The 140544-nt window shown below is 54.8% G+C and overlaps 4 protein-coding genes and 1 non-coding gene across 5 annotated transcripts; 2 read left to right on the top strand and 3 right to left on the bottom strand.

Annotated features, from left to right (window-relative positions):
• Positions 1–18857: 18857 nt before the first annotated feature.
• TRNAR-CCU (transfer RNA arginine (anticodon CCU)) lies at positions 18858–18930 on the bottom strand. Its single transcript has one exon. It is a non-coding gene; the product is annotated as a tRNA-Arg (tRNA).
• Positions 18931–33407: 14477 nt separating this feature from the next.
• Positions 33408–50346, top strand: PARD6A (par-6 family cell polarity regulator alpha). Its single transcript, XM_065416601.1, has 3 exons — positions 33408–33523; positions 35324–35546; positions 49595–50346. Exons 1-3 carry the CDS (start codon positions 33461–33463, stop codon positions 50344–50346), a joined length of 1038 nt encoding a protein of 345 aa, XP_065272673.1. The 5' UTR covers positions 33408–33460.
• A 10435-nt stretch (positions 50347–60781) lies between these two features.
• On the bottom strand, positions 60782–73166 carry ENKD1 (enkurin domain containing 1). The gene is made up of 8 exons (XM_065416819.1): positions 73092–73166; positions 69577–69680; positions 68856–69080; positions 65175–65347; positions 63277–63438; positions 62950–63119; positions 61843–61979; positions 60782–60942 (listed from the first exon to the last, which is right to left on the bottom strand). Exons 2-8 carry the CDS (start codon positions 69659–69661, stop codon positions 60782–60784), a joined length of 1113 nt encoding a protein of 370 aa, XP_065272891.1. The 5' UTR covers positions 69662–69680; positions 73092–73166.
• Positions 73167–88500: 15334 nt separating this feature from the next.
• Positions 88501–98551, top strand: C14H16orf86 (chromosome 14 C16orf86 homolog). The gene is made up of 5 exons (XM_065416430.1): positions 88501–88617; positions 89537–89694; positions 91659–91840; positions 94516–94686; positions 98406–98551. Exons 1-5 carry the CDS (start codon positions 88501–88503, stop codon positions 98549–98551), a joined length of 774 nt encoding a protein of 257 aa, XP_065272502.1.
• Positions 98552–108001: 9450 nt separating this feature from the next.
• GFOD2 (Gfo/Idh/MocA-like oxidoreductase domain containing 2) lies at positions 108002–140335 on the bottom strand. Its single transcript, XM_065416785.1, has 2 exons — positions 140077–140335; positions 108002–108900 (listed from the first exon to the last, which is right to left on the bottom strand). Exons 1-2 carry the CDS (start codon positions 140333–140335, stop codon positions 108002–108004), a joined length of 1158 nt encoding a protein of 385 aa, XP_065272857.1.
• Positions 140336–140544: the final 209 nt, after the last annotated feature.

Here is a 140544-nt window from a genome sequence, read left to right as displayed (position 1 = left end):
CCACCAGGCAGGGCAACGGGGAACTAAGGCACAGGGAGACTAAAGCACTTACCCAAGGTCACGCCAGGAGTCTGTGGCAGAGCAGGGAATTCCATTCATTTCTCTTGCATGACAAGCTGGCACCCAGACCACTGGGCCATCCTGGAATGACCCTGTAGCATGATTCAGCTGCTGGTGATCTCTCCCTGGGTTGTGACCCCCAGTGGAGTCTCACACAGGCGTCGGGGTCACAACCTCCCTGTTACTCCGTAATGCAAACGGGGAGGCAGGTCCCAGCTGGTGAAGGTTGAGACACAAACAGAGGAATGATGCTTTCCCGTTACCCTTTCTCTAGAGAAGCAAATAGGTTACACGGCAAATAACTCCAGAGTAGAGCCCCTGGGCCAAGTCCAGACGCCATGTGTGTAGTGGATGTAAGTTACACATGGAAGAGCAGGTGGGGAGGAGGGGAACAAAGTGGGTCTAAGGTCTGGTCTACATGACAGTCAGGTTGACGGAAGGCAGCTTACATCAACCACGCTCCAGCCTTGCCCCCGCCAATGCAAGTCCTAACGCCGCCAGGAGAGGTGTGGGGCCTGTGTCGGTGCTGTTAGGTGACGCAGTGTCCGAGTAGACACCGCCGTTACCTACATCAGCTGTTGGGGTCGCTCTTGTTGATTGACAAGAAAGGCTGGTTGGCTCCCTGCTGTGAACTGCGCGCCCCACTCACCACATAGGCTGTCACCCTGGGGGGGGGGGGGGGGGCTCCAGCCAGAAATCGGCTGTCCCCCAGGTTTCCGGCTGCCCTCTCCCAGCCAGGCTGCTGCCTGGGCCCTGCTCCGAGCTGGGCTGGCTCTCCGCGGGGAGCACTGCTGCCCCCAGGCTCCCCGCTCCAAGCGGGCAGGCAGCTGACTCACAGCTGAGATTTGGGAGCCCCGTGGGTAGCCGGGCTCCCACTGGGGAGCAGGGAGCCAAGATCCACGGGGGGCAGCAGCCCAGCTCCTGGCGGGGAGCTCCGTGCGGAGCTGAGAGCCCAGACTCTCAGCCCCCCCCACTGCCCCTCTTCAGTGAGTGGAAGCTCCTGGTGAGGACGTGCACCCCTGACAGGAGGGTAGTGTAGACATGAGAAACCAGCAATTACGGTGGTGGCTGCACGTGGACCTAACATAGGTCGACATACGTTTGTAGTGTAGACATGCCCTAAGTGAGGGCAGGGCAGGGCTGGGATGTCCTTATGGACGCTTGAGGTTTGAACAGATTTCATTGATTTCCAATTAACTCAAAGCAGTTTGCACCTTGGTAAAGGCAAGTCTGTGCACACCCCGGCTATTTCTTCCAAGCTAGGAATGTTTGTGGTTCACTTTTTAAACTCTACTCAGAAAACCCTTTCCCGCACAGGACCCAGCCACCGCTTTCACTGGTACAGGTACAGGGCATCAGAAATAGGTGGTTCATGAGATCCTGGACTCTTAATTTAAATGGGGCAGGCTCTGGTAGTCTCTGCTTGGCATCCCCCATGGGTGTTCCCAGGCTGCCTCAGGCCATGCAAGTCTTTGAACCACCACCTCACTGGGCCATCAGGCGCATGGACAGCAAGAGGGATCTGGGTGAAGGAAACAGTTCTCATCCCTCTGGGGTGTCCCCCACCACCATCCATCCTGGTTCAGGTGGGTCATGATGGATGGCACATGGAGTGGTTAGCAGCACCTGCGAGCTGGCTACGTGTGCCTCGCCTCGGGTGCTCTGATGAACCGCTGCCATGGCCTCGCCATCTCCCAGGGGTCCAGGGTTTCCCTTTTTCCCGGCTTGCCTGGGAGGCAGACATGGGACAGGGCCAACTCACAACCAGCTCCTGTGCACCATTACGGCTACTACCTGCATTGAGTGTTTCTGACCCATGGTCAGATGCCTGCCAACCCCCTCCCATCCTGGCCCAAGCACTCACGCTTGCCGAAGCATCGTGCAGTTGGGGAGGATGGTCCCGGTGACAGGAACGGACAGAAGCGCAGTGGCGGTTCAGGGGGCAGCTCAGATACGTGCATGGAGGAAAGCATTCAGGTGGACCAGCACTGATGGAAGAAACCCCCTCGAATAGCCTCACTCTTCCCCCCCCCCAGCCATGGAGGTGGGGAGGAGGGGAGGACAGGACAAGCATGGAGGGGGCTGCCCAAAAATCTGCATGCCTGGCACCCCACCTTGCACATGGGGAGGCATCCCAGGCATCAGTGTAGCTCCACCACTGCTGTGCTGCTGTCAGGGGGGCTGAGCTAGCACATGCAGCCCCATGAACGAGCCTTCTCCAGCTTCACCTGTGGAAACATTTTAATGACTTTTACGTTCTCTAGATAGTCAAGTTCGACCGTCTTCTCGGCGCTCTGCCAGGGCCATTGACCAATGCCATTGACCAATGCCAGCAGGGCCGATCCAAGGCCCTCACTAAACCGTTCAATCAGTGGTAGTGACGAGTGGTGTGTACAGCGAGCAGGGACTTAACGCGAGCTTATCAATCATAGAATACCAGGGTTGGAAGGGACCTCAGGAGGTCATCTAGTCCAACCCCCTGCTCAAAGCAGGACCAATCCCCAGACAGATTTTTACCCCCGTTCCCTAAATGGCCCCCTCAAGGATTGAACTCATAACCCTGGGTTTAGCAGGCCACTGCTCAAGCCACTGAGCTATCCCTCCCTCCCTGCACTTACCAGGAATTCCTCATTCATGGGGAATATTTGCAATCCCCGATCTCCATCACGAATGGAGTTCAGTAGGTACCCACCCCTGTCAGCCTAGGGTAGACACACACTGCACTAGCCTCTGTAGTGCGCATGCAACCAGACAGCTCAGGGTATCCCAGACCTGATATCGCTCAGTCTCGGGTGGCTGAAGGCCACTTGTCCCATGCAGAAGTTGGAAGCTGACTGCTCAGAGATCACATAACTAGTTAGCATGCCAGAGTCTCGTTCATTTTCCGAATTAACCAGACACGTTACTCCACCAGCTAAGAACGACCATCCACCAGCACCTGCTGGAACAAGAAAGAGCTGTTAATCTGACAATCCTTTCCACCTCTGGATTGGGCGAGATTTCCTGTGATGAGTCAAATTAAGCTGTAGGCTGCTTTCCTAGTTGTGCCCTTCGATCAGTTACTTTAAATTTTAGCTTTGCAACCATCCTTTCCCCGGAACCCAAAGACTCTGGCTTCCCATAAGCTGCCCGGTAGGTCATTGGAATAATGCCACTGGAGTGCCAGTCAGAATCATTTATAGGTGGAACTACAATGGTATTTTAACATCTCCGTCCTCTGACTTTTGTTCTTGATTAATTAAAACATTCTTGGCAAATGTTTTCTCTTTGGTTTATGTCACCTCCATTGACACAAGATGATTGCCCCAGGCCATCTCCCTTAATCATGGCCTTAGTCCAAAACCTAACAGTAGAACTGAAGTCCTCTTCTGTTATTCCTAGCTGGAGTATTCTGGCTACTGGCTTGCTCTGAACGCTGTAATTTTTTCAAAGTAAATGCTTCAGAGCCCCAGGACACTCAGGTAAGAGTATCGAGGGAGCGCTGAGAGGTAGGGGCTGGCACAAGCAGTAGCTCGCCTCACTGCAGACTGCAAGGTCGATCCCAAGATCCATAGGTGCTGATTCTGTGAGTGCTCCAGGGCTGGAGCACCCACAAAAAAAATTAGTGGGTGCTTAGCATACTTAGCACCCACCAGCAGCCAAGCTTCCCCCCTCCCCCCAATGCCACCTGATCGCCGGCGGCCCTGCTGATCAACTCCTCACCCTCCCTCCCAGCTCCTCCATGCTGCAGAACAGCCATTCAGCGGCATGCAGGAGACTCTGGGAGGGAGGGAGGGAGAGGAGCGGGGACATGGCGCTCGGGGGAGGGAAGAGGCAGGGAGGGGACAGAGCAGGGGTGGGAATAGGTGGGGCAGAGATGGGGCCATGGGGGAAGGAGTGGAGAGGGGTGGGGTCTGGGAGCTTGGAAGAAGGGGTGAAGTGAGAGCAGGCATGGGGGCGAGTCGAGCACCCCCTGGGTAGAGAGGAAGTTGACGCCTATGCCAATATCCAACTACAAGCTTTTTAATTGCAGCAATTTCAATAGACACTATTGGAGCTGGAATTACCGCGGCTGCTGGCACCAGACTTGCCTTCCAATGGAGTCTCGTTAAAGGATTTTAAGTGTACTCACTCCAATTACAGGCCTCCAAAGAGTCCCGTATTGCTATTTTTCATCACTTCCTCCCCAGGCTGAGAGGGGGTCATGTGGATGCCTGCTGCCGTCCTCAGCTGCGGTAGCTGTTTCCCAGGCTCCATCTCTGGAATTGAACCCTGATTCCCTGTGGTCACGGTGGTAGGTACACGAAATACCATCAAACGTTGCTAGGACAGACATTCAGTTGCACCATCTCAGCACAGGGGCGTGTGCTTGGCCCAAGGTTAGCTAGAATCACGAAAGCAGATGGGTGGGTTGGTTTTGGTCTGATAAATGGAAAAAAATTGGTGGGTGCTCAGCACTCACCAGCAGCTCCCTGTGGCCCCGCCCCGCCCCCTGCTCCAGCTTACCTCCGCCTCCTCCGCGATTGTGCTGCCGCGTCCTGCTTCTCCCCCCTCCCTCCCAGCGCTTGCGCCGCAAAACAGCTGATTCATGGGGCAGGGAGGGAGGGGGGAGGAGGGGAACGCGGCACGCTGGGGGAAGAGGCGGGGCCGGGGCGGGGATTTGGGGAAGGGATCCAATAGGGGAAGGGAGGGGGCGGAGTTAGGGCGGGGACTTTGGGGATGGGGTTGGAATGGGGGCGGGGATGGGGTGGAGTTGGGGCGGGGGGGCGGGCACCCACTAGCGCCGGAGAAAGTTGGCGCCTATGGTACTGGCCATGTGTACTTAGCCAGGCATGGCTTAATCTTTGAGACAAGCATATGCTATTGGCAGGAACAGCCAGGTAGCAACGCTTAGGAAGGAGAGCACAGGCCGCACCTTAAGGACAGGGGGCACCCCTGGCAGGCCCCACCAGGCTTCCCCAGGAGGAAGGAGAAGGGTCTGCAGAGCAACACGTGGACTGACAGGGATGGCGATCCCCCAAGATTGATCTGGGTCACAGCAGGGTAGGATGGCAGAAGAGAGGGACGGCCAACAAGACCCCCTTCTTCCCATTTCCCCCAGCTCCCTGGGTCACACCAGCAAAGGACAGTGGAATATAGAGTGGGCTATGGAGACCCCCTTCTCCCTGCTTTCCCAGAGGCCTTTTGAGACAACATGGCTACGTGGCATGGGGCCCATGCATGCCTTCAAGGCAACTGCTAGAGAACACAGCAGCAACACAGACAGGGCTGGAGCTCCAGCAAGAGGGGGCTATGAGGGTCCCGCCAAGAGGGGAGTGGCCACTCCGGCATGCACAAGGGTGAGCCATCGAGTGTGGTGGGCTCCACAGCGGGCCCCTACTCACTTTTGCAACTGCTTTGCCCTGCCAACACTCACATCTCTGGGTCGTAGCCGATCCCAGATGGGCTAACACAGCAGCTCAGCCTCGCTTGGCAGAGATCGGCCAGCCCCCCGGAAGGGGAGGGCATGCACCCAGACCCTGTTCCCTGAGGAGACCCTCGGTTGTCCCTGGGTATGGTACACAAAAAGGAAGCGGGTCCCAATCCGCTTCAACACTGGCACCCTGGGAGAGGTGCTGGCCCGTGGAGGGCCCCCCTCCGTCACTCCGGTGAGAGCCACGTTGGTCAGACAGAGAGAGGCAGGAGCCAAGGCGTGCACCCACGCCCATTCCCCGAGGGGCCCCCACGCCCATTCCCCGCGGTGCCTCCATGCCCATTTCCTGAGGGACGCCTGTTCCCTGAGGGGCCCCCACACCCATTCCCTGAGGACAGAGTCTGTGTCCTGGGGTCTTGCAGGAGAAAAGGAAGAGGGGCCGGGCCCCATTCTACCTGTGCACTGGCACCTGGGAGCAGCGCACAGAGGGCCCTCCCAGGCAAGGTCACCCACTGTCTGATCTCGAGTCTGGGCCACTGGGATGGCTGTGGGGAGCAGAGAAAAACATCAGTGTCACCAGAGACAAAGAGCCAGGAAAATGGCACTGACTCAGAGGAGCACCGGAGGGCTGGTTCCCACCTTTAACTGTCTGCTGTCCCCTGATATGGGTCAGGAACCACACTGGGATTGGGCCCCTAGGCTCAGCTCTGTTCTCAGCAGGTGCTGAAAACCCTGTCCCCAAAGTCTCCATGGACTTTTTGCACAGGAATTAATAGTGTAAGCAGAGTCAGGATGAGCTCTACCCTGACATCTGGTGGCAAATTGTGGCGAGTTGTTGAAAAGAACTTCAGGGGCTGATCTTGTTTGCATAGGCACAACCACCCCGCCTAGCATGAGCCCAAAATGGTCACTTTGGCTGCTGTGGGATCCCCAGTTTCTCTGTTATTGGGGCAGGAAGAATAAAGTGTTGTTACCCTGATTATGTGAATCAAGGACAATGGAACTGTTTTATGACAGAGGGACTCGCCATCAACTAAGTAGCACTTGCTAGACAAGGGACATGAGTTCCAAAACCTAGTGAATTGAGAGAGGTTGGGGGCAGGTGTGTGTACCTGATGATATGGGCACTTGTTGAGAGCCTGAAATAGTACCTGCACCTCCTTCTTTTTCTCCACTGTGAAATATCAGAGCTGGTTTTGATTCCATTAGGAGTCTAATTATAAGCTGCTGTGCTAATTCACTTTGGGCCAATAGTGTACCAGCATTGAGGCACCCTTACTACAAGCTGAAATTGCTAAAGAGCTAACATAAGAGTTGAAGTTGTTGGGGGGGGGGTGTGGAGTGGCTGGTGGAGTGGAGAATGTTTATAGGGGGGCTGGAGCAGCTCCTGGGATGGTTGGTGGAGTGGCTGGCAGAGCAGTTCACAGAACAGGTGGAGCAGAGTGGCTTGTGGGGCCATGTAAGACACCCCTGCGTGCACACACACCCCATTTCTACCCAGGCTGGGAGGTAAAACTCTGCAGATACACTTTTGAACTCTGGGGTTGCACTGACCAGAGACTTTTGGGTTGCTAGACTGAAGACCCTGAGGGGAAAAGGACACTGCCAAACTTACTTGGGGGTGGGTCTTTTGCTCATGGTTTGTGTTAGGAACCCTGTTTGTGGTGTTTCCCCAACATAATGCCGCATTGTTTCCCTCCTTTATTAAAAGGATTTTGCTACACTCAGACTCTGAGCTTGCAAGAGGGGAAGAAGGGGTGGTATGTAGTTGTCCCAGGTCACTGGGTGGGGGCTCGAGCCGGTTTTGCATTGTGTTATTGAAACGGAACCCCTAGATACAGAACCCGGCCCTTGTTGCTGCCAACTCAGATGGGCAGAAGGGTTACAATAGGAATGGCACAGTGGGGCTGTGCAGGGGAATGAATCTGCCTGTGTGGGTTGAACAAGTGACAAACAGGATTTGAGTGGCCTCCTGTGGACAGCTGTGATGTTACCAGCCATTACGTCAACCAGACGACTAGAATGGGGTTGACCTGTTGGCCAGTCGGACATAGAAAATGTTTTCATCTTTTTCTGCGGTTGACCTGTTGGCTGGCGGGACTTGGCCTGATGGTGGGGGGAGGAGCCAGTCCAAACTGCTGAACCAGCCAGGGGAGCCCCAGAACTCAAAGGGGAAAAAGGTCAAGCCCCCGGGACCGGCTGCCTGCCACCCAACAAGCTGTCTAGGGCTCTCCCTCCCCAGCAGCAGCAACGGGGAGCCTCCCTCTCAGCCAGGATTGGGCCCCTGGAAGTCTGTCTTTTCTCCCACAGCCTGCACGCCTGGCTCCCCGGGGAGAACGGGATTTGAACAGCCAAAGGGGGCGCCAATCCCACCCTCCCAGCCTGGCAGGGTGTGTGGGGTTTGGTTTAGTTTGGGTTTTTGCAGGCTTGTGTGTCAGTACAGGGAAGCTGGTAAGGAGGGAGGGAGTCAGGTGCCTACAGCTATACCAGGCTGAATGCGCTCGGTCTTGTCTGATGTCGGAAGCTGAACTCTCGTGGCCCTGCCTAGTACTTGGTTGGGAGACCATCTGGGAATCCCAGGAGGTATAGGCAGATTTTCTTTATCATTTTTTCTTCCTGTTGCAATTGTTCTTTTTGCTTTTTCCTTCCCCCCGTCCTCCCCTTGCCTGGGGACTACAGTAATTTTTGGATGAATTGATGAGTTAGTCAAAGGGAACCATGCTTCCATCTACCTCAGCTTGAGCTGCTAGCAGACTGGATACAAGTGAGAACTGGAAATCTAGAAAGGTGCAATGAAAGTCTCCTAATGGCTGGTGGGAGATAACGTAAGAACACCTGCCCCCTCCTGTGCCCCTAACCCAGGGGCGGCTCCAGGCACCAGCACAACAAGCGTGTCCCTGGTGTGGCCAGCTGCGGGGGGGCGGCCTGCCCGTCGCTGTGAGGGCAGCAGTCAGGCAGCCTTTGGCGGCATGCCTGCGGGAGGTCCGCCAGTCCTGCGGCTTCGGTGGCAATTCGGCAGCAGGGACGCCGAAGGCGTGGCACCGGCAGACCTCCCACAGGCATGCCGCCGAATCCGCGTGACCAGTGGACCGCCCGCAGGCGTGCTGCCGAAAGCTGCCTGACTGCTGTGCTTGGGGCAGCAAAATACAGAGCCGCCCCTGCCCTAACCCCTGCACTGTGCCCCCTTCACCCCAGTCCCTGCCCCTCCTTCCCATGCCCCGATCCCTGTACCCCTTCACTCCTACCCCCTGCTCCTCCCTCCTGAGCCCCAAACCCCTGCACTGTGCCCCCTTCACCCCAGTCCCTGCCCCTCCTTCCCATGCCCCGATCCCTGTACCCCTTCACTCCTACCCCCTGCTCCTCCCTCCTGAGCCCCAAACCCCTGCACTGTGCCCCCTTCACCCCAGTCCCTGCCCCTCCTTCCCATGCCCCGATCCCTGTACCCCTTCACTCCTACCCCCTGCTCCTCCCTCCTGAGCCCCAAACCCCTGCACTGTGCCCCCTTCACCCCAGTTCCTGCATCCCCCTCCTGCACTCGCGTGGGGAAACTGACCTGGATGCACAAAGCAGCTGGCACTGCTGCTCGCTCCCCCACTGGCCTGCTGCTCCTCCGCTCCGCGCAGCCCCTACTGATGGCTTGGGAGAGGGCAGCGGGATTGGCTGTGAGCGAATGGGCTCCAGGAAGCCCCAGCCTGCCCCTCGGGGGCCCAAGTCTTCTGCTTCTCCCCTGCCTTGGGGCACCAAGCGTTAACCCCGCCCAGCATGTGCTGTGGCTCGAGTATTAAATCTTCCTGTGCGGCTGCTGCTGCTGGGCATCCTAGCCCTGAGTTCTTCTGGAGGGAAATCCTGGACGGAAAGAATTCTGGCCACCAGGTCAACCCATTGGGTCGAAATGGGGCGAGCTGGTGGCCTGGCGACTTGTGACCACGGGTCCAGCGGGTCAAGCCAATTGTCCCGCAAGCAGGAGCAGCGACCACCGAGGCTCGTCTTCCCCGCCCTGTGCCCCAGTATACCTGTCTGGCAGCAGGTCAAGCTGAAAGCCCAGAGAGGGGCAGCATGGAGGCGGCCAGAGCCTCCTCCCATGAGGGTGGCCCTGCCCAACTCCTTCCACCCCACTGCTGGTCCCCAAGTCCTTGGCGGCCAGCAGGTCAAGCCAGGACCCCGGGGCCAAGCAGCCAGGAAGCAGCCGGACCCTCTTGCTGCCTGGGTCTTGCTGCCCACCTTCTTCCCTGCCTCCAGCAGGCTGCAGTCCCCTTCGGCCACCAGGTCAACCCGGGTACTAAGGCAGGAATGGGGCGAAGAAGCAAGTCAAGCTGAGGGAAGCAGGCAAAACTAATCTTGCCTTGATGGGACTCTTGCAATAGCTTCCTTCTTGTGCGCTACGGCTGACGAAAACATCCCCAGTAGAGATGCGGCGGCCCCGCTGGGCATTCAGCAGCTGCTGAAGTAGCTCGGTTGGGAGAGCATTAGCCTGAAGATCTGAGCTTTAGCAGGGCCCTTTGTCACTGGGGTTTTTTTGTGGGGAGGGAAAGCTGTGCCCCATGTCTTCTGAGTTGGAGAGAATTCCTCATCTTCAGTTCCTCCATGAAAGGACGTTGCCTGACTCTCTGCTGTGCCAAGATGCCCTTCCTTTCTTCTCTTGCCCTTCCTCAGGAAGGGGTGGAAAAAGAAGCTCGCCTTCGAGCCACAGTCAAACCAGCCTCCTAAGGATATCTTGCTGAGCGCCCGCTGTCCTCCACTCTACCAGCTGAGCTATCGAAGGGCAGCTATTGGCCGCTGCGGCCGCCACTCTCTCCAGGTTGGCCCATCTGTGCGTGTCAGAGCAAGTGCCACCCAAGTGGATGGAATTTCAGGGGAATGACAGAAGAGCTCAGTAGAGTTTCTGTGTTGTAGTGGTTATCACGTTTGCCTGGCACGCAAAAGGGCCCCCATCGAAACTGGGCAGAAACAGTGTCTCATTTTTTGCAGCTCTCCTTGCTGTCCTGGAAGGCGGTTTTCCTTCTACCACTGACCTATGCCTAGCCCCCCCCAATGACAGAGGGTGGTGACAGAATGCACTTTTGCATCAGCCTGGGCAAGCTCGAGGCGTTAGGCCAGTCACCTCTTAGAGGCTTGTGCCTTGGCCTCCTCTGCCCTTGGAATTTTGCATGCAGAGCCATGATTTACCAAGCAGTTCCTTAGCCAGTGACTTTGGGGCATCTGGTAACATTATGTGGGAGCTTGTTGGGACCCTTCATGGATCAGGCTACCCTGTCTGTGTTGACCGGTATTTTACCAGTGTAAGCAGAGTCGGAATGAGCTCTCCCCTGACATCTAGTGGTGAGCTGTGGAAAAAGACTTCAGAAGCTGATCTCGTTTGCATGGACACCCCCCCTGCCTGGGTGCTCAGCATGATGGGATTGGTTGCCCAAATGATCACTTTTGGCTGGTGTTGGATCCCCAGTCTCCTTGTTATTGGGGCAGGAGTAATAAAGAGTTGTTAGCCTTCTTGTTTGAACCGAGGGCAGCAGAACTGTACCTGGCATACCCCAATGGAGGGACTCACCCTCAACTTAATGGCACGTACTACGCAGGGGACATAGGTTCCAAAGTCCAGTGAGTTGAAAGAGTGTGGGGGAGAGGTATTTATACTTGGTGGAGTGGGCCCGGTTTAAGGGTTCTAGTCACTGTGTGACCCTCATTTCCTATCCCCACTTTTAGACTCAATAGAGAGCTGAAGTCGCTGGTATCTAGGTCTAAGTATTAGTGCTACTTTGGGATAGTGTCTATTACAAGAGTCTCCCCCATTAATAGCTGGAATTGCTGAGAGCTGGGGGGGGGGCCCTGACACTGCCCAACTTACTCAGGGGTGGGTCTTTTGCTCATGATGTGTGTTTATGAACCCTAGATTCATAGATTCTAGGACTGGAAGGGACCTCGAGAGGTCATCGAGTCCAGTCCCCTGCCCGCATGGCAGGACCAAATACTGTCTAGACCATCCCTGATAGACATTTATCTAACCTACTCTTAAATATCTCCAGAGATGGAGATTCCACAACCTCCCTAGGCAATTTATTCCAGTGTTTAACCACCCTGACAGTTAGGAACTTTTTCTTAATGTCCAACCTAGACCTCCCTCGCTGCAGTTTAAGCCCATTGCTTCTTGTTCTATCCTTAGAGGCTAAGGTGAACAAGTTTTCTCCCTCCTCCTTATGACACCCTTTTAGATACCTGAAAACTGCTATCATGTCCCCTCTCAGTCTTCTCTTTTCCAAACTAAACAAACCCAATTCTTTCAGCCTTCCTTCATAGCTCATGTTCTCAAGACCTTTAATCATTCTTGTTGCTCTTCTCTGGACCCTCTCCGATTTCTCCACATCTTTCTTGAAATGCGGTGCCCAGAACTGGACACAATACTCCAGCTGAGGCCTAACCAGAGCAGAGTAGAGCGGAAGAATGACTTCTCGTGTCTTGCTCACAACACACCTGTTAATGCATCCCAGAATCATGTTTGCTTTTTTTGCAACAGCATCACACTGTTGACTCATATTTAGCTTGTGGTCCACTATAACCCCTAGATCCCTTTCTGCCGTACTCCTTCCTAGACAGTCTCTTCCCATTCTGTATGTGTGAAACTGATTTTTTCTTCCTAAGTGGAGCACTTTGTATTTGTCTTTGTTAAACTTCATCCTGTTTAACTCAGACCATTTCTCCAATTTGTCCAGATCATTTTGAATTATGACCCTGTCCTCCAAAGCAGTTGCAATCCCTCCCAGTTTGGTATCATCCGCAAACTTAATAAGCGTACTTTCTATGCCAATATCTAAGTCGTTAATGAAGATATTGAACAGAGCCGGTCCCAAAACAGACCCCTGCGGAACCCCACTCGTTATGCCTTTCCAGCAGGATTGGGAACCATTAATAACAACTCTCTGAGTACGGTTATCCAGCCAGTTATGCACCCACCTTATAGTAGCCCCATCTAAATTGTATTTGCCTAGTTTATCGATAAGAATATCATGCGAGACCGTATCAAATGCCTTACTAAAGTCTAGGTATACCACATCCACAGCTTCTCCCTTATCCACAACACTCGTTATCCTATCAAAGAAAGCTATCAGATTGGTTTGACATGATTTGTTCTTTACAAATCCATGCTGGCTGTTCCCTATCACCTTACCACCTTCCAAGTGTTTGCAGATGATTTCCTTAATTACTTGCTCCATTATCTTCCCTGGCACAGAAGTTAAACTAACTGGTCTGTAGTTTCCTGGGTTGTTTTTATTTCCCTTTTTATAGATGGGCACTATATTTGCCCTTTTCCAGTCTTCTGGAATCTCTCCCGTCTCCCATGATTTTCCAAAGCTAATAGCTAGAGGCTCAGATACCTCCTCTATTAGCTCCTTGAGTATTCTAGGATGCATTTCATCAGGCCCTGGTGACTTGCAGGCATCTAACTTTTCTAAGTGATTTTTAACTTGTTCTTTTTTTATTTTATCTGCTAAACCTACCCCCTACCCATTAGCATTCACTATGTTAGGCATTCCTTCAGACTTCTCGGTGAAGACCGAAACAAAGAAGTCATTAAGTATCTCTGCCATTTCCAAGTTTCCTGTTACTGTTTCTCCCTCTTCACTAAGCAGTGGGCCTACCCTAGTTGTGGTGTTTTCTCAAATTAATGCTGAGTTAATTCCCTCCTTTATTAAAAGGTTTTACTACACTCACGAGATGGTTTTGTGTTGTATTGTTGAGAAGGAACCTCTAGATACTGAACCCAGCCCTTGATGCTGCTGGCTCCACCTGGCAGAAGGGTGACATTTTGGGAGAAGACACATCCAGTGGTTCCTTACCCAGTGACTTTGGAGCATCTGGTAACATTATGTGGGAGCTTGTTGGGACCCTTCATGGATCTGGTTACCCTGTCCGTGTCGACCGGTATATTACCAGCATCCCTTCATTTGTATCTCTTTCCCCAGGAGGAAGGGAGCCTGTGGTAGAATCAGGAAAAACAGGAGAGGTTTCCCTGAGAGACTCATCAGGTAAACCTTAGGCGCTGGTGCGACGGGTGCCCTACGAAGCCAGGCCCTTCGGGTTGTTCATTACCCTTGCAGAAAGTCCTACTTCTTGCCTACCGTGCACGTGTAAGAACCATTAAAGGCTCAGTGCCAGGAGAAAGGAGATCCCGCACTAGGCGAGAAAGGGTTAATTCCACACTATGGCTGGAGGAAGTCCCGCCCCTCAGACTCTGCTGGGCATGCTCCAACTGCTGTGTAAGTATAAAGGAGAACAGCTCAGTCTGGGCTGGTCACAGAGGAAGAAGCACACTTGGTGGAGGCTCCAGGCCAGGAGCTGCTACAGCCCCTGACTGTGGGAACCTGAGATCCCAGGGACCAGACCGGAGACCTGCTACCTACAGTCAATTGGCAGGAGTCAAAGTTCCATGGAGCTGCTAGTGCCAGGGAACTCGGAGACCCCGACGATAGATGGACGACAGATTCAGGAAACAAGGTAGGAAGTGGTCCAGGGAGGCGGAGTGAGTGGTATCTCATACCTGTGTAAGGTCAGCATGTTGCGGTAGGATCCCGGCTGGCTGGGTGGCGAATGCACTCAACCTGAGAGGGCCTTGGGCTGGGACCCAGTGGAGTCAGGTGGGCCCAGGTCCCCTTACTCCGGCCGCTACTCCCCCTTTGGAAGCAGCCGCCGGATCCGGCCATTAGGCCTTGCAGCCCAAAGGGTGGCCATAATGACTCAGGCCATTAGGCCACGCTGTCCTGAACCCAAGGACCGCCATGTTGACTCTGGATTTAGTGCGCCTAAATCTTGAGTTGAAGGACAGTCTGGTAGACTGCAACTGCAGTGCCCTCACAACCCTGGTCCACCCCCAAAAGGGGCGGAGTGAGCATACACTGCAACACCGCCATATAACGGTGACCAAAACACCCCTCTATTCACACCCTACACGCGATTGTAATAATCTTTGTACACAATGTGGCTCATGAAGTATCATTTAAAAACCAACAGCTCTCTGGTCAATAATATCATGTTGACATGTATGTAGCAACATTATATATAGTTACGAAATCCCCTCTATACTGTTATTAGCACATGTTCAGAATCACACAACCCTGCCTAGGCACAAATGATTAAACAGGCCTATCCTGAACAAAGGAGTATGCGTTTACCAGACAAGTTTGGGGAGGGGGGAAATGGCTTTCCCAAACATAGGGTTACCATACGTCCGGATTTTCCCGGACATGTCCGGCTTTTTGGGACTGAAATCCCCGTCCGGGGGGAAATCCCAAAAAGCTGAACGTGTCCGGGAAAATCCGGCACCGCTGGGTGCTGGGCCGGGGGCCGGCGGTGCTGGGCCGGGGGCTGGCCCAGGGCCGGGGGCCGGGCCGGGAGCCGGCGGTGCCGGGCGGCCGGGGGCCGGGCCGGGGGCCGGCGGTGCCGGGCGGCCGGGGGCCGGGCCGGGCCGGGGGCCGGCGGTGCCAGGCGGCCGGGGGCCGGGCCGGGGCCGGCGGTGCTGGGCGGCCAGGGGTGCGCTGGGCCGGGGGTGCGCTGGGCTGGGGCCCGGGGGTGCTGGTCCGGGGGCCGCCGGTGCTGGCCCGGGGGTGCTCGGCCAGGGGCTGGCCCAGGGCCGGCACCCCAGGGCCCGAGCCGAGCCAGGCTGGAGACGCTGGGGCTGGGGCCGGGGCCGGCCGCCGGAGGGGGCCAGACTGGGCCGCTCCTCCTCCCCCCACCCCCCCAGCTTACCTGCTGCCTGCTTCCTGCTTCAGGCTTCCCACGAATCAAATGTTCGCGGGAAGCAGGGGAGGGGGCGGAGTTGGGGCGGGGGCGGGGCTGGGGGCGGGGCCGGGGCCCCGTGGAGTGTCCTCTTTTTGGACACTCAAAATATGGTAACCCTACCAAACACAAAGCACAAGCTGATGCCTTCAGCCAGGTGTCATCAAAGTTGACTGGCAATGACCTGTCAAGTGACCATTTTTGGCCAGGAAGGGGAGCAGGTGCAGATTGATTTACATTTTAGCAAGCACTGCATGGAACCTCCTTCACCACAAGGTTCCATGTCACCTTCTTTACTCTTTGAATAAACGTTGCTTGAGGGGTAATCATTAGATGAATCCACTTCAAAGGGTGACTGGACTATAAAAGAGAGGGGCAAAAACACCCCAGGTCACCTGTCTCTCTAGTTCTCTCTCTCGTACCTCAGAAGACAAAAGAACCAGCCCTTTGTCTTTAGGGGCAGGTCATGACTTGTGAACATGGTAACTTTGTTGCTGGGATCATGTAGGAAGGATTTCACCTCGAACCAAGTCCTGCTTGTTCAGTTAACTTTACAAGGGCAACAGACCTATAATATTTGAACTGTCCAGGAATGGGGCCTGTGATGGGGTGTTCACTCCACACTAGCAAGGAAAAGCAGCCAAGGGAGGCTGCGTAGGGAGCAGCCAATTAGAGCCCAGCAGCTTCACATCAAAGGGAGCCGCAGGGCAGAAAAGGGTCTGTTGCTGCAGGGAGAGGACTGAGTTCCTAGAGGGCTGCAGGGAGGTAGCACCTGTGACGGGTTACCCCCCGCTCCGGGGTGCCACCAGATGTACTGGGGTCCCACTGAGCCTGCCTGTTCCACCATCCTGGGGCCCCTCACCCTGTCCTGTTGTGCCAGGTCCTCAAGCCTCCTCCAGTGTGTGCGCGCGCACACACACACACACGTAGGGACACACCCAGCAGCAGAAAGACACAGACACTGAGATCAGCTCTGCCTGGGAAGAATCAGATTGGGGATTGCCCCGCACTCAAGTGCACACCGCCTCTTGGGAGCAAACCCAAAATTGTATTTTCTTGCGCCGCACAGAGATCTGTACAGCGTAAGCTCATGAAAATCGCACCCTCCCTCAATGTGGAGGAAGATATGCACAGCTTTTTGCCCCACCCCCACAGTTATTAATTCCACAAACTGGATTTTAATAAACAAAACAAGATTATTGACTACAAAGGATAGGTTTTAAGTGATTAATAAGGGTTAGCAAACTGATCAAAGCAGATTACTGAGCAAATAAAACAAACACTTCCCTTCGTTTATTGTTTAGCCTTGTGACCTCACTCCCGTTCCTGTTATCTCATTAGTTGTCCCCTGCAATTATTTGGTATCATGGACCTGTGGATCCTCCCCTTAGGCTGGGGGGAGGTCCTTTAGCAACAGGATACCAACAGGACCACTGGGGAAAAGGCTGGATTGGGAGATACTCCCCCGCCGCCTTTCCGGTGCCCTGGAAGGGAGGAGCATAGATCATGGCACAGCCGGATGGCTGAGTCATAAAGAGGATGCTGCAGTACTTGAACTGAGGCAGGTCTGCAAGCGGTGATGGACGAGGCACCACCAGGAGAGGGAACACTGGCTGAGCCACCTAATCCCTGAGACAAACAGCAGGAGGCACCACCCTGGTGAGTGAATCCCATTACAGGGCCTGAATGCATGCCCTCCCTTTCCTGGGGGTCTGTTGAATCTCTGCCAAGTGAGCTGAGCTGCTCTGTGAGCCCATGCAGGGATCTGATATTACCCAGACATATGAGTGTCCACACAACAACACAGTTGCAAAAGTGAGTAGGGGTATGCTGCAGCACACACCACACTTGCTGGCTCAGCCTTGTGCATGCTGGGGTGGCCACCTCCCCGTTGGTGAGATCTGGTACCACCATCTTGCTGGAGCTCCTGTCTGCCCTGCTGCCCTTCTTGTCTGTGTTGCTGTTGTTCTCTCCAGCAGTTGACTGGCAGGTGCGCATAGGCCCTGTCAAGGCTGATTCCCCACTCTGGCACTTCAAGTGCAGAAGGTGGGGGCCTGCAAGGATTCTAAAAATTAATACTGGCCACTCCAGGCTTGTATTAAACTCGCAAGGTTACAGCTTTTCTCTGACCTTGGATGGGTAGATGCTGCCACCACTCAAGTGCAAAAAACCCCTTTGGACCCAGGAAGGCACACTTGGGAATTCCTCCCTGTGGGGTACCCTCAAGCCCTTCGCCTCCCCCCCGGGGAAGAGCTGAAAAAGAAAACAAAGGAAATCTGCTATTGCCACCAGCTAATTAAACAATATGTGCACAAACCTCTTCGAACACAAAAATCCAATCCTGTTCTTAAAAAATAAATGTTATTAAAAACAACAAGGAAGAAAATACAATTGGACCTTAGGCTTTTTGCTAGATTTGAAAAAAAAAACCATACGAATTAAGCATCAAGATATCTCTCTTGAGGTCCAGCTTAAAGGTTACAAGCAAAACAAAAGTACCTTGGGTTAGCACGGAGGAGTCCACAAGCCAGAAAGAAATAAAAAAGATAAACCTAATTGTGTCTTCCTAGACATTCCTGATCTACTTACATATCTGGGGTTCAATGAGTAGTTCTAGGGATGATTTGATGATTTTTCATACCTGGTTTAAAGCTTTTTACAGCATAGCTCCAGCCCTGTCCCCTCTCTCCAGAGAACAACAACAGACAGACAGACAAAGGGAAATTTTTTTCCCAATTTTAAAAAGTTCTAGCCCTCCCATTGGCTCTTTTGGTCAGGTGCCCACTCCCTTTCTTTTACCTATGGGCTTTTTAAACCCTTTACAGGTAAAGCAAGTAGAGAACAGCTACTAACAGGGATTTTGTAGCTAACTGGCTGGCTGGGTGTCCATAAAAGGGAGCTCCCCCCCCCCATTCATTTATCACAGGCCCCATGCCATGTAGCCATATAGTCTCAGAGGGGGAAAGCAGGAAGAATGGTGTCTTCATAGCCCACCCTATATTCCATAACATAATTAAGGAAAATATTTCTCAATGAACTCCCAGGAAAAGGTCAGAAACAGACAGTGTCTGCATCTTGCTAAGGGCATTGGTATTTTCTTTAAATTTGCCAGACCAACCTAACACCTAACGCATACACCTCTACCCCGATATAACGCTGTCCTCAGGAGCCAAAAAATCTTACTGCATTATAGGTGAAAATGTGTTATATTGAACTTGCTTTGATCCGCTGGAGTGTGCAGCCCCACCCCCCGGAGCACTGCTTTACCGCGTTCTATCCGAATTTGTGTTGTATCCGGGTAGAGGTGTATTTGAACCTCTTCTTTTCACACCCTTGCTCATTGTCAGGGGCTGCTTTGTCTCCAGATAGATCCATTCTCTCTCTGAAGGGCCTTGCTCTTTCCGGCTGATTCACCCATTGATGTTTCTGAGTAAACACTCCCCGTCACTCTATTCTCAGACAAACACTACTATTAACTATTATGCTACTGATGGGTCTAGAAAGCTCTCCTTGTGTGGAAGATGACATTTCTGGGGGATTGTTCCCAAGATCCAGTACTTTGTGTTCAAACATCCCTCAGCTTTCTTGGTGAAAATAAGGCCAAGGGTTCTTTGCAATATATGGGAAGAAAGTAGCTCTTTACCCCAGGTGGGGCTTGAACCCACAATCCCTGGCTTAGGAGACCAATGCCTTATCCATTAGGCCATTGGGGCGCCACAGGGCAACAAATGGAGGGAGGGAAATTCTCTCTCACAAATGCACCTTACAGAAATGTCTGAATCCGCTGTCAGCGAGGCAAGCGGGCAGGTCGCTGACAGAGCTAAGCACCCCCTTTCTGCCAGCCATTTTAGAGAAGCCCCCATCCTACAGTCACACCTCCCTCCTTCAGCACCTCCATGTCTGTGCCTCTGGGTGGCAGTAGGACGATTAGGGGGTGAATGTGGGGCTGGAAGCGTGGTAAGGTCAGCCTGTAAGGAGTAACCAGGTGGGGCATAACCAGGGTGAGGCTGTGGGCTGCTGAGATCAGAGCTGCACAGCAACCTGACACCAAGGATTATAGGACAGAGTGACCCCCTTCCTGGCCTCGGTGAACCCCAAACCCTTGTTACTAAGGGCATTGAGGAGTCTCTGTCCCTTAACAACTTCTGGGAGCTCCCCAGCAGGCTGCGGGCGTCAGCTGCCTCCTGCCTTAGGATCTTAGCGCTGCGCTAGCCGCCCCCTCGCTTGACGGCCCAGTGTAAGAAGAAGAAGCCCAGTGCGAGCAGAACAGGGTTTTGATCCATTGGGCTACGGGCCCAGCATGCTTCCACTGTGCCACACTGCAGTCTCCTCTTAAGCAGCAGCTAGTGGCCGTGGCTCCAGGCTAGTGCCTTGCGAGCTCTGGCACTGGCAGGAAGCGGTGTAGGCTGCTGGGCAGCAGCCCTGGCAAACCAGCTCAATGTGGCATCATAGGTGAGTGCGTTCAGCTGTTAATTGAAAGGAGGGTGGTTTATGCTCCCCCAGGGATGCTGTTGAAGGTGTGCTCCTCGTGGGCGCCTCAAAGTCCACTGGGAGCCGTGAAGTCTCCTTTTCCTGCCTCGAAGGCGTCCCTCTTGGACACAGTGGGTTGAACTGCTGCCTGGAAGTCTGCGGGGGCCGTGCCGCAAAAGCCCATCTCCGAGCAGCCATGCCAGGGGCTCGGGCTTAATCCTCAAGCCCACGTGCAAAACCTTCACCCAGGCACGAGTCGCTACCCGAACACCTATGCCCCAGCGGGAAGGGAGAAACGCCGGCTCTAAGCCTGCCTCCCTCCCACTTTCCCATTGCCTGCGCAAACTTCTAGGCCTGCCTCGTGCCTCACCAGGGAAGCGCGGCCATGCTGCCCGAGCCTGAGTCACATCCGCAGCCTGGCCTGCCCCGGCTGACGGAGCGCAGAGCCACGCGAGCCAATGGCAGGTCGAGTCGGGAGCCTCGGCTCTTTCCCCTGACAGCCACACAGAGCTGCCTAGTGTCCCGAGAGCCTCCCTTGTGCGCTCCCGCAGCAGTCGCCTGCCCGTGTGGGCGGGAAAAGGTGACGAGGAAGCACTGCTGCCTCAGGCCGGGACAGGAGGCCCTCACCTCGCACAGGCCTGCCTCACGCCTTCAGCCCAGGCAGCCAGAGGTGCTGGGGAGCTCCCTGGCAGGCCACTGCCTCTTGCCTCATGGCCTAGGCTCTTGGTGCTCTGCCGGTCGCCGCCTCGCTTGAAGGCCCAGAGTCATAAGAAACAGGCCCATCTTTCACAAAGGAGAGTTCTGACCCACCCACCTCTGAGTTATGGGGCCAGCACGCGTGTGCGGCACCACTTTGCTAGCTCGGCTCAGAGAACACCCAGCATCCAGACTAGCGCCTTGCGAGCTCTGGCACGCAGCCACATGGGCCAGGCACGCGTCCACTGTGCCATTGTGCTGGGTGTTTGGGTTTAGTCGCCAGGCTCCATCCTCGCGCCTTGCGAGCTCTGGGGCTAGCAGGAAGCCACACAGGCTGCTAGTCAGTGGCCCTGGCAGGACAGTGTAGGGTGTTTCTGTCACATGATTGGTCAGCAATTTCAGCCGTTAACCAGGACTTTCCCCCTTTCTGCCATTTAGAGAGAAAGCTGATTAGACTCAAATGATAATTTTTTTTGAGTGGTCGCTAGAGCTGAAATGAGGGAGTACGATCTCTAAGTGCTAAGCGTTAGATGAGCTATTGTGGGACCGCGTTGCACATGGGCGGTGGGTATCATAGGCTGGGGGAGGCCAGGCAGGGCCCCACCGACGCTCCGCCCCCAGGCTCCCCTCTCCTGCTTCCACTCCGTGCAGCTCAGGTCTCCCAGGGTGGCCCAGGCTTGGGCCGCACCGCCCGCCCTCCAGGGCTGGGGAGGCTGAGGCCACGCCGCATGTCCTCTTGGTGCTCCAGGGCTGCCAGGGCTGTGCAGCCCTCTTTCCCCCCCCCCCCCCCCGCCAGTGCTCCAGGGCTGGGGAGGCTGGGGCCATGCCGCATGTTCTCCTGGTGCTCTGGGGCTGCAAGGGCCGTTACATTTCCAACCCTTTCTTGGCCTATTGTGCCTCTCCAGAGTTGGAAATCCCATCTGACTCTGGCATTGAAATGTCCCAGGGGGATGTGTTTGTCTGCCTTAGGCGTGGCTGTGAGAACTGCATCAAGGGTTCTATAAAACTGCTCCTGATTGTCTTCCTCATCATCGAGTGTGGGGCGTGTGCGCTGATGACTGTGGCATATTGGGTGTTGCTAAGCTTGAGCCGAGGAGTCATGAGACGCTCGTTGATCCCCATGGGAAGCTCCACAAGCTGACTGGGTCTTATTTTTCATGGCAAAGCCAGTCCCGTGACCGCGTCTCTCTTTGGTGGCTTTCCTGTCCAAAAGACGGTGTAGCCACCTCCATCCTTTTACTTGGCCCTCATCGGCCCGGCGGGTCTCACTAAGAGCTGCAGTGTCAATGTCGAGTCTTGCCCGTTCTCTGGCAATTATGGCACTTCTTCTTCCTGGGCATTCGCCGCGCTGAGAGTGCATGGGGGTGCGGACATTCCAGGTGACGAAATTCATTGTCTTCTGTCTCTTGTTTCGGCGGCGGAGTTGAGCGATCCCACTGCAGGCAGCCATTCCATTGGAAGAATGTGGGACGGCCGATGTTTGGGGCACCTTTTCTAGCCCCCTCCCCATTTGGGGTGAGCAGAGGGGATCCCGAAGAGGCCCTGCTCATTCTCAGCCACTGCTGCCGAAATGCACTTCTGTCTCATCCAAACACAAAACGACCATCACACGGCTGCCGCCTGCGTGCAGATTTGTGACTAAAGACTCCCAGAGATCACTGCTCCTGTCTTCCCCGCCACTCATCCATCACCACAGGACTTTGTGTGGGTCTGAGCCCTTTGGCAGAGGCCTGTGTGTGAAATCTTTTAACGTGGGGAAACCGGTGCGCAGGCGGTAACCACGCCAAACTTGACAGGAGGAAAACCCTGACCCAGTGGCAAGGAGATCCAAGACAACCAGGGACCTCCTTCCTGCTGCAGCCTTCATCCGCCTTCACTGCCACAGAGTACCAGAAGGAGTATAAAAGCTCCGGATGATGTAGCTCTGAGGGTCTTTAGCCCACGCAAGCCTCTCCACCACCACCAGGTTGTGGTCCATCAGAGAGGTACCAATAAGGAGAACAACATTTCATTACCCCTGCACTCAATACTACAGTGAACTGTGACCCAGAACCAGCCAAAACTGATCATTTTGGCAAAGCAGCGGCGTTTGCTGAGCACCCAGGCAGCGTAGGCAGCTCTATGCAAATACAGTTTGCTCCTGAAGTCCTTGTGTGACGAACTGGGACTGTTCTTAATGTGGTCTTTGAATGCTGAGTGGGGAGTGTTGGCTGGGAAGGCAGGGGGGTTTGGCTGGGACGGTCTGCATTGGGGGATGGGAGACTGGCCTTGAGGGAAGATACCTGAGCATGTAACATGAGAACCCAGGAAGGGGTTAGAGGCCAGGTGACACCTTTGCCCGGGAAACTGAACAAAGGCTGTGGGAGGGGTCGCTGAAGGGAGAGGTTCAGGAGCTGGCTGGTGGAATGGCTGGGAGGCAGACAGGGCTCTGACCTCCCAAGGGGGCTGTGGAGCCCTGGGACCCCAAGATGGACCTAACTGGGGGGGGGATCCTGTTGTCTGTGCCTGCAAGATCTGTCTTGGACTGTGTTCCTGTCGTCTAAATAAACTTTCTGTTTTACTGGCTGGCTGAGAGTCATGGTGAATCGCAGGAAGCCGGGGGTGCAGGGCCTTGTGTCCCCCCACACTCCGTGATACCTTGTCCCCCAGTTTGGCACTAGATGTCAGGTCTCCTCCCACATCCGAAGAAGTGAGGTTTTTACCCACAAAAGCTTATGCCAAATAAATCTGTTAGTCTTTAAGGTGCCACCAGACTCCTTGTTGTTTTTGTAGATACAGACTAACACGGCTACCCCCTGATACTGGTCTCCTCCCAATAATACTAATCAACATTAAATTGCCCTTTACCATAATGATATTTCCGTCATCTTATTAGCTCTTAACATCACCCATTATTTAAATTAACATCTGGGCCAATGTCCTTCCCAGACTATCAACGGAGAAGCATTTGAATAAAATATTCGCAATTCTCGAATACACTCCTTATAAACCCCGCTCCAACCAGTTATAACCACAACTGAATGGGACATAACCCTGGGCCATGTCCCTGCTAGCTCTGACTTTCCCACAACACTTTGTCTCCAACTTCTCTCTAACTTCTCTCAGTAACAACTTCTCATACTCCTCGACACTTAGGCCCCAAATTTAACTTCTACTTATTTCTTAACCTGAACCGGCCTATAGGCCAGAATCTACTGGCTTCCCCACTTGCTGCGTCACTTCTTTTCTGGGGCCGGTTGCTGCCTTGCTCACTGCTAGCCTCTCTCCCACCCTGGGCAGCCTCCCTCCAGGTTTTCCCGGATTACTGGGTGGAGGCTGGAGCCAGTTCTGTTTTAAATTGCACAAACCACCCATTAGCGGGGAGCTGCAATAACCATTTATTTGCCACAGGGCCATAGGCGCCGACTTCTGCTCCTGCTGGTGGGTGCTCAACCTACCTCTGCCCCCAGCCCCACCTTGACTCCACCCCTGCCCCACCCCCATTCCAACCCCTTCCCCAAAGTCCCCGCCCCAACTCCGCCTCTTCCCCGCCTCCTCCCCTGAGCACGCCATGTTCCCGCTCCTCCTCCTCCCTCCAAGCACGCCATCAAACAGCTGTTTGGCGGCAGCAAGGCGGGAAGTGCTGGGAGGTAGGCAGAGGAGGAGGTGGGACGCGGCGGGGGAGCTTGGCTGACGGTGGGTGCAGAGCATCCACTAATTTTTCCCTGTGGGTGCTCCAGCCCCGGAGTCGGCGCCTATGCGCGGGGCAGGTTAATGGCCGGACGGTTTGAAGGCGGCACCCTCTGTTACCGGGCTGGGGCCAGCGATGCTGACACTTGCCCGGTCCCTGACACAACACACTCAGGGGGGCCACAATCTGCCAAGCCACTATCACCGTGCTGCCCTGGCTGGGATGAACTGAGCCCATTAGTCTGCTGGGGCTTAGGCACACAGCCCACATTGACTTTAATGGATAAAACCCTCCCCTCAGCTCACTGGGGGAAGGGATGTGAGGAGAGCCACGATCAGCTGACCTTATACCCCTGCATTTCAACAGTGGCCCCTCAGGAGCAAGACATGTTTAACACATTCACTGTGTGCACTCAGGTCTCCTTTCTCCCGCCACAGAAATGCAGCCACCTCTGGGGCACAGCATGGCCACTGTTAACTCCCATGCAGTGACTTCACACAAAAGCCTAGGCCAGAAAATGAAGGAGAACCCTGTCTCCAGGTGCAGCTGCGTGGGGCTGGGGAGCTAAGTCCCCAAGATGGGATTTTGCCAAGGTGCTGGGGCTAGCGCCCAATGTAGGAAAAATGCCACGAGGCAGCAGAGCCTCCAGCGGCACAGGGCATTGCTGGGCATTGGGCTCGGCACCGGCTCGGAAGGGACAGTGCCCCCTGCTGGAGACAGGGCGAGCTGGGCTTCCAAGGATTCCCCTGGTGCCAGAGGGAGGCTGCCAGCCTTGGGGTTGTGAGTGGCCAGTCTGGGGAAGGGGCGCTTTCTCTGACTTGTGTATTCGCAGCAGAGTAACAGAGTGTCCCCAAGCGATGGGGCTGAGGTGCGCAGCCCTCTCGTCAGGCGCCGCAGGCAGACCAGCAGACACCCTCAATCTGCAGCAGCTGCCCGTGCGGGGTCGGGGGGGGAGATCCCCCCCAGGGCTTTCTAGTCTGAGCCATGCTGCAGCTGGCGGCTGGATAGATGTGATAAGGTTCTCTGGAGTCTGCCAAGGTGGAGTCGCTTTGTAGCCAGGGCCTAGCACTGAGCTGTCTGCCCCTGGGGTCCGGGCCACACTGGGCTGAGCCCTCTGGCCGTTAGTAACAGGGGCTCTGTGCACTGCAGTATGTCCCTGCCTTTCTGGGCCAGTTCCCTGAAGTGCATGGAGGTGCCAACCTGCCCTGGGAGACTCCAGCCTGGGCTCCCCCTCCGGCCCCAGCCCCGTTCTCCCCTCTCGGCATGGTGGGGTTGTTCCTATGGAGCTGCCTGGCCTGGCTCACTCCTCCCATGCCTGAGATTATCACTGCAGCAGCTGGGCCACACCCCAGACACAGGCGCTGGAGGGCAACGCTGGCGAGGGAGGGAGGAGAGGCCACAAGACAGACGTGTCCCCCCCAGCCACATGTGGGGAAAGTGTGGGGCAGAGAGACAGCAGAGGCTTGAACATTCCCAAAGCCCCCAGCCTCATGCTCAAGGGCAGCAACACCCCCCGTCCCCGCAGCCAGCAACGGGCCCATCTGGCCCCAGGAGTGGGGGAGTGCCGGGCGAACGGACCCTCCACAGCGCAGGAGCAGACGGAGCCAGTGGCAGCGTAGGGCACTGAGGCTGAGGAGGTGGAACCAGGATGGGCAGTGTCCCAGAATCCTTTGCACTAGGACTCAGGGCCCCAGCCATGCCCGTCTCCAGGGCCTGGGCCGGGGGAGGGTACACGTTGACCTGGCTTTAGCGGGGGGGTGTCAGGTTGGATGCAGAAGATCCCCATTTCCTCGGGCCAATGCAGCCCGAGCTCCCTGTGTCTGCCATTCCTGGCCTTGAAGGCCGTTGAAGCCAGGAGATGCGTGAAGGACCAAGGAGATTGGGGCCTTCTCCAGCCAAAAGCATCGTTCCCTGTGGCACTGGCCAACTGCTGTCCCCAGCCCCGTCCATTCGCAGGGGCCAGAGCCCTGGCTAGCCCCAGGAACAGTGCTTTGAGTTAGCCAGTCTCGCGAGGGGGCTGCATTCCTGCAAGCATGGCTGGAGAGTCAAGGCGCTCTTCCCGCCCATGTTGTGCTGAGTGCAGTTTCCCAGCCTGCCACTAGGGGTGCGGTCTCTTTGACGAGAAGGGGCTTCTGGGCCACTTGTGCTCATGGGCAGGGTCTTTCCATAACAGCGGGAGCATCAGCCACTGGGTCCTGGCTATGGGTCCAGCTCAGCCAATTACATTCAGCCTCCACAACCAGCTTCCTGGGATTCCCCTTCCTCCTCTGTTCTAACTTGCCGTGCTGTGGTGCCATGCACTGGGAAGCAGCTGCTGTCTTCTACCCCAGAGGTGGTTGCATTGCGGGAGTGGGTGAAATGATTTCTTTGTACCGGGTGTCCTAGGCAGCACTTTATATCACCTGGCAGATACCCTGCAATAACCAGCACTGCCGTCCCCAAACCCTCGTCCTCTCCCCCGCGGTTTGACAGTAGATTTGATTTCTTTTGCGCTGCCCCCAAGTGGCCCAGAGCTGGGTGGGGCGGGTATCCTTGTTATGGGGATTGCAGTAGCACAACCGGGCCCCACACAGGGGTCAGGGCCCCGTTGGGCCGGGCACTGGATGCACGACACAACTGAGGGGCAGCTGCCTTGTAGGAGCTATGGCGGATTTAGGATTGAACCTAAACCAGACCCAAAGCATCCCTGGCTCGGTGGCTCCCAACACAGGATTTGACTCCGGTCGCAGTTGAATGGTCCAGAACGAATGACTGTCGGGAGATGGAAAGCAGCTTAATAGATGAGGTCTTTGTTATCATGGAGGGAGGACCTGCGGGTCAGGATTGAGGGGCACCGGCAGGGCTGGCATAACAAGGGGGGTGCAGGTCGGAATTGAGGGGCACCGGCAGGGCTGGCATAACAAGGGGGGTGCAGGTCGGAATTGAGGGGCACCGGCAGGGCTGGCATAACAAGGGGGGTGCAGGTCGGAATTGAGGGGCACCGGCAGGGCTGGCATAACAAGGGGGGTGCAGGTCGGAATTGAGGGGCACCGGCAGGGCTGGCATAACAAGGGGGGTGCAGGTCGGGATTGAGGGCCACCGGCAGGGCTGGCATAACAAGGGGGGTGCAGGTCGGAATTGAGGGGCACCGGCAGGGCTGGCATAACAAGGGGGCTGCAGGTCGGAATTGAGGGGCACCGGCAGGGCTGGCATAACAAGGGGGGTGCAGGTCGGAATTGAGGGGCATCGGCAGGGCTGGCATAACAAGGGGGGTGCAGGTCGGAATTGAGGGGCATCGGCAGGGCTGGCATAACAAGGGGGCTGCAGGTCGGAATTGAGGGGCACCGGCAGGGCTGGCATAACAAGGGGGGTGCAGGTCGGAATTGAGGGGCATCGGCAGGTCTAGGTGCGTTCAGCTCACTCAGGTCCTGTCTGCCCTGTGCCCGGCCCAGCCAGCTCTGTGTGTCACTGGCTCCCTGCCACGTGAAGCCTGCTCTGCCGTTTCTTGATTTCAGGCCTGAGGGCCGGGACGAGGAATGGTTGTCCATCATCCTGTACCATGGAGATTGAGAGGGCCCTGTGCCCATTTGCATGAGGCCAGCGAGCAGCAGCACAGACCAGTGCCCTACAGAAATGGGGCTGTGGTAGCCTGCCCAGATGGGACTGTGGAAGCCCCACAGGAGGGTGGGGGCTGAGCCCAGGGACCCAACCCTCCGTAACCCACAAGCTCTTACCCTGAGGCAAATGGATCCAGTAGCGTTTGACCCCCCCACCCGCCGGGTGCAGGGGTGGAGCGCCGGTCCCAGGTTGTAATGGGGAGCTAAATCAGACAGTGCCAGAGAGAACCCTGGTGCCAGCGCCGCCTACCAGGCCAAGACACAAGATCAGGGATGCTGCATCAGCCAGGCAGTTCCGCTGTAAACTGTCACCCCTGGGCAATGAACCGAGACCCGGTTATTGATCCATGTCAATCGCAGCGTGGCCCTTTACAAATATTCACCAGAAAATCACCACAGCCCACCCACAGGGCAAGGACCTCCAGAGGGGGGAGACCAAGACAAAGCGTGGGGGAGAGGCAGAATTAGGACTAGATTGCAGGTTTCGGCTCCCAACCCTGTCTTCAGACCAGGAGAACCCCCAACCCCTATGGCTCCCAGAGTGCTTTGCACCATTCTGCCAGGGTGTGTCTAGGGGGAGCCCAGCAGCGGGGCAATGCTGGGAGCGCGGGTCCAATGAGTTGCTCTGTGTCACTGGAAACAAAGCAGCAAGGAGTTCCCAGCATACTCCAGCCAGCACCTGAGATTCCATCTCCTGCCCTCTGGGATTTTGCATTAGCGTACCATCCCCTCCCCAGTGTGGGTACAGGGGAGTGGGGTCAGCACAAGGGTCCTGTCCCTCCCCTGGTGTCAGTACAGGGGGGTCCCCCAGTGGTAGTACAGGGGGCAGGGTCTGCATGGGGGATCCCCCCATGGTCAGTAGCAGGGAGACACTCACAGGGGCTGTGTTGTCCCATGCTGTATGAATTTCTGAGCCACGTGCTGTGATGGGAGCGCAGTGCAATTCCCCCTCCCGTTCCCCCAAGGGCCGCAGTGCCAGGGGCAGGAGACAGCAGCTGCTTCAGAGCTGGAGAGATGGCCTCACCCAGGGAATGGTGGGCACCCGCCCTGGCCTGCCTGCACTGGCAGCACCATGGGCAGCAGACTGTCCACTGGGTGCAGGAGAGCTCTCCCAGACAGGCAGCAGACAGCCCCCCATGATCCCTGGCAGCGACAGAACTCACCCTGCTCTCAGCCGGCCCCTCCAGAGGGAGCTCATGGGGGCATGATAAGGAGCAGGCGTGTGGGGAAAATCTGCCCCCACCCTCATATGCAGGGAGCTCAGGGGCAGGGCCCTGCCCCCCGGCTCTCACAGCTCCAGGCCCAGGCAAACAGTGGCTTGGCCTTTCCTTGGCGAAAGCGCTGCACAGCCCAGACACTGGGGCCCCGCTGCCAAGTCCAGCCTGGAAATGGGCTGCAGAGCCCAGAGCAGGGCAGGGACTTGGCTAAGCCCCCAGCAACTCCCTGCCCCTCGGGCCTGTGCTCGGACCCTAGCACACACGGCCCCTTGTGCTGCTCCAGGGCTGCTGAGGCCAGAGACGCTGGACAGGGCCTGGGGGAAGCCTGTTCTCAACTCCAGGACTCAGCAGCAGCCTTGTGTTCAGATGGGGTGCAGATGAGATCTCACAGGGCCCCAGCTCGCCCAGTGAGTCAATGGGGCCAGATCCCTGCTGGTGTCAATGGGCCGTGGCTCCAATGGAGTCGATGGGGCCAAATCCCCAACTGGTGTCAATGGGCCGTGGCTCCAATGGAGTCGATGGGCCAGATCCCCGCTGGTGTCAATGGGCCGTGGCTCCAATGGAGTTGATGGGCCAGATCCCCGCTGGTGTCAATGGGCTGTGGCTCCAATGGAGTCGATGGGGCCAAATCCCCAACTAATGTCAAAGGGCCGTGGCTCCAATGGAGTTGATGGGCCAGATCCCCGCTGGTGTCAATGGGCCGTGGCTCCAATGGAGTCGATGGGCCAGATCCCCGCTGGTGTCAATGGGCCGTGGCTCCAATGGAGTCGATGGGGCCAGATCCCTGCTGGTGTCAATGGGCCGTGGCTCCAATGGAGTCGATGGGGCCAGATCCCTGCTGGTGTCAATGGGCCGTGGCTCCATTGGAGTCGATTGGGCCAGATCCCCAGCAATCAGAAGGGCTGCTGTACCCATCTGCCAAGGGGCTAAATTACTCGGGAGGTAGAGAAAAGGTTGTGAGCACATTGTAGGCAGGGGGTTGATCAAACATAGTTTAAAAGTAGGAGGGAGCATTTAAACACACACATTCACCCCGTCCAGCCTGACACACAGAGCTTTTGTGTATGTGTTTATTGGCTTACAAACACCAGCTGTCTCATTCACACCCACACCCACACACCTAGCGATAGACCGAGCATCCAGCTCCTGTTTCCAAATACGTTGCCAAATGCACATGCCTGCAGGGAGAGCTACCGTCACTCTCGGGACACCAGCCACCAAGTGTTTGGTCTAGGAGGTTTCATTCAGGCTCAGGTGAGCGGAGCTAGCTAAGCCCAACCTAAACCCTCTCCCTGATGGAGATGTCAGAGTAACATCTCTAGCTTGATTGTAGCTGGTCGTGTCCTAGCCCAGGCAGGAGTCCAGCTGCAGCTCGACCAGCTAAATCAGGTGACGAGGTGTTACTCTGCGTCTCGACTCGGAAACAGGTTGAGTAGAGGCCAGGCTTGGCTAGGACAGGGAAGCTGAGCCTGCCCTAAGCTCCACCACTTCCCCACATCCGGACAAAGCCGCTGAGAGCAGAACAGTGCTCGCTGCAAGTGTGCCGCGAAGGGGCTCTCCAGCCCAGCGCCAGCTGGACACCAGACAACTAGACAACGCTTGAGGGCAGCATGGGCCTCCCCGTTCCAGGGCCGTGGCACATGTTCCCGTTTGCACCACAGTTACAAACTGTGGGGGACCAAACTGCACGACAGCTGAGTCCTGGTTTCCCGTTTTCTTTTGGGCTCCCAAATGCTGCCAACACCTCAGGCGTGTCTTGTGATCCCAGCCATGTGTGATGCCTGGCAAAGGGTGGGTGAGTGAACAGAGCGTGTCTGGTACCACGGACTGCAAGGCCCTGAGGGATGCCATGACAGCCGAACCCTGCAATGCAGCCACAGTTTGGCAGGCCCAGCCACACAGCGGCAACACCCTGTCAGACCTTGGGTACAACTGACAATCACACTGCAGCCCAGCTGATGGGCAAAGACAATATCAATGTCAGCACTGACATCTGTTTCACTATAGATAATTTCAGTAGAACTAGCAAGCTAATTTTCTTACCCCAAATTGCCTCCCCCACTTTCCCTGATGCTATAAGCCCTGACTGTTCCTTTCCCTGCTGCCCAAACCTCCAGCTTTCCCCTAACACAGCGGTTCTCAAACCATTTTAATGGGGTCACCAGGGCTGGGATAGACTTGCTGGGGCCCGGGGCCAAAGCCCAAGTCTGAGGGCTTCAACCCTGGGTGGCAGGGCTCAGGTTACAGGTCCCCCCACACCCGCATGGGATAGTGGGACTTGGGCTTTGCCCCCCCACACACACCCTGGGCCACGGCTTCGTTCCCCCCTACTGGGGTCGTGCAGTAATTTCTGTTGTCAGAAGGGAGTCGCGCTGCAATGAAGTTTGAGAACCCCGGCCCTAGCTGATATGAAGTGAGGCACTTATGTGTTGTCAATAAAAAACTCTATGATGTATTGAAACCTAATCATGTGGGGCCTTGTGAAACGAACAGAGATGAACATCACCGTAACTAACTGGAGCGGCTGGGCTGGCTGCACTGTTCATGCTCCCAATATCTCCATGCCCACAAGCTGCTGCAGAATGCCCGCCCTGCTGCACTGGAGCCTGGCACGGAACTTAGGGCCAGCTTGGTCAATCTCCATGCATCTGCAGAGTAGCAGTACCTGTCCCAGTCAGCAGAGACCCTTCCGGAGAGCCATCCTCATCACATTGAGCCTCATTCATCCCCAAACGGACCAGCTTCATCCCCCACCCTCCCAACACCCCCCCAAGCCACCCTCATCCTCCTCACCTCTCCTGGGGCATGGCCTGGCCCTAACTCCATGTCCTGCCCCCAGGGCGTGGCCTGGCCCTAACCCCATGTCTGCCCCCAGGGCGTGGCCTGGCCCTAACCCCATCTCCTGCCCCCTGGGGCATGGCCTGGCCCTAACCCCATGTCCTGCCCCCAGGGCGTGGCCTGGCCCTAACCCCATCTCCTGCCCTCTGGGGCATGGCCTGGCCCTAACCCCTGCACTCCTGGGGCATGGCCGCTTCCATCTAATGCCCCCACGCCCCCAGGGCATTGCCTGGCCCTAACCCCTGCACTCCTGGGGCATGGCCCCTTCCATCTCCTGTGGCAGGGGCGGCAGGTTTGTATAATTTTTGGTGGTGCCCAGAACAGGTCTAAGCCCCCCCCCCCCCCCCCGCCTTGTAAGCCAATATATATATATTTTTAAATAATGTAAAAATGTGAGGGCTCTGGGCGGGGCTGGTGATGAGGGGTTTGGGTTGGAAGGGGCTCAGGAAGAGGGTTGGGGTGCAGGGGTGAGGGCTGGGGGGTGGGGCTGGGGCTGGGGGGTGTGGGAGGGGCTCGGGGCTAAGGCAGAGGGTTAGGATGAGGGATGGGCTGCCCCTTGCCCAGCGTGGGGCAGGAGCGGTGACTGCGGGCGGGGGAGGGGGATGTGCTGGGGGAGGGTCCCGCCGGAAAAGGGAAGGGTCCGAGGCGGAAGGGCAGGGTAAGGACCGCCTGGCCTGGCACTAGTGCATGGGGGCGCTAGGACCCTGCGGCGGCAGTTAATGCCCGGAGCAAGCGGAGCGAAGGCAGCGGGGAGCTGTCCGGGGCCCGGGGAGGTGCGCGGGGGCAGCAAGTGGGGCCGGGAGAGAGACCTGGCCCCAAACATTGGTGGCGCCGGACCCCCGGGCCCTGAATATTGCTGGAGTCTGGGCACCATGGGCCAGGCCCTGTGCCTCCTGGGTCACGGGCCCCCCGGACACGCTCCTGCCCCTGCGCCCCTGGGGGCACGGCCACCCCCGGGACACGCTCCTGCCCCTGCGCCCCCGGGACACGCTCCTGCCCTGCGCCCCCGGGGACACGCTCCTGCCCTGCGCCCCCGGGACACGCTCCTGCCCTGCGCCCCCGGGGGCACAGCCCCCCCGGCCACGCTCCTGCCCCTGCGCCCCCCCGGCCACGCTCCTGCCCTGCGCCCCCGAGACACGCTCCTGCCCCTGCGCCTCCGGGACACGCTCCTGCCCCTGCGCCCCTGGGGTCACGGGCCCCCCGGACACGCTCCTGCCCCTGCGCCCCTGGGGACACGCTCCTGCCCTGCGCCCCCGGGACACGCTCCTGCCCTGCGCCCCCGGGGGCACGGCCCCCCCCGGCCACGCTCCTGCCCTGCGCCCCCGGGACACGCTCCTGCCCTGCGCCCCCGAGACACGCTCCTGTCCCTGTGCCCCCAGGGGCACGGCCCCCCCGAGACACGTTCCTGCCCCTGCGCCCCCAGGGGCACGGCCCCCCCGGCCACGCTCCTGCCCTGCGCCCCCGAGACACGCTCCTCCCCTGCACCCCGGCGCCTCAGACCCTGACACTACACCTTGGAGAGCTCCCACCCCCGTTACCTAGGCGACGTTGTCAGCAATCTTCCATCCAGACGCAGGGGACGTTCTGAGCCCGCCCCCGGACCCGGCCTCCGCCAATCCCGTGGCGGACCCTAACCTGCTCGGGATGACGTCATGGCCGGTGAAAACCCCCCGTGGCCGCAGGAGCCGCAGCCAGTGCGGGGCGGGCAGGCGGCGGGAGCAGCAGCCGGGCCCGGCCCGGCCCAGCTCGGCCCAGCATGGCCAAGCACCATCGCACCCCGGCGCGGAGCCCGGAGCCCGTCATCGAGGTGAAGAGCAAGGTAAGCGCCTGCCCGCGGCGCCGCCCGGCACGTCCCGCCCCGCCCCGGAGCCCGGCGGGGCGGCGCGAGCAGCTCCGGCCCCGGGGCAGGCCCCGGGTCCCTGTTGCAGGGGGTCCCGCGCGGCCCGGGGCTGCAGCCGGGGCAGGACGGGCGCGCTCCGGCTGCCGCCAACTCATCCCGCGTCTCCACCGCTCTGGCGGATGCGGGGTGGAGCGGGTTATTCCGTGCGCGGGGCTGCAGCCTGGCGGGCTCAAATCGCCCTTCAGTGCCGGGGCTGGACCGCCCCGAGTCCGTCCCCCTCCCGCAGGAGGCAGGGGCTAGCTCGGGTGCCCTGTGCGGCGCGAAGCCCTCGCAGTAGCCGGCAGGTTATGCAACGATGCAACAGACCCGCGCTGCCGTCTTGCAGGCTGACCACTCTAGCATCGGTCCCCGGGACACCCGGGGGCTGCGCGAGGAAGGGCCCTCGCCTGTGGAGCTCTGCCCGGCTTGTGCCAGCCGGAAACTTTGCCTCTCTGGCCTGGGGGAGAGAAAAGCAGGTTCCTGGCCGTGTTCCCCCTGGAATCCACCTGGCTTCCTCTCCGGCATCTGTGCCGCTGGAGTCTGGCGAGCGGCTGCAGGACAGCGCCTTGCGCCTGCTGTTTTGATCGGCTTCCCTTTGTCTCTCTGTTGGGTGATTGATTTTCTGAGGGGAGCAGTAATGAGGGAGGTTGCGGGAGGCAGCGCCTGGGTTGTCTGAGGAGAGATGAGGGGCTGTATATGCAGCCTCCCTCTTCCCGTGCCTCGCGTAGGGCAGAGACGTTCCCTTGCACCCTGCCCCCCCCCCAATTAACCCTTTATTCTGCCAGCCCGGACTGAGTGCCACAGCAGTGCGGGTCTGCCCAGTGTTCACGCCAGCACAGCTGAAGTTGCCTCTGGTGCGGGGCTCCGCAGGAGGGAGCGTGGGACAGAGGGCACACCCGAGGGCTTGGCTCTCCTGACCGTCGTCTCCCCGGATGGATTTTAACCGTGCTGCTCAGAGGCTCTAGTAGGCAGCAGCTCCTCGTGGAAATGGGACTGTGGAATTGCCTCCCGGCACCAGTGCCTTGCCCTGCTGCTTGCATGTGCCAGGCTTAGTTGGTCAGGGAGGCCTCTGCAAACCCAGCGGTGGAAGTGGAGCACTGGCTACCGGGTCTCCTGAAGCTTGGCTTACAGGGGAGTGAGGGGCCGTAGAGGAGGCTCTTGTGTCCCTGCGCGGCAGCCTAGCTAGAGGTGACCCAGGTCTGCTTTCTCTGCCTTGCAAAGTAATGCTGGGCAAGGGACTTTCCATAGCCCCCTGCAATGGCGAACACACGGTGGCCAGAAGTGGCTGAGTGCAGGGGCAGTGCTTCCGGTGAGACCTGGGTGTGTGACCCTGTTCAGGCCTCCTCGCACCTGGGAGCTTCCCTCTGCTCTGCGGTGCCACCTCTCTTCCCACTGGCCTGACTCCTCAGCCCACATGCTAGGTCCAGGCAGACCCCATATGGGCCAGAGGGTGCCTTGATGCAGCCATGAGTCAGTCAGTGTGGGATGGGACGGAGCCCCGGGGAGGGTGCTGGGCTGAAGCTCAGGGCTCCTGCGGGAGGAGTTGGTGTGGGGGACCCACTGTAGTTTGACCTCATTCCATGTGTGTGCAGGCACCAAGCCCTGGCCATCTCGGCTGGTGAGAGCCCCTGACTGATCCCCTATGGTCTGGACGTGAAGCGAATCGTGGGGCAGAGCTGAGACTGAGCCCCCTGGCTACCATGCTGGTCTCTGGCCCTGACCTCTCTTCTCTGCCCCCAGTTTGACGCCGAGTTCCGCCGCTTTGCTATGAAACGCTCCAGTGTGGGCGGCTTCCAGGAGTTCTACCAGCTGATCCAGACGGTCCACCAGATCCCCTGCGTGGATGTGTTGTTGGGGTACACGGACGTTCACGGGGACTTGCTGCCCATCAACAATGACGATAACTACCACAAGGCGCTCTCCTCCGCCAACCCGCTGCTCAGGATCATCATCCAGAAGAGGGGTAAGTCTGGGGCAGTGCGGGGCACCGTCGGCTGCCCACATTGCCTCGGGTTCCTTACCTGGCTGAGAGCTTCCTCCAAGGGGAAAGTGGGGAGTGGATTGCGTTGACCTGCTATTCCAGAGCACTAAACATCAGACCAGCTGCAGCCTGTGTTTTGTGATAACTTTGCGGTATGTTGGTGCCCAGGCACTTCAGCTGTGTGTTACAGCCTCCGGTACACAACAGTGTTGGGACCTCTTGCTGCACAGGGGAGCATAGCCAGCTGGCATATGTGATCAACCAGTACATTTTATATCCTGGCTCTGGTGGGAACTGTTAGCTGTGATGGTTCATTTGCTTTGATGGTGACTTGTGGTCCAGTGGGAGTAGGGTGACCAGACAGCAAGTGTGAAAAATCAGGACAGGGGGTGGGGGGTAATAGGAGCCTATATAAGAAAAAGCTCCAAATATCGGGACTGTCCCTATAAACTCGAGACCTCTGGTCACCCTACTCTCTCCCCAGGACTCGAGCAGGGCCTGGCGGCCTAGGGCAGGGAGGCATGGAGGAATCATTAACAAAATGCAGAAGTTGTCGCCCATCTCACAAACTGCATTGATGCATCATTCCCATCAATCAAAAGGGCAACAGCGAAGTGTCTGAGGGGGCTCTGCCTGTGCTCTCCCTCCTGCGCTGGGCCTCGTTTAATGGTTGTGTGCTCTGGTGTGTGAGGCCACCGATTAAAGCCCTTGCAGTGTATTGCGGGACTGGCTGAGTCCTCTGGGGAATGGGTGAAACTAGTTACGTTTCAACAGAAGAAATAGCAGAGAGTTAAACTCCTGCAGCCTTAAAGCCCCACTGCCCTGCAGGGTGAATTCAATTAAAGAACACGTTGTTCCTGGAAAGTAGCTCGTCTCTTCCACAGGGGGCAGGTGAAACTCTAAGCCACCGGGCCTGGAATTTATCTCCTCCCAGCATTCTTCACTTGTCGTGACGTGCAGTGATGCTGCGCGCTGCTGAGCAGTGACGATGTTCCACCCCAGAGATGGGTGAATGTTCCCTGGGTAGGGAAACGTCTTTCATTACCCATATATGCAGATCATAAGAACAAAAATGGAAATACATGTGAACCTATGGGAATCTGCTGCATGCCTATAACTTCTTTCATCTGGAAGGATCTCGGAGTGCTTCCAGTGGTCTAATGCATGCAGGCGCTAGGGTGACTTCGGTCGCTGCTGAAATGCAGCTTCCTCTGGGGTGGAACAAGCTGTACTTCAGTGTACACAGCAGCTTAGGACAGGAAGTGGAGGCTACCGTCTCCGATCGCCACTGCAGGGAGGATTAGTCAGCAGATTGTGAGGCAGAGTGTAAACTAGATCATGAGTCTGGCTAAAGGACCAGTGGGTCTAAGAGACCACATGTGGCCAGTAGCGGTATCGGCTGCCCGCTCTGAGGGGCAGCACAGCGCCCTCTAGGGCTGTGCCACAGCACTGCGTTGAGTACCGCTCTCCCAAAGTGTTGCCTATTGAATTGCCAAACATCATCCCTGCTGATGCCTACGGCGTGCTCTGCTGGTGCCCCGTGGAGCCCCAAACCAACTGGAGGGCTGGGGATTCCCCTGCTGTCACATACAGGGCACCCGAAGCCCCGAGTTTCTAAATGGCTTGGAGTAGCCAGTCATCTGCCTCTGGCATCGGTGCTCTCAAAGCACGAACTGGAGGGAGGAGACTCCTGCTCCTCTCAGGTCTCCACGCAGCCCTGAGCTGTTTACTCTCTCGGATCTGAATGCTCGTCGGGAGCTAGGTCCCAACCCCTCTGGGGAGCCCCCAGGTCTCTGCCTGTTTGTCCTGCGGGGTGGCTGAGAAGGGTTTGACCCTCCTCTTCCCAGTCTGCATGCTCCTGGGTGGGAGCTTACTGCCAGCTACAGAGGGAGAGGAAAATATTGGCAGATCGCTGTGGGATCAGAGCCCAGGACGCGCAGAAGACAGAGCCTTGGCCCTTCTCTAGCCCCTGCCCTCTGAGCCAATCCCAACCCTGGTGAAGTGAGGCTGGCCCTGTTTCCCAGGTCAGGAAAACTGAGGCACAGAGAGGGGCAGTGACTTGCCCCCGATCAAGGAGCTGCCAACTCCAGTCCCTGGTCTCTAGACGCTAAAGCAGCCTTCCGCTCCCCAGGAGTGCAGGCACAGCCAGGCCCAGGCTTCCAGCCACACCGAGGGGGAGCAGGGTGGGGACTTCACTTTGAATGACATAGTCACGCGTTTATGTCTGTGAGTGAACAGACCTAAAACCCAGTGTCTGGCGGCCGCTGCCCGGAGCGCTGGCTTGGGAGCAGGCCATGGGCTGATACCATCTTGCCCATTGGGGCAAGGAGGGGGCAGCAAGCTGGCCTGCTGCCATGGGGCTCTGCCGTGCACGGCACTGCCAGGCCCTGCTCCCCACGCTGCTGCCCCCCCAGCCAGCACTATCGCTCGAGCTGAATCCGGGAGGCTTGAGCCCGCTGCTCTGGGAAAGCCCTTGAGCGCAGCCAGCGTGAAGGCGTGGGAGACTCTGCCCAGATCTAGAGCACGGCCCAGCAGTCTGTCTGCCTGCACGGTGCTGGCTGCGTCGGCCGGGTGCTCAGAGCAGCCAAGATAAAAGGTGTGTGTGTGTGGGGGGGGAGTCTGGCTGGACTCCCCGGTGAAAACAAACTGCTCCGTGGTGTTTCCAGGCTCGCATTCCCGCAGCAGGCTGCTGGCCAGTGAGGGAAGAGATGTCTGGGAGCTGCTGATGTGAGGGTTCACCTCCAGGCTGGGCGGGAGCTAAAGCTGGCCCAGATGAAGGCAGCGTCCCCTGGGCCCGGTGGCTCTGGGCCCCCCCCCTTCCCAGACGGGCTCATGCCGAGGTCCCACCAGCGAGGCTCTCGGCAGATGGAGGGCTGAGGCTCTGGCACTAGCCAGCTGGAGGGCAGGCCCCCAAGGGACAACGTCCTGGGAGGGGAAAAGGAGACGGGCTTGGGTCTGCCCCACAGTAAGCAGGGCCTGTGTGTGCGCATCCCCCGCCCCGGGGAGAGGTTGGGCCCGGGGTGCTGCCCTCGAGCCGGGGGGTTGGGCTCTGGGAGCACCCCAGAAGTCCTGGAGGATCTGGTTCCAGGGCCCCCCCAGTTCGGGGCACCTCTGCTGAGGCTGGAATGGCGGTGGGACCCCCAAGTCCCAGGGGGCTAGATGGGAGGGGCCCTTGCGTAACCACCCCTCTCCTCCGCACATGCCCATCCTCAAGCACTGGCTGGAAAGGGGTCACAGCTCCCCTGCGCTGGCGGGGCGGGGGGCACTGCCAGAAGCTACCCCCGACTCCAAAGCTGTGTCTGCTCTGCCTCTGCTCTTCCCACTTCCTCCTGGGAGCTAGTGTGAGAGTGGGGGCTGGGGGCTGCCAAGGGTCTGGCTCTGACCTGCTTGGGGAGAGCAGTGCCGCTTCCCGGCAGCCGTCTCACCTGCTGGTCTCTGGGCAGGCCTCGAGGAAGAGTCCAGCTCTCATGCAGCCCCTCCCTTGGCACAGCCAGACTGTGCTGGGAGCAGAGCATGGGATGGGCATGCAGGGCACCCCCGCCTCAGGCCCCTCGCTGGGCAAACCTGCAGCTGGGCCCGCACGGCCTGTGATTCTGCAGAGCAGCAGGGCCCGGCCAGTGGCTGGAAGGGAGACAGGGCGAGTGTGGGGCTGCCTGTGCATGTGTGTCAGGCCTGAGCGTGTTCCCAGGGGGCGGGACAGATTTAAAACAGAGCCTCGGAGATCCACAGCACAGCCCTTAAATCGCAGCCTGTACTGAGTTCTCCTGGCTGGATCCCAGCCTGGGTAGCCGCCTCCTACCCGCCGAGACTCCCCCTGTGGCTCCGGTAGGGTGCGGGACTCCCCTGTCCACACTGCTGCTTTGTGCTGCAAAGCAGCTGTCTTGTCCCACCCCAGAGCGGGCTGCGTTTCGGGAGTGGGGGAGCAGGTGATCCTGCGCCGGCTCTGGGGAAGCAAGGCGCCGTAGAGGTGTAGGATAACGAACCGGGATGCGCAGGCTGGGGAGGGATGGAGCCAGACCTGCTTGATCTGGGGTCGTTCCCCTTCCCCCCTGGCCTGGGGTCTGGCTTATGCTGAGGACTCTGTGTGTGAGCCCAGGCCACTAATGGGAAGCGACTGTTGGGAATTAGTGCAGTAATGAAGGGCTGGAGGGCGCTGAACCTTGGAAAGGGAAGTGTTGGGGGAGGGGGCTTCCTTCTGGGTCTGTGCTTCTCCGCCCCCCCCTGTGCTGCTCCATTCATGGGGGGAGGGGGCGCTGTGCTGGTAGCTAGTGAGTGATTTATTGTGACCACCTGAGCGTGGGGAGATTCCCAAATCTCTGACTGTACGTCCAGGGCCAGGTGCTGGATGGGCTGGCCTAGACTAGAGACTGCCCAGCAAGGACAGGGCCGCCCAGAGGGAGGGGCCAAGTGGGGCAATTTGCCCCGGGCCCCACAGGGGCCCCCACGAGAATATAGTATTCTATAGTATTGCAACTTTTTTTTTATGGAAGGGTCCCTCAAAATTGCTTTGCCCCAGGCCCCCTGAATCCTCTGGGCAGCCCTGGTCTGGAGAAGAGAAGACTGAGGGGGGACTTGATAACAACCTTTTATGTGCTTGAAAACGGTTACAAGGAGGAGGGAGAAGAATTGTTCTCTCTAACCTCTGAGGACAGGACAAGAAGCAATGGGCTTAAATTGCAGCAAGGGCAGTTTAGGTTGGACATTAGGAAAAACTTTGCAACGGTCAGGGTGGCTAAGCACTGGGATAAATTGCCCAGGGAGGTGGTGGAATCTCCATCATTGGAGGTTTTTAAGAGCAGGTTGGACAAACCCCTGTCAGGGTTGCTCTAGGATTGCTCGGCCCTGCCTCAGCGCAGGGGCTGGACTAGGTGACCTCTCGGGGACACTTCTGCGATTCTACATCTGCTGCCGTGACAGGAAGCCAGGAGAGAGCGCGGCGGGTTCCTCCTCCGTGCAGCAGCTGCCCCTGCACGACTCCTTGGAGGGTTAAAGGAACAGATGGGACAGATGCAGAGTCAGCTCCGCCCCACGCCTGGGATAATGCAGGGAGTCGCTGAGGGCAGTGTGTGCACACGTTTGGGGGGGCTGGAAGGGGGGAAGCTCCAGGACTGTGGGTTCAGGAGGACCCAGCTCATCTCAGATCCCGGCAGGAAAAAAAAAAACCAACCCCTTGGCTCACGGGAGCCCATGGTGCCACCTCCCCACAGCGAGGTGCCATTGCCCAAGATGGCCAGAGCCTGCCCCTGGCCTCCCGGGGGTAAGCGCATCCCGCTTCCAACAGCCACCGTGCAGCGTGCACACGAGCCACTTTACAGCCGGGCTCGCACCTGGGAGTGCGGAAGTACATAGCACTCGGCAGCAGGCCTGAGACGGGGCTTTGCAGAACACTGCGCTGTGTGATGGCATATGTCACCCTGCGCAATGCACCCCCCCAGCCCCAGCGATACCCAGGGCACCGGCCCTGCTGAGCGGGAGGGGACCGGGGCGAGTGGAGAACTCGGAGTCTCACCCTCCTTGCCCTGGACTCCAACATGTCTCGGCAGGGCCTCTCTCCAAGGGTTGCCAGGGAAGGTCTGTATGGCTGGTGTCCCGTCCTGGCCCCAGATGGCAGGGGCCCACCCCACGCTCAGAGGCCCAGCACCGATCAGCCCCTCGTTGGCAACCAAGGGTGTCAGAGACAGAACCCGAAGCTCCTTGCTCAGGGCCACCCGGAGGATTCAGGGGGCCTGGGGAAAAGCAATTTTGGGGGCCCCTTCCATAAAAAAAAAGTTGCAATACTATAGAATACTATATTCTTGTGGGGGCCCCTGCGGGGCCTGGGGCAACTTCCCCCCCCCCCCGCCCCCCAGGCGGCCCTGCTCCAGACTAACCATACCCATTTTTTAAAAATCTCCCTTCACAGGTCATGTTTTCTAGACCTTTAATCATTTCTGTTGCTCTCCTCTGGACTCTCCAATTTGTCCACATCTTTCTTGAAATGTGGTGCCCAATACAGCCCAGAATGACATTAGCCTGTTGCAACTACATCACATTGATGACTGTATTCAGTTTGCAGTCTGCTATGAGCCACAGATCCTTTTCAGCAGTACTACCACCTAGCCAGTTATTTCCCACTTATTGTATCGGTGCATTGGAGTTTTTTTCCTCCCTACGTGTAATACGTGGCACTTGTCTCTATTGAATTTCATCTTGTTGCTTTCAGACCAATTCTCCAATTTGTCAAGGTCGTTTTGAATTCTAACCCTGTCCTCCAAAGTGCACGTGACTCTCCCAGCTTGGTGTCATCTGCAGATTTTGTAGGCAGGCTCTGCACTCCATTAGCCAAGTCATTAAGGAAAATACTAACTAGCACTGGACCTAAGAGAGAACCCCGCGGGATCCCACTCGATACGCCCTCCCAGTTTGACAGTGAACCATCAAGAACGACTCTTTGAGTATGGCCTTTCAAACAGTTGTGCACCCACCTAGCTTGTTTATGAGAATGTCATGTGGGACTGTGCCAAAAGCCTCACTTAAAATAAAGTTCGATCACATCTACTGCTTCCCCCCATCCAGTGAGGTCAGTAGCCCTGTCAAAGAAGGAAATTAGCTTGGGTTGACATGATTTGTTCTTGATAAATCCATGCTGGCTATTCCTTGTAACCCTATTATCCTCTAGGGCAGTGGTTCTCAAACTTTTGTACCGGTGACCCCTTTCACATCGCAAGCCTCTGAGTGCCACCCCCCCCTTATAATTAAAAACACCTTTTTATATATTTAACACCATTATAAGTGCTGGATGCAAAGCGGGGTTTGGGGTCGAGGTTGACCGCTTGCAACCCTGCCCCATGTAATAACCTCGCGACCCCCTGAGGGGTCCCAACCCCCAGTTTGAGAACCATGCTCTAGGTGCTTACAAACTGACCAATTGCTAACTTATTCTGATATCTCTCCCGGTATCAAAATCAGCCTGACTGGTCTATAATTCCCCGGATCCTCTTTGTTCCCCCTTTTGAAGACCGCTCTGACCGATACGGCAATTTCCTGCAGTATCACTGGGAGATCTCACTGTATTACGTTTGTGTCAGCATGGTGGGCCAGGGATTGCCTGTAGTTCCATGGGGGAGAGTGGCCACAGCTCACCCCACGAACTAACAGTGCAGAGTGATGAGGTGAACTCCCCCCCACCCACCCCCGATGTACCACCATCTGGAGAGGTTCACGTGCACTGGTTCAAACTGGATTCTCCAGAGGCCACCAGACAAGGAAAGGACTTTTGGATCAATAGCCTGAGTTTAAACTGACTCAGGGCCTGCTTCTGATCTAGCAGCTGGACAGGCCCTTCTGTTCAAGGGGCCCCAATCCTTCCTGGGAAGGGCTGGGGGCTTTGGCCTCCGGAGGCCCCATAAGACTGTTGCGTGACCACTGGTACATTTTTAGGATGTTTGTAGGAATTATGATGATTTTCTCTGTAGTGCTTTCATCTTAAGAATAAATGTGCTGGCTTACAAAGGACTGCATGGTGACTTGTCACTGTGGGCAATTTACAGTTGTTTGGAGCTTCTGAGGAGAGATCAAAGGCCTGTTTAGACAGTCTGGCTTGCTGGGAATAGCGCTGTCGGCAGAGAACTGTGCAGCCTGGAAAAACCCTGGTCAGGGGGTGGTGACAGCCGAGGAGCTGGGAGCCAGGAGCGGGTGCCTCTGCTGGACCCACAAAGGGGGAATACCGGCGTGTTGCCTGAAGTGTGACATAGGTACTATCTTTGCCTAGTCCTCTGGTGGAGCTAGGCAGGGCGGGAGCGGAGGGGGGTGGCAAAGGGCTGGGCAGGCAGCTCTGCTTCTGGGGAGCATCGGAGCCACCGGGTCCCTGACAGCGTTACCAGGGGCCCAGGTGCTCCCCAGCACTCCTCCCCCCCGCCTCAGCTGGGACTCTCCAATGGCGAAGGAGGGCAGTGTGACTATCGCCACCTCACAAAGGGGAAACTGAGGCACCAAGGGGGCAGTGACTTTCCCAGGCTCGCCCAGCCCAGCTCTCCTGAGTCCCAGTCCTGTGCTCTGCCCGCTCAGCCTCGCTTCTCTGGGCACTGCCCCCGTAAACGGCAGGGAGCGAAGCCCCGAGCCCATGTTGCTGTGAGTCCCTAGTGAGCCTGCCTCCGCAGCAGAGACCTGGCCCCAGTTCCCAGGCCCAGCCCTCTGCTCCCGCGGCTCACTGACGCTTGCACTGCTCTGCAGCAGCCCCCGGGCTCAGCCTGGGGGCAGTAATGATGGGATGGGGGCAGAGACTCCGCTGTGGCCAAGGAAGGCTTCTGTGATGTGGGGGCCCCCGCCACCTCCCCCTTGTAGGCCAGGTGCCCTGCAGGCAGCTGCTGGGCAGGGTGGGTCCCGGGGGGTTCTCAGGGTTGGGGGGGAGCTTGCAGAAGGAAAAGCGCAGCCTGATAAGAAATGGCCCTGGCTATGTCCTGGGCATGTGGATTCTGGCTCCATCATCGGCCTCTTCCTCAGGCTTGTGTGGGCCGGGGCAGCCAGGCAGCCCCGCGGTGGGGTCGGCAGAGGCAGCTGCCCCGGAGGAGGTGGTGCTGAGCTGCTCGCATCCCTCGCTCACAGAAATAGCTGGGAAAGGCCTTGCCGAGTCTCCTGGGCTAAAAATACAGCGTGGTGTGTGCACGGCGAGATATTTATAGCCACCAGCCCCTGCAGGCGGGCGTGCGCCGGGAGAGGCGCTCGCCGCTCAGCCAGGCGGCAGGGCTCACAGGCTGGGTCTGGGCAGCCCCAGGGTCTGACCCTTCACAGCCCGGCCTAGGCTCTCGCCTCCCCCCCCCCGTCCATAAACTCCACATCAAAAGCTTCGCGGCGCTCGGGAAAGAAACCTGCGGGCTGGCGGGGCCACGCTCTGCTCGCTGCCCCAGCTAGGCAGCCCCGGGCTCTGGCCATCTCCAAGGAGCAGCCAGGCGCTGCAGGGGGCAGGGGTCTCCGTACTGGCTGCGATGCCCCAGTGAGGTGCTAGGGGGCTCTGTGGTGTCAGTGACTGGGGGGGGGGGGTCGTCTCTCACTGCCAGGTGCAGGCAGGGGCGTGAGTGACTGTAGGGGGCGCTCTTCTGACCCCGTTGTGGTGCTAGGGGCTGGATGAGCCTGACGGCTCCTGGCTCCATGAACCCATGGGCGCTCTGCCAGAGTTGAAGCCTGGGGTGTCATTAGCTGGGGGTGGGCTGCCCCCCTGGGCTCAATTCCACCCCCATTCACTTCCCCCCCCCAGATCAGCCCTGCCCCACCCCCTCCCCAGGGGAAGGTTGGGGCGCACTGTGGCCAGAGACTGAGCCTGTGGGGGGAGCTCCTGGCCCTTGCCCCAGGGACTTGGGACATGCTGCAGCAGGGGGAGGCTGTCTGCTTGGCTTGGCTCTTGGGCCCCAAACCTTGGCACCTTGAGCTGCTCCGAGCTGGAGTCAGTTGGCGTGGCCGGCGGATCCCAGCATGCCCTGCTCCTTGCCGCGGGTTCTCTGCTTGGGGGGACTGTGTCTGGAGTCTCCCTGGCCCCAGTGGCAGCAGCTGGGACTGGGGCGCTGGCCCTGCCAGGGGTCTGTGGTCGTGGGGAAGCTGTGCGCAGATGGGCGTCTGTGGAACCAGCTGCCTGGGCTGGAGGCACCAGGGGCCTATCCGTAGCTGTGGCCAGCTGGGGAGAGGAGGGTTGGCTGGGAGCTGCCAGTCCCATGGGCCCCCCTCTATATGTAGAGGGGTTGGGGGTGGGCTGGGAGCCCATCTCTCCCAGGCTTCTCGTGGGGCATGGCTGCTGCTCCCCGCTGCCGAGAGCTGGTAGTCTGCCTGGCCTGGCATAGAGACGTCCCCCCTTCTGGTGATCCACCCCAAGGGGTGGGCTCCCTGTCTCTGCTGTGGGTGCCCTCAGAGCGCTGGGTGGTGCTGCCCAGAGCATCATGGGACACGCACGGGGGGAGCGACCAGCGGAGCTAGGGAAGGTGCCTGCGGGCTCCTGCATGCCAGCCAGCCCTGGCTCTCTGCCCCAGCGGGAAAAGGCCAAGCTGGTGACCTGAGCTGCTGCTTGTGGGAGCTGGCAGCTCCAGGGTTAACTCCATGGGGCATGACTCACACTACGATTAAAGCCGAGTTATTCAGATTCCTCTAATCCCAGCCCGGCACATGCCATGTAATCCCCCAGGCCCAGCTCGACTGGCGGGTACAGCCCCACCCCTGCTCTCACCCACCGCTGTGCCAGCACCTGCCCGGCAGCAGGGAGGGACAGCAGCAGGCCAGGGCAGAGCGGGGTGTCCTCGGCGTGGGCCCCAATCAGCGGCTGCATTGCTCCCCAGGGCTGGGCTAGTGGGAGGAAGGGAGGGGAATCGGCCAACGCCAGCTCCTCCGGGACCAGGCCGAGCAGAGAGCGTCCTGAGCTCCCCCTCCCAGAGCCACGGCATCACATGCCAGTCAGCCTGGGGAGGGGGACTGGGCTGTCCCAGGGAGACCCCCCACACACACCCCGCAGGATGGGGGGAGTCAGCAGCTACAGTGTGGCCAGCTCCTGTGTGAGGGAGGGGAACGATGGGGGTATGTGGGCAGGGGAGGAGGTGTTTTGAGGAGGAAGTGGTGGGGCCGCGTCCGGCGCGGTAACACCCTCAGCCACGGGCTGCCTGCTCTGGGCCTGGCTGCATGGGCCTGGCGTCTCTGAGTGGCCCTGCCCTGGCGTGGCGCTCGGCGTGGCCTGGGGGTCTCGACTCGTGGCTACTGTCACCAGCACGAAGGGCGTAACCTGGGTGAGGGCAGCCGAGGCTGCAGAGCGTGATGTGATCCATGGGCACAGACTGCTCTGTGGGGAGGGCATGAGGAGGGGCAGCTGGAGTGGGAGGGGGCAGTGGTCTCTCAGGCAAGGGGTCTGAGGGCTGCCCCAGCGGAAGCAGCCCCTTCCCCCGGTGGGGCAGAGGGCAGTCTGGTGTTGAAGGGGAGCAGGGGATGGGCTGGAGCCCAGGGGCGAGGGTGCATACCAGACTGTGAGCCAAGGGGGCCCGTGGCAGAGATCTGGGTCTGGCACCTCTGTGCCCATCGGTGGGTGGGCTGAGCTGGGGGGAAGGACTGGGGAGATGGGGGTGTGCTGGGGGAGGTGTCGTGGGGGGCGCTGTGGCCTTGGGGGAGCGGAAGAGAAGCAGGGAGGGTTTGGTGGAGGTGGCGAATGAGTTGGGGTCCTGGGGAGATGTCTGGGGGGGGGCTCACAGAGCATTCGGGCAGCGCTGTCTCCCTCGCCCCATCCCTGGGCCGACATGGCCCAGCAGGCCCTGGCAAGGAGCGCCCGGTGCCAGCCATGGCACTGCCCTCTCCGGGCTGGGCAGGAGCCCGCGTGACGCCAGCCGGGCCTGGCCCCCGGCCGAGTGCCCTGGGGAGCTGTCAGGACAGCGCGGGGGTGGCATGAAAGGCTTGGAGCACTTCACGGCCAGGGGAACCTGCTCCCGTCACCCCCAGGTGCCCACTTCTCAGCCCGAGGGACACTGCCCAGCTGTGGCCGGCCCAGGGCAGGGCTGGAGCCCTGTTGCCATGACGCTCTGGGGCAGACATGGGGCTTTGTGCTGCTCGCCCCCTGGTGGCAGGCCTGCCCGGCTCGACATCTGCATTGACCCCCAGGCGTCAGAGGATGTGGCTCGCGACCCACTCCAGTCCTGCAGGACGGGTCTGTCGCCCCTAGCCTGGGCACTGCCTGGCCAGTCCTGGATTCTGCCATCTGCAGCTGGCTGGCGTGATGCTCGTGTGGGCAGCGCCAGCCCTGGCTGGTGCCCAGCAGGAGCGATTGGTGCCCCGGGGCTGTGCTGAGCGAGGCCACGATGCTCTCGGCAGCCAGCCGGGGGCACTGCTGGGGCACATGGCTCTGGAGCTGGGGCAGGCATAGCCCAGCGGGAGGCTCCTGTTGGCCCCATGGGCCAGGCAGGTGCCTTGGGGAGAGGCCCTGGGGCTACACAGACAGTCCCTGGGATCCACCGAGTGGGGAGGGACTTGCCCAGAGCGATGGACCCAGGAGTCCTGGCCCCTGCTGTGCCTAGGTGCTCTCTACTGCTCCCAGGCAGGCCGTGCGCCATGTCGACATAGTCCTCTGTGTGCCCTGCACAGCACGGCCTGCCCGGAGCCGATACCAGCCAAGGGCCCCGCAGCCGGGGCCTGGCTCTAGGCAGGGGCAATGGAATTTCCCCAGGACGCCGGGGTTCCCACCGTGCCCTGGAGGGGGGTTGTGGGACATAAGCACAGCTGCCTCCACTTTGCTCCCTTGGGGCTGGGACAGCTGGATGCCTGCCTGACACACACCCCCCCCAAACCCACCCCCGCTCTCCAGCCACACACAGGCCAGTGAGCTGGGATCCCAAGGGGGGCAGGGCGTGAGATCCCAGAGAGGGAGGGGCCCAGCCCAGTCCTTCCCCTCCCCCCACCGTTGCTCTGCCCTTATCAGAGGGCTCCAGGCCTGCCTGGGGAGGGGCTCTTGCTGGGTGGGTTTGGTGGGGGAGGGGCTCTTCCAGGTAGGCTGGTGGGTGGAGATCATGGGCTATTGCGGGGGTTGGGGGGGGGGGTCCAGCTGGAGGGGTGGGGGCTGGGACACTGGTTCTAGGGCTGAGCAGAAGCAGCTGCCTGGTCCCTGTGGGGCTGGTGTGGTTGGCAGAGACCAGAGGGTTTCCCACCCAATTCAGCCCGGGGATGGCACCGTGGAGTCTCTCTGCCGCGCTGCTGACCCCTCCTGCCCGGCCGCGAGGAGCTGCCATGTCAGCCCTGGGCCGTAGCCCTGGGCTGGTCAGCCATGCCAGCTGCTGCCTGGGCTAGCGAGGACAGCGCCGTGCCCCAGAGTAGCTGCCAAGGTCTGCAGGGGGCTCCTGGCGCAGTCGGCAGCACCCAGCGGCTGGAGCAGGGCAGAGCCAAGAGGACGAATTCAGGCGTCTCGTCCTCGTTGGTGGCCGTGATACCTGGCATCCAGATGCCTCAGGGGGGACTTGGGTCTCCATTCAGGGACAGCCCAGACCCCAAGTAAGGAGGGGTGGCAGGGGCCAGGGGAAGCCTAGGGATGGGATAGCAGGGGCTGCAGGTCGGGAGTGAGGGGCACCGGCAGAGCGGAGGGGGCCAAGCACTGGGATAGCAGGGGGCTGCAGGTCGGGAGTGAGGGGCACCGGCAGGGCCGGGGGAGCCCAGGGCTGGGCTAGCAGGGGGCTGCGGGTCGGGAGTGAGGGGCACCGGCAGAGCGGAGGGGGCCAAGCACTGGGATAGCAGGGGGCTGCAGGTCGGGAGTGAGGGGCACCGGCAGAGCAGGGGGAGCCCAGGGCTGGGCTAGCAGGGGGCTGCGGGTCGGGAGTGAGGGGCACCGGCAGGGCCGGGGGAGCCCAGGGCTGGGCTAGCAGGGGGCTGCGGGTCGGGAGTGAGGGGCACCGGCAGGGCAGGGGGATCCCAGGGCTGGGCTAGCAGGGGGCTGCGGGTCGGGAGTGAGGGGCACCGGCAGGGCAGGGGGATCCCAGGGCTGGGCTAGCAGGGGGCTGCGGGTCGGGAGTGAGGGGCACCGGCAGGGCAGGGGGAGCGCAGGGCTGGGCTAGCAGGGGGCTGCGGGTCGGGAGTGAGGGGCACCGGCAGGGCAGGGGGATCCCAGGGCTGGGCTAGCAGGGGGCTGCGGGTCGGGAGTGAGGGGCACCGGCAGGGCCGGGGGAGCCCAGGGCTGGGCTAGCAGGGGGCTGCGGGTCGGGAGTGAGGGGCACTGGCAGGGCAGGGGGAGCCCAGGGCTGGGCTAGCAGGGGGCTGCGGGTCGGGAGTGAGGGGCACCGGCAGGGCAGGGGGAGCCAGGGGTTCCATGCCATTAAAATAACCCAGGAAGATGAGTGCAAAGCCAAAGCAGGGAGGGGCTTCTGCTGGGGGTGAGCCTGGGCTCTGGGTCAAGTTCCTGATCTCGGCTGCGTTGGGGCAGCTGGCTGGGGGGCCAGGAGGGGCAGGGGCTTGGGGGCCTGGCGGGGGCTCTGTCTCCAGGAGGGGCAGGGGCTGGCTGCTGGGGCCAGTGGGTTCCTGTCTGACCCAGGCGCTCTCCTTGTTCCCTGCAGCAGAAGCCGACTCCAGCGTCTTTGCCTCCAACTCCCTGCAGCGGAAGAAGAAGGGGCTGCTGCGGCCAGCGCACCACCGGTCCAAGCCGCAGCTGCTGATCGGCCTGCCCCAGGACTTCCGGCAGATCTCCTCCGTCATCGACGTGGACATCCTGCCCGAGACGCACCGGCGCGTCCGGCTGCACAAGCACGGCTCCGACAAGCCGCTGGGCTTCTACATCCGCGACGGCGTCAGCGTGCGCGTGGCCCCCCAGGGCGTCGAGAAGGTGCCCGGCATCTTCATCTCCCGCCTGGTGAAGGGCGGGCTGGCCGAGAGCACGGGGCTGCTGGCCGTCAGCGACGAGATCCTGGAGGTGAACGGCATCGACGTGGCCGGCAAGTCGCTGGACCAGGTGACGGACATGATGGTGGCCAACAGCCACAACCTCATCGTCACCGTCAAGCCGGCCAACCAGCGCAACAACGTCATCCGCAGCAGCAAGGCCTCGGGCAGCTCGGGCGTCTCGACGGACAGCACGCCCAGCCCCGCCTCCCACTACCTGAGCCACTACAGCACGGCCGAGGGCGAGAGCGACGAGGAGGGGGACCTGGTCATCGAGAGCGACGGCGCCGCCCGCTGCCCCAACGGCGGCCTCCTGGACCAGAGCTGCCAGCAGATCCTGGCGCTGCCCGGCTCCCTGCACTCGCTGGGCAGTGCCAATGGCAGCCGCGGGGGCAGCCTGCAGGAGGACGGCACGCTCCTCACCCTATAGAGTGCCGCCCCACCGCCTCGCTGGCATGGGGGCGGCGGGCAGTACGGAAGGCCCTGGCAGCCAGCCGGGTCCTGCCCCAGCCAGTCTCCTCCTCTCCGGCAGGGCCAGGACGCTGGGCGCCCCGTCCCCACCACAGGAAGGGTGGCAGCCGGGAGCGGAGACGTGAGCGCCGAGCCCTGCTCCTCCCCCGTCTGTGGGGCTCCCCACCCTTGGGGGGAACCAAATGACTAGACACTGCCCCGCTCAGGCCTCACCCCTTGGGCCAGACCCACCCCCCCTCACCCCTTTCCTTCCAATCAAGTGGGTTTTTTAAATTGTTTTATGAAAATATGCATCATAAATTAATATATTGCGATGGGCCATTAAACCTTTTTTAGAAAGTGCTCGCTCATCTCTTGTGCTTGCCCAGGGGGCAGGTCCCAAGAGGGGCCAAGGCTCAGGGGTCACCCCACCCCCAAGGCTGGGTAACGAGGGGCAGGGCAGGGTGGGCAGAAATGCCAATGACTCCAGCCCTGAGTGCTCCTGGCCTGTTAACACGCCTGGCAGGGAGGGGCTGGTGCCTGCCTGGCCCCTTGGGCATCTCTGCTCCCTGGGGCCAGTGCTGCCGCTCACACCCATGAGGGGAATGGCTCCTCCCCAGCCCCCACCTCTCTGCAGGGCACTGGCTGCACCCTACAGACCAGTGGGGCCCGTTCCAGAGCCAGGTAAGTGCCCAGCGCACTGGCACCCCGCCCCTCTATCCCACGGACATCCCCTGGGGGCGCAGCGCTGTCCCCATGGAGCAGGACTTCCGCCTCCCCAGCTTCAAAAGGGTTAACACCCACCCAGCAGGGCCTGGGTGTCCATGCGGCACGAGGGCACTGGGGTCTGCCAACCTCCCCCCCCCCACTGGTTCAGGAGTCGTAAATCACCAGCCCTGGTGCAAGGATGTGGCGTGAATCATGTCACAAGTCCCATGGGCGCCCTCCCCAGCAGGGCCGGAGGTGCTGGGACTCCACGCTACCTGAGCTGCTGGCAGGCAGGCAGCCTGGCCCTGCTTGCGGGGGCCTCCCTGCAGTAAACAGCCATTCCCTGGGCCCAGCGCCCGCTCCTCCCTCCAGGCCTGGGTGCTGCCCAGCCCGCTTTCGTGCAGTACCACGAGGAGCAGCCCCCCGGTGCCCCTGCCACGGGCCAGAACCAGGAACAGGGTCAATGTGCCCTGGAGAATCCAGCGCAGCCCAGGAACTAACTCCTGCCAGGGCCGTGCACCGGACGGGGGCGCCACCACCTCCCCCGGCAGGGGGCAGAGGGCTGGGGCCCCTCCATCCTGCACTGGTGCTGCCCCAGCCCGCCCCCTGCTGGCAGGACGTGGATTAGCTGAGCCTGGTCCCTGGGCCAGCAGCATTTCCTTGAGGCAAAGCTCAGCTGGGCACCAGCCCGGGCAAGCAGGCCCCTTGGGCCCCCCATGCGGGCTCTGTGCCCCCAGCTGCCTGCAGGGCCAGGGGGCACGGTGCCTGCTGCCGCTGTTCTCTCTGCCTGGCCTGCGGGGCCGTGGGGTGAGCCCCCAACTGTGGCTCTGTCCTAACGGGCCCTGGGGGACCTCAGCTCCCAGTGACTCCGCAAGAGCCATGGGGGGGGGCTAATGCTGCCCGTGTGGGCTCCTCTTCCTTGCTGCCCCCTCCCTGCACCACAGAAATGCCCGGGGGCCCACGGGGCAGGCCCAGCTGTGTGGTGCTGGGGCGGGGGGGTCCTGCCCCATCTCTGCTGCAGAAGGAAACTAAAACCGCTCGGGACAAAGGCTTGGCTGTGCCCAGGCTCTGCTGCCTGCCCCTCCCCCACCCCCCGCTCACGGGTGACAGCAAGTTGTGGTGCCCAGCTGGGGCGAGGGGCGAGGCTGGGCTGGCTGCAGGGAGCTGGGCAGGAGGACATGGCTGCAGTGACCCCCCCAGGTGTCTGCCCTGAGCACCGCAGAGAGCAATGTGCCCCTGTTGCACACACCCCGGGAGCTCAGAGCACAGCAGTGCCACATCCCCCAGCCTGACCCTAACCCAGAGACCGTCCGGGGGGTCAGGTGGAGCAGGGCGTGCATAGAACTAACCCTCCATGCCATGGGGGCGTCAGCTCCCCGGTACCCCCAAACCACCTCTCCAGGAGCAGCCTGCATCTCCCTCCCCCCCATCCCCTCTTCTCTGCCAACCCCCAAGGGCTGCCCCCGGTATTGCAAACAGTGCTGGCCAATGAGTGCTGGCTGGAGGGCGGCCCAGGAATTCAGCATGCCCCCGGGTGGCCAGGCAGGGGGAGGTTCTGGGCCAAGCGCTGGCTACGGGACAGGGGGGCGCCAGATGGGATTCCCAGGCAGTGGTGCAGCATGGGACCGTGAGCACCCAGCGCTGGCCCCCGGGGGTGGAGCCAAGGACTCTGCAGGCCTCAGCACAGCTGTATTCAACAGGGCCCCCTCGCTGCTCCGGGGCTGAGCTGGGCCCCACTCTGGGCCCAGGCCCCTGCTGAGCCTAGGCAGCTCGTTTTACCTCCCTGGCCGCCTGCCATGAGGGCAATGCACCCACAGGCCCCCACCCCCCACGGCCAGACCCTGGGGCCACCCTCATGGTGAGGCCAGGGGGCCCAGCTGGCACAGGGAGCCTGCCTCTGCAACAGGTCACAGCTACCAACGAGCAGGGCCTGGCCTGCCCCACTCTGGCCCTAGGGTTATTACCTGGGACAGGCAAAAATAAATAAATGCCCCCCCCCCTCCAAATCACACACACAGGGCAAGTCCACCACACGGCAACACGGCGCGCAAACACACACACCCTTCAACAGCCACTTATAGTAGCTAGAGCGCACACACGTCTAGCTGAGCTCGCTAACGGCGCCCGTCCACTCACACCCGGGGCGCTTGTGTGGTGGTGGGCACTACAGCTGCTGGATTGGCACCAGTTTTAGTGTGTAAACGGAGGCAGTGGGAACGCGTTAGTGGCCACTGAAACATTTCCCAGTAGCTAGCCCCGTGTATTGGGCTCGGAATGCAAAGCTTTAGCCCCACATTAAAAACAATACCCACCTGGCAGAGTAAATGAGTTTTCTGACAATGCACATCCATTAGAAAAAGGGCCAGGCCAGTCAGATATTGGCCAGGTGGTAAGCCTGGCTGGCACTGCCATGGGCCAGCCCTCCCTGAGCCCCAGAGCCCTCCGCCTGTCACCCCAAACACGCAGGGCTGCCTGGCTCCACCATTAGCCGGGCCTCTCTCTGCCTGCCGGGGCGGTCTGGCACGGGCACCGTGACACACTGCGTCCCTGGGGGCCGGGGGCAGCAGGGGTGCAGGCGCTGGCCTGGACACAGCAGGGTGGCCCCAGAGGGCTGGGACTGGCTTGTTGTGTGTCTGTACAGCCCCTGGTGCAATAGGGCCCTAGCCAGAACAGGGAGCACCTGTGTAATGCAGCTGATCGCTAATAAGGGCGGGGTGCTCCCTGCCTGCACTGGGGAAGCAGCTCCAGCCCCCATGTAGCTGTGCCAGCCAGAGGGGCCTGCTTGGCCGCTCTCCTCGCTAGAGCAGGAAGTGCAGCAGGTGCCAGGGTGTGTGCATGTGTAGCCAGTGTCCAAGGGCCCTGCCTGGGCTTCCCGCAGCGCCTGTCAGGCCGGATGCGGCAGCCAGCCCTGCACATGCCGGTGGGGAATGGGCAGCAGGATGCACAGCCCCGGCAAGACAGCAACTCCCCTGCAGGAGCCGGCGAGCCAGTCGGGTTGAGCCGGGGGCAGGCCCGCGGCTGGGTTCAGTGGCTCATGGGCTGTGTGCTGCCCCCGGCCTTTCAGCGCTAAGGCGCAGCCCTGCCCTGGACGCGGTTTGGCATGTCCCAGCCTCTCCCCCCGCACTGGAGCCTGGGACGTGCTCCTGCTGCTCGAGGGGTGTGCGGTACTGCAGCAGTCAGGAGCGCCCGTGGGCCCGGAGCAGTGCCGGGTCTGGGTACAGGCCTGGACAAGCAGTGGGGCTGCAGGGGTCTCAGCAAAGCTAGGTCGGGCCCCAGCATTGACTGGGGGGGGAGCACTGGACCAATGCTGGCTGTGGGGCAGCAGTGCAGGCAGCTAGCCCAGGCTCCTACCCCTCCCCCAGGCCTGTCCTAACCGTGCCTCGCTCATACAAACATGGCTCCACCGCCAGGAGAGGCCCTGCCTTTGCACGGGACAGGTGTAGTAGCGTAGCTAGTGGGGTGCAGGGGAAGCAGTCGCTTCCCCTCAGCACATTTCCCAAAAGCGGCGCCTGCCGGGCCGGCGCTGGGGGCAGCACGGCCAGAGGAGCCATGGGGGGCGCAGCAGGCGCGGCCGGAGGAGCGAGGGGGCCGGCTCCTCGGCCATCGCACCCCATGCGGCCACAACATCGCCGCAGGCGCAGCCACCTCCTGCGGCGGCTCAGGGCTCGGCGGCCAAGCGCTCCCCGCCCTGAGCCGGAGCCGGAGCCGGGATCCGCCCGCAGCGCAGGGCCGGGATCGGCCGGGGACAGGCGGCAGCGCAGGACAGAAGGTGAGCGGCGGGGGTCCGGTGCCTTGCACTGGGGGGTCCCCGCTGGGCGAGGGGCTCCCCGGGGCCGGGCCCGCAGGGCAGGGGCGCAGGCCGCGCTGTCTGGACGGGGGGCCCTGGCGCGGAGCAGGAGCCCAGGGCGGGGGGGACAGGACCCCGCGGGTGGGGCCGGGCATCGCAGCCCAGCGGGGGACACCTGCAGGGCGGGCTGGGCAGGAGAGACTCTCCCGGGACCACAGGGGGACGGGGGTATCTGCACCCCCGGGAAGCCCGCAGGAGTCCTGAGCCAGGCCCCGGGGTTAATCTGGGGGGGGGGGCCTTTTTTATGTTTGCTCCCCCTACACTTAGACCCTGGCTACGCCACTGGACAGGTGCCAATATGGGGGGGGTGTGTCTGGGAGAAGCATGGGGCTGAAAGACACAAGCCAGGTTGTCCCCAGCCTGCTGCTGGGTTAGCACCTGTGTGCGCTGAGGCAGCTGCGTTGGAGAGACCTGACATCAGAGAGGAGAGGCTACACGGCTAGGGCTAGACAGGGGTGGGCTGCCGCGGGCTGCCACCGAGGAGTCCCGGAAGCACAGCTGGGCATTTCCAATCAATATCAGGTCCTCAATGGGGCCACTAGGGCAGATACCGCTCAAGCTCCAGCAGGCCCAAGGGCCCAGCACAATGTCCGGGGCCCACCCGTGGCTGGCAGCTCAGCCCACCCGGTAAGAAAAATGAAGCTTATCCACAAAGAGTTCTCCAGCCGTCCCAGCCGCACTGGGCCTCAGTGCGCAGGGGCATGAACAGAACATTCTGCCAGGGACAGAAGGGTGAACAGGACAGCGCGCTGCCTTCCTGGAGCCAAGGCGGGTGGCACCGTGAGAGGATCCATTGGGGATGGTGTCGCCCTGCCCGGCAGGGGCTCCAGAGCTCTGACATCAGGGCAGGCTGTTACGAACCAGGGCACAAGCCCCCAACTGGCTGCGAGCTCTAGACTTAGATTTCACCGAGTGTGAACTCCTCAGGCACTAACAGAGTCACAGCAGTCCCCTTAGGCACCCAGGTGAGTATCTCGGTGATAGATGGTCCCTTATACCAAGACTCACAGCAATATTCAGGTTACCTCCAGGCCCAAAGGACTAGTCACTTACCGCACGTCAATTGCGCCTTAGATCTCACACCAAAGACAATGCTTGTAGCCAATCCTATAATAAATGATCTTCAGCTTTATTAACAGGCAAAGGAAATGAGAGTTATTGACCAGGTTAAAGCAGGTAATGAGTTCCAATCTTCAGTTTCCAAAGGTAATAGACATTTCCGTAATAAGCAAGTTCTGTATGTCCTTTAGGCCTAACTCAGGCTAAGCACTGGGAATCTTTTGCTTATGCCTAGAAACCTTGCCCCCCACTGTCCAAGCAACATGGAGAACCAGTTCTTCCTTGTTAGGGGTTTTTAATGCCTGCCCCACTTCTGCTTTGAGCTGCAACTTCAGCTGATGGGAGGAATTCACTTGCAAGACTACTCTTTATGGGGGGGTGGGAGTCAACAGTACAGTCCTTTGTCCTCCTTAGTGTGTTCCACTGTTGTCAGCTGGTGCTGATGGGCCCTCCTTGGTGGGCAGGCCGGAACACCTCGTGTTGGAGACCAGCACTTCACACTCATTAATGGCGCACTCCTAGCTGGTGGATTTACACTGTTACAGAGGTTCATAATACAACTGCTCAAACATGACCTTGCAGTGCGGGAGGCAGCTGTTATCAGTGAGCTTAACGCAGGCAGCAACTCACAAGCATTCAATAACCTCTAACCCCTGAACTTGCCAATACCTATTTCAACAATACCAACACGCAGGGGCCAGACTGATCCCAGCGAGGTATTTGTCCATGTCCAATGGAGGCATGAGCTGGCACCTGGTCTGCCAGCATCACAGATGGTTCAGATTGACACTGTCACGAGAGAGCTCACAGCTAGTAGGTGACTTCAGGGAACACGGAAGCAGAATGGCCACGTGATTGCCTCTAAGAGCCTCCCTGTTCCGCAAGCAAAGGCAGGCAGAAGATGCTGGAGGTGACTCGCTGGCTAGGTAAATGTGCAGCATGGAGGGGTTTGGTTTAGTGGCACACTGGTCCACCACCTACAGGGAGAGGAAGCTGTATAGTTTGGATGACCTCCACTTCAGGAGACAGGGAACCAAGCAGTTCAGGGATAGGCTGACTAGAGTAGTCTGGAGGGTGTTAAAGAGGGAGGGTAAAAGAAGGGACGATCTGAGCACTCGTTTAGCACATTGAGATGTTGAGAATAAAATTAACCAAGGAACTGAAGGACACGAAGAGAAGAAATACTTTAATTCCCTACGCACTAATGCCAGGAGCCTGGGTAACAAACGAGGAATTGAAAGTGTTCATATGAGCATAAATTTCATCTCCCGGGTATTACTGAAACCCGGTGGCATGGGGCCCATGAGTGGAATGTTAAAATCAAAGGTTCTAACCTATTTAGGAAGGATCGAGTGGGGCTATTAATTGGTGTCTGCTACAGCTCACCAAATCACAGTAGGGAACAGCATGAGTGGTTCCCTATGCACCTACCTCTAATGTAGGAAAAGATGCTGTGTGTTCATGGGGGACATCAACCTGAGTGACATGCTGGAAGTCTCACGTTGCCCATACTTAAACATTCTTGGTACTTCTAACTATAAATGACAATTTCCGAACTCAAACAACGTTGCTTCTAACACAGGGGAATTCTATATTAGACCTTGTCCGAATAGCTAAAGAAGAACTGATCACAGAACTAAAAACTTAATGGTAGAAGGACTCATGATTTGATCACATTTATAGTGTGCAAACAGAATAAAGTCCACAACAGAGAGAGAGAGAGAGAGACAGACAGAGAGAGACAGACTTGGTGCTTCAAAAGGGCCAATTTCACAAAGCTAAAAACAGCTAGGAGCCAAATCAGCTGGGAGAACGAATTTAATCAGAACAATGTGAATAATAATTGGGAATTGTTTAAGAACACTTTACTAGATGCCCAAAAAGCCATACTTGAGGGAAAAGGCGATATTGGTCAAATCAACCTGGCTTAGAGGGCAAATGAGGGCAGCTATAAAAAATAACCATGGAAGACAGGGGAACTTGCTAGTAATTAATATAAAGTTAGAAGCTAGGAATTGTAGAAAATTGATAAGGGAAGCAAAGGGACACAAGGAGAAATCTATGGCCAGCAGAGTTAAGGACAATAAGCAGGAGTTTTTTTACGGTATATTAGGAACAAAAAGAAGCCTAACAATGCACAATGTGGCCATACTGCACAATTACCCGTCTGGAATTGCTTCTTTTCCAAACGTAGCACCAGTTGGTTGATGTATTGGCCAGGGACTTTGAGCATCAGACTGGGACACAGCAGGGTGGATGTCCCCCAGCCTGCCCCTGGGCCCAGTGAGGGGGAAATGCTGCCATCCTGAGGGAGTAGCAGGTCATGCTTCCCTTGCACAGGGGTAATGATGGACTGGGGGGAATCCAGTCTCGAGAGCCCAGCACTCACCCATGCGGCAGTCTCCTCCCGACATGTGCGGAGCTGTGAGATTCCTAAGCCAGGGGGCATTCCCCTGCCTGTTTCCCCCAGCAGCACAGGGCAGCATGAGCTGGTGTTTGATTTGCCTAGGTGGGGAGGAGCGGGTGTAGGACCTGCTCAGAGCAGGCTGGGAGCTCGACCGCCTTGCCCTGGCCCCATCAGTTACAGCTCCTCTGCATTCAGCTCCTTTACACAACTGTGGTTTTGCTGCTGCTTTTGCAACCAGTGCACCAGCTCTTCTGCCATTTCCCTTTCCTGAAGCCACCACCCCAGCCCCCCAACAGCAGGGCCCCAGCAGCCGAAAATTGTAACAGAGCCCCCTCCACCACATGCCTCAGCAGCTACATTCTCCATTTAGGGGTCATCTCCCCCCCACACACACACTTTCTGCCCGCCGGCACAGGGCCCTGCCCGCTCCCATTCTCAGGGCACAAGACTGGAGATTTACAAAAACCCAGGGGGCAGATTCCAATCCCGCACCTACCCCTGGGCTGCTTGCCCTGCAGGCTGGGCAGCAGGAACCACTCACACTCCGCGCCCGGCTAGTTTATTAAGCTGTGGGGCAGTTTGGTGCTGTGGAAGGGACTCGCATTGACTGTGTGGCAGCACCCCCACCAAGTCAGCTTGGGGGCTGTGTGGCTGACATGCTGGTGCCTTAGCACTGCCTGCAATGGGGAGTCACCCATGGGGCAGGGGAACGAAACGGCCACACACCCAGCGCAAAGGCCACCAGCCACCATGGCTGAGAGGGGCTGGACTCTGCCACTGGGAAGGGAAAGTCTCCATCTCACACTCATCTCCTGCAGCCTCTAGTGGAGCTCACGGGTTCCTGCACTGCCTGAAGCCTTCTTCCCCATCGTTACCAGCTAGCCCCGGTGGGAGCCCGCCGAGGGCACTGTGGTCCAGGGCTTGCACGTCACGCTCCCCCTGCCTCCAGCAGCAAGACTGGTCTAGCTTCAGCAGACCGCACATGCCCACAAAGGCCTGGCCCAGCTTTCCCCAGACTTACAGGCTTTTAGCTGCTCCTCTGCCGCCAGGAGTTTCTTCTTTCCTCCATGGCCCATTGCAAGGCAGCAGCAGCAACCACAGACAGTCCCAGACAGGAGGTCAAATCCTCAGCTGTGGGGACAGGCTGGGAACAGCTGGAGGCATCCCTGCCTCCCCCTATGCAGCAGGCAGGTGGGGGAGCACAGCGCTGCTGACAAGCTGTACCCAGCCAAGGGACTCACCCTGGCCAGGGCCAGCGAAGCCGGCTCCCTGGCTGGCTTGCGCAACTGGAGGGCAGCAGCATCTGGTACCACATGTGCATACGGCTGGAGCACCAAGGAGCATGAAAGGTGCAGGCTACCCAGGCCCTGCCTCCCAGCACAGACCCAGCAGGCTCCCCCCTCAGCTCCCACCTGCCAGCCAGGCATTCCCCAGCCCGGGCACTGCCAATGCCCAACACTCTACCCACGCAGCCGGCTGAACCCTCCCCAGCTGCCCACACAGCCCAAAGCAGCCCTCCCCCTCTCACACACCTCTCGCACACAATACCCACAAAACCCTTTATTTAAAAGCTGTCCAACACACCCCCAGAAGGGTTCCCACGCTCCCCACCCCCTCCCCCCAGTGCCAGCTCCCTGCCAGGCCTGGTTACCCTGCCCCTTTGCTAGTCTTGGCCTACCAAGCATCCCTAGCTCAGGGCTGCCCCCCGTCCCAGGCACACGGCCTTTGGCAGAGGGCTGCAGGGGAGCGGTGGCCAGGCCAGAGGAGCGCCATGTAGAGGCCCAGCCTGGGCTGGCAGGGAGCTGGCTCTCAGGCCCGGCTGTGTCGCAACCCCCCCAGCAGGGGCAGCTGGGATGCTGCAGGGTTATGCTCAGACTCTCCCGATCTCCCTCTGAACGCCCCGTGGCTCCCAGCTCCAACCTGGGAGGAAGGTGGCCGGAGAGGGGGTGCCGGGCAGAGGCTGCTCCTGCTTTGTCCTACAAACCATCACTCCATGTCAGCGAGAGGCCAGTAAGCCCAGCCACGCTGAGCAGCACCAGGCCTGCCGCTTTCCAAGCAACGCTGCACAGAAGGTGCCATTGTCCAGTCTGCCCCTCAGGAGCCCCCCACCGGGCAGAGGCTGGGGCACTGCCTTGAAGCCAATGGCCCCTGGCAGCACCCCTCGGGTTCGTTTGCTGTTGTCACCCACAAGGGCCCAGCTGCCCTCTGCCTGGGGCCAGCTTGGCTGGGCGGCGTCGGGCTGGGCTCTGGGAATCCCCAACGCAGGAGCTGCTGCAGCAGCCAGTGGAAGCAGATTGAGTTTGGTTTCCCTCCCCCCCCCAACCCACGGAGCGGAGTGACCGGGAGCCCCCACAGGAGGGTGGCAGATCCACACACAGCACAACACCCCCCCTCTCAGGAGTCCAGCTTGATGAAGACCTTGGGCCGGGAGAAGATTTTGAGGGCCTCATCGATCTGCGACAGCTTCTTCTCCAGCTCCGCCCGCCTCTTCTGAATGCTCAGGGTGTCGGCCCGCACCGGCAGCATCACAAGGTCCTTCACCAGCTGCTCCTGGCCTGCGGACGGAAAGGGGGCTGGTGAGAGGGGGCACGGCCAGGCCTCTCCTGCTCTGCCACTAAGCACTGGTTCTCACTCCCCAGAGATCAGCTAACTAGACATTATGCGATCCCATGGGGCAGCTCATAGACTCATAGACTTTAAGGTCAGAAGGGACCAATATGGTCATCTAGTCTGACCTCCCGCATGATGCAGGCCACAAAAGCTGCCCCACCCACAACAGAATCTTCCAGCCTGCGACCCCTGCCCTATGCTGCGGAGGAAGGCGAAAAACCTCCAGGGCCTTTGCCAATCTACCCTGGAGGAAAATTCCTTCCCGACCCCAAATATGGCGATCAGCAGAACCCCGAGCATACAGGCAAGATTCTACAGCCGGACCCCCATTTTACCCGCAATGGCACGTTAATGCCTAATTGACTAAAATCACGTTATCCCTTCAAACCATTCCCTCCATAAACTTATCAAGCCTAATCTTGAAAAGCTGATCGTGCTCCAGTCACCATGAAGACCCATGTGCACAGAGGCAGCACGTCACAGCGGGGAAGAAGCCGCCCTGCACTAAGTGAGACCCACCCTGGGATATTGTGTCCCGCTCTGGGCATCGCACTGCAGCAGGCCCTTCCGCTGGGGGCAGATGGGGCAGCGTGACTAGGCTGTGACTGGGGCAGGGTTGGAAGTCCGTGACTGTCCGGGGGCTTGGCATGCGGGGGGAGACTGGCACTGTGAGGTCGCCAACTCAGTGGATTCTAGAAGAGCGACACCCCGTGGCCAAGGCTAGTGCTGCAGTAAGCAGAGCTGTCCCGTCACAGCATGTGCCACTGCAGAGCAGCACTGGCTTCTCTCTCTCCGCCCATCTGGGGAGCCTCTCCAGCAGGAGCCAGCGGTTCTCCTCCCCTTACTCTGCTGCAGGTTGTTCAGGGTTGCCAGCCGCTCGCTCTCTGGCATCATGGTGTGACCCGGTGGCATGTCAGGGTCGGGCAGGTTCCGCTGCCGTTCCTCCATCTCCCTGCGCCAGTGATCCTTCCGCTCCAGCAGGCTGCCGAGGGAGAAGGAGGGTGGTGAGGGGCGGGATCCAGGCAGGGCCAGACGCCTGGGGGCAAGAGGCTCAGACGGGACGAGCAGAGGGGAAAGGGATGGATGCCAGGCTCACAGATACTTGACTTGTCACCCTACTCAGTGACCGACAGCCCCGGAGACCACGGGCCTGACACAGCACGGGCAGTGCAGGCTTCCCACACATCAAGGTGCCCACAAAGGGCCTGGGCCTGATCTGGAGGAATCAGCCCCGTGGCGTCTCCACACAGCCCTAGGCCCGTCCGGGGCTCAGCAGTGCGCCACAGGGTGCTTCCGGGCCGTGCAGGGCTTGACCACACGCACCAAACTCACTGCCCATGGGGCACCGGGCAGCAAAGTCCTGAGCTGGATCTGGCCCAATGTCAGAGCAAGAGGTTCTGTCTCCCATTCCCAGCCGAGCCAGCCCACCCCTCTGCCCCCCTCCAGCCGTACAATACAGAAACCATCCAAGCCGCTGGCCTGGGTCGAGCGAGGCAGGGAGGGGGAGCTTTGCTCTGTCCCCTACGGGTGTCGCTCGGGAGTCCCCACCAGCCGTTGTGGGACATGCTCGGCACTTAGGGGAAGTGACTCAGGCACCGAGGAGCCTTTCAATGAGTCTGAGGCTCCTAAGTCACTTTGGCACCCATTCCCAGCAGGGCTGAGCACCAGCAAGTCAACTGGAGCACCTGACACTCAGCAGCTCCACTGCGCAGAGCCAGTAGGCCGCACAGCCCAGCCTTCCCTGGCCCCGCATGCAGCAGCTTCGTCGGGGATTTCATTTGACCCTCTTGGGCCAAGCTCATTGCAACTGCGCTGACCCCGGGAGCTCACTACGCAGAGCAGCAAAGGAGGACGCTGCTGCAAGAGAAGCCGCTGCCGTCCCACGCACGGAGCAGGAAGTGGGTTCAGGCTTGTTTGTGACAGAGGCGCTGGCTGGGCAGGAGCCTACGTACTACTGGGGCACGTGGCCCTTCTGCTTGGCGTTGTACTCCTCCTGCTCCCGGTGCTTCTGCTCCAGCGCCTCGGCCAGCGACTGCAGCGAGCGCGAGCGCCGCATGGGGGCCCGTTTGGCAGTGCGGGCGTTGTGGCTTACGAAGTCGACGCTGGTGCCTTCTACCTGGATCTGGAAGGAAAGGGGGCAGCGTGAGAGGTCAGGCAGCAGTGACCCCCATGCACAGCATGGTGCCTTCTGAGGCTGGAGTGAAGGAACCTGTGCCGAGCAAGAGGCAGGACGATTCTGGAGCGCCAGGAGCCAGCGAGCAGGGCGTGCAGTCCCTCACCTTGGCATCAGTGCGCTGTGCTCCTGCAGCCTCAGTGTCGGTCACCACTCTCGTTTTGGCAGGGCTGGGCGACAGCGAACGGCGTGGCTGGACCCCAGAGCCGCAGCGGGAATATGCCCGGAGGAATTTCTGAGACTCCGGGTTGGGCGGGGGAGAGCTCTCCTGCAAAAGGCAAAGAGAGAGACATTACTGCCAGGACAGGGCAAACCACACGGCAAAGCCCCTCAGAGCCCAGGATCACCCAGGAGTGCCATGGCAGATGGGCGACCCCAGGCCCTGCTGCGGCATGCCAGGGAAGGTCTCCTCGAGGAGACAGCCAGGCAGGGAACTCAGCCAGCAGCGGAGACATGGAGCCAGATCCCGCCAGTGTAAATCTGCATTAGGCCATTGAATTCAATGGAGTGACACTGGAGTATGAGAGAGGAATCTGCAGGAGCAAACCCATGGGCTGCAGTGAATTTAGCACTCGACATACAGTGCGCTGAGTGCCCCAGACAGGCTAGGCTTCACACTGCAGCCGGCTGTGGTGGGGACTAGAATGCCTGTGTGACAAAGTGGGAATTTTCTCTAATCTTTTTATGATGCCGCTGCATGCCTCAGTTTCCCTCTGCACTTTGCATTGTCACCCAGTGGTTGCAACAAGGGCAACTAGGGCAGAGCGGGACTGAGGGGTGTGTGTCACTGGCTGAGGTGGGATGAATGGGGCATTAAAGGACTGGCTGACACCGACCCATATCAGTGGAGGATCCAGAACGACAATGGGAGCCCCAAGGGCCGAACGACTGACACCTAGCATGGGAAAGCTCCAGCTGGAACACGTGACCTCCGCGTGCGTCGTCAGGGAGGGGAGAAGTGGTGGCTTTTAGGGAGACTCAGCAGCTCTCTCCGGAGATGGAGACGGAATTAACAACAGCGTGGCTGGGTGGAGTGCGGGCGTGGCCAGGACGGACCATGTCAACCTTCACTTCTCTGTGCTGACCTAAGGAATTCTCCACAATAACCCCGGCTCTGCTGTGAAAAGGTTGCCCGGTGTCACTGCAAACACGCCCTGGGAGCGCTGCGCCCTGAAGGGGACAGTACAAGCCTCCCACAGGAGCCTGGAACGCGGCAGGGAGCCAGAGAGAGAGAGACAGGGGTCGCGGGTGCCAAGGGCCCAGTTTTGGAGGTCAAGGGCCTGTCCTGTGGAGCCGTGTGGGTCCTTGGGGCCCGGTGTGGCATAGACAGACCCTGTGAGTCAGTGACAGCCTGTTAAAATGCCGAGTGTCTGTAAGTCACACTGGGTGGGTCTGAGCCATTCGGAGCCATGACCCTTCCGACTGAGGGGCTGGGTCACGCTTCCCTTTCGATCTGGTTTCATGCATGAGACCAGCGACCCATCCTGCAGAGTGGGACAACACAGCTGCCATTAAATGCATGGCGTGGACTGGTCCGATTCCATAGGCGAGAGCAGCAGGCACAGACCACAGACCACAATGGCAGCTTTCTAGGCAGCGCCTCAGCGATGGCACCATCTAGCAGCGTCGGAATGTCCCGCTCGCCTCATGCCAACGAGCGCTGCCTCAGACCCCCTGCTGGAGCAGCCACCTGCCGAGGGGGGAGCGTCTGACCCCATCTCACGACAGCCACAGTGCAGAACCACAGCGGGGATCCCGCTTCTCCCCAACTTCCCCATCACACTTTAACCAGATGTTAGCCACCAGTCTCCTCGCCCGAGCCAGGTAGTCCCGCCCAGGACATGGCTCCGCTCTCTGCTCTCACAGCGGCATGGGAAGGGACACTTCCATCCCCTGTGCTACTGAGCAGGGCTCTGCAGATCTACACGTGGTCTCCCTGCAAACCCCAATCGAGGGCAGCCGGGGCAATGGCCCATGAAGGGCTACGGGGCAGTGCACAGGTACCTGCAACTTGGCCTTCACCTTGGACTCCACATTCTCATACTTCTGGGATTTCCACAAGGCCTTCATGGGTTTGGGCTGGCTGTGCTCCCGCACCAGCTCCTTCTCCTTGCATTTCCTCTGGATCTCCCTCATCCGCCTCACATTCTCCTTCTCGTGGTCCTTGGCCTCTTTCCCTGCATGCCCCGGGGAGAGACTGCTTTTACCAACAAACCCTCCCAAGCCATAAGTGGGTGCCCATGACCTTTGGCATCAGAGACCAAGGCCTCTGCTACCTAAGCTACTCCGTTCGCTGCAAGCAGCAGCAAGCCGTTACCCTCCCTGTGTACCAGCCACCAGGGGGCGATAGAATCATACCCACTGAGCCCCTTGTAAGCACACATAAGACATTGGCTTTTCTGGGGTGACTCAATTGTGCCATGACACAGAGCAACTCACTAGCACCCTCTGCTGCTGGCCCTCAGAGCGGTGCAGACAAGCATCACACAGCCGATCAGTGGAGCCAGACGACTCCCCCACTCACAGCAGGAGGTGGGGCTGGTTTGAATCCTAGCTCTCTAGTTTGGGATCATAGAATCATAGAATATCAGGGTTGGAAGGGACCTCAGGAGGTCATCTAGTCCAACCTCCTGCTTAAAGCAGGACCAACCCCAACTAAATCATCTCAGTCAGGGCTTTGTCAAGCCGGGCCTTAAAAACCTCTAAGGATAGAGAGTCCACCACTTCCTTAGGTAACCCATTCCAGTGCTTCACCACTCTCCTAGTGAAATAGTGTTTCCTAATATCCAACCTAGACCTCCCCAACTGCAACTTGAGACCATTGCTCCTTGTTCTGTCATCTGCTACCACTAGATCCATCCTCTTTGGAATCCCCCTTCAGATAGTTGAAAGCAGCTATCAAATCCCCCCTCATTCTTCTCTTCTGCACACTAAACAATCCCAGTTCCCTCAGCCTCTCCTCATAAGTCATGTGCTCCAGCCCCCTAATCATTTTTGTTGCCCTCCGCTGGACTCTTTCCAATTTTTCCACATCCTTCTTGTAGTGTGGGGCCCAAAACTGGACACAGTACTCCAGATGAGGCCTCACCAATGCCGAATAGAGGGGAATGATCACGTCCCTCGATCTGCTGGCAATGCCCCTACTTATACAGCCCAAAATGCCGTTAGCCTTCTTGGCAACAAGGGCACACTGTTGACTCATATCCAGCTTCTCGTCCACTGTAACCCCTAAGTCCTTTTCTGCAGAACTGCTGCCTAGCCACTTGGTCCCTAGTCTGTAGCAGTGCATAGGATTCTTCCGTCCTAAGTGCAGGACTCTGCACTTGTCCTTGTTAAACTTCATCAGATTTCTTTTGGCCCAATCCTCTAACTTGTCTAGGTCCCTCTGTATCCTATCTCTACCCTCCAGCGTATCTACCATTCCTTCCAGTTTAGTGTCATCTGCAAACTTGCTGAGGGTGCAGTCCACACCATCGTCCAGATCATTAATGGAGATATTGAACAAAACCAGCCCCAGGACCGACCCTTGGGGCACTTAAGATCAGCAAGGATTTCACTGTTAAGCCAAGCTGGTCGCCTGCCATATTTACTATTCTTTCTACACATCAGGATGGTTTGTTCCTGCAACCTCAATAAGGATTCTTTAAAATACAGCCAGCTCTCCTGGACTCCTTTCCCCCTCATGTTATTCTCCCAGGGGATCCTGCCCATCAGCCCTGAGGGAGTCAAAGTCTGCTTTTCTGAAGTCCAGGGTCCATATTCTGCTGCTCTCCTTTCTTCCTTGTGTCAGGATCCTGAACTCGACCATCTCATGGTCACTGCCTCCCCGGTTCCCATCCCAGGTTCCCATTTTGCTTCCCCTACTAATTCTTTCCTGTTTGTGAGCAGCAGGTCAGGAAGAGCTCTGCCCCTAGTTGGTTCTTCCAGCACTTGCATCAGGAAATTGTCCCCTACACTTTCCAAAAACTTCCTGGATTGTCTGTGCACTGCTGTATTGCTCTCCCAGCAGATATCGGGGTGATTGAAATTCCCCATGAGAACCAGGACCTGTGATCTAGTAACTTCTGTTAGTTGCCTGAAAAAAGCCTCATCCACCTCACCCCCCTGGTCTGGTGGTCTATAGCAGACCATGACATCACCCTTGTTGCTCACACTTCTAAACTTAATCCAGAAACTCCCAGGTTTTTCTGCAGTTTCATACCAGAGCTCTGAGCAGTGATACTGCTCTCTTATATACAATGCAACTCCCCAACCTTTTCTGCCCTGCCTGTCCTTCCTGAACCATTTATATCCATCCATGACAGTACTCCAGTCATGTGAGTTATCCCACCAAGTCTCTGTTATTCCAATCACATCATAATTCCTTGACTGTGCCAGGACTTCCAGTTCTCCCTGCTTGTTTCCCAGGCTTCTTGCATTTGTGTATAGGCACTTAAGATAATTCGCTGATCGTCCTGCTTTCTCAGTGTGAGGCAGGAGTCCTCCCCTCCTGCTCGTGCTTCCTCCCAGTATCCTACTTCCCCACTTCCCTCAGGGCTTTGGTCTCCTTCCCCCAGTGAACCTAGTTTAAAGCCCTCCTCACTAGGTTAGCCAGCCTGCTTGCAAAGATGCTCTTCTCTCTTTTCGTTAGGCGGAGCCCGTCTCTGCCTAGCACTCCTTCTTGGAACACCATCCATGCGGAGACTGTCCCTCCCCCTCCACTACCCGACAGCCCAGAGGGCTGGGCCAATGCTCTAGCTCAGTATCAAGCCACAAACACCCCAGCACCCAGGGAGAAAACTACTGCCAGTCACTCCTGCCCCAGGGGGAGGGTGGGATGGGGAACCACAGGCCTTCCCAGTGCGTATGGGACTGTCAACAGCAATGCCAGACTCTATGTCGGAGCCGACTGCCCTTCCCGCCTGAGGGCCAACCAGACTGATTCAGAAAGGTCCAGGGGCCACAATCGCTACTTTAGGGCAGATTCTCTGTCTTCAGCTCAGGTTGCAGAAATTACCCACAGACAGGGGAGTTCTCCACTGACATTGGGGACAGACAGCAGCTGGTGCACACTGCACTCTGGCTGTCCTCTGCGGGCACAAGTTAAAGCAGTCCCCAGGCTGCCGAGTTGGGGCAGCAAACAGGGGAGCCAGAACTGGGTCATAGATTCCAAGGCCAGCAGAGCCCTCCTTTGCAAGGCACTCCCCATGGCTGTTCTCGTTATCCATGCACCTGGATCATCACCTTGAATCTACTTGGCTCTTGGCCTCCATGACGTCTTGTTGCAGTGAGTTCCACAGGCTAATCGTTTTGTGTAAAAACCCACTGCCTTTCATCAGCTTTAAGTGTGCTGCCTCTCGATTTAACCACCATCCGCTCAACCTTGAGCCAGGGTAAACTGAAGTGCTCGATTTGCTCCCAGACCGCCCCGCAGCCTGTCCTCCACCAGCAGGTCTCCTCTCCACACTCCCTTCCTAGCCCCAGACAAAGGCCATGCTGCAGTCAGGGTGAGGCTATGACCTCAATAACCCCAGGGTCGGGACACTGCTCCCATTGCAGCACACCCAGAGCCGATCAGCCCCCAACAAACCCAACCCTTGGTTACCCGGTTGGAAATCCCCACCCTAAGGCCTTGCCACTGCATCCAATCAAAGTACTTGTCCTGCCCTTAGCCACGGGCCGCTCCAGCTGCTCAGTTGCACTTACTTTTCAGGGGCGGCTCCCTGTAGAGAGAGATCCCCTCCAGCTTCAGCAAGACCCCGACCGTCCCCTTCTGCCCCTTCTCCAGGATGGCCTGACCGTTGGGGCGGATACGCGGGGCAGGATGGGCAGGGCGGGCACTGTAGCAGGTGGGGTACAGGCTGGGATCTGGGGCTAAAGGGCCCGAGAGGAAGTCCAGCTTCAAGGCATTCCCTTCCAGCCTCCCTCGAGCTAGAGAGAGACAGCATGAGTCAAGATGTGCAGCACCGCCCCATCGCTTTCTCCCTCCACGCCCCAGGCTTGCTCCAGGCTAGCCCCATTCCGGCCAAGGCGGCCTCAGATGAGGCTGGAGAGCCCCCTGGCCTCCCCAGCCCACCTTCTCCTAACTTCCAACCCCTCTGCCCCTCATTGACGCTGCTCCTAACGTCAGCCTGGTCCTGGAGCCAATGGGAGCTGGGAGCACTCAGCATCTCAGAGGAGCCAAGCCCACTCCGTGCCCTTTGGAGCAGAGCGAGCCCGCTCTGCAGGAGCCCCCAGCCCCTGCCTGGACTTGAGGAAAGCCAGGTCAACGAACAGCCCTCTGGCCTGGCACCTCAACGGGCCACCATGCTGGCCCCATCCATGGATCCAGTGTGACTGTGCAGCAAAATGGGACTACGGAAGGGAGAACAAGCCGTCCGTGACTACGTAGGACCCCATCCATGCTGCATGCTCCACTGGCACTCACCTGATAGGGGGCGTTTGTAATAGTCTGGGAACAGCGTAGGGTCGGGAGGGATGGGTCCCGAGATCCTGGAAGGTCCCTCAGACATCTCGGCCACGGCTCTGCGGCTGCAATCGACAAGCGGACACCATTGGGAAAAGAAATCAGCTGGGTTTTTCCTGGGAATCATTTACCGGCCATGGTGAATATTTAAATACATCTGGGCTGCTGCTCCTCGCTGGAGACGCACCCAGCTAGGGAAAACACACACCCGCCCTCCAATCTGGACACTGACCAAGCTGCAGGCATCACTTGGGAACCCCCACCAGGCAGTGAGTGACCAGCATGACTCCCCCACGCAAAGCGTCCATGTTTGCTGCTGTACTCTGCCAAGCTAGGAGTGGATGACGGGATGTATCACTTGATAAATTGCCCTGTTCTGTTCATTCCCTCTGAAGCATCTGGCACTGGCTACTGTGGAAGACTGGATACTGGGCTAGATAGACCACTGGTCTGACCCAGTATGGCCGTTCTTATGGCATCTCCCCTTCGCCAGACGTCGCTTGGCTCACGCGCTGTCACCATGGGTCTGCTCTGCAGCGTGACTGTAAGAATGGCCCCGTCTCACTCCCCGGGAGTATCAGGGGCTGAGCTGCTCGCTGCAGGGACTGAGCTGGGTATGTGCTGCTTTGGGGAGCGAGAGGGTTTCTCTTGGGGCCCAATCAGCAGAACTGATGGCCGAGGTTCTCCAGCCACGGCCACCTCATGCTGCTGTGGGGCTTGGCCTGCTTTGTTCCACTGGAGGTTGCTTTGGCCCCTGCCGCAGCCCTGAGCTGGAAGCGTGCATTGTAGCTTAAAGCCTAAGCTCCCTCGAAGGCTGCAATACCAAACCCCACCCAACAGGAGCGCCCGGCACCCCCAAGAACAATGCATGAGCAGGAAAGTGCCCAGCCTGACCCTCAGATCCCACGGAGTGGACTGGCCTGCCTGCTTAGTGATCAGTTAGGCAGATTTGCTGCAGCCTGACTTGGTCAAACATTGGCCTGTGATGCCACTTGCACGGTCACTCTTCAGCAGGCGCGCCGCCAGCTTTTCTGCCGCCCTAGGCGGCGGAAGGTCCCACCCCGAAATGCCGCCCCCCACAGAGGCGGCGGAAGGTCCCGCCGCCGAAATACCACCGCGGTCGCCGCCCCCCAAATTGTAGCGCCCTAGGCGACTGCCTATGTCGCCTAATGGGTTGCGCAGGCCCTGCTCTTCAGGGCAGAACCTCATTTTGCACCCTGGTCACAACCGCACCTGCTGGTTCGGTCCTTTAGTCACCTGATAGCCGGGCAGGCATTAGATCTCCGACCCGGGAGCAGCCAGCACCTCTCCCCTTGCAGCGCCGAAGGAAGCCTTTCAGAGAGCCCCCTATCACCAGGGGACACGCGCTCACTCTCACTCAGAAAATCATCATAAAACTGGGCCAGGCCCTGAGCCAAGCTGAGCACATCAACTCCCTGGGACTTTGGGACAGGATCAGGCCCCACGTTTGGAAGGCTCAACAACTGTCACAGGCAGGCGAGCGCTCCAGCGGGACTGCGGTGTGATGTGCGGGAGCAGGGAGAGCACAGTGGCGCTGCAGGGACAGACAGGGGCCTCAATTCCATTTACAAGCCAATGAATTATTGATACCGAGCGGGATAAGAAAGCCTCTGACGCTAACGGCTAATCCGCCTAAGCCTGCCGTCATGGAGGTACAGCTCTTACTGGAATGAGAGCCATTAGCAAAGAGCTAATTATTCCCCCCCCAGGGACTAATGCAGCGGTGACAAATGCGGTGACAGTTACATGTCAGTAAGAGAGCATAAGGGCTTGTTGACACATGGAGCTATTCTGGACCAGCTCCAGCTGTGGACACTCCTACTCTGGAATAAGAGCGCCTTGTCCCGGCTTCGCTTGATCCACTTTCAAAACCTTGGCCCATGAGGTCTCACTGTCAGCCTTTCCTGTCCTGGCAAGGTCACTCGTTCGAGCTAGTCCCTGTCCCACAAGAAAGCCACCAGCAGCGCAACATGCACACAGGCAGAGCAAAGCCAAGGCAGCTGCGCGCCGTTATCAGCTGAGCCCTGTGGATATCAGCGAGAGAGATCACGCAGCATCAATAGAAAATTTGTCTCAGAGATTAACACAAAAGAACCGTGAGCAGAAGTACATTTATAGCCTATTATGAAAGACAAAATGCAGTGGATTTTGGAGTTCACTGGCCCCGAAGCCGGGAGGGAGCCATGATTCAATTGGAGGGCTGTGATAGCAGCAGCAGGGCCTCCCAAGTGAATTCAAAGGCCCATTTCAGACCTATCCCATCTTTCTTTTCTATTCTCTCTCAATAGGATTAAAATAGCTGGAGCATTCACTGTGCCTGGCCTTGCTGTGCAAATAGTCTTCCAAATGAGGCAGGGTGACTTCCACTGCCTGGAATGCCTCCTGGGCTAGTGGCAGATCGGAGAGGGAAGGGGCAGCAGAGTGCCACTTGCAGCTGCTGGCATTCCCCTGGGGGGACACGGCAGATTCAGAGCCAGCAGGGAGGGCGCTGTACATCACAGGAATCTGAGCCTGCTCCCGTCCACATCAGTAGCTGACATTTCCCCAACTTCAGCGACAGCGGGAGCAGGCCCGAGGCCGGCAGAAAGCAGCTCTGGGGCAAGGGAGGTGGCAGGAAAAGCAGTTAGCAGGAGAGGTGGGATGGGAGCCCACCTTCCCCTGCCAACGGGGGCTTTCCCGACCCCTAAGTTATATCTGATATGCAATTTGCTTCACGGCTCAGAGCCCCCATGTGTACAATTCCCCGCTGGCTGCTCCATGCAGAGAGCAACCAGACAGAGCAGGCCTCTGCCTTTAACCCCTTCCTGTTGGAAGTCGGTGCTGGTGAGAGCTGTCCACTGCAGCCATGGAGACTGCAGGCCTCACTGTACCCTCTGCCCTGCCACTGGACCTCCAAGGCCTGTTTGCAGAAAGGCTGAGGAGCGGCCAATTGTGCCCAATTGGCTTTTGCATGGGGACACCTGTTCCCTAGGAGCTGGGCAGGTCTCCACGCTTCCCATAGGAACAAAGCCAGCTTAGCAGTTATGTTCTTTCCAACGAGCAGAAATGACACCCTGCAGCACCAGCCTAGAACAGGAGGTAAACGTTGCTCTCTTCCCAAAGGGATGGTAGGAGGGTACTCGGGTACCTCTCTGAGGAGGCTGGGGAGGCAGCAGTGTCCTCTCAATGCTCCAAGGACAAGGAGATTGTGCGTTCTGTGGCCAGAGCAGGCAGCATAACGTAGTGGGGCTACATCAAGGTCTGCAGCTCCCTCAGCCTTAACACAGGGTGCATGGACCGTGCAGAGATTACAGGACCCAGCATGCAATGTTCCAGCCACTTGGATGAAGATGGAGCATTGCATGCTGGGATCTGTAGAGGCCACACCTCTCCTATAACAGACATGGGAAGGGGATGCAGCTCTCCACTGGGCAAAGTTTGGGTGTCCCAGAGATCACGTTTCTCGGGATCTTTACCTTGTACTTCACAGATGACAGGAGGAGAGAGATGTCAGGCAGCAGCCAGAGGACTCGGCACCTCAGAGCTGTGTGTATCAGCCAATGGTTCCCACAGACCGTCCACCTGGAAACGATGCAACGAAAAGCACTTGTACACAGCAGCTCGGATCAGCCGGAGATCACACAGCACTTTGCAAAGGTGGAGGCAATTATCCTCATTCCACTGATTCAGGGTGTGAGCCACTGAAGCCCTGAAAAGCCCAAGATCCTGCTACTGGAGAGGTCAGCCAGCTGCCCCACATCTCACTGAACAGCCAACGTTGCTGGCTTTCAGCCATACAAAAGAAGAAGACAGCTAGTTAAATATAGTTGGGTTGGAATCAGCTCTCATTTGTAGTCCCCACCTTGGGGCGGGGGGGGGGGGGGGGAGGAGGGAGAGAGAGAGAAACCAGTGGCCTCCCCTGCCCCCAATTTCCCAGGTGCAGTGGGAGGGTTGGGTTTAACCCTATCCTAGAGGAAATTCCAGCAGGCTCCATTAGAATGATTCTCAACTAGCTTCTGGTGGTTTCTCCTGGAGCACCACATAGCTCTGGTCCCCTAGATGGCCAACCAGAACCAACAGGAACCAAGCTGAAAATTTTCAAATGAGATTTCAGCTAAGGTTACAACATCACCCTCTCCGAGCACTGGGCACAAAGGGTACGTCTGCACAGGAGCTGGACGTTCTCATTTCCATACCGAGTAGGGTGACCAGATGTCCCAATTTTATAGGGACAGTCCCGATATTTGGGCTGTCTTATATAGGTACCTATTACCCCCACCCCCTTTCCCGATTTTTCACACTTCCTGTCTGGTCACCCTAATACCGAGGGTCTCCGACAGGATGGTACTTGGGGTGATTTGCCCCTCCTGCTGCTACACTTCTATTTTAGGCATGCTAGCTCAATCATGGCTAGCGCGGACACGTCTCCCCAAGCTGGAATTTACATCTTCCAGCTCCAGGGCAGGCATACCCTAAGCCAGTGGTCCCCAAACTGTGGGGCATGCCCCCAAGGGGGAGGTGGAAGAACACTGGGAGGGCACAGCAGGCCCGGGCCAGCCCCCACCGGAGGGGAGGGTCGTCACCCAGCCCTGCTCTACCCCCAGCTCCGCTCCCCAGCTATGGCCCCAGCCTTGGCCCCTGGCCACCAGCCTGGCCGTAGCTTTGCTCCCAGTTGCCGGACACAGCCCAGCCTCAGCTCCACTCCCGGCCCCGGCTCCAACCCCACCTCCAGCCTCGCCCCAGGGCCCAGACCCACCTCAGCCGTGGCCCCAGCCTCAGTCCCTGGCTCCCGGCCCAGCCATGGCTCCACTCCCGGCCGCGGCCCCGGCCCCAGCTCTGGCCCCGGCCCCTGCTCCCAGCATGGCTCTGGGCCCAGGCTCAGCCCCTGCCTGCAGCTCCCAAGGTGGCATGGACAGCTCACATGAGGGGTAAGGTGGGGCACTGCCCTAAGCCCACTGCCTCGAGACTTCTAAGGGAAGGCTCACTGAGAAAGGATTTGTGGGAGGAGAGATAGCTCAGTGATTTGAGCATTGGCCTGCTAAACCCAGGGTTGTGAGTTCAATCATTGAGGGGACCATTTAGGGATCTGGGACAAAAATCTGTCTGGGGATTGGGCCTGCTTTGAGCAGGGGGTTGCACTAGATGACCTCCTGAGGTCCCTTCCAACCCTGATATTCTATTCTATGATTTTGATTGACTGGCCAAAGTCCATAGTATTCTATCACATACACCCAGCCTTTCATATACGTCCCCAACCTCAGGCTCTGACCACTCCTTGTCATTAAAGATCCCAGGTCTCTTTTCTTAACAGCCAAGGTGTTCGAATCTAGACAAATTCCAACACAGGTAATTACATTCTGCCTCCCTACATCTCCCTTGCACTGTCAACTGCTAGGATATCCCTCTTCACTTCCTGTCCTTAACTGGTGCAGGGTGTTACTGCGTGTTGTTAAACAGCTGTCACACTCCACTCCAGAAGTGGCTGAATTTCGGTAGTAGAGGAGTGTTCCCCAGCTACAGCGTGTATAGTGCTTTGGGGTTCCTGGAGACAGAAGGTGCTACAGAAATGGATACCATTCCTTCTCTCTCATGTTTTTATATAGCCCCTCTTCCTGTAGGATCTCCAGTCTATCGCTACTGTATACTACCATGGCCACAAAAAAACGTAACTGACATGATCTGGACAGTTGCTGACAAGGGCTGATGCAAACAAAGGTGAGTGAGAGAGAGAGAGAGAGACCTTCCCTGACCACCATGACCTGTTCCCCAGATCATCTCTTTCCATTGTAATCTCCTCCACTGGCCAACAATTGCTGCCTTCCGACCACTTTTCAACCCAGTATCTGATAGCTGCCCAGCACTAGAGCCTCTAGAGCAGGGGTAGGCAACCTATGGCACGGGTGCCGAAGGCGGCACGCGAGCTGATTTTCAGTGGCACTCACACTGCCCGGGTCCAGGCCACCGGTCCGGGGGGCTCTGCATTTTAATTTAATTTTAAATGAAGCTTCTTAAACATTTTAAAAACCTCATTTACTTTACATACAACAATAGTTTAGTTATATATTATAGACTTATAGAAAGAGACCTTCTAAAAATGTTAAAATGTATTACTGGCACGCGAAACCTTAAATTAGAGTGAATAAATGAAGACTCGGCACACCACTTCTGAAAGGTTGCCGACCCCTGCTCTAGAGTTATTTAATCCTGCCCCACTTTCACACGGCCCCACTACATACCAAGCCCTGGAAATACCCTTGCTATGAACAGACACAACACATGCTGCTCAAAGCTCAGTAGTCGGAACAGAACCAGGTATTAGGAGTCCCGCTGGGGACAGGTTACTGGTATGATCAAGTAGGGGGAGCCCCTTTATCTGCCTCCTTTATTGCTAGTGCTGTAACCTCCTCTGGTATCTCCCCCTAGGTGCTCCCAGCGCACATTAGAAATACCAACCAACCTGCACATCACCCTCGTGGGGCACATCAGCATGGCTCCTCCTTTCTACACAGGACAACTGAAGCCTCAAGAAAAGAGATTTTGCTGCTGCTGCCACTGGCCAAGCCAGAACTAGAACCCAGGAGTCCTGGAATTCCCAGTCTCCTGCTCCAACCACTAGACCCCACACCCTGCCCAAGGCAGCATCACCGGAATTATGAACAAGCTCCAGCCACCTCTCTCCCCGCAGCCGGCCAAGCAGCAACTGGATGGGTGTCCGTGCAACGGCAATTGCACTGCGCTCTTGGCCACACGCCAGCCTCGGCATTTGTGCTTTATTTATTTTGCTGGCTTGGAGGGCAAACCGCTTCCAGGCAAAGTGCAAACAAAGCTCCCCCACTCAACGGGCACCAAGGCAGGGGAGCCGGTTACCGGTGGGGTCGGGAGCCCTGGGGGGAGAAGGGGGGAGCAGGGTGCAGGGATTAGTACCCATCTGTCAGTGCCCGGGGAACGTGGCAGAGCCCCGAGGGCGCTGCCCCTCGCAGCACAGAGCTCTGCCCTGGAGCCTGGGCTAAGTGCGGGGCCAAAGGGGGCCAGCCCCTGCCGCGTCCCTGGCGGCCTGGGTCCAGGCGGGACACTCCTGGCTGCACCGGGCTCCTCAGGGCGGAGGAGGTCAGGGGCTGAGCAGGCTCGGGGCCCCTGGGCACTGTGGGGTCCCCCAGCAGCGCGGGGCCCCTGCTCCCAGGCAGAGCCGGCAACACAGCGCCCCAGACCGGGAACAATATCCAGCACCGCGGGGAGGCGCCCTGCCCCGGCCTCCCCACAGCGCGGGGGGGGGGGGGGGTGCGCCCGACCCGGCCCCCCACAGCGCGGGGGGGTGCCCCCACCCCGACCCCGTACAGCATTGGGGGCGCTCTGCCCCGGCCTCCCCACAGCGCGCGGGGGGGGTGTGCTCTGCCCCGGCCTCCCCACAGCGCGCGGGGGGGGGGGGTGCGCTCTGCCCCGGCCTCCCCACAGCGCGGGGGCGGGGGGGTGCGCCCGACCCGGCTCCCCACAGCGCGGGGGGGGGGGGTGCGCTCTGCCCCGGCCTCCCCACAGCGCGGGGGGGGGGGGGGTGCGCTCTGCCCCGGCCTCCCCACAGCGCGGGGGGGGGGGGGAGTGCGCTCTGCCCCGGCCTCCCCACAGCGCGGGGGGGGGGGGAGTGCGCTCTGCCCCGGCCTCCCCACAGCGCGGGGGGGGGGGGCGCTCTGCCCCGGCCTCCCCACAGCGCGGGGGGGGGGTGCGCTCTGCCCCGGCCTCCCCACAGCGCGGGGGGGGGGTGCGCTCTGCCCCGGCCTCCCCACAGCGCGGGGGGGGGTGCGCTCTGCCCCGGCCTCCCCACAGCGCGGGGGGGGGGTGCGCTCTGCCCCGGCCTCCCCACAGCGCGGGGGGGGGGGGGAGTGCGCTCTGCCCCGGCCTCCCCACAGCGCGGGGGGGGGGTGCGCTCTGCCCCGGCCTCCCCACAGCGCGGGGGGGGGGGGGAGTGCGCTCTGCCCCGGCCTCCCCACAGCGCGGGGGGGGGTGCGCTCTGCCCCGGCCTCCCCACAGCGCGGGGGGGGTGCCCCCCACCCCGACCAGCATGGGGGGCGCCCTGCCCCGGGCTCCCCATAGCGGGGATGCCCCCCCCACAGCACGGGGGTGCCCCCGCCGCGCAGAGTCCCCCGGCCCGGCACTGACCCGCTCGCGCTCTCAGGCGGTTACACGCCCCCCGCTTCTCCAAGCAACAGCGCCGCCGCCACTTCCGGCCGCCGCGGGGGCTGCTGGGAGTCGTAGTTCGCTGCTCGGCCAGTCCCGCAGCGCCCCCTGCCGGCTGCGCCGTGCCCAGCCCAGTGACTGACGCCCCGGCCGTGTCCTGATTCGCCTTAACCCCCCTCCCCCATTCCGTGTCGTGATTCGCCTCACACAGGCCCCACTTCCGTGTCACAATTCCCCTCGATTCCATGTCACGACCCCCCCATTCTCTGTCTCGCTTCCCCCCCCCAATTCCCTGTTGTGACCCCCCCTCCCCGTTCCATGTCACGATTCCTCACCGCTCGAGTCTGCGGACTTGTTTTTAACAGGGAAAAAACATTAACCTCCAAACATTTCACTCTGACATTTTCTAAGCCAAATATTTGGATGGTTGGGGTTGAAATGACTCTTCACTGCACTCGGGCCTTGAATTTGATTTTGTTTTTAAATCCAAAAATCATCTAATGTGAAACAAATGTTTTGAATTTTGTCTGTCTGTCTCACACACACACACTCTCTCTCTCTCATCTGACCCAACACTAGTGCTTTCCAACTTGCTGATTTGCCCAAAACGTTGGAAATTTTCATTTTCACTCCAACCCAAACATTTTGCTTTTTTAAGCAACCAAAGAACTGGAAAATCCATAATTCCCTCACCTCTTATCCTTCCCTCCCCACTCTGCCTCATTCAGGACCAGCAACGGCCAGTGCCCCTAGCTCAGTGGTTCCCAACCTATTTACCACTCTGGGCCGCATATGTGGCCCACCTCCAATACTACCTGTATGGCCTTGAGGATTTCACCTGGGCCTCAGCTCTGTGCTGATTGGGCCGGAGATTGAGAACCACTGCCCTAGCTTAATGCATACACCATACGCCCGTGAAATCTTACCCTCTTCAGTGCTCAGCATGGTATTGAGAGTCATGTGATGTTTGGTGTTTTTCTTAAAGCCCCAGCTCCCAGAGTCGTGGGATTACGACACACTCCGTTTGCAATTTTAAAAATGTCTAGAAGGCTTTGACTACATGGGAAAGCTGCACTGGCATAACGAAAAGTGAGACTCCCACAGCCCCATGTAAATGCACTCATTTCAGTTTAGTTTAAATCAGTTCAAACCAGATTTAAGCTAAACCACAATATGCCACTCTGAAGCTGCATCTACATAGTGGTTGGCACCAGTTTCACCAAACCCGTTTAAAAGCTCATTTAAGGTAAACTGGCACAACGTTCTTGCACAGACAGCTCATCAAGAGAAATTCGGGGCCATGCTACATCATGTTCACTGCCTTCCCCCCCCAATTTCACCCCAGTTACAGATGTTTTGGGGGAGGGCCCTGAGAAAATGACCCCCCCTTTCCCTCGCTTATCAGCTCTCTCATGGTCCATATTTCTAGCCCTCTAGTTACCGACAAAAGCAGAAGACAAATAAATGGAACCTGACATGTATCTGTTTTAGATCGTGTGATTTCTGATGCTAATCTTGTGCTTTTGGACTGCTTGGGGTTGACTGTACTGCAGCACTCACAGGGCAGGCCAAGGGGCGAGGCTCTTCCCACAGCATTTACTCAGCTGTTTACAGGGCTGCTTCGTTTATGGGCTGTATTAATTCAAACAATGGCCCTGCCATTGGCTCTCCATGGGCAGACTACCCTCACCCCCACATGGAGTCCCAGTGGAGTCAAATACACGCAACTGCCCACATGGCTCGGATTGCAGCCTGGGGCCCAAGAACCCCAAACATTTGCCCTGAAGAGGGAAAACAGGAAGAGTGCCAGTTCTGGGCAGGGCCGGCTCTGGCTTTTTTGCCGCCCCAGGCAAAAAAGCCTCTGGCCGCGCCCCCCCCCCCCCCCCCGCGGGGGGGGGGGGGCGGCGAGTCCCGGCGGGGGCTCCGCTCTCCCGCCGGGGGGAGGGCAGCCGGAGCCCCGGGGCGAGGGTGGCGAGCCCCGGCGGGGGCTCCGCTCTCCCCCCGGCGGCGGCCGGGGACAGGGCGCCGGGGGGGAGGGTGGCCGGAGCCCTGGGAGGAGGGCGGCGAGCCCCGGCGGGGGCTCGACTCTCCCCCCCCCCCCCCACGGCCAGAGCGCCGGGGGCAGGGCGGCGCAGCGAGCCCCGGCAGGGGCTCGGCTCTCCTCCCGGCGGCCAGAGCGCCGGGGGCAGGGCGGCGAGAGGGCGGCGAGCCCCGGCGGGGGCTCGGCTCTCCCCCCGGCAGCCAGAGCGCCGCGCCGCCCCCCTCCAGGTGCCGCCCCAAGCACCAGCTTGGTTGCCTGGTGCCTGGAGCCGGCCCTGGTTCTGGGGTCTGTAGTATAAAAAGAATCTACAGGTACCTCCCCATGGTGGAAATTTCTGATCGCAGAGGGCTCCGTAACCTAGTAAAGGCAAAACAACAGCCACAGGCTGGAAATTGACACTGGATGACATCAGCCTGACACTAAGGTGCAATTTTTGAACGGCGAGGAGAACCACCCGTTGGAACAACTCACCAAGGGTTGGTTGATTCGCTGCTATGAGAAGCTTTAAATCAAGAGGGGGCGTCTTAGCTCTGCTCTAGCTCAGCCAGGAGTTCTGGGCTCCGTGCAGCCGTCGCTGGCTGACATTCTCTGGCTTGTGCTGCTGGGAAGGCAGCTGAAATGACCAGTACAGTCCCTTCCGGCCTTAACATCTAGCAGTCAAGGGTGTTCCGAGTCCCCCTGAAAGTCTGTTCCAAGCTAAACAGCGGGAACAGAGAGGGCTGAAACAGCTTTCCCTGCTGCAGCAAAGGACCTGGGGGTTACAGTGGACGAAAAGCTGGATATGAGTCAGCAGTGTACCCTCGTTGCCAAGAAGGCTAACGGCATATTGGGCTGTATTAGTAGGAGAGTTGCCAGCAGATCGAGGGAAGTGATTATTCCCCTCTATTCCGCACTGGTGAGGCCACACCTGGAGTATCACGTCCAGTTTTGGTTCCCTCCACTACAGAAGGGATGTGGACAAATTGGAGAGAGTCCAGCGGAGGGCAACGAAAATTATTAGGGGGCTGAGGCACATGACTTACGAGGAGAGGCTGAGGGAACTGGGCTTGTTTAGTCTGCAGAAGAGAAGAGTGAGGGGAGATTTGATAGCAGCTTTCAACTACCTGAAGGGGGGTTCCAAAGAGGATGGATCTAGACTGTTCTCAGTGGTGGCAGATGACAGAACAAGAAGCAACGGTCTCAAGTTGCAGTGGAGGAGGTCTAGGTTGGATATTAGGAAACACTATTTCACTAGGAGGGTGGTGAAGCACTGGAATGGGTTACCTAGGGAGGTGGTGGAATCTCTATCCTTAGAGGTTTGTAAGGCCCGGCTTGACAAAGCCCTGGCTGGGATGATTTAGTTGGGGTTGGTCCTGCTTTGAGCAGGGGATTGGACTAGATGACCTCCTGAGGTCCCTTCCAACCCTGATATTCTGTGATTCTATGAAAGCAAGAATCGAAGGCAGAGGATCATTTCCAAGGAGGCAAAGACACTGCAGACAGTGCACCAGGATCACGTGTCTGCGCGTTGGGGGACTTCACTGCAGTGGGTCCCTCTCATTCACAACAGGCTGCCATTCTGTGACTGACTCTCTGGGAGATCCCATCTGATCAGCACACGGGGGGGGGGGTGGGGGGGGCAATTTCTGTGGCTTTTAAGGGCCAGCTGCTCCAAAGTTGGCCTCCATTTTCCCCTTGCAATTATTTGCAGGTGCCTTAGTGTCACATGGGCCGGGCATCTGAGTACCTGGCTGTGCCCACACATCAGGACTGCATTGTTCTCACAATCTCAGCAGCCTCTGCATGGCTGGTTGCAATTTTGTCCTTGAGATTATTTGCACCCACAAAATTGCAGGCATAAAAACAAAGCTCAGGCTGAAAATTTCACCCAAAAGATGTGTTCAGGGCAGGAGGAAAGATGTCCTAGGGCTGCTCCGTTGCACCTACGTGGAGGTGAACCTCTCTCAAACCAAGGCAGGCCAGACGTGGCTTCCTTCAGAGCCCAGCAACCTTTTCTATCAGGTCACTCAGCGTGGGAGCTGAGTCCCTTTGCTGCCCCCACCCAGCATGTGACAGCTGACAGGATACCATCCCACACTGCCTTTGCAGCCAGCTGGCTGGGGCAGACCTACTCACCACTCCCCAGCAGGAGTCCTGGCTGGTCCTCTTTGCTGGAGCTGGGAGGTGACTGGTGGTTTAAGGAGGCTGGAGGTTTTCTACTACAGCAATTCTCAACCATAGGTCCAGGGGGGCCATGAGCAGGTTTCAGAGCCAAGCAGTGTTAGACTCGCTGGGGCTCCAGGGCAGAAAGCCAAAGCCCTGCCGTGTGGGGCTTAAACGCAGGGCCCTGGGCCCTGCCACCTGGGGCTGAAGCCGAAGCCTGAGCAACTTAGCTTCGCAGGGCCCCGGACAATTTCCCAGCTTGCTACCCCCATCACTGGCCCTGGCTGCTATATGCAGAAAAACAGCTGTGTGGCTCAGGTAGGCCAGGGAGTTTTACAGCCTGGTGGGGGGATTCGGAAAGAAAAAGGTTGAGAAGCCCCTGCCCTACCAGTGTGACTCCCTGCCACCCCCTGCAATAACCACCCTAAACCCAGCAGCCCTGGGCTCTCTCCTCCTGCGGGCCCCATCTGTGGGGGGCCTGGGTATCAGAGCAAGGAGGAGAACAGGGACCAAGGCAGGGCAGAGCTGATGCAGCCCAAGGGCTGGGCAGTGGGAAGGCTGTGGGGGCAGCACAGGTCTCTGTCCAGTTCCAGCGTGCTGGGAGGGTCGGGGTCGCTCTGCCCCATTTGATGCCTCTCCTCAGGGAGGATATTAAACAGCCTCAGTGCAGCTTCCTCTACCGCAGCCCCTCTTCCGGCTCCCGGCTAGGGCTCTGCAGGTGTTATCGCATGGAGCAGTGATCCAATGGAGGGAGCCGGGCAGGGCTCAGGGGGAGCCCAGCTTTGTCAGAACCACATCTAGAGACTCAGCTGTGAAATGCAGCTTTACCAAAGCTCGGGAGAGGTTGTTGGCTGGGCCCTTGCAGAGCGGGAGAGAGGCTGTAGATGGCTCCACCCACTGTGCACGGCTGAAAATGACACCAGGCGTGGGCCAGGGAAAACTGGTCCCTAGCACTCCCTTCCAGAGCCAGGCCCCAGACTCACTGCGTGAGCTGCAGCAAGTCCCAGCACCGCTCTTTCGCTCAGTTTCCCCAGCTGTGGAACGGTACCAAGCGCTCTGGCAAAGCAAAGCACCTGAGCAGGGATTTAACAATAAGCATGCCGGCAGCACCACTGACCGCACGGGGACTTGTTATGCTGGCTTGAGGCTGGAAGAGTTCCCAGCACCTCGTGGGACCGAGCCCGACAGATCTTTGTGATGCTCTAGGAGACCTGCAGATAAAAGGTGACAAGCTGAACATGAGCATCAACCAGCCACTGGCTTCTCCCTGAGCCTGGGCGCTGCTCTAATCACTGCTGCTGAACTGAGGTTGAAAGCAACAAGAGGCCTCTTAATTGTTTTATACTTAATTACTTAAAGTACCTCACCTGGGTATTGTGCGGCTTAATTAGCTGATGTCTGGAACGTGCGATGAAGCTGAAAATCTCTGTGTCATTAAGCAGCGTCGTTATATTTGGATGGATTTTATTCCTTTTCTTATTAACCTTGTGGCCCAGGTCTCTGGCCCACCCCATCTCGTTTTAACGTTAAAGCACCAAGAAAGGCTGCACATGGAACAGACGCTAAATGTCACTTTGCACATTTCAGATTCGATTGTCTGAGATGTTCTTAATAACAAAGGGAAGAAAACAATATTTTTAGTACGATTTGACAGTATCGCTTCAGCTATTTATATTTGCCAGATATATACCAACGTCACCTCCACCAACGCAGCACAGTCACACACTGGAAAGTCAAGAACTGTCACAATGAAGGTTGCCCTGGCATGCAATTAAAGACTGCCTATGCACCAGGGTTAATCAGGCTGAATCAAAGTTGCACAGCCTGTCTTAACCCTGGCATCCCCGAACTGTAGGGCGCTTGATGTAGCAACCTTAAAACTGTCTTTTAAAAACTGAAAAACCAGAATGGGGATGTGTCAGGCAACCTTTCCAGGCCTCGCTCTGATCCGTGTTTGCCATTTGTTCTGTGCGGTAACGACATTCGCATTGTGGCAAAGGAGAGGTTCCCGCAAACACAGTGACTGAACAGCAACAAGCCCGCTTAGCTTGTGAGATCTAATAGGATCCCAGCATAAAGAGGGGCGGTTGCAGAGTAACAATGCAGCTAAGGACAGACCTTATGTGAAAAGACACCAGAAAGCCATCGCCAATGCAGTGGAGACAGCTTCAGAGCAGCAGCTTTGGTGGCACAGAGCACAGGGAATCCAAGGCAGCATCACAGCGCCAAATGCCCCTCGTTCCCAGAGCAGGTCTGAGCGTGGTTTGTGGGTTGTTTAACCGAGAAGGCAAGACAGAGCATATGGGCTGAGCTGATCAGCGCTACACATCCAGCCCGCGTTGTTGTCGGGTCACAGCAAAGCACGTTCCTACCCCAAAACGCCAACAAAGGCCGTCGATAAGCCCCATCAGTCGTGGGCTGCATTGTCTCGTAGCTGCGTGGCATGGAGATTGCAAAGACCTATGCGCCCCAAAAGGTCCACAGAGCAGAGCTCATCTGCAGAGTCATGTGCTTCAACAAGGCTCCCTGTTATCCATGGCCATGGAGACCAGGCTATTCCCTGATGGGCTAGCAGTCCCACGGCACTCTCCCAAGTACCTGGCCCAGGGGAACCCAGCATCCCTGGCTGGGTTGTCAGGGATGTGCTTGGAGCACGCGCGCTGAGCACTCCAGCTCCCTGCTGAGCAGCTGGTTACTGCGGAAAGAACAGCCCGGGCCAGTCGATGATGCTGGTAAAGGTAGAGCCCAACACCCCCCATCTCTGTGCAAAGAACACCAAAGGCCGAGCTCACAGGCCAAAGGCAGCACGGACAGCCCCCAGGGCTCAAATCAGGGAGGTTTTTAAGATGACGATATTGTAGGGTTTGGTCTGTCGTTTGATTTCTGAACTCCCCCTTCCCTCCCCAGGGTGGGGGGACAGTCCCAGAGCTGCTAGCGCTCCCCACTATGTGTGCGGGCCAATGCCAGCTGTCCCAGTGGGGGAACAATCCCAGCACTCCCCAGTGGGGGGGGGCAGTCCCACGCTCCCCAGTGTACAGAGTGCGGTAATTCTAGCCCCACTCATGGGAGTCTGGTGGCTGCCCACCCCAATGCTCTCATTAATTCTGCCCCCAGCCCCCACATCTGCCCTTCCCCCAGCTCAGCAATTAACTATGCACCTCCTGAGCCTCACATCTGCCCTTTGCTCCCCACCCCCAGCCCTGCCTCTGCTGTTCCTCCAGCTCCAGGGGCTCTTCACCCTACCCTGCCTTGCCAGGCTGGGTGTCGCAGGGGGCAGGGGCAGCAGACTGACCCATTGCTCACTCGAGGGGGGAGGGGACAGAGCCACCATGAGCGGCCTGGCTCTTTCTGCCCCCCATAACGGCATAGGCTGCTTCCTCCTCTTCTCCCTCCTCCCCCTATCAAAATTCCCACTTGGCTCCTGGGGCCAGGGCCGGCGCAAACCATTAGGCGACCTAGGTGGTCGCCTAGGACACTACAATTTGGGGGGCGGCGACCGCGGCGGTATTTCGGCGGCGGGACCTTCCGCCGCCTCTGTGGGGGGCGGCATTTCGGGGCGGGACCTTCCGCCACCCAGGGCGGCAGAAAAGCTGGCGGCGCTCCTTCCTGGGGCTCTTACAGCTGCTCTGACTGGCTGCTCGGCCCCTGCCGGGCGTGAACCTGGAGCCCGGAGGTCAGTGTGCTTGTGCAGCACGACTGCTGGGCAATTCCCTCCCACGGGATCAGCCTGCGTCTTGGACAGGGGCGTGTGTGGGCATGTCTGACCAAACACTCAGCCCCGGCCACCCAGGATGCCCGCCGGCTGCTAGGCCGGACGCCCGCTGGCTGGCAGGGGAGGGGGAAGGCGCCAGGCCGGACGCCCGCTGGCTGGCAGGGGAGGGGGAAGGCGCCAGGCCGGACGCCCGCTGGCTGGCAGGGGAGGGGGAAGGCGCCAGGCCGGACGCCCGCTGGCTGGCAGGGGAGGGGGAAGGCTCCAGGCCGGATGCCCGCTGGCTTCAGGGGAGGGGGAAGGCTCCAGGCCGGACGCCCGCTGACTGCCTGGGGGAAGTCGTGAGGCCGGACGCCCGCTGGCTGCCTGGGGGAAGTCGTGAGGCCGGGCGCCCGCTGGCTGCCTGGGGGAAGTCGTGAGGCCGGGCGCCCGCTGGCTGCCTGGGGGAAAGTCCATGCTGTCAAGTTTCATGAGACTGTGAAACCTGCAGGCTTGAACTCCGTGGGGAACACGTTGTGGACGAAGGGAGGAGATGCGGATGAAGGGCTCCGAGCGAGCACTGGGCCGAGAGGGGGAAACGTAACCTGGCGCAGGGGAAGGGGGAGGGAACCACTCGTTCGCAGTGGAGTTGCAGGGGGGACCGGCTCCCAGGAGCACACCGGGACGCTCTGGAAGCCGGGTGAGGGGTTAGCTACACTCTGCTAAGCGGGTGTGGTCATTCCTTTATGGTTTGCCTGAGGCCCAGATCTGCTACTGTGACCCCCTGCTCACTCGGTGTGTCCCCCTCTAGTGGGGGCTAGGCCAGCTGGCGATTGAGGGGCCTGCTACAGCCTTGGCAGCTCATGCATTTAGCTTCAGAGGTCCCAGGTGTGATCCCTGGTGCCAACACCCCTGTGTGGGTTGGCGTTACACTACCAAGCTCAGTGCCAAAGACACCTCTCAAGCCACGTGCTTGCTGGCTGAAGAGTGCCTTGTTTAGATTCAGGAAGCCCTGACACTAGAGGAGAGGGACACGTTTCCATGGGAGAGCGCAGTGTGGCACCCCCTGGAATACGCTGCAGCAGCATCGGGAGACAAAGAGCCTCAGCACACAGGATGAGTTGAGGTCGTTTTGGGCCCTGATCCTGCCAACGCCTGCACGTGTGCTTACCTGGACTGCTGTGGGTGGGCCCACGAGTGTTTGCAGACTTGCGGCGTAAAAGCTGCAGGGCACAGACACCAATGGGGCACAGATTCCTAGCACCAGAGCAGAGTGTGGTCCCCTTCTCCCCAGGGCTAGGAGATGAGTTGCCCATGGTCAGGGTTTGTAAACCTCAGAGCTTGGGGACACCAAAGGGATAAAGAGCGCTGGTAAAGCCGAGTTGACCTGGGCGGAAAGCATTTGAGGCTCAAAGAGTTGAAAGTCAAATATTTGAATCCTGCTAGTCTCCCCTGGTTTGGGCCCTCCTGGTCAGGTACTTGGTGACTAGATGGGAAGGGCTTTCAGCATTCCCAGCATCGCCAAACCCTCATGTTCAGAAAGCATGAATCAGGCCTCCAGACCCATGAGATCCAACCTTCTAAGTCAGCAATTTGAATAAGAGCGTGGCTTGGAGTACCGGGCTTTCTGTTTGCCAGCGGGACCTGTCGGGTTCCCATTTCCAGGGTTTTCTCTGCAACCACGAAGGCTAGAACCATTCTTCAGAAAACAGTGTTCTAGTGTATTCACAGGACTGCAGACCCAGAAAACCCCCAATCATCAGGCGGCTCCGGTTAAAGCCGCAAGAGCAGGGACGCTGCATTCGTACGGTGAAACGATCATTCAAGTGGATTCATTCACTCCAGAACCTGGGTGGGGATACTTGCCAAGTGGGTTTCTATAGCGTTCAAATCTCTGTCTGCTCTGGTCAGACGAACCATGCTCAGACCCTAGGAGCAACCGTTGTAGGTGACCTGATCGTTCTATCGCATCTCACTCCTGAGCTGGTGGGATTCTTCATTGCAAAGAAATGATGGGCCTGATTCTCCTTTATACCAGGTCACTTTTAGCCCCGTGGCAGCATGAGGGGTCATTAACGTGCATTCAGATGTAACTGACACCCACTGTGCGGTCCCTTGACGCTGCCCACGAGGTGTAAAGCGGTCTTGGTGGAACTGAGAATCCAAGCCCTTGGCCCCATTGCCAGTTGTTATCCGTGGCAGGAGACTGGGCACTTGTCCACATGCAGCTCTTAGCTGAGTTTGGAAGTGGTCTAGGGCCTGCTCAGCTCTGAACATGGCTTGTGTCTGCACATAGCGTGGGTCACCCTCAGTGACCGCGGCAGCTATGCCCCTGCCAGCAGCCTGGGCTGGCACAGGCTTGGCTCCCTGGTGGTCTTTGCCATGAGGAATGGCCCCCCTCACTGCATCTGTGCAACTGGGGTGTCAGCCATTCCTCCCAGTACTGTGACATCCCAGAGTGCACTACTCTGTATGTATGTCTTCTGGGCACCCTCTCCCCTGCTGAAGCATTATGGGATAGTCGCCCCGCTTTTCCCATAGTTCACTGCAACACAGCTGGCTGGCCTGGCCGCTGTGGATGCCCAAACACAGCCTGCACTCAGTTGTGCTGTGAAAGATGCTGCTGGGTGGCCAGGACTCATCTGTGCTAGCTGTAACGGGGTCTTGTGAGGGGGCACAGGGTGGCAACATTCATAAAGCTTGACCTCCCTGCCCCCAGGCTGGGGGGCTAATGACACACCCCTGCGCGGAGTGCTCAGTGATCTAGGGCTAAGCATCATCAGACAGCAGCTCAAAGCCCGGAGGCACCAGTATCTGATGTCACTGATTGCCCTGTCCTCAGGCGATGGCCACTGCAGCAAGGAGTCCAAGCGAGAAGAGGCCTGGGGGGAAGGCCATGCCCGGACGCTTCCTCTCCCAGTTGGCAGCCGCACTGGACAATCCGACCATCAAGGCGCTGGAGGTAAAGAACGATCGCGCGTTTAGAATGCGAGTCGTCATGGGACAGGCGCACTCGCAGAGCTGCGGCTGAAGCAGGCGTGTTCACAAGGGGATCCGGCCAGGCGCATGGGGAGCAGGGAATGCGTCTCCTCCAGCCGCGATGTGGGGCTGAGACGTGGCCAGGCCCCGTGGGAGCTGGCTCGTCTCCCCTGAGGAAGGGGCTGTGTCCCAGAAAGGCCACCTACCAGTTCCGTTACACTTCCACGTCGCCCTCGCAAGAGATTGAACAAGAAGAAGTGGCCCCCAAAAAGATGATTTTCAAAGTTTCCAGTTCATTCGTGTGAAAACCAGCTGCGTAATTTGGGGCTCACATTTCCCCTGGCTGCTTTGACACCTTCCTGCCCCAGAGGCCCTGGCCAGGGTTCCCATTACAAGGGACCTGCTGACCTGCCTCCCTCGGTAGCTGGCCGCGCAGCATTGCCGTTCAGCAGCCGTCTCACTCCCGTGCTGTTCGTCTCATAGCAGCGCAGAGCCCTGGCATCCTACCATGAAATTATTTTATCCTAACGTTACGTATGTCTCACACCACAGAACCAGCATAGGCTCCGGGCTGCAGCACACAGGCCTCCGGCTGCCATCCAGGTCCTGTTGCTAGCCAGTCCCATGGCCTGGTGGGGGCAGGCTCTGTACTGCAGCACAGATCCATGGACGCCTGATCACTTATGCAGATGGGTTTTAAATGTAGCGTAAGCAATTCACAGTCCAGAAAGCCCCTGGCCACTTGTTCAATGCAAAGCTCAGCTTCCCCTCCAGGACCAGAGAGGAGCAGCACAGCCTGGGCTGTCACGGGGCTGGTCTGAGAGCTGCGCCAGGCACTGCAGCCGGAAGCGTGGCTTTCATCTTATGCTCCCCAAGCAGTAACTTCTCGTCTTCCTCCCCAGTGGGACGAGGACGGGCAAGGAGTGGTCGTGAACGCCAAGCTGTACGACGAAGAGGGTCAGAAGCACAAAGAGCTCTTTCCGGAGCTGAAACCCCTGCGATCAGTCTCCGTGCTCCAGGCGTGGCTGCTGACCTCCGGCTTTAAAGCAAAGGCAGCAAAGTAGGTTGGAGGGTCCCCTGGGGGCTGAGGGGGCTCATCCCCCATTGTGCCAGGCCTAGCCCATCTCCCAGGAGCTCACCGCCTGCAAAGAGCAGAGACAGGGCTGGGACCGGGGCCCTAACTCACACACAAAGGGCTTGGGGCAGGGGGCAGCACATGGCGTCCCCGTACCAGGCCTGGTTACATACTGGCTCAGACCTGTGTTGCGGTGAGAATGAAGTCGGTTGGCCCTGGGGTTGAAGCTGGGCAGGGAGTGGGCACAGGGGGAGGGAGGAGGTGAGAATCGCAGAGGCCAGAGTGGGAGGGGAGGGGACGGAGCAGGGGGGACCAGCACCCAAGGGTGATGCAGCAACAGGGCGTTGGAGCTGAATGAATGATGATGTCAGGTTGTGAAGGCTCCTCCCAGCTGCTGCTGCTCCTCTTGTGGGGGGAAAGGGAGGCTGTTGGGCCCCAAACGGGCCCTCCTGGGGCTCCTGCAGGGGCTGGAAGGCCCTGACTTGCCCTGTTCTGGGGCTGTCTGCGTTCTGCACCAGCCCTGTGCGCTGGGCTCTGCCTACCCTGGCTCAGAGAGGCTGCTGGACCTGGGGATGGGCTTTGCCATCTCTCAACATGGGAGAGCCTCCAGGCTAGGCTGGGACTGGAAGGATGGGATGGTCATGGGCCAGCCTGGCACGTCCCAGCCATTCCCCTGACGGCACCGTTCGTTCAACCCCAGGCCTGGTGGCACGAGAGGTGGAGGGACAGCTGGGGAAGAGTTTGTTGTCTTTAGCGCAATGGCATATGGACACCGGGTCGCTCGGGGGGCCTGAACCCTTTTGTCTCGGAGACAGAGGGTCCAACCCAGTCCAGGTCAGTATTGACCCAAGGCCAGAACCCACTGATGGCTGCTGAGTGACCTTTCCGACATGAGCCAGCAAGACTGGTGGCCAGGGCTCATACCCACCGCAGTGGGCACCCAGCAGAGGGGCCAGGAGCCGAATGGAGCAGAGACTGAGCTGCCTTAGAGGGGCTCCCCTCCGAGCGGGAATGCAGCACGTTGGCTGGGCACGGCAGGGGAAGTTGGCACCAGCCCGGCAGGGGAAGCTGGCACAGCGGCTGTGGCTGTTCTGCGAACCCAGCTGTATTAAATAATGCCAGCTTCAGGCCCTGAATGACACGTCAGGAAATGGGCCCAGAACAGGTTCTGCTAACCAGTATCCCTTCTGGGACCATGTCAAGTAACTCCAGTGTCCAGAGTACAGTTAGCCTAGCAGCTAACCGTGACCAGCTTCTGCAATGCACACAGGCGTCAGGCAGGCCTGGTGAAGCCTCTCCCACCATTCCAGAGGAGAGGGCAGATGGCCAGACCACCAGAGGCAGCGGAACATGCGAGCCCGCTGGAGAGGTGCACCCAGGCTAGGGGAGGCAGCAGCACCAGGCTTGCTTAAAGCAGGCTGGCTAAAATGCAGATCCGCCCTGACCCTCTCCTAGGATCCAAAGCCAGCGCAAGGTTCAGCAAGGGTGGGGTTCATTTATAAACTGTTCTCTCGCGGTTAGGTCAGAGGGGACTGGGCATGGGATTCCTGGGTTCTCTTCTCTCGACTCTGCCACTGGCTTTGGGCACAACCTCGGTCAAGTCACTGCCCCTCTCTCTGCCTCAGTTTCCCCATCTGCACAAGGGGCGTGGTCCTACTTCTCTGTCTTTGTCAAGGGTTGGGGCACACCAGAGGGGCAGAGCATTTCAAGCTGTGATGCCTCCAGCTTCAAGCAGGAGCAGAATTGCCCAAGCCTGCTGGGAAATGCGCTCCCAGCCTGCCGGAGGGCAGGAAGGAGTCAAAACAGGGTCAGCTTGTTCCCAGGAAGTTTCCTGGCACTGGTGCAGGTTGTGTGGGAGGCAGGGGACACTTCTGCCCTGCCAGGGGCTGCTGTCCCTCTGCCCAGCAGCTCAAACCCACCGTCCCCTTGTCTCTGGTTCTGCCCCACAGGGCTGATTCTGCAGTCCACGTTTTCCAGCATGCCGACTTCAGGAAGCTGCCTCCCAAGGCGGGGGAGGTGGACAACCCCCTCGCTACCAGGCAGCACAAGAAAGCCAAGAAAAGGAAAAGCTCGTCAGACCTCGCAGCCAGCCCGGCAGCGGCTCTGCTCCCGGACACACTGCGCACGGACAGTAAGTGCACAAGACACACCACAACAAGCCAGCGCTGCTCAGAACCGCGCAGCCCCTTCCCGGCGCGAGGAAAGCGCTCGCTGTTCTCATTGTACCTGTGGGAGGCAGCAGGCTCCTGCTTCTCAGTGCAGGACTGCGCCTTTGTGGTGCTGGCTATGGCAGTATGGTGGGCTGGCTTAGGGCATGGTCGGTTGGACCCCAGAGAAGATAATGGCCCTGCTAGTGCTACCAGCTAAAGGGGATCTCCTGTAGCTCAGGTAGCAGACGTGTGGTTTGGGGACAGACAGGCGAGGGCTCCAGGCTGGGCTCCCCGGTGCTGTGTGTGTGTTGTCGAGTCCGGGTGACTGTTGTCCCGAGCAGTGGTTCCATTACAGGATCAGGCTGTGTGTGTGCCTGACACATCCTCCACCAACCAGCCTTGGCCTCAGGTCTAAGGAGCAGCCTTGCTCGCTGAGCTGGGCCTGGTCTGCTTCCACCTCCCCACAGACCCCATTGTACAGATTGGGCGAGTCCTGCCTCTCCCCAAATATATACAAGCAGGCACCCCCTAAGGTGCTGAGGACTGAGCCCCAGTGCGAGATTCCACTCCCCCTCCTCCCTGGTGTCCTTCCATCACCACCAGCTCCGTGCTCCTCCAGCTCACAATCATAAAATCATAGAATATCAGGGTTGGAAGGGACCTCAGGAGGTCATCTAGTCCAACCCCCTGCTCAAAGCAGGACCAACCCCAACTAAGTCATCCCAGCCAGGTCTTTGTCAAGCCTGACCTTAAAAACCTCTAAGGAAGGAGATTCCACCACCTCCCTAGGTAACACATTCCAGCACTTCACCACCCTCCTAGTGAAAAAGTTTTTCCTAATATCCAACCTAGACCTCCCCCACTGCAACTTGAGACCATTACTCCTCGTTCTGTCATCTGGTACCACTGAGAACAGCCGAGCTCCATCCTCTTTGGAACCCCCTTTAGGTAGTTGAAGGCTGCTATCAAATCCCCCCTCATTCTTCTCTTCTGCAGACTAAACAAGCCCAGTTTCCTCAGCCTCTCCTCATAAGTCATGTGCCCCAGTCCCCTAATCATTTTTGTTGCTCTCCACTGGACTCTTTCTAATTTTTCCACATCCTTCTTGTAGTGTGGGGCCCAAAACTAGACACAATACTCCAGATGAGGCCTCACCAATGTCGAATAGAGGGGAATGATCATGTCCCTTGATCTGCTGGCAATGCTCCTACTTATACAGCCCAAAATGCTGTTAGCCTTCTTGGCAACAAGGGCACACTGTTGACTCATATCCGGCGTCTCATCCACTGTAACCCCTACGTCCTTTTCTGCAGAACTGCTGCCTAGCCACTCGGTCCCTAGTCTGAAGCAGTGCATGCGATTCTTCCATCCTAAGTGCAGGACTTTGCACTTGTCCTCATCAGGTTTCTTTTGGCCCAATCCTCTAATTTGTCTAGGTCCCTCTGTATCCTATCCCTACCCTCCAGCGTATCTACCACTCCTCCCAGCTTAGTGTCATCTGCAAACTTGCTGACGGTGCAGTCGACGCCATCCTCCAGATCATTAATGAAGATATTGAACAAAACCGGCCCCAGGACCGACCCTTGGGGCACTCTGCTTGATACCGGCTGCCAACTAGAAATGGAGCCATTGATCACTACCCGTTGAGACCGACGATCTAGCCAGCTTTCTATCCACCTTATAGTCCATTCATCCAGCCCATACTTCTTTAACTTGCTGGCAAGAATACTGTGGGAGACCGTATCAAAAGCTTTGCTAAAATCAAGGAATAACATGTCCACTGCTTTCCCCTCATCCACAGAGCCAGTTATCTCCTCATAGAAGGCAATTAGGTTAGTCAGGCATGACTAGCCCTTGGTGAATCCATGCTGACTGTTCCTGATCACTTTCCTCTCCTCTAAGTGCTTCAAAATTGATTCCTTGAGGACCTGCTCCATGATTTTTCCAGGGACTGAGGTGAGGCTGACTGGCCTGTAGTTCCCCAGATCCGCCTTCTTCCCTTTTTTAAAGATGGGCACTACGTTAGCCTTTTTCCAGTCATCCGGGACCTCCCCCGATCGCCAGGAGTTTTCAAAGATAATGGCCAAGAGCTGGGCCCCCAGGGCAATCCTGCTCCAAGAGCCCCGCTGCCTTTCCTAGGGCTGGTCCCAAAGAGGATTCAGCCAGGGGAGGCTCCCCCACTGCCAGACATACCCTAGCTTCTCCTTATGGTGATAGCGCCCCTGGGCTGTGCTTGAGATTGGGGGTCCCTTGCCTCAGGCTCTTCCCAGGCACAGAGTCTAACGAGACACGACAGATCACAGCAGGGGATGGAAGGGTTGGTATCCCCAGTGCACAGATGGGGAACCAACGGACCTGCCTCAGGGTACCCGGCCAGTCTGCAGCAGAGCCAGGAACTGCACCGAGTCCAAGACTGGAGCCTTTGCCACAGAACCAGCCTCCTTCACAAGAGTGGTCGCTTCTGCACGGTGTGATCATGGGCAAGTCCCACCCCTGCCCTGTGCCTCAGTTTCCCCCTCTGTAGCCCCGGGATCGTGATCTTCCCTGGGGCCACGAGGCTTTGTTGCAGCCTGTTGGGGAGGCTCCGAGGGCCCGGGCCGGGAAGCAGGGGTGTGGAGTATTCAGTGTTACAGCGGTGGTGGTATCACTGCCCTAGGGAGACCACAGCGCCTGCGACCCTTATACCAGTACATAAACTACGACAACCCGGAGCTGAACAGCCCTTCGGAGGACGAGAGCGACACACCAGAGACAGCTGCACTGGGGGAGGCCGCTGGAGCCCCAGACAAGGCAAACACGGAGGAGTCAGAGGGGTCTCACCAAGCAGGTAACAGGGAGGAGCTGTGGCTCTGCGCCTGGGCCCAGCCATTGCTGGGGGCTAACACGGCACAGTTTGCGCCAAGGTAGGGGGGCTTCTGGCCAGGGACACATGGGATGAGGCAAGAAGGGGGTTAAAGTGTGGGGGGCTCATGCTGTTCCTTCAGGAGCAGCCTAGCTGTGTCCTGTGGAGAGCACGGAGGGGCAGCCCCCAATGCTGGAGCCTGAAAGGGGCACACGGACACGTGTGTGTGTGTCGTTACCACCACTTTTCCACACGCGGGTTCCTCCCTTGGGTTTGTGGGCACAAGCACTTCGAAACATCTGCCCCGTTAGGCGGCTGAGGACGGCCCCAGCCGGATAGCACCGGCAGAACTCCCCCTGACCTTGAGGGAAACCTGATCCTGCTAAGCCAGGGCCAGGCCACCTGACCCAGCTTTTCCCTCCTCGCTCTCCAGTAGCCTTCAGCCCCAGCGCTCCAGGAGCTGGGGAAGCAGTGGGTTTGGGCAGGGGCAAGAATTAATCTGGGCCCCACTTACATCCGGAGAGTAACGTCATCAGAACCCACAGCCTTCTCCAGAGCTCCTCACGCCTGCAGCACTCAGGGCTTCCCAACGCTGGCCGAGCATCACCCCTTCCATGGGGGAAACAGGTGCCCAGAAGTGAAGTGACTCGGTCCAGGGCCCGGGGCACAGCCAGGAGCAGAGTCCAGGTCTCTCACTTCCCAGTCCTGTGTCAAAGTACAGCACCATGCTGCGCGGTTGTGAAGTGGGGACCCGCTAGGGGAGCAGCTTACGGACTGAGTGCTGTGAGCCAGCCAGCCAGCCGGCCGTGTTCCCCTGTGCGGGGGCAGCACAGCAGCGACTGGCCCATGACTGATTCTGGGCCCAGAGATGGAGGTGCCCATGGTTGCAGGTCTGTTCTCTGCCCAGGTGGCCTGTTGGAATAGCCCGGACTCTGCTCCAGGTTTGAGTGGCTGAGCTCAGCTCTGGCTGAGGGGCGACTTGGGGTTCCTTGCACCATAGCCCTGCTCTCAGTGGGTGTCTCTCTAATGCTCCATCCTGCCTGAGCGCACCAGAGCAGCGGGCAGCGCCGCGTGTCATCCGCGGCCGGAAGGGAGGCACGCTGCGGCTTCTGGCCGAGTCGCTCTCAGCACGAGTGCAGGCTGGGCCCTGTCACTGCTGCTGGAGTTCGCTTCCATTGCTCCCCATGAGGCCGGGTGGGCCAGGCCCTAGGCGAGTGGTGACCCCTTTCACACAGCAAGCTCTGAGTGTGACCCCCCTTATAGATTAAAAACACTTGTTTATATTTAACACCATTGTAAGTGCTGGATGCAAAGCGGGGTTTGGGGTGGAGGCTGACAGCTCACGATCCCCATGTAATAACCTCGTGACCCCTGTGGGGTCACACCCCGCAGTTTGAGACCCACTAGCTCCTGAGCAAGCCACGCAGGAAAGAAGCCTGCTTGCACAGGCCAGTGTGGAGAGCTCTCGGCCGGCCATCAGCTCCTCCCCCAGGGACACGCTGCAGGTTTGGCTTGTGCTTTGTAAACATTAATAGCCATTTCCAGCTGCTTTGATGACCACTCCCTGCATGGCGGGGCAGAGGTCCCACTGCTTCAGGAGGGGAATACAGTCAAAACGCTTTGCCTGCTTGGAAAAACTGCTGAGGGTTAGGATTTCCTCAGCCTACAGCCCACCCCGGAAACAGGAAGAATTGCTCTTCCAGCCCCAAAGAACTGACTCCCTTTCTCTTAGCTCAGAAGAGCTCTTCTCTGCTCCCTGCTGACGGTGCGGCCCATGGCGGAGTGGAGCCCGCCTGACGAGCTGATCACACTCCCTCGCCCACCCCCTGCCCCCACGTTCAATGCTCCAGGTCTGGGCGTGTGCCGGTTGGTAGCACAGCAGCAATGAAGCCGGCTGCCCCCACCTCCCCAAGACCAAGGGGGAATGAAAAGGCCAGGCTGTGTCGCTGGGGGTGCTTTCAATGCAGACTAAAGAGACAGGCCCAACCAGCTCCAGCGCTCAGGGTGGTTTGGGGTTGGGCGCAGAGGGCTCATTGGTACCTGGGATGGATGATGAGAACTCCCCCCTGCAGGAGACGTGAGTCCAGCTGCTCCTAGTTGGTGGGTAGCAGCAGGGAAATGATCCATCAGGGGTAGGGTGACCAGATGTCCCATTTTTATAGGGACAGTCCCGTTTTGGGGGACTTTTTCTTATATAGGCGTCTATTACCTCCCACCCCCGTCCTGTTTTTTCACAGTTGCTGTTTGGTCACCCTAGTCAGGGGCAGGTACAGCCAGGCTGTGCGTCTGCTCTGGGATGGTATGGGGGGCATTGCTCAGAGGAAGAGCCAGGCTGGCCCTGCCCAGCCCCCCCATTAGATCTGCACGGAGAGAGGCTCCCTCGCTGTGGCCAGAGAGGCACGGCCTGACTAACACCCGTCTGGGGAAAGGACCCAGGACTGTCAGAGGACAGGAAGACAACCTCACACCCTGCACAACACCTGAACGAGCAGCTCCTGTTTATTCCTACCACAGAGGCTAGAGCACCCACCTCCTGATTCCTGCGTCCAGCCCAGAACTCCTGCGGGAGCTAGAGCAGATCTCTGAGAAAAGCCCTCACACAAGAGGGGGGCGGGGGGTCCACAGCACTGAGCAACATTGGCACAGGCACCGTGCCTCAGTCGCCCTTTTGCCTGTAAACATACGGGAAGCATTAAAATGCTCCTAGCCCCTCGGATCAGGAACTCGGGGAGCGCCATGGAAGAGAGTAGACGTGGGTGGGTCGGGGAGGCGCATGTCCCCCAGGCTCCGGGCGGATCTAGGAACAGTGGGAGGCAAGGCTGAAACGGGGAGTGCAGTAATGAGGATGATAGAGAAGAGTCAGGGAGTGACCTGGGCTGGGCTCTTGTGGACGTCAGGGGTGCCGGGCAGCCGACTACTGCCTGGCGTAAGGATGATGCTTTGAGGCAGAGCCCCAGAGCTGCCCTCACTGAAGCAGCCACGGAGTTCACGACTCCAGCCTTCGTGTCCTTGCCGTGCCCCAGGCAGGCACGAAGTGGCAGAGTTTGGGTCAGAAGCTCTCGGCCTCAGATGGGAAACCCATCCCTGCAATACTAGCGTCGCGCTCAGCATTGCTCCAACTCCAATGGCGGCTGCGCAGGCCAGGACGGGTCTGCCCCGGGTCTCAGACTCAGCGGCAGCCATCGTGTGGGAGCCAGTGCCAGGCCCTAGTTATAACAGAGGGGAAGGGAACGGACGCACAATTCAGACTCTGCCCTTCATGCAGGAAACGGGCAAGGCTCTAACCTTCTTTGTGTTCCAATCACTCCCCATTAGCCTAGAAAGCTGCAAAGCATCATTAGGGCTTCAGCACATGCAGCTGAGTGCCACTCAAATTGCAGCACAACCGCCAGGCATGGGACCTGCCCTGGAGAGGGCACAGCTCCCTGCAATCCTGTGACGTGATCCTGCCACTTCTGTTCCATTTACAGCTGTAGCTGTTCCCACCTGGTCTACTACACCCCATTTGACAGCAGTCTGTCTGTATCCTAGATTCTAGAGGGCCTAGACAGACAGATTAGAACCTCTCCCAGCAGAGGAGCCCCTTCAGTTCCCATCTGAAATAGTCACCAGCTGGTATTCACCTTCCAAAAACTATTCATCCTCCCCACTCCTGCCCTGGGAGGTAAGCTCAGGCACCCACCCGTCTTGCGTCTCCATTTCAGGAACGAAAAGCGATAATCCAGAAAGTTGCTCCCCAGGAACTCCACCCCAGGCAGAGGTCGACAAGTCAACCCAAGTCGACATCGACAAGATGCTGAGTGTCTGTGCAGCTCCCCTGGTGCCACCACTCTCACCGCAGTATAAATAATCACACAGATTTCAATTTCCTGCCTTGTCCGTTTAGCATAAAAGAAACCTGGGACTGAGCATGTTGACTTTCCGCCTTCTGAAAACTCTGCAGTGAACCCTTAAGCTAGACTGGCCTTTTGCCAAGCGGTCCTGGTAAAAGCCACTGTCTTTATAATGCTACTGCATCTCCCAGACGCTGCTCATCATGGTTGGGAGGAGCATTAACCTTTGTGCCTTTCTTACTCATTTATGAAATAAAGGGAGACTTTAAAACTGCTGGCTCTCAGAGCTGTCTAAAGATTCAATGCACCATTGTCACTGGCTTAGTTTGGGCCTGGAGCAGGAGTCAACAGCTGATTACATTTGTGGTTCAATCAGACTCTTCAGGCACCAAGGTTCACTTGGGCTGTCCTTCCCTGGCAGCAGAGAGAGCACTTGTTGGAGGAGATGGCATTAGAGACCTCCCCAGCCACAACGTGTTGCACAAGCAAACAGCAGGTGGTGACACGGCTTACATAAAGAGGGTGGGGGGTTGTGCAGCAAAATCTCCTCCCACTCTGCCAAGAGGTGGGGTGGCCTGAGTCACTTTGGGTTGCTGGGGTCAGACTGAACACTGTTTTGGCCAGTGCCCCATAAGCTATCACCGTTAGATGGGAAGCCCAATACCAGCTCCAAACACAAAAGAAGCCACTCCCGGTTATCCTGTCTTCTCTCACTCCTCTTGTATGTTCTCCTTCCCTCCTAGGATTCCTACTCCACTACTAGACTTGCTGGGGTCTATCTGGAATTGTTTTCTGAGTCCCTCTCTCCTTTGACGAACAGTGTTTCATTTAACTTTTCCACTCCAGAATACTTTTATTCCTTCTGCTGTACGATACCATCTTGGCATTTGGAACACTGGCAGAGTCAGTTCAGGAATTACAGCTTCCAAACGGGCATAAAGTTAGCAGGAGATAAGCCAGAGAGATCCTCTCTGAAGGAATGTGACATCTGCTATGGGTAAGCTCCACAGGGCTTATATTGTTGGTTTTACAGCAGCGCCTAGACACAGACTGAGATCAGAGCCTCATTGTGCTAGGCACCTTACAAAGAGACCTACTCGCCATCTACTTCTCCTAATTAATGAATTTGCTTTCCTGACCACAGCCTTATAATAACTCTCACTCACAAGGCTGTCCACATGGCCAGGTTTATTGCTGTTTGCACAGCCCCAGGCTATACACAGGGTCAGGTTAAACCAATTTGGCTACTATACCAGTGGCTCACCCCCATCTTAAAGAAATATAAATAGATCTGTATCTACAACCAAAACAGATAATTAAATTGTAGCTATTAACCCTTTTATTGAAAAGAGACCACATGCTTCTGAACAGTTCTAATTAAATATAAAAATGCAAGTAAAACCACTGAGCTAAATAAATACAGCAGCAATCCAGCTACCAGAATACAGTAACTCCTCACTTAACGTTGTAGTTATGTTCCTGAAAAATGCAACTTTAAGTGAAACGTTCCCATAAGATTTAATGTAAATGCGGGGGGTTAGGTTCCAAGGGAATTTTTTTGGGGCAGACAAAAGGCATTATATACTGTACAGCACTGTACTGTGGTTGGGAAGTGCCCCTGGCTTACCCCACACAGGCACAGCCCGCTGCAGGCAAGGACACTAGGAAGAACCTTCGCAGCAGCAGCAGCAGCTTCCCCGGAGAAGAACAGGGCGCCGACTTTGCTGGGAATGCTCCAGGCCCCCCTCTTCCTGTCCCCGCTCCACCTCTTCCCACCCCCACTCCACCTCCTCTCCGGAGCACACCACATCCCCCCCCCCCCCCAAAGGACTTTCTGGGAGGGAGGAGTGGAGATCCAGCGCTTCCCCGCTCCTCCCCCTCCCTCCCAGAAAGTCCTAAGTGGGGGAAGCACTGGGAGGGAGGGGAGGAGGCAGAGAAGAGGAACTTGTGTAATGCTCCCTTGTAAAGTCACTGCTCTTCCACAGAATCTTACAAGCAGTGGACAGAGCAGGCAGCCAAACGCCGTTATAAGGGAGCATTGCACAACTTCAAATGAGCACGTTCCCTAATGCAGCAGCGATGTAACTTTGAAACAACGTTAAGCAGGAGGACATTAAGTGAGGAGTTACTGTATACAGCTCACACAATGATAAACATTATTTTAAACCAGGTAATTCTCAAATAGGCTGATGGTTCTATTTACACATCCAAAAGCAATGTCTACAAGAGATTATTCAAAGGAGCCAAGATGGTTAAAAAAGCTACGTGCACTTGGGCTCAGCTGCAGTGACACCAGGCTGAAAGATGCAAGGATTAAATGCTCACATTAATTTAGCCCTTGCTGTGCAATGCAGTGTCGTTGCACCATAGACTGATCACAGGCCGATGGGGATGAAGCTAAATACTGCAGGCAGGGGATGCTAGAATCACAAGCGCTGCTGAGAGCACCCCTAAGAGAACTTTAATAAAAAGGTGCCTGGGTGCATAGACTATGTCCAATGCATGCACTTGCTGGTAATTTGAGGGCAGAATGAGCTTGAACCTGTCCTGGGCAAGAGGCAGGCAGCACGGGAGGATGCTAATTGCAGGCTCTGATCCAGGACGAAGAATCTTTCTGGATGCCTTCATCCCTTTATGAGACCCTTCAAGCAGCATGAAGAGAAACCTGGGCTTGCAGAAGGGTTTAGTTTGAGAAAGGCTGATCCCAAACACCTGGGAGACATCCAGAGAAGGGCAAGCAACCTTGAGTCTGGCAGTGGGATAACAGCTTGAGCTCTCCTGGTTCAGCTGGAAGGCCAAGACCACCTCAGGGAGGAAGCTTCAGCACATTCAGAGAGCCAGTGTCTCCTTGTGGAAGTGAGGACTCAGGGAGCACAAGCCAGTGCTACAAGCTCCAAGGCTCCCCAGGCTGAGGGAAGTCACTTTCCAGAATGTGAGAGTGAGTGGAACAGCAAGGATGGGTCAAACAGCTCAGAGCGCAGGACACTACCTTTAGGCTCCAAAGGACACAAGACACTTAATACTCCTGGGGGAATTGTGTGTCACTGCGCACGTGCAAAATTCATGACCCCCGAGAACAGATTCTGCCGGGGAGGCACCGCAATGACACATCTTGGTCACCAGCGGCTGCTGTGGCACCAGAAGAGAGGGCAGCCAGCACAGGGCCAGAGCAGCCAGCTATGGAGAGGGACGAGGGCAGAAGCTGCCTTCTCAGAGAGCTCTGCCCGTGGGGCCAGATGAGGAGACAGGATATGGGGGGCATGGACAGAGCTGGGCACACGGGGCTGCTTGGGGGTCACAGACTGGGATTCAGAAGGGCTAGTGGGGGGAACAGACTGAGGCAGGGGCACAGAAGCTAGTGGGGTGACAGCATCGAGCCAGGGGCTGAATGGGAGGGGAGTGCAGGGACACATGGGGACAGGGGCAAGCGGTGGCTGAGTAGGGGTGCAAGGACACATGGGGACAGGGGAGGGGGACACATGGACAGGGGCAGATGTGCCTGACTGAATGGGAGAGGCTAGGGGTCAGGCAGAATCTGCATGGAGGAGGCTCCCCAACTCCCTAACAATCCCTCTCCCTCCCCCCCCCAAAAAAAACAAAAACTGTTCCATACTTCTCCCACCCACAACCACACCCCTCCATGTTCACTCCCAGGCTCCTTCCCAGCAATTACTTCCCTCTCCCTCAGCACCTCTGTTACCCCTGACTCTCCCAAGCCTTTGCACTGCTTCCGAGGGGTGAGGGAAGTTTCTATATTGTAGTTTAAATGAATTATTACTCCAAGTTCTTGACTAATATGCCTAGTGAGGAATCTATTTGTCAAAAAACATATCCTGAATCTTTTTTGTCGTCCGCATTGTTACAAACATACTTGCTGACATGTATTTTGAAATAAATTACCAAAATAACTGAAACTGGCATGATTATATTGTGTTATTTTGACAAATACACAGAATTTTAAAATATCGTGCACAGATTTTTAATTTTTTTGGCGCAAATTCCCCCAAGAGTAACTTAACAGGGGGGTTAAGGTAAGACACTGCCTTAAGGAATCTGGTTATGATGGCATGGCCCCCCCACTGGGAAGCTGCCTACAGAGTCCTAGAGGGTGGAAGCCAGGACCCTTAGGGAAGCAGATCTGCTCTAGTTCAACAGGAATTATTTTGGGGAAGTTCTCTGGCCTGTGTTATACAGAAGGTTGGGCTACATGATCACAATGTCCCCTTCTGGCCTTGGAATCAAACCTATCATAGAGTCCTCCCTCAGACCCATCCTGGGGGAGCTCCAGGACAGAGTGGATTCATGGCCAAAATCCTATGGATGGCCAAAGAAGAAAGAACCCTTCGCCTGGGAATGGTGATAAGAACCAAGCCAGGGATCTCTAGCTTCAAGAGGAAGGAGCATTTGAGAGCCAGGCCCTGAGTATGAGAAGAATGGGACCAAGTGAAGGGTCAGAATGGTCTTTTCTGTCTGGTAGATGCAGACGGAGGCCTGGGGACAGCCAGATGTGGTATGCGAACCAGGCTCCTATAGGCCTTCAGAGGCTAAGCGATTCTGCAAACACCAATTCTCTTCTGCTTTCTTCACAATCCAACGTCACAGAAGGGAGGGGTGGTGTAAGCTACGTCCTCCACCCACGACATCTTACACCCAGGCCTTGGGAGTGGCCAGTATCTGGGAAGTAGGGAACTGCAGCTTGACAAGAAGAGGTTGACTGAGGGAAACCAGGACCAGGCAGCAGTAGGACTGAAAATCTCCTAGTGAAGGGGCTATTCCTTCTGGAAGGAGGTGTTCCTGGCTCAGCCAATCTGCCTGAAGATTCAGACAGCCAGGCCCCTGCAGGGCTGTGAGGTATTTTGGCTAGTTCTCAGCCCTGTGCAAGAGGATGTTGGATTCCTACTGGAGGGAAATGCTCCAGGTCCCATCTAGATAATTCAAATAGGCCACCTGGCTGATGTGGGTGTACGCTGGGGAGGATGCAACTGTGTGAGAGGAGGGGGATCTCTGAGGACTGAGCGCCAACTTGGGGGAGACTTTAAGGGCAGGGATGCTGGAGGGTAGGAGGGGCTGGGAGCTTATGTGTTGAGTGAGGAGGCTCTCATGGGAAGCTTTTTTCAGAGCTGAAAGGATCAATTGCTGTGGACCACAGGGCAGCAAAAGCCCTATTGATCTAGGCCGGGGCTGCTGGATGGAGTGCAGACCCAAGACTGTGTGTGAACTCTGACCTGAGTTCTGGTCCACCTGTAGGGCCTCTCCCTGGGTGTCCAGGATTATGTGGGAGCTGTCCTGCTGCTCCCCCAGAGTCCATGTGGGGGCTACTACAAAGGAGCATGGCTCAGAGCAGCTCAGTCCTTGCCCAGGCTTGGCTGCAGCAACTGGGCCCAAGGCCACAGGGGGATGGGGAAGCAGAACGGACCTGCCCCCAGCACCGCAGGACAGGCACAGGAGAAGCTTTTTCAGACTTTCCTCCCTGGTTTTCCTGGGAAGAGGTTTCCTTTGTCTTGCCTTGGGACTGAGATGAACAGAAGGTGTTGCTGCTTCCAGCTAGGCAAAAGTTATGGGGAGCCCACCTGCCCACCAGGTGGAGGAACTAGATATAGAAATACTGGATCCACATTGGTTACCACCTGATTGACTAACAGCTCTGGTGCACTGGACTCATTTGTACATACTGGTGGCAGCCACAGTTCAGAGAGAGAATATGCCTGTTGAATTTCCTGGGAGTGAAGGAGCAGGACTTTAAAAGGCTCTTGAAGCTACCTAGCACCCAAGAGCAAATTTCTTCTCCTGTAGCTGCATCAGAAATTCTGGAAGTGGATTGAATAACTACCAAAAAACCCTTTATTTTATTGATTCCCCCCCCCCCCTTTAAGTCAATACAGATATAAGGTGCCAAACTCAGAGCTGGTGAAACTCTGCCAGAGAGACAGCTGCCAACTCCAAATCTGAATGAGAAGTCTTCAAACCACCACCAATAAGGAATAACCGGTTTTAAAACCTGTAAACACCCTCCCCTCCCCTCCAGTAGAGGTCACTGTACAGCAGCAAGACCCGGATTTAGAAGACAAGTTAGTCATTCTGTAGTTCTTTGCTCTAGGGTACATATTCTGAATCAACTGGAGTGGAGTTATGAAACTTGACTATACTGCACACAGCCAGAAGCAAAGGGTAAAACTTCACAACTAGGATGGTTTTAAATATGATAAAGTTTTGCTAGACTGGCTAACACAGCCCTTAGAAACCTATTACTCTGCACAGCAATCCAGTACCAAAGGTGTACACCTGTTAGGATTAGATCTTTAGTCCGTGAACATCAAACATTGATTTCATTCTACATGGAGACAGACAAAAAATATTTCCATTGATATAATTGAAATTTACAGATAGACAAAGTCAGAAAAATACTGCTTGAGAACTTATTTGAGTTTGATTTAAGGTTATTTACTTTGTATATTTTGACATGTTATATTGACAATTTGTGTTTTTGAATCTCAGTGTCTACAGCTGTTAAATAATCATCTGACCCACCTCCCCACTGTCTGATTGAAATTGACAGAGCTCTTTAAAAATACTTAATACACCAATGTAGAAATTATCAAAAATTTAAAAACCAAATTCTGCCAAACCTAACCACAGGTCAGAAAAACCTGTAATTTAAAGAGGCTCATTGTAGTTTTAACTATTTCTGTACTTGTAATTAATTTTAGACAGTACCTGGTCACAATATATTTCCTGTTACGTCAGACTTTCCTGGAAACAATGGCATTCTTTAGTTTTCCTATTCCCCTGCAACATACAGTATTTCTTTTGTAACAAAATATCAGCTACTAAAATGATGTTGAGACATAAATAAAATAAAAGCACACAGGTATTAGATAATCTCTTCTCTCCCCTCACCCATAGCCCCTTTTCTTTCCTCTTCCCATCTCTGCACTGGACTTTTGGCTAAGCTTGAATGGAGGGGAACAAACAGGTTGAAAACAGCCTGCTTGACATATGGTTGAGTTCTTTCCGCTTACCCTGGAAATAGGAGGACTTCAATTAGCACCAGTTAATTAGTGGTTTTCTTCTATTATTCTGAGTTTAAATACAAAATTAAGTTTTCACAAAAGACGGATGTGGCACTCTGTCCCTGTTCCACTTGTTGATAATGCAATCATCTAGGCCGCACAGATGAATGCAGCCAGAAATTATATATGATGTGTATTCTGGTGGGTCAATTACACATCACTAGACAATGAAGTAACACTTGTACGTTCAAGGATACAGCTGTGGTTATGGTTTACTTACATAATGAAGCTAACTTTAAATAAATTGAAGACTCAACAGATGAGAAGACCAGCATCAGCTGAAGCCCTCCCGTATGGGGCTGAACCCCAGATCCCTGAGCCCTGACACCCACGGCTGAAGCCAAAGCCTGAGCAATGTAGCTTTGTGAGGGCCCTTGTGGCATAGGACCCCAGGCAATTGCCCTGCTTGATACCCCCTAATGCCGGTCCTGGCTTTTATATGCAGAAAACCAGTTGGTGTGGCACAGGTGGGCCATGGAGTTTTTATAGCATGTTGCGGGGGCCTCAGAAAGAAAAAGATTGAGAACCTCTGCTATATACCATGGTCTCTAACTCTCATACACCCATGAACTTGTGATGTAACAGCTTGAGGACTAGAAATAGTCAGCAAAAGGGGTAAGGGGATACATATCCCCTTTTCACATCCTACTCTCACCTGAGAACAAAGCAGCACCAAACTAAGGGAATTCCTCAGGCAGCCACTAGCCCAATCTCTGTGGACAGTTGCAATGAACAGACACTAATGGTTCTACAGTGGGGTATTCTTCACCGCCCTGAAAACACAAGTTACAAAGGAGAGGTCTGTGCCAGTAACAGAAAAATAATGGTCTCCTGGTAACCTTTGGGGACTTTTCAGTTTGTCTAAAAAATAATCAGCTCTATGAAAGTCTGTCCTCAGCCAACATAAATGTTTATTGCTGTAGAAAACAAGTGAGAGACACTTTTCAGAAAGGACCATTTAATGAAAAGGTTATGTTTGCATGTTAATGCTTTATATAAATATACAGGGTTAAAACCTAGTGGGAAACATTAAAACATTCAAGTAAACAAGATAAACTCAATAAAAATTCTCTCCTTCTCAATGACAGCCTAATGAACAAACATACTTCTGGGATGGAGTGGAAATTCATTCAAGATCTGCCAGCAGCACCAATTATCCCCACTGGGTACAAAACTATAAGGTGTGTGTGTATGTGGAGGGGTAATATTATCCAGTGTTCATGATTTTAAACAGGCTCACCCAAACCGAAGACCATCACTGCCCTAATGATTCAGTCACTGTTTTCTTTCCTGTGTATTGTAGTGATCCCCCTGCCGGCACAGAAGAGTATAGTAATGGCATATTTCCTACTTTTTCATCCAAGTTCAAGTTCCTAGAAGGTTTAATGTTTTCCGGTCTCATTATCAAATAGATAGCATATTAAGGAATCCAGATGCACCACCTAGTAAGCTACTGGGGGCGTTACTACATCACATAGGACTGGAAACACTGATGTAGATTTGGCATACATGCTGCCAAGGCAGTGAACACAAATTCACAATTGGTCTGGGGGAGGGAAGTTGTGGAAAAAAGTTGACGTGAGGTATTAGTCTCCTAAGTATTTGCTATGGAGGAACAACAGTCACACAGATGGAACAGCAGCTGAAATAATCATAGTGTTCCAACTCGTCTAATGATCGCTGCAGAGACTTTATCAATAATGTCAATGGAGAATCCGTGGGGTAATTAGATCCCAATTTAAATTCATGTGAAACATTCAGCACACTCAATGTGTGCAGAACACTAAGCCTGATCTGTATCTTACAGACTTTGCTCTGTCCCTTCTCCTCTTCTGAATACTCGAGTTTAGAGATTTGCCATGTCATTACACTTTTCTTTATTAAAGTTTTACAAGCTGAAGAATAAACTTAAAAAAAAGTCAGTGAAAGTCCTATTAGTGAGAGCAAGAACAGTACATACTCCCTGATCTTGCTCTACTTGCTCTCAGATTAAAATTGTAAAAATAACTGAACTACGTGCAAGAGGGACTGTGTCCTGTCTCCCAACAACCCAACAACAAAAGCTCCCTCACTTCATTTTAGCTACTGCAAGTGCAAAGGGCAATTCAAGTTTTCCTAACAATCTCCAAAACAGAAATTCAGCTTTAAAAAACAAACTAAAAACCCCACCAAAACCCAAAAACATTTAAAACTCTCTAAACGAGTTTAAAAACAAAATAATCTGCCCAGGGAGGAACAGTTTCATCAGACCATGACATGTTTTACCCACAAGTATGAAAAACCAAAAGTATTAAATAAGAACCTACATGTCCTAAAAACTGAGAAACTTCTATAGCTATGTCTGGACATCTTCAACTGTTCTCATTTTCCATAGTGGACACCAGGAATGTTTATATTTTATAGGTTATTTCTTTGAAGTGCCTCACAAAGGTTTTGATTGGCATCTGGTTCCTCAGTCATCACTTCCACAGCTTCCCACTCCCCAGACCTGCTGGATTTTTTAATGGCATCTACTACACTTTGCATATAGAGGCCATCTTCAAAAGAGGCTGCCATGGAGACTGGTTTGTGATCCCATGTCCGACGGTCTTCCTGGTCTTGGAAAGACAGTCTCAATGCTTGCACCATGTACACCATTCCTTTCAGGTACAGCAAGGGGATGTCTTTAAACCCCTTGTCCAGAAGGCCTGTGTTGATGGTCAGAGAATCTGTAAGCAGTAGTTCCTCTTGGAATGCTGTATTCTTCTGCCCATACAAATCTGTCCCACGAGCTATAAGGCGACCTGTGGACCCAACAATCATGACTTCGTGAACAAATGATCCAGGCATGTTAAAGTTGAGAGTCACAGTGCTACAGACACCTCCAGTCATAAGCATCTGAAAAAAGCAGAAGTCATCACTAGTGACATGACGGATTCCACTGATAGCTGCGTTCTGCTTCACAAAAGTCTTAAGCAAGCCATGGACCTTCTCTGCCTTCCTGCTGGTTAGATGAGTTAAGAGGTCTATAATATAGGTGCCCATTGTGTGCAGTCCACCTCCTCCCATTAGTTCATCACAGATCCAGTTGTACTTGTGGTTGAGCAGGCTTCCCCAGTACACTCGCACATCACAGATCATCACATTGCCTATGTAGTGTTCTTCTATTAACTGCTTCATTTTGACAAAGGCAGGCAGGAAACGGAGGACATTACCAACAATGCTCATCAGCTTGGGGTAATATCTGGCAGCTGTAACCATTCTGAAGGCATCCACAGAGGTAGCAGATTTCTCACAGATTACATTCTTCCCAATACCTGCAGACAACAAGAAAGACGTGAAAATTCTTCCATGGAGGCAAAATATTGCTTTGAAGGTAATTTGCTTGTGCAGTTAAGCTAAACGCACTTATCAGATTCCATTTCATTTTTTAAAATTACTAAACAGCATCAACTATTTTGTCTAGAAGCATGTGCCAAGATCAAACATACAGAGCATTGTCAACAATTCCTGGGACCAGCTCTGTTCAACAGATTCATAAATGAGCTGGAAAAAGGGGTAAAGTGAGGTGTGTAGCCAAGTGGACTAGCTCGCCTTTATTATATTCTGCTTTGCATTAGATTCAGCAGTAATACAAGAAACCTACAGGCCTGTACCCTGTCAGACATTAGCTTCAACAAGTTAGCATAAGGCTTGAGGCCTATAAACTTTGAACAGAAACTTTGCACAGATAAATGGCCCAGCTGAAAATAGAGTTTACGGGGAGGTTTGACCACGGGTACATGATTCTACCACAGAGGTGTCCTGGGAACTAACTGATGTACATAACCAGCACATAAGATACATCTAATGCTAGCCTCTCTCTCTCTCTCTCTGTACACACACACACACACACACACACACACCTTTTCTTATAAGTTTCTTATGGGTTTTATTATAATAGGTTTATATTTGGCTATAACCAAGGGACCTACAAGCCACGTTTGGTATGTTAAGCTAGGACAAAGTTAGCATACGCATGTTTGGGACCTTTCAACTAAAGATGGTGATGAAATAAAGCGTAAGGTCCATATATGGCTGCAATCTCTGCCATAGCTAGATGCATTGAAGCAGGTTGGCATAGGGGCTTTCCTAAGTTCATATCCTTTTAAACTTAACAGATACACCACAACTTGGAACTTGGAAAGAATCAAAATAACTGGTTAGGACAGAAATAAAAATGTGATACCTAACCACAAAATGGCCATGGTAACGAATTGATGTATATAATAAGTTGAGATCATTGATATACTAACCTATAGGAAAAAGACACTTCAACATTAGTAAGGTGAGGAAATACAAATAAGGAAAAAGGGAAAAATCCCCTACTGAATATGCATCAAACATAGCGGCGTCAGCGTAACATATTATAAAAGTGGCATCCCAGCCTAGGGGCAGTAGGAGACAGATGTAGTCCTTGGGAGGTGCCAGAGTGATGGCCACTGGTGATGATGGGGAAGGTGATGGTGATAAGGAAGATGATGGCTAACATTTCAGGTTGTTCTGCAAGGGATGGTGTGAGTATATAGATGTGCAGATGTACATTCTATCATCTCTCTATCTTACTAAGTTGGGGTGTTTGTGACTGTGCTAAATGTATTAATAAACTAGATTTGTAAGTATAAAAGAGTTCCTATAGTGTGAGTGTTACAACTGTGCACATCGGGGTTCCCAACTATATAATAATTTAAATACTACTGGTCCTGATCTTGGGACAAGAACATGTCAATCCTCAAAGTGATAATGGCGGATTCTTAAGTAATCAATATAATTAATACATAATCTAAAGATCAGGCAACAGATAGCAAAAAAGACAACACAAAATCACTCAGGATAGTTAAGTCCAAAGCAGACTGCGAAGAGTTACAAAGGGAGCTCACAAAACTGGGTGACTGGGCAACAAAATGGCAGATGAAATTCAATGTTGATAAATGCAAAGTAATGCACATTGGAAAACATAATCCCAACTACACATGTAAAATGAGGGGATCTAAATTAGCTGTTACCAATCAAGAAAGATCTTGGAGTCATTGTGGATAGTTCTCTGAAAAGGTCTGCTCAATGTGTAGCGGCAGTCAAAAAACCTAACAGGATGTTAAAAACCACAAGGAAAGGGATAGATAATAAGACAGGAAATATCATAATGCCACTGAATACTTGAATACACCTTGAATACTGCGCGCAGTTCTGGTCACCCTATCTCAAAAGAAGATTGGGACTATTCAGTTTGGAAAAGAGATGTGGTATGAAAGAGGCATATAAAATCATGAATGGTGTGGAGAAAGCAAATAAGGAAATGTTATTTATGCCTTATCATAGAATCATAGAATATCAGGGTTGGAAGGGACCTCAGGAGATCATCTAGTCCAACCCCCTGCTCAAAGCAGGACCAATCCCCAGACAGATTTTTGCCCCCGATTTCTAAATGGCCCCCTCAAGGATTGAACTCACACCCCTGGGTTTAGCAAGCCAATGCTCAAACCACTGAGCTATCCCGCCTTCACAAAACACACAAACCAGGCATCACCCAATGAAATTAATGGGCAGCATGTTTAAAACAAACAAAAAAACAAAAAAACAAAACAAAACAAAAAAAGAAATACTTCTTCACACAATGCACAGTTAACTTGTGGAACTCGTTGCCAGGGGATGTTGTGAAGGCCAAAACTATACCTGGGATCAAAAAAGAATTAGACAAGTTCATAGACGATAGGTCCATTATGGCTATTAGCCAAGATAGTCGGGGATGTAATCCCATATTCTGGGCGTCCTTAGCCTCTGACTGCCAGAAGCTGGGAGTGGACAACAGGGGATAATTGCCCTGTTCTGTTCATTCCCTCTGAAGCACTTAGCACTGGCCACTGTCAGAAGACAGGATACTGGGATAGATGAACCATTGATCTGACTCAGTATAGCCGTTCTTATGTTCGTTCGTATGTAATACCCACTTTCAACATACACTTGGATCCTTCCTTGTTATGTGTGCACATGTGCATGACATGCAACTTCATAGATTACAAAATAGAATACAGCACATACAACTCCACTGTAAACTTCAACCAAACTCTCCATTCTCTACCATTCAATAGCATAGTTTCACCCTTATCCCAATGCCTATTCTGATGAAATACTGAGCAATATCTCATTGTTTAATATTAGAGATCTGCCTAAAACCTGAAAACATTAACAGGTGTCAGACTCAAATTTCAGCATTTGGGGCATAAGAAATACAAAAAAAAAAGAAGGCAAGTGACAGCAGCCACTTGTCTGAAAGCCCTTCCACACTGGGAGTGAATTCTGGTTCTTATTTCAGAATGTCCTTGCTTTTCATAGATTTTGTGGTCAGAAGAGATCAACGTCATCATTTAATCTGTCCTCTTGCATAACACAGGCCATATAATTTCACCCAGGAATTCCTGCATCAAATCCATTAACTTCTGACTGAATATCTTTTAGAAAGATAGCCAGTCTTGATGTAAAGACTTCAGTGCACCACATCCCATGGTAAATTGGTTAATTACCAAAGGTTAATTGCCCTCCACTGTTAAAAATGTGCACCTTACTTCTAAACCTGAATTTGTCAAGATTCAGTTTCCAGCCATTCAAATTCGTTATGCCTTTGTCTGCTAGATTAAAGAGCCCTCTACTATCAGAGCTCTTCTCCCCACACAGGTACTCAGACCATGATCAAGTCAACTCTTAACCTTCTCTTGGATAAACTAAACAGATTGTTCTTTAATCTCACTGAAGGCAGGTTTTTTAGACCTCAAAACCTTCTGTGGGTTATAGTTAGACCCTTTAACAATAAATCCATAGAATCCAGGTTTTCTAAACTTTCCAGACACATTTAAACAGACTGATTCCTCTTGCCCAATAGGAACAAGAACAAACAGAAATCTGCACTTGCCATTATATGTCTAGTTCAAACCATGAAAGAAATTTTACAGCAAAGTTAAAGACTCCTCTAAAACATTACTTCTAATAAATACACTTAGGGACCCATCAGTGCAAATATTCTACTGCAATATTGTCCCAACACACTAGTCACGGGCAGTCACCTGAAAGAATGTGTAAAAAGCAACAGAGGGTCCTGTGGCACCTTTAAGACTAACAGAAGTATTGGGAGCATAAGCTTTCGTGGGTAAGAACCTCACTTCTTCAGATGCAAGTAATGGAAATTTCCAGAGGCAGGTATAAATCAGTATGGAGATAACGAGGTTAGTCTGATACTGAAAGAATGTGAACACCTCTTCTCCAAATAGCAAATTCTTGAGCAGACACTGAGTGGTAACCCAAATATTCTTCAGGTTTTCTACAGTTTTAAGTCTCTTCCAGAAGGAACTGAATAAATGCAACTTTAGTGATGGGTAGAAACAAGACAGCAAATCTAATGATCAAAAGGCTTTTCAGCAGTCGAAACACTGTTCTAAAAACGGCATCATAGGGCTCCGTGTTTTTCTTCCCAATGTAAATGGCATCATAGGGCTCCGTGTTTTTCTTCCCAATTTCTGTTTCAAAAGGTGCTCAGCTTACAAGTGAAAAACTTGTTTGTTTTTTCCCTGACTGCCAGATGTGCAAATTCAGCCTGGAATCTGAGAGTCAAGCTAGACCGTTTCTATCTTATACACGGTCACCAGTAACTCCACTGCCTTGAATGGGCTTGTCCTCACCAACTACAGCATAGTAAATAACGGATTCTATACCAGGAGGAACAGAATCCACTTCACTCACATTTAGCCACCTTGGCTCTGCAGGGCTCGCAGGAAGAAAAACAAAGCCTCAGTTTGGTCACTAAAGGATCAGCTCTGACTCTGAATACACACCCAGTCTAGTTCTTGTGCACAAGAAGCTGCCTTCTTTAGATTTACTTTTCTGAGTGGATCCACACTTTAAATCCTTTGTTACTTAGCCAGCGAACAAGGAAACACTATTCTCGGTTATGTTCATATCCCTTTAATTGGATATTATAAGGGAGGGAGAAAAAAAAATCAAATGATACCATTCGTAAGACTCTTTAAAGTAAACAATCATTATCCTACATGTGAGAAACAAAAGCCAAGCCAAGTATTTCCAAAACAGTGTCCTGGTTTAGTAAATAGACTAAATATTTTGTTAAAAAATCCTTTCATCTTTTGATGATTTAATCTGGTCCAAATAGGGTTTCTGCCAGTAAGGCATCTTATTTACAACAAGTTTATACCCTACTGAAACAATCCTAAACTGTTTTAGACCAACCAAGAAGAGAGTTTAACATTTTAGAACAAGTCAGTTGGATATTTTCCTTCCCTGGACAGGGGAAAGGTCCTTGTCAGGTCCCTATGAAGCCGCAGGCTAGAAATCTGAACTCTTATTTCTGGTTAGCGACCAGAGAACTAGTTACGTCAGTCAGCTTTCTGCAGAAATCTTTCAAGTTATCAAGCATCTTTGATTTTGCTGCCAGCTCTTTCCTTCCCTTCTCACAAAGAGCAGTGGCACTGCTATGGTGGACAACAGTTTCCTGGAGGTAAAATCCTGAAGTCACTGTAAGCCAGCATTTATCACAGGAATTAATAGGTTCTGGCTAGGCAGCGTTTGTTGCCTAGTACATTAATCTCCCATCATTCTACTGTAATAAACTATGCGTGTTCCACTCGGAGTTGCTTTCAGTCCCATGCAGTTTACTTGTGTGTAGGTCACTCAGATGAAACTGTGAAAGCAGATGTCCTGTCTGCTCTGTGTGGGTATTAAAAGATGTCAAGACACTTTTTGTATGGGAAGTGATTTGTCCCTGTGTCCACTGTTGCTCACCTTACACCATCCTGCATTTCAGGGTAATCTATGTATCTGTATTGTAATGCGTTTTTAATCATTCAGGTTAAAAGTTGCTATCGGAATGGAAAGCAATATGATTTGGGGGATGGCAAGTAAGAGATTAGTATTAACTTCACATCATGATATAGCTGTAAAGATTATTTCTAACTAGCCCTAAAGCTGAAGAATGACTATTCTGATTGAATTTAGCCAGGTCTTGGAGCAACATATGAGCTCCCGAGTACCAGCCAATCTTCAGGCTAAGCAAAAGTATCTGTCTGCTACAGTCTTCATTAAAGGGGAAGGTGCAAACAAGTATGGGAGGGATCCTCCACTGACAGAATACTACAAAAAATAATTGAAATGACTCCTTTTGATCCGTGTATAGGGCGAGAGGCTCTCTTTGGTTGTGAAGTAGTTTCTTGGCTCACTGCAGATAATGTGTCATAGTAAAATATAAAATCAATATGTTTCAGCTGCGTCTCAGTGGAGATAATTGCTCCACATACAGAAGAGCTGCTTGAAATCTAGACAGTAGAAAAAACTGTCTGGACACGAACCCTCACTTCAGATCGGAACAGCTCTGTCTGCGTAAGCTCAAAAGCTCGTCTCTTTCACCAAAAGAAGTTGGTCCAATAAAAGATTTTACCTCATCACCTTGTCCCTCTCACTTTAGGAAGATAATGAAAACTGATGTCTAAATGGAGAAACACACTTTAACAGCTACTTGGAGACGCTAAGAAATTGTCAAAAATAATGTAAAGAAAAGGGTTTAAAGTGATTAATGCAGCATCTTTCAGAGAGTGAACCCAATGCTTTGAGGTCTGAGGCCTTTGTCTGCAGTAGGGAGCCCCAGCAGCCATGATCTAAGGAGCAGAGTCACATCCTCACATTCCAACTAACTTGCATCAAAACAATGTCATATGGGGCTGTTTAGTCCTGTCCTAACAGACCTCTACCCCCATACAACACTGTCCTCGGGAGCCAACAAATCGTACCGCGTTCTAGGTAAAACCACATTATATCAAACTTGCTTTGATCCACCGGAGTGCGCAGTCCCCCTCCCCCCCCGAACGCTGCTTTACCACGTTATAGCCGAATTCGTGTTCTATCGGGGTAGAGGTGTAGTACCCACTATCACCACGTAAAGAAACAGAGCTTAAGATGTTTAAAGAAAACTTTGATAGCATTCTGTCTGGCAAGGAACCACTTCTCAACAATTGTGACTGAAATCTATACTACTTCTCTATTGTTTCTTGGTGTGGTTTCTGTCTGATTCTTTGTTTCTGTCTGTTGCATAACTAATTTTGCAAGATTTAAATAGACTAAGGTGGTGGCGTATGATTGGTTAAGGAAGTATTTCGTAATGGACTAGATTGATGAAAAATACTGTTTTGTAGTACTTTAGTTTAAAATGGTTGGTTAAGGTTTAGCTAAGTAGAACTCAAGTTTTAACTATATAAACCATCGGGGTCCAAAGGGAAGTTCTTTGGAACCTAACTCCAGGACACAGCCCACGATCAGAGCGGCCAGACATCAACACACTGCCAATCATACTGTGCAGAAGCTGGAGCCCCGGATGATCTAATCTTGACTAGCCCCCCCAAAAGTTCTTCTGTCTTATTGGGAGTGGTGAGCATTGCATGCTTAACAAGTGTATTCGGTTTTGCTAACTGTTAATAAATAGAGGTTAAGGATATTACTGCATAAGGCTCTTTCACTGGTAAAAGGCCCCACAAACCCGCAGACGATTATGCCCTGAGTGCTAGGAACTGGGTAAGGGTGGGTGCCTTTTGCCCCGAGCCCTAGGAACTGGGAAAGGGCGTGCGTGCCTAAATTAACCAGGTTATGCCTTGAGCCCATGAAGGGTAAGGTAACAGTGCAGTTACTTTGCAATATGCTCATTAATACCCATTCAGTTGTATTCCTTATGCTCCCCTCAGATGGTGTTTGCAGGGGGATCACACTGCTCTGAGCTACAAGTGACTGTAATGAGTTTTGAGATCACAGGAGGATTTATGTATTCTCTGAAATGGTTATGGAGGAAGGAAAGGGGAGACAGACTTGTCCCAGATACTTTCTTCCAGGATGTTCCCTTGAAATGCTTGCATCTCTTTCAGTCACCTGTGAATAAAGTAATCTTTGTGCAGGTAGCCTCCTCAGTCCCATCTCAGCAAAGTTTCCTCCTAGGTCAGATGGAATCCACACAAAGGAAAGATGACAGACAGCGTTAGGACTAGAGACACAAGTGAGAGCAGCCGTATTAGGATTTGATGCTTTTAACAAAATCCCTGTCATTGACACCAGGAGATTAGAAAGTGATGCACTTCCTGTTACAAAAATAAGATTCCTAAGACATCAAAACAGGAAGGAGGGAACAATAGGAAGGCGCTTTGCCTTAGAATATGGATTAAATGCATCATGACACTTTCGCTCTGCTATCCCAGCTGTGTCATGCTTCCTCTCTCTTCCTAGCCTCCAAAAGGGGTTTTGTAATCCAAGCCTGGCACTAATCACATTTAGAGTTTTCAATAATCGGGTCATTAAAACAGAGCTCATGGAACACCATTACTTTCAGATCATACAGCCTCCCCCCCAGTGCCCTCGTAATGCAATTTGCTTTCATGGCAGCCCTTCCTAACCTTAATCTCTACACCAGGGGTCAGCAACCTTTCAGAACTGGTGTGCCGAGTCTTAATTTATTCACTCTAATTTAAGGTTTCGCGTGCCAGTAATACATGTTAACGTTTTTAGAAGGTCTCTTTCTATAAGTCTATAATATAGAACTAAACTATTTTGTATGTAAAGTAAATAAGGTTTTAAAAATGTTTAAGAAGCTTCATTTAAAATTAAATTAAAATGCAGAGCTCCCCGAACCGGTGGCCAGGGCCCGGGCAGTGAGAGTGCCACTGAAAATCAGCTCGCGTGCCGCCTTCGGCATGAGTGCCGTAGGTTGCCTACCCCTGCTCTACACTGTAGGATTCCTAAAGAAAAAGACTCCTGCCAGGAAGGGCCCGTGGTGCACTGGGGCTTACGAGAGCTACCCCTGTTGTGGAATAAGCAATCATAGGCCTGGTCTACACTACGACTTTAATTCGGATTTAGCTGCCTTAATTCGAATTAACGCTTGACCCGTCCACACAACGAAGCCATTTAATTCGAATTAAAGGGCCCTTTAATTCGATTTCTGTACTCCTCCTCGACGAGAGGAGTAGCGTCAAAATCGGTATTGTTAATCCGAATTAAGGTTAGTGTGGCCGCAATTCGATGTTATTGGCCTCCAGGAGCTATCCCACAGTGCACCATTGTGACCGCTCTGGCCAGCAATCTGAACTCGCATGCACTGGCCAGGTGGACAGGAAAAGCCCCGGGAACATTTGAATTTCATTTCCTGTTTGCACAGCGTGGAGAGCACAGGTGACCACAGAGAGCTCATCAGCACAGGTAACCATGCAGGCTGATAATCGAAAAAGAGCACCAGCATGGACCGTACAGGAGGTACTGGATTTGATCTCTATATGGGGAGAGGATTCAGTGCTAGCAGAACTGCGTTCGAAGAGACGAAATGCCAAAACTTATGAAAAAATTTCCAAGGGCATGATGGAGAGAGGCCACAATAGGGACACAGATCAGTGCCGCGTGAAAGTCAAGGAGCTCAGACAAGCCTATCAAAAAGCAAAGGAGGCAAACGGTCGCTCCGGGTCAGAGCCGCGGACATGCCGCTTCTACGCTGAGCTAAATGCATTTCTAGGGGGGGCCGCCACCACTACCCCACCTCTGACTGTGGATTCCGAGCTGGGGATAGAATCATCAGGTACACCTGATGATTCCGTGGAAGGGGAAGAGGAGGAGGAGGAGGACGAGCTGGCAGAGAGCACCCAGCTCTCCGTTCTCCCCAACAGCCAGGATCTGTTTCTCACCCTGACTGAAGTACCCTCCCAAGCCTCCCAAGCCAGCACCCAAGACCATGACCCCATGGAAGGGACCTCAGGTGAGTTTACCTTTTAAAATATAAAACATGGTTTAAAAGCAAGCATTTTTAATGATTAATTTGCCCTGAGCACTTGGGATGCATTCGCAGCCAGTACAGCTACTGGAAAAGTCTGTTAACATGTCTGGGGATGGAGCGGAAATCCTCCAGGGACATCTCCATGAAGCTCTCCTGGAGGTACTCCAAAAGCCTTGCCACAAGGTTTCTGGGCAGTGCAGCCTTATTCCGTCCTCCATGGTAGGACACTTGACCACGCCATGCTAGTAGCAAGTAATCTGGTATCATTGCCTGACAGAGCCTGGCAGCGTATGGTCCCGGTGTTTGCTGGCATTCAAGCAACATCCGTTCTTTATCTTGCTGTGTAATCCTCAGGAGAGTGATATCGCTTAGGGTAACCTGGTTGAAATAAGGGAATTTAATTAAGGGGACAGAGGTGGCCGTTCCTACTGGGCTGTTTGCCTGTGGCTGAAAAGAAATCCTTCCCTGCATTTAGCCAAGTGCAAAGGGGGGGGGAGGGGGAGGATTGGCCCAGAGCTTTTCGCGTTTTGCTAGCAGGGATCTTCCCTGATACCAGCCAGGCGGTGGGGGGAGGGAGAAAGCACTCATCCCAGAGAATTCATGGCGGGTGGGGGGGGGGGGTGTTAGTTTGGTTCCTGCAGGGATCTTCCCTGATACCAGCCACGCGGTGGGGGGAGGGAGAAAGCACTCATCCCAGAGAATTCATGGCGGGTGGGGGGTGTGTGTGTGTGTTAGTTTGGTTCCTGCAGGGATCTTCCCTGATACCAGCCATGCGGTGGGGGGAGGGAGAAAGCACTCATCCCAGAGAATTCATGGCGGGTGGGGGGGGGGGGGTGTTAGTTTGGTTCCTGCAGGGATGTTCCCTGATACCAGCCACGCGGTGGGGGGAGGGAGAAAGCACTCATCCCAGAGAATTGGATGGGGGGGGGTGTTAACCTTCAGCAGCAGAAAACAAGCTAACAGGAAAACTGCAGCACAACGGGCTTTGCTTGGTATGTGGGAAAGCAGGGCGCAGAAGCCTAAAGACAGTGGCTTACCATGGCAGCATGCAAGGTGAATTCTGTTGCCCGGACCTGCGTCTGTGATCTCTAGCAGCAAAGCCACAGGCACTCAATATTAAGAGGCAAAATGCGACCTTGCACAGAAATCACATGTGCTATGTAATGTGAATAGTATACACCGTGAAAGAGTATAAGCATTGTTCTGAAAAATGTATCTTTTAAAAAAATTCTCTCCTTTTTTCACTCCCTCCAGCAGGTGCAAATGTTTCAAGCCTCCCTCCTCCTTCCCGAAGGCTATCCCAGATAAGGCGTCGTAAAAAAAAGACGAGAGAAGAGATGTTTGCCGAAATCATGCAATCCACCAGGAATGAAAGAGCTCATCTGAATGAGTGGAAGGAGACGGTTTGCAAGTATAGGAAAGAAGCCAGTGACCGTGAGGACAGGAGGGACCAACGTGAGGACATGAGGGACCAACGTGAGGACAGGAGAGACGCTCGAGATGAGAGGTGGCGGCAGGAAGATCAGAGGATTCGGGAAGCAACGCTGGGGCTGCTGCGTGAGCAAACAGACATGCTCCGGCGTCTGGTGGAGCTTCAGGAACGGCTGCTGGAGAACAGAGTGCCGCTACAGCCCCTGTATAACCCCCCTACCTCCTCACCATGTTCCATAGCCTCCTCACCCAGACGTGTAAGAACACGGGGGGGGGGGGGGGAGGCTCCGTACACCCTCCCATTCCACCCCAGTGGACAGCCCAAGCAAAAGGCTGCCATTTTCTTAACCTTTTTTTACTGGGCTTTTCCTTCCCGCTGATCCTCCTCCCAAACCCCACTCAGGTTCTCTCCCTCTTTTTATAATCAATTAATAAAGAATAAATGATTTTTAAACAATGGTGACTTTATTTCCTTTGAAAGCAAGCTGGGGGAAGGGGGAGGGTGGGTTCCTTACAGAGAATGAGTCAATAAAGGGGGCGGGTTTTCAGGAAGGATAAACAAACATAAATTTCACACTGTAGCCTGGCCAGTCATGAAACTGGTTTTCAAAGCTTCCCTAATGCGCAGCGCTTCATCGTGTGCTCTTCTAATCGCCCTGGTGTCTGGCTGCGAGTAATCAGCAGCCAGGCGATTTGCCTCAGCCTCCCACCCTGCCATAAAGGTCTCCCCCTTGCTCTCACAGAGATTGTGAAGCACACAGCAAGCAGTAATAACAATGGGGATATTGGTTTGGCTGAGGTCTGAGCGAGTCAATAAGGATCGCCAGCGACCTTTTAAACGGCCAAATGCACATTCTACCACCATTCTGCACTTGCTCAGCCTGTAGTTGAACAACTCCTGACTCCTGTCCAGGCTGCCTGTGTATGGCTTCATGAGCCATGGCATTAAGGGGTAGGCTGGGTCCCCAAGAATAACAATTGGCATTTCAACATCCCCCACGGTTATTTTCTGGTCCGGAAAGTAAGTCCCTTGCTGCAGCCGTTTAAACAGATTGGTGTTCCTGAAGACGCGAGCGTCATGAACCCTTCCCGGCCAGCCCACATGGATGTTGGTGAAACGTCCCTTGTGATCCACAAGTGCTTGCAGCACCATTGAGAAGTACCCCTTGCGGTTTATGTACTGGGTACCCTGGTGCTCCGGTGCCAAGATAGGAATATGGGTTCCATCTATTGCCCCACCACAGTTAGGGAATCCCATTGCAGCAAAGCCATCCACTATGACCTGCACATTTCCCAGAGTCACTACCTTTCGTAGCAGCACCTCCGTGATTGCTTTGGCTACTTGCATCACAGCAGCCCCCACAGTAGATTTGCCCACTCCAAATTGATTCCCGACTGACCGGTAGCTGTCTGGCGTTGCAAGCTTCCACAGGGCTATCGCCACTCGCTTCTCAACTGTGAGGGCTGCTCTCATCTTGGTATTCTGGCGCTTCAGGGCAGGGGAAAGCAAGTCACAAAGTTCCATGAAAGTGCCCTTACGCATGCGAAAGTTTCTCAGCCACTGGGAATCGTCCCACACCTGCAACACTATGCGGTCCCACCAGTCTGTGCTTGTTTCCCGGGCCCAGAATCGGCGTTCCAAGCCTATAACCTGGCCCATTAACATCATAATCTCCAAAGCACCGGGGCCCGCGGTCTCAGAGAATTCTGTGTCCGTGTCCATGTCCTCATCACGCTGGTCGCTGCGCTGCAATCGCCGCCTCCTCCTCCTCGCCTCTTTTTTCTGGTCCTGTGTAAGCATAAACTCCACGAGAAAGCGCGAGGTGTTTATAATGTTCAAGACTGCGTTCTGGAGCACAACGGGATCCATGCTTGCTGCGGAATGGAGTCTGCAGAGTTCACTCAGGAAAAAAGGCGCGAAATGGTTGTCTGCCGTTGCTTTCAGGGAGGGAGGGGGAGGCTGTACCCAGAACTACCTGCGACAATGTTTTTTGCCCCATCATGCACTGGGGTCTCAACCCAGAATTCCAAGGGGGGTGGAGACTGCGGGAACTATGGGATAGCTATGTAAAAGCTACCCACAATGCAACGCTCTGGAAATCGATGCTACTATGGTAGCTTGGACGCACACCACCGAATTAATGGTGCCTAGTGTGGCCGAATACATTCGAATTTATAAAATCGGTTTCCTAAATTCGAATTATATAAATTCGGATTAATCCTGTAGTGTAGACATACCCATAGATGGACTTTGTCACTATTCTCCTCCCCATTCATCAAGTCCCAGTCTCTTCCAGCCTCAAAAATGCACCATTGCTGAGGCAAGAACCTTCTCCTTTGTGGCACCTATCAGCTGTCTTGTGTCTTTCTGCCTCTGCACCCCATCTCATCTAAAATCTGTCTCCTTTACACAAACCAATTCCTCTCCCCTAATATTCCATAATCCCATATCTCTTGTTGATTTTCTATTGGAGAAGCATTAATGCTGGTCTCTAGGCTGAGCAGGCTGAGCTCAAAGATACACTGATGAGAGGTGGGAAGGGATAATATCCTGTTAAGGGAAAGCCGGTTCCAGAATGAAGGGACTTACCTACAGCAGTACACCACCTACTTAAAAATAATACTTCTAGAAGAAAGACAATAAAGAGGAATAAACTGAAATGCTTAACTAATTGTGGACTTGCAGACAACAGCCAGCAATCACTACAGTGACGGGGGATAGGTTAGACTGGAACAGATGGGCACTGAATGTAGGAAGGGTCGTGATAACTAGAGCACCCCATGAAGATGCTATATATCCACGTTCTCTTTCATATCACTTAATTTCAGTTTTTGACATTTTGATACTATAATGGTGGGACAGTTTACAGCAAGAGGATCTCTCAGGGAATTGTTAATGAGATTGTGGCAAATATTGTAGCCACGTGCATCTTCTTTAGGGACCATATTTTATGCTTGAATCATGAAAACCTCAAAACTCCTTATACTGAGTTGGGCCAGTGTTGTATGAGTTGTAGAATATTCATAGCCCTTTGTATCAATACCAGTGAGGTGTATTTGCGTGAGCCTGGCTCACTGGGGAGATGGGGGGGAGGGAGAAGGCCTTTCTTGCAGACTCTGGAATCACCGAGGGATGATTAATGCAAATTCCCTAACATTGGTTGTGCAAAAATCCAGCCTTTTGAAACTTAGCCCTGAGGAGCAGGCCATTGACCTGTACGCAAGGACAGAGATCAAAGGCCCAGACTTAAGAATCAGCTGAACTGTCCCAAGATTGTTCTTGAGCTAAAACTTGACATGAACTGGTAACTGACGGAGTAGGGAGAGGGGAGGATTGACCTGGGGATGTTGTGGGGGAATTTTGCAGGTACTATCTGCACTGGTGATGGGATATCAGGGTGTGAATTCACTTGAGGGATGATACCTGAGCATGTAACCTGAGCCCAGGAGAGGGATGGGGCCAGGTGACACCTTCTGCCCCGGAAACTGGACAAAGGCTGGAGGAGGAGCCAGGGGGTGTGGCTGGAGGGGGTTTCAGTTTGGAGCTGGCTGGGGAAACGGAAGGAGACCCGGGGCCGGGGTCCAAGCCCCTGCCCCACAATGTGGACCCGACTGAGCGGGTCCTGTTGTCTGTACCTGGAAGACCTGTTTTGGACTGTGTTCCTCTCATCTAAATAAACCTTGTGCTTTACTGGCTGGCTGAGAGTCACGGTGAATCGGAGGAAGTGGGGGGCGCAGCAGGGCCGCCCAGAGGGGGGGCAAGTGGGGCAATTTGCCCCAGGCCCTGGGCCCCACAGGGGCCCCCACAAGAGTTTTTCAGGGCTCCTGGAGCGGGGTCCTTCACTCGCTCCGGGGGCCCCGGAAAACTCTCATGGGGCCTGGGCCCCTGGAGCTTCTTCCGCTGGGGGTCCTTCCGCCCCGGGACCTGCCACCGAAGCGCTGGATCTTCGGCAGCAATTCAGCGGTGGGGGCCCCCCGCCGCCGAAGACTCCAGGCCCCCGAATCCTCTGGGCGGCCCTGGGGCGCAGGGCCTTGTCTTCCCCACACTTCGTGACAACTGGTGGCAGAGGTGGGATGTACTGCACCCCGTGGATGGCGCTTCCTGCAGTAAGTGACTGGGGAGCAGTAAAGTGAAGGGGGATTGACGAGGACCAGGTGTGCTGAAGGCTCAGAGAGAAGCGGTTTCGGGGGGCGGAGAAGCTACGCTTAACCCCTGGGAGTGTGTGACCAGCGAGAAAGACTGTTGCAGTAACGGGGTCCCCCGGGGACTGCGGCGAGCAGTTCCAGGGGCGGAGTCATCTGCGGCTTGACCCTGGGAGAGGGGAGAACTGTTGCAAGAACGGGGTCCCCCTAGTGAATGATTACAGGGGCGGAGGAGTCTGCGGCTTGACCCTGGGAGAGAGGTGGTGACCTGGAGAAGGGCTGGCACACTAGGGGTTCTCCCTGGAAACCATGGGGAGCTGAGAGCACACAAGCCTGCGAGTCCACAGTAACTACAGTAACTTGAGGCCAGCAGGGAGATCTATAACCATCGCCTTAAGAGGGACCTGGTCTAGCTGTGCAAGCAGAGAGGGCTGCGCAGGGCCTTGTCTCCCCCACACTTCGTGACAGTAACCAAGAGAGCAAATGCAGTTGAAGGGTGTGAGAGACTGATACCCACCAGAACCCTGTGTTGGAGCTGGGGGTGACCTCTGATAAGCTTTAGCGTGTGTGTAGACTTGGGTTATGGGGGTTTTCCCCCCAATATTTTCTCTTTTGCCCTAAGAATAAAAGTATTTTGCTTCGGCAGAGCTGCACGGTAACTTGTAACTGCTGGCATACCCTGTCATTGTCCTTGGAGAGAAAGCAACCCACAGGCACTGGCCTTTAGGCAGACGAGCTTGATGGGGATATCACGGTCCATGGCAGAGGCTGTGCAGCCTTAAAATCCCCAGTAAGGAGGGAGACACACACAGCAGGTCTTTGCCTAAGGGCAAGTTTACACTGGCAGAGTTACAGCGCCACGCAGAGAGTGCTGAAGGGAAACCGCTGTTGTGTGTTCACACTGTCAGCTGCCTGCGCAATAGCGTGTTTACCACTGCAAGTGCCGCAATTGTGTTGGAGTGGTGCACTAGGGCAGCTATCCCACAGAGCATCTCTTCCTCTTCTGCCACTAAGAGTTGTGTGAAGGCGGAGGGGGTCGCGGGGCATCCTGCTCCTGTTCCAATGCCCCATGATGCATTGCTTCGAATCCCAGCAATCCCTGAGCTTCCGTCCGCATTTGGTGCCCTCTTTCAATGGTTTGTGTATTGTGCGCTCTGCCTCTTCGGTCTTCAGGAACGGATCCTGCACTGTTGACCAATATGCTGCTCGGTCTCACTAACACATCACGAGTGGCAGTGGAGTTATTCCTTAAACTACAAAGGCAAGAGGAGTGAGACATTGATCTCGCCACGCGTAGTAGCTATGACACGAGATTGCTTGTGGCATTCACGGAGGTGCTGACCACAGTGGAATGCTGCTTTCGGGCTCAGGAAACAAGCACTGAGTGATGGGATCACATCGTCATGCATGTCTGGGATGACGAGCAGTGGCTGCAGAACTTTTGGATGAGGAAAGCCACATTCACGGGACTGTGTGATGAGCTCGCCCCAGCCCTGCGGTGCAAGGACACGAGAATGAGAGCTGCCCTGTCGCTGGAGAAGTGCATGGCGATTGCACTGTGGAACCTGGCTACTCCAGACTGCTACCGATCAGTTGCTAACCAGTCCGGAGTGGGAAAGTCTACCGTTGGACGCATGTTGACGGAAGTGTGCGGGGCCATTAATCGCATCCTGCTCTGAAAGACCGGGACTCTGGGCAACATACATGACACTGTGGATGGCTTTGCACAAACGGGCTTCCCTAACTGTGCAGGGGCGATAGATGTCACGCACATTCCAATTCTGGCACCAGACCCCCTAGCCTCCGAGTACATTAATCGGAAGGGGTGTTTCTCTCTGGTTCTCCAGGCGCTTGTGGATCACCGTCTGTGTTTCACAGACATTAATGCAGGCTGGTCCGGAAAGGTGCATGACGCACGCATCTTTCGGAACACTGGCCTGTTCAGGAAGCTGCAAGCCGGGGCTTTCTTCCCAGACCAGAAGATCACCGTAGGGGAAGTCGAAATGCCCATTGTGATCCTTGGAGACCCTGCCTACCCCTTAATGCCGTGGCTTATGAAGCCATACACAGGGCAACTTGACAGCAGCAAGGAGCGGTTCAACAACAGGTTGAGCAAGTGCAGAATGACTGTTGAATGTGCTTTTGGCCGTTTAAAGGCCCACTGGCGCTGCCTACATGGGAGGCTAAACCTGGCCGATTACAATATTCCTATGCTTATAGCCGCGTGCTGTACGCGCCATATTTGTGAAGGGAAAGATGAAAGCTTCACTGAGAGCTGGACCGCTGAGGCTCAGCACCTGGAGGCTGAGTTTGAACAGCCAAAGACCAGGGCTATTAGAGGGGCGCAGTGCGGGGCCATAAGGTTCAGGGATGCCTTGAGGCAGCAATTTGAAGCTGACAGCCACTAATATTTGTTGCTGTGCTCGGGAGTGCAGCGCTTGTAATGCTAGGAGGTGATTGTGGTTGGTGCAGACAGTTTAAGAAAATTGCCTGTTGCTTTGCAGGGGTCTGTTTGCTTTCAATTAACGGAATAAAGATTGCTTTCAAACCAAAACAATTATTTTATTAAAAAGCAACAACCGGAGGAGAAAGACAAACAAAAAAACACATCAGCACTGTGGGAGAAGGGGAAAGGGAGGGTCCCAGGAGGAGGTGGGGTCCCGGTACAGTTAAAGATTTGTGTATGTCCCGGTATCATATCATAGAATATCAGGGCTGGAAGGGACCTCAGGAAGTCATCTAGTCCAACCCCCTGCTGAAAGCAGGACCAATTCCCAACTAAATCATCCCAGCCAGGGCTTTGTCAAGCCGGGCCTTAAAAACCTCCAAGGAAGGAGACTCCACCACCTCCCTAGGTAATGCATTCCAGTGCTTCACCACCCTCCTAGTGAAATAGTGTTTCCTAATATCCAACCTAGACCTCCCCCACTGCAACTTGAGACCATTGCTCCTTGTTCTGTCATCTGCCACCACTGAGAACAGCCGAGCTCCATCCTCTTTGGAACCCCCCCTCAGGTAGTTGAAAGCAGCTATCAAATCCCCCCTCATTCTTCTCTTCTGGAGACTAAACAATCCCAGTTCCCTCAGCCTCTCCTCATAAGTCATGTGCTCCAGACCCCTAATCATTTTTGTTGCCCTCCGCTGGACTTTTTCCAATTTTTCCACATCCTTCTTGTAGTGTGGGGCCCAAAACTAGACCCAATACTCCAGATGAGGCCTCACCAATGTCGAATAAAGGGGAACGATCACGTTCCTCGATCTGCTGGCAATGCCCCTACTTATACAGCCCAAAATGCCGTTAGCCTTCTTGGCAACAAGAGCACACTGTTGACTCATATCCAGCTTCTCGTCCACTGTGTCCCCTAGGTCCTTTTCTGCAGAACTGCTACCCAGCCATTCGGTCCCTAGTCTGTAGCTGTGCATGGGATTCTTCCCTCCTAAGTGCAGGACTTTGCACTTGTCCTTGTTGAACCTCATCAGGTTTTTTTTGGCCCAATCCTCTAATTTGTCTAGGTCCCTCTGTATCCGATCCTTACCCTCTAGTGTATCTACCACGCCTCCCAGTTTAGTGTCATCTGCAAACTTGCTGAGAGTGCAGTCCACACCATCCTCCAGATCATTAATAAAGTAACCTTATCCTTTGGAGTACAGTGCAGTGGGTGCTGTACTTCAGCAGAGCTACACTGCAGAGGGACGGGTGTTGAGTGCAGTGGGTACCGGGAGTCCACAGGGCTGGACTGTGACGGGGCAGGAGTGGAATGCAGACGGTACAGACACGAGCCAGGAGGTTGATAAGAGTGGGTTGGCAGTGTCTGGGGGGCGCATGAGAAAGAGTTTTGCGACAGCGGCTGTAGGAGAGGGCGGGCGCAGAGCTGCTCAGTTTGCAATGCTAGTAGCGCCTGGAGCGTGTCCGCTTGGCGCTCCATAATGTTTAGGAGTCGCTTCGTGGCGTCGTTCTGGTGTGCCGCGTTCTCCTTTCAGTCCCTCTTCTTGCTGTCCTGCCACTCCTTCAATTCTTGTTTTTCGGCCGCGGGGTGCATCATGACCTCACGCAGAAAGTCCTCTTTAGTTCTTCGTGGTCGCTTTCTAATTCTGCGCAGCCATTCAGCCGGTGATAACAAAGAGGGAGGCTGGGCTCCCAAGGTCATCTCTGTGAAGCCAAAATGCAACATTTTACCGAAGCAGTATTGTTTACAACACACAGACCACTGATTCAGCGATTTAAAACACAGCCAGCACTCACACACCTGTCACTAGCTGGCTGACCCCAGGCAAGCACACATGAGCCACAAGACCCCCAAAATAGTGAGTAGCCGCAGGGGCAGGGGAAATCAGTGTTCCTGGACCCTACTGTACACTGGGCATGTGGCTCTTGGGGAGAACCAGCACTATGGGGGGGGGGGGGAACTGATAATCATTACTGTCCCCACATTTTCCACAGGCTGCGTTCATTATGGAAGCTATCTCGCTGCTGAGGATGAGCAGGGAATCAAGGAAGGGTCTTCTCCAAGACTGTGGCTTCTGCCCTGGCCCTTATGCGGCTCGCCTGTGTGCAGCAATGCCCCCTTTCCCTTAGTGACGGCAGAGTGGTGCAGGAAAGTTACCCTTCCTGGGGCAAGAAACAAATCAGCTCTGCCAAAGAACCTGCGGCAGCGGATTGCCCAATATCTCCATGAGAGTTTCGTGGAGATCTCGGAGGGAGATTCCAGTGAAGTGAGGGAGTCAATCAACACCCTGTTCTGCCACTCAGACTAGGCATGTGGTGGTACACGCATCATACAGACAGAAGCCTGCTTTCTGCAACCCTCCTGCCCCCAACAACTCGCTTCAGTGATTCCCAAAATCAAAGTCATTTACCGGGGCCTCCTCTCCTGTTTGCGCTTTGCCAAGCTCCGACAGCTGTGACTGGCTAGCCTCCTCCAGGTTAGAGAAGAGCTCCTGGCTGCATGTATCTCTGACCTCCGAGTCGTCCTCTGCCTCTGGGTCCCCCTCCTCCTCCACATCCTCGTTCAAGATTTCCTCTTCCTGGCTCGGTCCACTCTTGACTGGCATGCAAGCCACCCAAGTATACACAGTGGCCTTCGCAGTGGAGGTGGGGTCGCCACCGAATATCGCGTCCAGCTCTTTGTAGAGCCGGCAGCTCATGGGCATAGCACCAAAGCGGCGGTTTGCCTCCCGCGCCTTGTGGTAGGCGCTCCGCAGCTCCTTCACTTTGACCCTGCACTGCAATGTGTCCAGGTCATGGTCCCTGTCATGCATCGTGAAATCTGTCCAAAGGTATCATAATTCTTACGGCTGGTGTGCAGCTGGGACTGGACAGCCTCCTCTCCCCAAATGCCGATGAGGTCCAACAGCTCAGCATTGCTCCAAGAGGGGGATCGCCTGGTGCTTGGAACAGGCATGGTCACCTGGAAAGATGTGCTGAGACCACTGCACGCGTCACCGAGCAAACAGGAAGGGTCTTTAAATATTCCCAAGGAACTTAAGGGCTGGGGCTCACAGTTGGTGACCTAAGGGCAGGGCAGGGAGTTCAAACCAATGACCAGAGAGAACAGGCATTGTGGGACACCTCCCAGAGGGCAGTCGCAGCGCTGTAATCGACCAGCGTGTCTACACTGGCACCGCGGCGCTATAGCCCCGGCGCAGAAAGCTCTACGCCTCTTGTCAGGGTGGGTTTTTTTACAGCACTGCAGCTGTGCAGTTTCTGCGCACTAAGTGGCTTGGCAGTGTGTACCCCTTGGGAGTTACACCGCAGACAGCTGCTTTACTGCGCAGAAACTTGCCAGTGTAGGCAAGGCCTAAGAGAGCTACCAACGGGGAGCCCGAAACCTTAAGTGGGTGCCCTTGAGGGACCACGAAGGGGGGAATACAGATGCAGTTACCACGACATTGTCACACTCCATAGTCTTTCACCTCTAGGTCACGAGTTCAAATATGGCCTGATGTGTTTTACTATTTCCGAAAAGATCAACAGCGACTGAATTCACACCATGTCTGAAACATGAAGCAGACACTCTGACTCAATCAAATTCAGATTTCAATCAGCCACATGATTCCCTGAATGCAAAAGAAACATCAAATTACAGGTAAAAAAATTCAAGCTGAATGTAAAGTGTTCAAAACAATACTTCTTCCTAGTTAATACCTACATCCAAGACAGTGCAAAGTTTCATTCAAAATCAGGCTTAATGTTTTGCTCAATGCTTTGTAATTATATAGCACACTCAAGGGCTTTACTAAGTGAGAAGATGAATAAAAGTTTTCCCTGAAATTTAGTTATACATGTTCCCATAAAGACAGCACCTATTCAAATGTTTGGAACAGAGTGTTAGAGCAGTGGTTCTTGAGCAGTGGCCAGAGAATGAAATATTTTGAAAACCAAAATATGTGGGCGATCAGGGAGCCAAGCCAGCAGGTGGGCTTGTGAGAGGATGTCTCTTACGAAGTACTCTGCAGAATGGAACAGTGGAAAGGGGCTGTAGGCTAATGTGACTGGTCTCTTTAAAAAAAAAAAAAAAAAAAATAATAATAATAATAATAATCATCCCTCCAAAAAGTTCCAATGCATTATATTATCAGGACAGCTACACCAGATTCCTTTTCAAGTTATGGCAGTGCTCTTTTTTTCCATTTGCCTCGACTCATTACACACTCTCACTAGTTTAAAGGCAACTTATATTGCATAATAATGGGAGTGTATTGCAAATATTAAAATGACAACATACAGCAACAATTGCATCTAGAACTCTTCCAACAGAAGTTTAACAACACTTTAGGGGTGATGTTGCCCTACACACATGGGATAGTGTAATTTTACAAGACTTGAGGTGTTTTAAAAGTGTGCTCTACTCTACCTTTTACTTAGTCAATTTATTTGACATTGTTAGTTTATCCAAAACAAACCCAATATAAGGAACACTTTCTAAGAAATTAATCCCATAACCTCTTCCTGTGAGATCATGAAAATCTGGAAAGCTGCTATTAAAAATGCCTCCTAGGCAGACTAAAAAAGCAATTAAACTAAAAAAAATAATTAATGGAATGTTACAGCAACTCACCCAAATGATCTAGGGTTAAAAGGCAAGTCAACCAGCATATGTCCATTCTGAGCTCTGATCTTCAGGGTTTCACACCTTTCAGCCATTTTAATTTATAGTAAACTAAAATTACAATGCCAGTTACCTGTTTGCACACTTTTTAAAAGGACAAAAGCTGATTGTTTTTAAATTTGCTAATTTCAATAATCCACTCCTTTAGTGGATTCCCAGAATTTGCTGATTGCACTGAAGAGGTAAATGACCTGAACACTGGGCGATGAATGAACACTAGTTATCTCTAAATTCTAGTGGTCATTTAGCAGTCAGCCAGGTTCAGTTTTAGTAACCAGTGCAGCGATCAATACAGTATGTACATCAGAACTAAGGGTATTACCCTGCACCACTGATGTCAATGGAAGTTTTGCCGCTGCTATCTAAGGGGTGCAGAATCAGGCAGTAAACACTAATTCTGTTGACATCTCCACTTATCAATCTGCAGCATATAATGAATCTGTACTGGGTTTTTAGACAGATTTTTTCCCATGTTTGATTTTAAAGGATTTCATATTAGTGAGAGAGCTCACATAACAACCAGTTATGATTAGAAGAGGTGAAAGAGAGATCTAGAAAAATCCCATTTCTAAACTACAGGAACAAGATACACAGTGTAAACTTTTAAGCCTTCTCTGGCTGCATAAGAAGGGAGACTGCATTCACTCCACAAATCTGCATGTCAAGTCTCCAACAAATTGAAATGAGCAGGTGAGTAGATGGAGCACTGGTTATTATGCACCCTCTTTTCAGGAATTTCGGTGTGGTACATTAGGCCCAAATTACTAGGCAAGGGACTCCAATCTACATGGCAGAGCTGCATCAAGTCCTAAAGCAAACTGAATTACTTGGTAACTTTACTGACTAAATAACCATCAGTGGTGAGGCAATAGCTATACAAAATATGCCATATTGAAGTAGATTACTTGTGTGCTCTATAGCAGAGGGAGCAGAGAGGAAGGAGCCTCTTTGGGGTGACTAACTAGTGCAGCAGGGGCCACACAGTGGCATGAGAGGTAGAAAGAGTTCAAGCACTACCTTGGGAGGAGCAGGGGAGGCTTGCAGGAAGCGTTACATGCTATCCAGAGTACTTCTCTACTCCGGCAGGCCTTAGGAGCTACACATGGCTGTTCTGGGCAGGGCTTCAAAGCTTCATAGGAATTGCACGAAAGGGAACCCAGCAGCCATGCGCTAAGCCCCACAGCTGTGCCTCTCTGGGTCAGGGTGACCAGATAGCAAGTATGAAAAATCAGGATGGGGGTGGGGGATAATAGGCATCTATATAAGAAAAAGCCCCAAATATCGGGACTGTTCCTATAAAATCAGGACATCTGGTCACCCCTACTCCGGTGTAAGGGAGCCCTAAATAAGTACTCTCTCTCTTAGAAAAAAGAACAGGAGTACTTGTGGCACCTTAGAGACTAACAAATTTATTTGAGCATAAGCTTTCGTGGGCTAAAACCCACTTCATCGGATGCATGCAGTGGAAAATATAGTAGGGAGATAGATAGATAGATATTTTATCTATCTCTTTCCCTACTGTATTATACACACACACACACACACACACACACAGAACATGAAACAATGGGTGTTACCATACACACTATAAAGAGAGTGATCAGTTAAGGTGAGCTATTACCAGCAGGAGAGAAAAAAATGTTTTTGTAGTGGTAATCAAAATAGCCCATTTCCAGCAGTTGACAAGAAGGTGTGAGGAACCGTAGGGGGGGAAAAAATAAACATGGGGAAATAGTTTTACTTTGTGTAATGACCCATCCACTCCCAGTCTTTATTCAAGCCTAATTTAATGGTGTCCAATTCGCAAATTAATTCCAATTCATCAGTCTCTCGGAGTCTGTTTTGAAGTTTTGTTGTTGTAATATTGCGACTTTTAGGTCTGTAATCGAGTGACCAGGGAGAGTGAAGTGTTCTCTAACTGTTTTTTGAATGTTATAATTCTTGATGTCTGATTTGTGTCCATTTATTCTTTTGCGTAGAGACTGTCCGGTTTGGCCAATGTACATGGCAGAGGGGCATTGCTGGCACATGATGGCATATACCACATTGGTAGATGTGCAGGTGAACGAGCCTCTGATGGTGTGGCTGATGTGATTAGGTCCTATGATGGTGTCCCTTGAATAGATATGTGGACAGAGTTGGCAACGGGCTTTGTTGCAAGGATAGGTTCCTGGGTTAGTGTTTTTGTTGTGTGGTCTCTCCCCACATACTACTTCAGCCCTTCACTCCCTGCCTGTAGGGGCTTGTCTACACAGGAAACTTATACTGGGATAAATAAGGTGCGAATTTAAACTGCTATAGTTATACCAGTATAACTCTCACTGTGGACACTCTTATTCCAACATAAGAGTGTCTTTTTTCTGTTCAGTTTGTGTCACTTTGGCAGAAGTTTAAACTAAATCAAAAAAGCTACCTGTTCTGGAATAAGATTGTTCACAAGGGCAGTTATACCGGTATAACCGGTAAACTGTCCTGTGTACATGCGCTCTAGGAGATGGTTCTTGCTGTTCTGAACCACCCAGGATCTCTTTCTCTGTCTCATGCTCTGTCCTTTAATGGCAGCACTTCTGGAAAAGCACTGAACTCCCCCTTGTGGTAAAAACATACAGGAAGGAAAGTGAAATGGGTGGACAAGTCAAGGAACTGGAATGTGTTGTTTTTGTGGATTGTGTGGCAAAGAGATTGAGGCAAAATGGTAAACTATATGGGCATTTGCACAGCAGAATAACTGTTACATACAGGGTCCTGACAATTGTAGCATCTCTATGATGATACTACACCCAAGTTATCTTTCACAGTAAATTTCAAGAAAAGTTGTTTACACAGAGTTAAGGTTGCCAGGCGATAGCACATGCCCTTCCAGAATGGCAAGTTCAGCAAAACTCAACCTTCTGAAAACCAGGGGCTACACAGTTAAGGTAAATGCCCATGCAACCTTAACTCTACCCTCTTCAAGCGATGCCCCAATATGCCCATAACACACTCACTCCCACTTTGCCTTTTCACTGTAATGGACAGGCGCTACCTGCACTTGCCCTATGCTCGAACAGAGAGCCTGCTCCCCCGATCAAATACCACACTTGTAAAATTTAACAACCACTTCATACCCTTTTACAACCCCTTCACACTAGAACTCAGGATACCCCCTAAACCTGTAATTTCCTCTGCCCATCATTAAAGCCACTGACTGCTCTCTTATACCACCTCACTACTGAGGATACCTATGTCAAGAAGACCCCAGTGCCCTGCTATTGACACAACCTACATAATTCTGTACTGAAATGATGCAGACTGGAACCTCAAGGTACATATAAACCTTTTCCCTTTGATAACACACGGGGGGGAGGGGGGAGACGACTCAAACCCAGATCTCCTCATATCACAATCACAGTTCTTCCAAGCTGCTCCAACTTATTCCTCCACCATGCAACAGCTACATCTAACACAGTGAATATAGCTGGAGTGTGTACAGAGAATTACTAGTGGCTATTGCCTGCACCAGGCAGGTAGAGTTAACTCTATGTAGGCGTTTACCTTAGCTCTGTATTTCCCGGTTCGCCAAAGGTTGATTCTGCTGAACTTGATGTTTTGGAAGGGCATGAGCTATCACTGGGCAACCTTAAATCTGTGTTAATGACATTTTTTGCTATTTAATTTGCTAGTTTTTTAAACAGAAAAAGAAATGTTTGTCGGTGGGCGTTAACGGTCATTTAGACAGTTGTAGTTCTCACTGAGGCTTGCAGTGGATATGCTACCTCAGATATGCTATGGCTAGGCAATAATCAAAAGACCTAGCTTTTAAACAGTGCTTTTCATCAGCAGATTTAAAAGAATTTTACTTGGATTCACCCCCAAAAACAAACAAAACCAAACCAAAATCCCTGACAGGCAGATTTTCGCAACCTGCCTTTTCCAAATTTCTGCCCAACATGGGACTCAAATTGATATTAGCTGGGTAGGTCAAGTTCAAAGTACTACTGCTGATCCCCTTGAGCTACCCAGCTGGTGTTAATAATCCTGTTGACTCCTTTGTCAGTGCATGCTCAGTGTAACCTTTAAGGTGTGAGAAAAGGCTCATGAGCCTTAGTGTGCCTAAAGAAGTCAACTTTTTCAATCAAATGACATTTGAATGTGATTTCCCCCAAAGGGCAGCATTCTGTTGGGGTAACTCTCAAGTGTTTGGGACCCTGGAGTGATGAGCTGAGCCCAGAGGTGAAAGTAAGCCGGTGCACCGTACTGGGGTGGATTGGCTTCCCCTGGCGGCAATTTAAAGGGCCTGGGGCTCCCAGCAGTGACTGGAGCCCTGGGGTAGTGGCGGCGGGGCACCAGCAAATATTTAAAGGGTCCGGGGCTCCGGCCGCCGCTACCGCCCCGGCCCTTAAAATAGCCGCCAGAGCCCCACCGCCGCCTCCCCAAGGCTCCGGGGACGATTTAAAGGGCCCGGGGATTTAAAGGCCCCGCCTCTTCTGGTTGAGGCCCCACCCCCTCCTAAGGGCTCCGGAGTACAGTAAGTCCTTTAAGTTATTTTCACCCCTGGCTGAGCCCTGGGTTTGATCTCTCTCCGTGAGCAAAAATAAGTTGCTAGAATCTGTCAGCGTTAAGAAAAGTCCGTCTGTCTCTCCCCTCCCCCCCAGAGGCTGCATTTTAGGAAACCCTGGGTCAAATGGCTCTAAATTTGGATCCACAACAGAACCCTGAAACCCCATGAAGCACACCACATTTCAAAGCAATCCAAGTAACCATGTACATTTTAAAGCACTTAAGAGTTGAGCTTTAAACAGAAAGCTGGTCTTAAGGTTAACTATAGCAGAGCTCTTGCTCTGCTAGAATCCATGAATTTAGTCTTGGCCATTTTAACATTAGTGTGAAGAAAGTGTGTGCACATTAGATACCTCAATGAATTATTAATGGGATATGGAGCCTTTCAGCGGTTCATATACAGCCCAGGTTGTTAGAGAATAAAAGTCACCTGAAAGCTGTACAGTAATCTGTCAAGCAGCTGGCAGGTCCATCTTTTAATTCTGAGAACATCACACTTTGCACACTTCTGACCAGTCACAGCAGAGAGGCTCAGGGCTACACAAAATAAACCCCCCTCTTGCTCCTGAGTGGGGTGGTCCCTTTAAGGTCAGGGCTTGTGCACACTGGCAGCTGAGTTGCAGGAAGATTATGCTACAACTATTCTGCAACCCTACAGCCACAATCCTTGACGCGCCTATTCAGTGATTAACTGACATGGCTGCAGTTTCCAGAACTGTCCATCCAGCACTTTTCACAAATACCAGATTCACTTCAGCTTACCCCTCCTGCCTCCCAACGTGTAAGTTACAATGTTGACCCCATCACCACCAGTACTGCTACTTATCCTACATTAAAATGTCTATCACAGGAAATTTTAAAAAATCCTAGGGTATGTCTACACTACCTGCCGGATCGGCGGGCAGCGATCAATCCAATGGGGATCGATTTATCGCGTCTAGTCTAGATGCGATAAATCGACCCCTGAGTCCTCCCCCGTCGACTCCTGTACTCCACCGCCACGAGAGGCGCAGGCAGAGTCAATGGGGGAGTGGCAGCAGTCGACTCACCGCGGTGAAGACACCACGGTAAGTCGATCTAAGTACGTCGACTTCAGCTACGTTATTCACGTAGCTGAAGTTGCGTAACTTAGATCGACACCCCCATCCACCGCCAGTGTAGACCAGGGCCTAGTGTCATTTAGTCCACAGGCTCTTCAAGAGTTCTGAGCAGTGTGAAGTGAAGTGCATGTGGATACACCTCATGGAGATGTATAATCAATAACTGGAAGCATGCTCCTCTATTACCCTGTCCTCCACAGGCATTTGGGAGGGACTGAGCAAATTTCAATTTCAATCATAATCATAATAAAATGACCAGCTATGTTTCAAACCTTAAGAAATTCTGCCTGTTTTGAAGTACTGCCAATGTGTGACAACTCCATCTATGCAGGAATGTGATAAACTCAGTCCAAAATGCTTTCCTTCATTTTGCTACTTCCTGTTTACACAAGCTCTGAAACACAAAAATCCTCCCACTGCTTGCGATAAGGAGATGGAAAAGCTGTATGCAAACAGTAATAGTAATATACTTGGTCAACATCACAGGACACCTGCTCCAGGAACGACAAGGGTGAATTATCTAAAAATGCAAAACAGTGATAGAGCCCCTTTTCTGTCTACCTCAAGACAAACATACATTTAATGTAATTGTAATACATTATCCCACAAAGTCAGACTGACAAACAAAGCATACATCACAAAGATCTCTCTTATCTTTCAAATAAGTAAAAACCCACCTAAGCCAAGAGAGAGCAGCTGAATGGCTCCCTCTTTATCTACTCCATAAATCAACTCTTTAAAAGGATCAGCAGGGTAGGTGCAGCCGTGTTGGCTCTGGTGTCCTGAACAAATTCTAATTTGAGTTTTTCTAATATTCTGCCTCCCTAAGTTCCGAAGCCATTTCAGTTAGATATGTTTCTTTTTGCTTTCTACCTTAAACTGATGCATTCTATCAAGAGGTGGCTGCATTTCAGTTGTGGGCAATATGAGACACATTTTATGAAGTGGCTTTAGATCCTTTGGGGTGAAAAGTGGTACATAAATGTAAAATAGTTTCTTGCCTTACTGGTTACTTATTAGTCATGCTGGTCTTAATTTTGAATACTGTCTAGGCATTGATCAGCTATGCCTTGCTCATGGCTCAAAGTTAATATTACAATGTCACTTATGTTAGGACTGTACCCCTACGTGTTATTGGATTGTTGATTAACTGTTTATGGTTACCAATAAATTAAAAAAATGTAAACTAATATTAGTGCCACCTGGTACCACTGCCTCCTCCCATGGCCAAACACCTGACATGGTGAGACTGGCTTTCATTGCACAGCAGTCTAGCCATTCTCAGTTCCCCAATCTCCCAGCTGGTAAAGCACAAGTTTGCCCCCAGCCACATACAATTCCCTTGCAAAAAGGCTCTAGATGTAATGATTGCTATTTTAATGCTGATATCCTAACAGGCATACTTGCCACCTCTGAGCCCATCATATAACAGGTGTTCCTCCAAAATTCTGGACCAAGGAAGAACATTTTTGGTAGTATGTGCATGCTTCTGGAATTTGGTCCCACCAGAAATGTGTTTAAGGAACATCCTAGACAAATTTAGAAAAAGCTGAAAGACAGGAGAACTAGTAATTATCTATTGACTCTGAAATGGGCGCATCAGACAGTCTTTAGATGAAACCACTTCAGGGACAATAAAAATAAATGAAAAGTAAATAATCCTCTGCTGTTCCAGAGTTTATTTATTGATCTCTTAAAAGCCATCAGTCCCTCTTTTCACTTTTCCATTAACTGCATAAACACTTGTCTCACAGCTTCATTTTCTTCACCTCCTTTGATTGGAGTGATGCCATTTAATGTTTCCTTACCTTTGAGGAATGGGAGTTTTATTAACAACCTAAATTTGTCTCGTGTTCAGCTTAGTTTACCAGAAAAGGTTCAACCACATAAATTCATCTCACTTCACGTGTAACCTGCAGAGGGTATCATAGCAAGTGAAACGGTCACCATTTAAACAGCATTTAGAAGAGATTTTAGCATATTTCAAGCAATGAATTCTCACGTGTACATTAAATTTTCCATCGGAGTAGTTCCTTGGGACCTAGGACTAGCAGTAATAAAGCTCTCAATACAAGTCTAACAACAACGTGAAGACAAAACCCAAAGATCACCTCCCCGAACATTTGACTGACATCTTAGAAGGGTTAGCATGAGATGTATACTTCAAAAGCAAGTTACTTTAGCACAAAAATCTACTTAAAAGGCAGAGAATAAAGGATTACCCTAGCTGATACAGCACGACATATTCCCCAATCCTATAAACCCATTCACTTTGATCTCTATTAAGAGTCAACAAGAAGTCGAACTTTAGATTTACAAGACTATATATAGGCACTCACCACCCTGTATAAAAACATTAAGGTCAAGAAATCAAAAGTTAGGAAGTTGGGGAACTCAAATTGCCTATGCAACCAGTTCCCAGTCTCCTTGTGCAGCCAGTCCCAGTATCTCTCCCTCTCCACACCAACTCTCAGCCCTCCCCCTCCTGAGTTCTTGTCCTAATCCACTTCTTCCACCCTTATCTTGGCTCAGCCTTTGCCCCCTCTGTGTTTCAGTCAGGAGGATTCCTCCTCATATACCATGCTGCCAGGTGCCAGCAGAGAGCAACAAGAGATACTCTCCAGGCTTTCCATTCGTATGTGTAGTGCCATAGGAGCCAGCAGCAACTAGGAGCAGGGCAAGTCCAGCTCAACCCCTGGATGGAGCATGCTCAGTACTGAATAGTCAAAGAATTTAGCTGCCAAGCTCACAAGTCTCTTGAGCATCTGCAGATTTTTTCAAAACCTCATCACTTGGTCAAATTTGGTCATTTTTTTAATGTGAACAGCAAAAAAAAAAAAATCCCTCACCCGGGGGGGGAGGGGAGATGGAAGGAAAGCCAGCGTCACACCACCCCAAAAAAATTTGAAGTCCCTGCTCCGCAGCATGGGGGCGCTAGAGCTTCTCAGTTAAACCCTTGTAAAAAAAATTTTTTGAACATGGGCAACAAAATATATTTTGCCCTAATCTCATTCTCCAAAGTAGCTGACCGTTTTTTCTGAAACTTTCCAAAAAATTCAGCCTGAGGCAGACACCCAGCATGGAAAATTTCAGCCTAAACAGTTAAAGTTATAAGAAACTATAAATAGGGTCTTCTAATGGGAAGTGTCAGGTAACTAACTACAGGCAGCACTACCAGCTCCACATACAACACAATTTAGAATGGTGTATTTATAGTACTACTGATTATTCATTGACAAGTCAACAGCTACAAATTTAAATCTATTAGAAAGTGTTTTTTCAATCAGATAGTCAAAAAAGACTTTTGTTCTGACAAAAGAGAAAACACAGTACCTAGAGCTTTCACAGCAATTTGCCGGGTTAGTGGTGGAGGGATGTTGATGCAAACCAAATCTACATCCTGGTGCAGCAAGACATCATCAGTCCGACTTGTGTAGAACTCAATGTTCATTTCCTCTGCTAGCTGCTTTGCTTCCTCTTCAGTCTTCCCCCAAAGTGCTTCGATAGAGAAACCCTCTGCTCTCAACAAAGGTACCAGTACCCGGGCAGTGCTGCCAGTCCCAAAAACGCCCACTCCAGGAAGCATTTTCATTGCGTGTTCACTCAAGCCTTAGTGTCCATATGTAGACCGCCAGCATAAGGTTTAGCTCCTCAGCCTTCCATCTCAACCACAGCTCCTAAAACAGCAAATATTACAGTTGGATATTACCAAAGGGTACATTTTTACATCAAATGCATTCACTACTGAATGTTAGTGTCTACCATTTTGGTGTCATATGCAAACTGCTGAGAGACTCACTC

Source organism: Emys orbicularis, chromosome 14 (assembly GCF_028017835.1).
Source record: "Emys orbicularis isolate rEmyOrb1 chromosome 14, rEmyOrb1.hap1, whole genome shotgun sequence".
Classification (NCBI taxonomy): Eukaryota; Metazoa; Chordata; order Testudines; family Emydidae; genus Emys; species Emys orbicularis.
This window is presented reverse-complemented; position numbering and strand designations above follow the sequence as displayed.

Coding starts and splice junctions, on each gene's coding strand:
- GFOD2 (XM_065416785.1), bottom strand. CDS start 140,335: ATGAAAATGCTTCCTGGAGTGGGCGTTTTTGGGACTGGCAGCACTGCC. Junction 108,901..140,076: donor AATTGCTGTGAAAGCTCTAG/GTACTGTGTTTT, acceptor TGTTGTCTGCAG/GTATTGGGAAGAATGTAATC.
- PARD6A (XM_065416601.1), top strand. CDS start 33,461: ATGGCCAAGCACCATCGCACCCCGGCGCGGAGCCCGGAGCCCGTCATC. Junction 33,524..35,323: donor TCATCGAGGTGAAGAGCAAG/GTAAGCGCCTGC, acceptor CTCTGCCCCCAG/TTTGACGCCGAGTTCCGCCG. Junction 35,547..49,594: donor GATCATCATCCAGAAGAGGG/GTAAGTCTGGGG, acceptor TGTTCCCTGCAG/CAGAAGCCGACTCCAGCGTC.
- C14H16orf86 (XM_065416430.1), top strand. CDS start 88,501: ATGGCCACTGCAGCAAGGAGTCCAAGCGAGAAGAGGCCTGGGGGGAAG. Junction 91,841..94,515: donor GGACACACTGCGCACGGACA/GTAAGTGCACAA, acceptor TCACTGCCCTAG/GGAGACCACAGCGCCTGCGA. Junction 94,687..98,405: donor AGAGGGGTCTCACCAAGCAG/GTAACAGGGAGG, acceptor TCTCCATTTCAG/GAACGAAAAGCGATAATCCA.
- ENKD1 (XM_065416819.1), bottom strand. CDS start 69,661: ATGTCTGAGGGACCTTCCAGGATCTCGGGACCCATCCCTCCCGACCCT. Junction 65,348..68,855: donor CAGGGAGCCGCCCCTGAAAA/GTAAGTGCAACT, acceptor CGGGGCATGCAG/GGAAAGAGGCCAAGGACCAC. Junction 63,120..63,276: donor CACAGCGCACTGATGCCAAG/GTGAGGGACTGC, acceptor CTTTCCTTCCAG/ATCCAGGTAGAAGGCACCAG.